General features: G+C 33.7%; 5 protein-coding genes, 4 long non-coding RNA genes and 1 pseudogene across 27 annotated transcripts; 2 read left to right on the forward strand and 8 right to left on the reverse strand.

Annotated features, from left to right (window-relative positions):
* Nucleotides 1-6,955: 6,955 nt before the first annotated feature.
* On the forward strand, nt 6,956-85,019 carry Liprin-alpha (PTPRF interacting protein alpha). Of its 16 annotated transcripts, none has more exons than XM_071720850.1 (21): nt 6,956-7,093; nt 7,343-7,507; nt 11,563-11,637; nt 15,676-15,771; nt 16,539-16,769; nt 42,496-42,783; nt 42,871-43,014; nt 44,093-44,252; nt 46,739-47,097; nt 47,196-47,438; nt 47,648-47,842; nt 47,946-48,038; nt 48,827-48,987; nt 49,295-49,342; nt 50,864-51,119; nt 63,350-63,489; nt 72,959-73,189; nt 73,316-73,579; nt 73,763-73,919; nt 73,992-74,108; nt 74,183-85,019. In XM_071720850.1, the coding sequence occupies exons 1-21, from the start codon at nt 6,971-6,973 to the stop codon at nt 74,267-74,269; spliced, it is 3,633 nt and encodes a 1,210-aa protein (XP_071576951.1). In that variant the 5' UTR covers nt 6,956-6,970; the 3' UTR covers nt 74,270-85,019. The 16 variants fall into 16 exon arrangements, with proteins under 16 accessions (XP_071576951.1, XP_071576956.1, XP_071576953.1 ...); XM_071720855.1 differs by having other exon boundaries at nt 72,977-73,189; XM_071720852.1 differs by having other exon boundaries at nt 50,867-51,119.
* LOC139781978 (uncharacterized) lies at nt 14,375-15,488 on the reverse strand. Its single transcript, XR_011720744.1, has 2 exons — nt 15,392-15,488; nt 14,375-15,066 (listed from the first exon to the last, which is right to left on the reverse strand). It is a non-coding gene; the product is annotated as an uncharacterized lncRNA (long non-coding RNA).
* Nucleotides 25,864-28,607, reverse strand: LOC139781979 (uncharacterized). The gene is made up of 2 exons (XR_011720745.1): nt 28,482-28,607; nt 25,864-26,095 (listed from the first exon to the last, which is right to left on the reverse strand). It is a non-coding gene; the product is annotated as an uncharacterized lncRNA (long non-coding RNA).
* On the reverse strand, nt 26,455-28,345 carry LOC139781975 (uncharacterized). The gene is made up of 2 exons (XM_071720867.1): nt 27,929-28,345; nt 26,455-27,856 (listed from the first exon to the last, which is right to left on the reverse strand). The coding sequence occupies exons 1-2, from the start codon at nt 28,095-28,097 to the stop codon at nt 26,958-26,960; spliced, it is 1,068 nt and encodes a 355-aa protein (XP_071576968.1). The 5' UTR covers nt 28,098-28,345; the 3' UTR covers nt 26,455-26,957.
* LOC139781976 (uncharacterized) lies at nt 53,362-54,482 on the reverse strand (annotated as a pseudogene).
* LOC139781977 (uncharacterized) lies at nt 73,062-91,378 on the reverse strand. Its single transcript, XR_011720743.1, has 3 exons — nt 91,215-91,378; nt 73,278-73,617; nt 73,062-73,194 (listed from the first exon to the last, which is right to left on the reverse strand). It is a non-coding gene; the product is annotated as an uncharacterized lncRNA (long non-coding RNA).
* Nucleotides 91,379-104,824: 13,446 nt separating this feature from the next.
* Nucleotides 104,825-107,729, reverse strand: LOC139781972 (uncharacterized). The gene is made up of 3 exons (XR_011720742.1): nt 107,603-107,729; nt 107,151-107,337; nt 104,825-107,076 (listed from the first exon to the last, which is right to left on the reverse strand). It is a non-coding gene; the product is annotated as an uncharacterized lncRNA (long non-coding RNA).
* Nucleotides 107,730-109,779: 2,050 nt separating this feature from the next.
* On the forward strand, nt 109,780-112,557 carry LOC139781971 (uncharacterized). Of its 2 annotated transcripts, XM_071720848.1 has the most exons (6): nt 109,780-110,205; nt 110,321-110,485; nt 110,601-110,846; nt 110,985-111,247; nt 111,334-111,442; nt 111,533-112,557. In XM_071720848.1, the coding sequence occupies exons 1-6, from the start codon at nt 110,082-110,084 to the stop codon at nt 111,685-111,687; spliced, it is 1,062 nt and encodes a 353-aa protein (XP_071576949.1). In that variant the 5' UTR covers nt 109,780-110,081; the 3' UTR covers nt 111,688-112,557. The 2 variants fall into 2 exon arrangements, with proteins under 2 accessions (XP_071576949.1, XP_071576950.1); XM_071720849.1 differs by lacking the exon at nt 110,321-110,485 and having other exon boundaries at nt 109,781-110,205.
* A 900-nt stretch (nt 112,558-113,457) lies between these two features.
* On the reverse strand, nt 113,458-115,155 carry LOC139781969 (putative nuclease HARBI1). Of its 2 annotated transcripts, none has more exons than XM_071720846.1 (4): nt 114,869-115,155; nt 114,595-114,741; nt 114,262-114,529; nt 113,458-114,091 (listed from the first exon to the last, which is right to left on the reverse strand). In XM_071720846.1, the coding sequence occupies exons 1-4, from the start codon at nt 115,054-115,056 to the stop codon at nt 113,561-113,563; spliced, it is 1,134 nt and encodes a 377-aa protein (XP_071576947.1). In that variant the 5' UTR covers nt 115,057-115,155; the 3' UTR covers nt 113,458-113,560. The 2 variants fall into 2 exon arrangements, with proteins under 2 accessions (XP_071576947.1, XP_071576948.1); XM_071720847.1 differs by having other exon boundaries at nt 114,595-114,613; nt 114,869-115,151.
* Nucleotides 115,156-128,469: 13,314 nt separating this feature from the next.
* Nucleotides 128,470-131,425, reverse strand: LOC139781982 (uncharacterized). 2 transcript variants are annotated; one of them, XM_071720873.1, is made up of 6 exons: nt 130,867-131,425; nt 130,447-130,599; nt 130,102-130,229; nt 129,673-129,845; nt 129,519-129,565; nt 128,470-129,236 (listed from the first exon to the last, which is right to left on the reverse strand). In XM_071720873.1, exons 1-6 carry the CDS (start codon nt 130,880-130,882, stop codon nt 129,142-129,144), a joined length of 612 nt encoding a protein of 203 aa, XP_071576974.1. In that variant the 5' UTR covers nt 130,883-131,425; the 3' UTR covers nt 128,470-129,141. The 2 variants fall into 2 exon arrangements, 1 of the variants encoding a protein (XP_071576974.1); XR_011720746.1 differs by having other exon boundaries at nt 128,470-129,565; nt 130,403-130,599; nt 130,867-131,411.
* Nucleotides 131,426-144,179: the final 12,754 nt, after the last annotated feature.

The following is a 144,179-nucleotide window of genomic DNA, read 5'->3' on the forward strand; positions in this document are numbered from 1 at the left end:
TCGCGTAAAAGAGTCACGGTCGGTCTCGCTCCGCGTGTACTTGGCGCGAGACACTACCGTGTCTCTTGATAAAGCAAATTATAATTTTGAAAGAAAAAATTTAACAAATAGGTATTTTTGTTAACTGTAGAAACGTAAAAAATACGTTTCTTAAATCATGGTTTCAAAAACATTTTTCTTCAAACGTTTCTTAATGGTTCTTTACGGTTATGAAACTATGTATACGTTCAAAAAACGTATATGAAACTAATATGTGCTACCTGGGAAGTTTAAACAAAAATGTTCGGTCTGAGGTGCAGCATCGTAGTACCTTGTGGAGCAACAGGGACTTCGTTTGTCAATTAGTATTGTCCAATAGTTCGAAGGAATGCGTTTGCACGATCTATCGTGTATTGTTGCAGGTGATTTTTCGAAACGTTTTATATTTTTTTTTATATGCGGGATGCCTTTCGTTTTTTTTTAACTGTGAATTTTTAAGCTAATTTTGAGATTACTTTAGTTCTCATAAGATGGCAGGACCAAATCAGCAAAATCGAATGAGACCTAGCGGATTATTTAGGCTGCGTTTCTGTATTCACTGTAAGTACTGACGATGTGACGTCATTGAGCACAGCTGCAAGATCGTTCCGTAATTACTTCTGTTGCTTTTACCGCATATAACGCTGCAATAACGGAACGATATCCGCAGTACTGCGACTGTTGTTATGTATAAGAAAGAAATATAATCTATCTTAGACACGATGTAACACGACGATAGGAGCATCTATTCTAAATATACAAAAAATAATCAGTTTTCAGATTTATGAAAATATCGAAATTATTTATTATTATATTAATTATATTAATTTAGTAACCTTTTCGGGCTTTTTCCGCATCTTCGTAACCAGTGATCGGCAAAAAATTTTTTATTATTTATTTTTTAAATGTTAAAGCAATTATTAATAAGCCAAAATACAAAATATTAAGTGCCAAAAAAATAAAAAAATTTTTTAACTTATTTTAATTTACCTAACAATTTGTAAATAATTTCAAAAACAGATTATTTCTACAAAAATTATTAATGTTTAATTAATGTAATTTCTTATAAAAAAATCCAATGTGATCCCCCGAAAAGTGATCCCCCGATTCAAAAGTACTTTATTATCAATATTTTTTTAGACCTTTTTGTATATATGTGGTATTGTTGGTGTAGATTTTGCATATTGTAACAAATTTTAAAAATTCCAAAAAATAAATCCAATATGGCGGACTCAAATATTTGCGAATTTTTAAAATTTTATATTTTATCCTTTTTTGTACATATAAGGTTTTTAAAAGAAGAAATAAAAAACAGAAAAAACATTCAAAGAAAGTCGATAATAAACAATTAAACTTTATTTATATTAAAAAATATAATTTTGTGAAAAAAAACAATAATTCTCATACTTAAATGTTTGATAAAGTTGGTGTGATTGAAGAAAAGATGTGTTTAATCAACGAAAATTATATATGTTGCTTTATCTAGAGTGAGATCATTTTGATTCAGTTATTAAGTTTTTCTAGGTAACCAACGTCAAGTTAGAAACGTTAAAATTCACAATTATTTGTTTATAATTATTATTATAATTAAATTATAATTGTTATATTGGGGGGGAAGGGGTTGAGGGGGGGAGCGTGCAAAGCACGTTTATAGTTTATCTAGTAATTGCAAATTTTCCCAAAAAACACGAATTTTTAGTATGAAAAAATTATTTAGTATAGTTAACGTCATCGTTTCTTTTCTACTGCAACTAATATACTCCTCAAAACGGATACTTTACAAAATTAATAAATGCTAATTTTCTAAAAAAATTAGTAATATATTTTCTAATAATTATCTACTAATTGTTTAAATAATTTATTTTTTATAAACTACTAATTTTTTAAAAAATTATAAATATTTTTTTCTAAATAAATAATTTTTTTATAAATTGACAATTTATTTTATATAATGGCCAATTTTTAAATTATGAGCAATATATTTCTGATTATTTATTAATTTTTTAGACAGAGTATTATATTTTCAATCAATTAATAATTATTTTAAATTTAGAGCTTAGTATTTTATTAATTACCAATTTTTTGTTAATTAAAATTAAAAACATTCAAATTTTTTATTTTTGATTAATTAAAAATAACTGCCGATATCATTACTAAAAACAGAATTTTTGCCGATCACTGTTCGTGACTAACGATTACTGTATATTTCTCGTTGTTGCCTTCCAGGTCCACAAGGACCAATTCTTCCAAAGGCCGCCATAGCCGCCATGTTCTTACTGCGAATGCCTCACCTCGCGAGCCGCAGTAATGAAAGTAGGAAGTGACGACAAAATCTATGACGTCACATGAACACGAAAACGCTTTGACAGCTTACTGCCGCGTATATTGGAACGGATTTACAGTGCTGCCAGTACTGCGAGTGAATAGCGAAACGCAGCCTTAGTACTCATTTTGTACTATTTTGTATCACAAATAATAATTTTGTATCCCGTGCCATTTCGAAAAAAATTGTGGCGCTGCTACCTATTAAGCTAGACACAAGAAAAGAAAGAAAGAAAGAAAATCAAAAATAGAAATGCAAAAGATTGAATTTGTATTAATTTATACCACCCCAAAAAACTTAATATATTCATCTCTTCTGCTTTAAACGACTGATTGAACTCAGCCCTATTAAGCTCAAGAGTAAGGTATTCTTTCTTAGTTTTTAAATGATATAATAAAAATTCGGAAAGAAAAGTGTTAATTATATTGAAACATTAACTATTTTAAGAAAAAAATGCAATTAAAAAAATGTGAGAAAATATACATCTATGTGAAGCCCCTTTACTATTAAGAACAGATTCAGATATGTAGTAATTAAGTGCTAATTTATACGTCTATTAAGCTGACACAGCCACTTTAGCACAATCGAATAAAACATATACAGAAATTTAGTGCTCTTTTTTTTGCTAATTTGTTGCTCTATTCCGGATTTTGTTGCTGCAGCTATTTCGGAAAAAACAGTGGCTGTCCTAGCTTAAGTTTAAGTTAGCACAGCCATATAAAAAACTTAAAAAACAAGGACATATTTCTTTAGTGCTAATTTGTTGCTCCATTCCCAAATTCGTTGCTTCATCCCTATCATCAGAAAACTACTCCCAGTTACTCCTATCTAGCACAACACCATAAAAATTCTGATTTCAAGAAATATCTCGACGGATTATATCATCTTGATTTTGTTGCTTCACATTTTTATTGATCCCGATTTTGTTGCTTCATCCCTATCATCAGAAAACTGGAGCAACAAAGGGATTGATGAAAATGTAAAGCAACAAAATCAAGATGATATAATCCGTCGACATATTTTTTGAAATATGAATTTTAAGGTGTTATACCAGATAGAAGTAACTGGAGGTAGTTTTCTGATGATGATCGATGAAAATGTGAAGCAACAAAATCAAGATGATGTAATCAGTCAAGATAATTCTTGAAATCGGAATTTTAAGGTGTTGTGCTAGATCAATAAGTAACTGGAGGTAGTTTTCTGATGATAGGGGTCAAGCAACAAAATCGGGATCGATGAAAATATGAAGCGACAAAATCAAGATGATATAATCCGTCGAAATATTTCTTGAAATCAGAATTTTTACGGTGTTGTGCTAGATGGGATTAATTAGGGGTAGTTTTCTCATGGTAGGGGTGGTGAAACGAATTTGGGAATAGAGCAACAAATTAACACTAAAGAAATATGTCCTTGTTTTTTATTTTTTTATATGGCAGTGCTAACTTAAACTTAAGCTAGGACAGCCACTGTTTTTTTCCGAAATGGCTGCAACAACAAAATCTGGAATAGAGCAACAAATTAGCAACAAAAGAGCACTAAATTTGTGTATGTTTTATTCGATTGTGCTAAAGTGACCGTGTCAGCTTAAGGGGGTAGCCTAGTCAAGCGCCCGAAAAAAAGTGATTTTTTAAAACTGTTATATTCAGAATCTACAATTGCAATCAACTTAAAACTTTTTTTGCACACTAGTATGACTCTTAGACAATACAGAAAAATTTTATTCATGAAAAACAAATTATTTAAACAAAAGATATAGCAGATCTTGTTGAGCGCCTTAAATTCGAAGCACCAAATCAGCGGTGGGGTCTTTGGGTCGCAAAAATGATCCAATATGAAAATTTCAAATTATTTTGTAATCTATATACTCACAGTTTCTATATGAATAGGCGCAAAATTTAAAAAAATTAAAAATTTCAAGTTTTACAGCAATTTAAAAAAGAAGACCGATTTTTCGCATAAAAAAGTCGGTAAAAATGGCCAATAAAATTTTTTAAAACAATTTTTTTAAAATAATTTTTTATTCATATAGAAGAGAATTATGTATTTTCAAAGTATGTTAAGTTTAAAGTCAATCCGTTTATTAGTTTTTGAGTAATCGTGCACGCCAATTTCAAAAACATGTTATCGAGAAAAACGCGTTTAAAGTTTTCGCCTGAGCGGCAACTGCGTGCTCACCTGCTCGGAAAAAGGCTCGGTCGGTAGACTTACCGTTCGAATTTCGAAAAAACAAATATAGCCCCGTATTCTACAGATGTTGGGGAGTATTTTAAGCAAAAAATAAAAAAAATGGCTTTTTTGACTAGGCTACCCTCTTAATAGAGGTCTAATTTATTGCACTAGTTCCGAATTTATTGAAGAAAAATAATGTCAAAGGTAAGGGGGCTGACTTTATGTTACATTAGCATCCCCACTTCCAAAAAACACATATAGCATATTGTAAAGAAACTGATATAGGGTAGACCGGGGCACGTTGTCACACATTTTTTTCAATATTTTTTGTATTTTTTACCTTCAATATTTGAGAGTACTGTGATATGCCAAAATTTCGAGTGAACCCTCAGCTTCAATTGGACAGTATCGAATTTTGTGTGATTGTTACTCTACAGTTGTTACATAACAATAAATAACGACAGGTCGCTTGTGACAACGTGCCCCGGTCACGTCCAAACTGTATTCAACGTAAATATCAATATATTATAGTGCGCTGCAATGTAAAAAAGTAAAATCCTTCACAGAAACATTTATTTTATTTCAAAAAAGTACAAAAAGCACGAAGTTTTCGTCTTAATCTAAATACAAGAATTCCACTCGAATGCGCAACTTATTGATCGTTAACAGCAAGACGAATTACTTCTAGATCGACTACTGCGGCTCTCGCAGTTTTCCGTTTGTAGGAGCGCACCATATCCCAATTGCACCTATGACATTAAAATTCGCGACAACGTGCCCCGAGGGCATTTTTTTACTCCAAACAGCCTCATGGCCGACACGTTTGAGATATTCATAAGGTTAGGTATTGCACGCGGTAGGTAAAAGTACATACTTTAAGATAATATAAAGGTCTATTCTGAAAAAACATAAGCTTCATGTCCAGTACGTTGAATATTAGACAATAAAATTTTACTTACGGTCGCAAAAAACTTTCAAGTTGATTTTACGTCAACACGGCTGGAGCAATCTCAACACTGTAAACACACCAAAGATGGGCATACACTAACACGTTTTGGGAATGACGGGTGCTGCCCTCTGGTTATTAGTTTTTTAAATAAAGCCGATGTGACAACGTGCCCCGTGTGACAACGTGCCCCGGTCTACCCTACCTACTTATATAAATAAGAATTTTTTGCTAACTTTTTACTTGCAATTACTACAAAAAGACGAAAAATTTTGAATAGATTTTGAATATGGATGTACTAATACCGCACAGTAAAAAATTTTGTGTATTTTTGTTAAAAATGGACCTTGTTAAAAATGTTTTTGTGTTAAAAATGTAACATACTTATGTGTTAATTTAACTAATTTTGATTATGTTATCTGATTTTTTTGTGTTAAATTCATATTTAAGTAAATCGAATATTAAAATAACACATTTTATATTTAATCGTAAGGTTAACATAAAAATAATGTAGTTTTGTTAAAAAAATATCCTTTTCATTTATATTTAACATTATACAGATGTCTATTGTACATACAAAAATGTTAAATTAACATGTTTTTAATTTATATTTAACATTATACAGATGTCCGTTGTACATAAAATTTTCGTTCATATATCAAACTTTTCTTTATTTTGTGTTAAATTATGGACATAATATTTGTGTCATAATTTGACATATTCACATTATGTTAAATTAACACAAAAATTTGAGTGGACCGTTTGGGATATGTGATTTATGTTATATTTAACATAAATAACAAATTATTTTACTGTGCGGTTATCATAACCACATAAGAGCAAAGTAGTCAAAAATAAAAAGTTAACCATATAAGTTTAATACTAAACTGTTTTTTTAAATCAAATACTAGTAAAATATCTTACTGGAAATTTTTATTGCTTATGGAACAGGTTTAGAAATTATCGAGGACGCTCAAAGTTACAAGAATAAGGTGTATTAAACAAATTTGTTGCTGTGCTGATTTTGGTATTAAAATATGCTTCCAGAATTTGCTGTTCTTAAAATATCTTGATCTCAAATTTATCGTTTATTGTTGAAGTTAACAAAATTCATTGAGAGTATGCTAGCGTATATAGAGTATATGCTAGCGTTACGTACAAGAGTAAAGTACATTAAACAAATTAGTCATTGAGCCGATTTTGATATTATAAAATGTTTTAAAATATTCCAAACACGTTAATGTGACAGAATTAAATCGTATATATTGCTTAATTTTTATTCTTTATTCTCGCAATTTTCTGCTATCACTCCTTTTATGAGAAACACATTTTTAAACAATAGTATTGCGTATATAATATTTATATTGATTTTAATATCTTTTAAATTAAATTGTTACGCTTTATTTAAAAATATATTAATATGATCATTTTTCCGTATAATACCTTTGTCAATAGGCGTGTATTCTTGACATCTTTCTTATCTGTTTCTCTTGTAAAGTAATTCTTTGATATTAATGTGCACCGTTTTGTTGCAGGAATTTTCACAGCTGACAAAAGAACTGGCGGCGGCGCGAGAGAGCATTCTGGAAAGAGAAGAGGAAATTTCCGAATTAAAAGCGGAACGAAATAACACACGTGTGCGTATAAATTTTTCTGACATTTTTAAGCATTCTAACAACTCTTTATGGCCTGACAGGACTTTGTAGGCTCTTTGAACATTTTTTTCTTAATAGATAAATGTTTACATTTGAAGCACAATAAGAATAACAAGTAAATGTAATAAATAAAAATTTGTGGGTTAATGATGAAGAATTAATAAAGGATTAATGATGAAGAATTAATATTATAGCTTTGTCATTAACATGCTTCATTATCGATATTTGCAGCTCTTATTGGAACATCTAGAGTGTTTAGTATCGCGACATGAACGATCACTCAGGATGACGGTTGTGAAACGTCAAGCCGCTGCGCAATCTGGTGTATCATCTGAGGTAGAAGTGCTGAAAGCTTTGAAAAGCCTTTTCGAGCACCACAAGGCTTTGGACGAAAAGGTATTTTATACCATTTCATCAAATGCCATTATATTGCCATTGTGATTTTTCACAGAATTAGGATTGATTTACAAAGATTTCTTTTATGAGAGAGATAATATACGCTGCGAAAAAAAGAGGAAACTGAAGTCAATTTTGATTTGAATTGACTCTAAATTTTTGGTTACAGGATGCAAACAAAAAACTTTTGTATGTTTACTGGCAAACAAAAGAGATTTGTTTGTTAGTTATAAGTTGTACTGCGATGTATGTACTCTATTTGATTTACTGTTGTTTCTGTAATGCACATAAGAATAACAAGAAACGCTTACGTAAAAGATACTCGTATTAATTTGTTACGCGTTTAAGTAGTACGTATTCATTGTTAGATAAATATAAAGTACGCATATGTGCGATTGATGTAGTTGTGAAATCATAGGACAAAATTATTTATCTTTATATTTCTTTTTTTCATAATTGGGTCGACCATATTCAAATCATCTGGTTTTATTTTCTTTTTTTTTATACGAATAAGTATTGTGATCGATTTTTTTCTAAATAAGGTTATTTCCTTATCCCTGAATTTAAATTATAATTCGAAAAAAATCAGTTTCTTGTATAACTTTGTCCGTGATTTTTTATTAAATTATAATTGTTTAAAAATATCAAATTATAAAAAAAATTTGTTTAATACTTCTCAAAAAAAAGATACGTAAAAGTCGAGGAACATGATTTATTATAAGGAGAGTGGTTGGCTGAACTTCCATATCCGACCCAGGTCCTATTTTCATGAAATAGAAGTATGTAACTATTAAATGTAGTCGAATGCCACAAGTGCGAATATGCGGAAACGTTTAGTTTCCGAGATATTAAAATTTTAATTATTCGACTTAATTAACATTCTTCAAGATTTCGATATGAAAAAATAATTAGAATTCAAAATATTTTGCTGAAATGTTTTATTTTATTAGTGTATTAGGAAACTGTAAGTACAGTGTTGTCAAAATATCATTACAAAGAAAAAAACAAGAGATCAGAAAAGCTTATTTTCTCATTGTTTATTAAAAAGTTATATTAACAAAAGAAGTTTCATAAATATGTAGAACGTAACCACATGGGTTTCCAACTTTCCACGTGAAGTGAGATGCACTCCACACCGCTCCTTATTGCTTACAATGCGAAATGAGGTCTATCATTGTACGATTCCACATGGGTTCCCAACTTTCCACACAAACCGAGGTCCACCCTCATTTACCCCTGCCGCAGGGGTGTGTACTATCTAATATACACACATATCAGCAAATTACTTTAGCATTGACACAAACTGTTATATTTCTCAGTTACATTTATTAACAACTTTTTAACAAACAACGAGCGACGGCTAAAACCTTTTGAATGTTGTTCAGGGTCATGACCTTGACAACATTTCAGCGAAATATTTTTAAATTCTTATCTTTTTTTTATAGAAATCTTACAAAATGTTAATTTAGCCAGATAATTAATTCTAGAACGGTACACTGGGTTAGCGTAACCCTCAGCGATTTTAAAAGTCGCGCCACTTCTATATTGTATTGGGGGGGCGGGGGTCGGGCCAGGGGACGGACTTTGGAGTAGAGTTCCTATAATAAGAGTTAGGACACCGTTATAGCTTTGTCTCACTCCCACTAACTTCTTGGCTAAAGCATATGGCGACCATGATAGCTTTATCTCACTCCCACTTATAGCTTGTCTCACTCCCACTAACTTGGTTGAAACATATGGCGGGACCAATCAAAAATCGTCACCACATTGGCTTAACTCTTATTATAGGAACTCTACTTTGGAGAGCTCTCTACCACAGTAAGCTGCACCCATAATTGAACCAGCGCATTGAAAACTGCCGAGTAGGAAGCATCGAAAGTTAGTCTTTGGGTTATACTAACCCAGTGTACCGTTAACGTTAGTAAACCCGTGATACATACTAATTTTGTAAAAATAATTAAATAGAATTTTGTAATAAAATGGAATTGAAAAATTAAATAAACATTTTTTTCATTGATCTTATGACACCAATGTTACCTAATAATGTACAATAATTTCAATTTTTGCTATATGTCATTAGAATGCTAATGTCATTAGATTATTTACCAATTTTTCACTAAAAACATTTAATATTTAATATCAAATCACGTATATAATTTATTTTATTTATTACCATAAAAAGTTACTAAGAGCCAAAAATTACCTACATTCACCATTCAAAATAATTATACTTTTTGGAAGTAATTGAAAATATGCATTAATCCCTTTAAAGTAGACCTATAAACCTTTACAATCTCAGTATAGTTAGGTCACAACTCGTTTTAGAAAAAGAAATATGATTAAATAAACAAAAACCGCAATTTTACTCAATTAAAAAAAATTTGTTTTGAAATTTTGTAAATAGCTCCTGTGCAAAAGTTTTTTTTTTGCTTTCTAACATGAATATTTAAGTGTCTGAGATTCTAAACTCTAAACTATCGATTAAAAAAAAAATTGCCCTAAAATGTGCAGTTGATCAAAAGTTATAGTAAAAAGAAAGCGGCGGGTTAGTCTAACCCATGTGTACCATCTACGTTACTTTTAGAAGTGTACCGTTCTAGGGTTAAGATTTGAATATCTTAGGAACTAGACGTTTCTGCACATTCGCATTTGTGACATTTGATTACATTTAGTAAGTGCTATGTGCCTGTAAAATTTTATTAAAATCGGGCCTGGATACGGAAATCTTGTCGAACGCTTCAAAGATTTTAATGCTATTTTGTATCACAACTTCACATTTCTTGTAATGGTTTATTCTCTTTTTCTTGGTCTATTTCGTATTAAAATTACAAATGAAGGACATTAATATCAACATATCGATACGGAAGATCGATAGCACAAGAGGTTAATTTTGAAAAATAAAATAAACCCAAAGTATTGCTTCTGTTTGAGTTTTATTACGTTTTACATCGTTTATTACACAATTGTTTTTCTCTTTGACATTTTTCACTTTTATTTTTAAACTTTTGTAAACGTTAGGCTGGCGTCCTATGAAGCGGATTACGCGGAACGGAACGAGCATATCACTAATCACGGGATCGTTCTGATAGAACCCTGTCAAAGATTCTGTCGAAACGGTCCCGTGATTGGTGATACGCTCGTTCCGTTTCCGCGTTATTTGCTTCATGGGACGCCAGCCTTAGAATAAGATCGGGATGAATGGGAGCATAAATAATAGAATTTAATAATAATTGAATAGTGATAAAACTTTTATTCGATATTTATGTAATCACAGCGATGCGTTACGTATCTTGATCTGCGCAAAAACCGTATGTTCAATATTTCTCTTTTTTTTCTAAACATTTAGATATATGTGAAAATTATGTATTTTAAAATGCGCAGAATTTACCTCTTAAAAAAATTAAAAAATTAATATTTTGGTCATTTTTAAGTGCATTCTCTTTCTCCCGCCCCTTTTTTCCTTAGACACAATGTTAAATTGACGCAATGTTCTCGCGACTTTCCATTGTTTGTATATATGTATATATGTACGTATACAAGGCGTCATGTAATATGCGAACCACTACTCGTGGACAGGTATAGCGAATAAAACTGAATCAAAACATCTGTCACCGTTTTGTAAGTTTCTCAATAATTAATTAATAAAGCTCCACAAATCAGAATGCGTCCGTATGATTCGACAAGAAAGAGCAGCTCAACGTTCACGTTGCTACACGCGTGGCGAAATATTAGGAGGAGTATTGTATAAATATAACAATGGCTATGCACAAATAATGCTCATGTATAGCAATTGTTATTTACTTAGCGCTCTTCCCAATGCCTCGTCATGTGCTTAACAACGTGTATCTTTATTTATTAATTTCTTATTAATTATTGAGAAATTTACAAAACGGTAAAGGACTTTTCGATTCAATTTTACCCGCTCTACCTGCCCACAAGCAGTGGTCCGCATGTTACGTGACACTCTATATATATATGTATATGTATATATATATATGTATGTATGTACGATGTTTGTAACTAGAGGATTATTGTTGCTGATGAAACCATTTCAGGTACGTGAGCGTTTGCGCGTGGCCCTTGAAAGAAATACGAGTCTTGAGGAAGAACTAGCCCATACCAAAGAGGAAGTGAGTTCTATACTTTGTTAAATTAAAATACGAAAATATTAAAAATATTTCCTTGATAAAAGATGTCTATCTGGAAATATTTAAGAAACTTGGAATTTACAGAGAATTTTTTTCTGCCTGAAGAAATCAGAATTTACAGGGAATTTTTATGTATAAGTTTAATATGATCTATTTCCTTATTTATTGCATTTCTTCGAAATATATATATATATATATATATATTATATACATATACAGGGTGAATAATCAGTTAAAGTGTTACAAACTTATATCTCGGAAACAAAGCATTTTAGAGAAAAATGTTTCATATAAGAGTTTTGTGACTTCGAGGGAGACATAAGATAGTGTCATTGGTTTGACCTTGGATAGTAGTTTGAAGAAACGGCTTCGCCCCATTATTTTCATCTATTTGTAACATATTCACGAGTTAAAAAAAAATCAGTCAATACCATGTTATGGAGCAAAGATTCGGTTTCAGGAATCCATTTTTGGAATTGCTATATGATTTTTAACGGAGTTATGAACGATTAAAGTCAAAATGCCCACTTATTCTTCAACTCTCGATAACTTGATAAGAAAAAATCGAAATCAAAATCAAAATTTAAAAAAAAGGTTTTGTAAAAATTTCAGGCTTTAAGGGGGGAGCCTGAATTAGAACGCTAAAAACAAACATAATTTTTGCAATTTTTTTTCTTGGCTCCAATAAAATGAATTTTTTCGAAACTTTTGGGGTGTTTTATCACACATTTTGACATTAACGAAAAAAAATTTTTATACAAAAATATTGATTTTTAGTATTAAATGTTCAGCAATATCTACAACCACGTTTTTCGAATTCTCGTACAAGATAGAGAAAAATCTATTTGACTAATCGACTTGATCCAAGATTTTTTAGTTACATAATTGCATTCTCTTCTATGTGAACCTAAGAGATTTATAAATTTAACAACTTTTTTTTAAACAATTAAGTTGAAAATTTTTGGCGAAAATCGTAACTTTTTTTTCAATGTCTCACAATTAGTTTAATTTTCGATATTAAATTTTTTTAGGTTCACATAGAAGAGAATGCAATTATGTAACTAAAAAATCTTGGATCAAGTCGATTAGTCAAATAGATTTTTCTCTATCTTGTACGAGAATTCGAAAAACGTGGTTGTAGATATTGCTGAACATTTAATACTAAAAATCAATATTTTTGTATAAAAAATTTTTTTTGTTAATGTCAAAATGTGTGATAAAACACCCCAAAAGTTTCGAAAAGATTCGTTTTATTGGAGCCGAGAAAAAAAATTGCAAAAATTATGCTTTTTTTTAGCGTTCTAATTCAGGCTCCCCCCTTAACATGAAAAAATCAAAAAATTCTTTCAGGTTTTTTTTATGCATATGACACGCCCACAAAGTAACAAGAAAATTTCGCACTTTATCAAGCTCGTTTTCTGTGTGTTAAAATTAGCATAATTGAAGAAAGTTAAAAATAGCTGCGACCTTTCGAAAGTAGAGATTTTAAGCTTCAAAACTCTTTTTCTAGATTTGGATTCACATTTTTTAAAACAAAATTACAGCTGTTTAAAATTGGCTTATTTCTTATCTCTATCCTCGATTCCTTAATTAGAGCCTCCGCACAAGACTTTCGTATGGTAACGTAGTGTAACGAAACGTGGGTCAACGCACAAGAAACGTATCGGTTACGGCGTTATACGTCAATACGTTTCTTGTGCGTTGATCCACGTTAAGTTACGCTACGCTATCATACGAGAGTCTTGTGCGGAGACTCTTATTTGGCGGAATGTATATAGGGTATCACTTAATTCGCGCCCACTATTTACACTGCGATATTTCTTATAAAAAATTGAGTCGAAAAGTCCTGAGCCATTTTTTTCTATAATGCTTAACAAAGCAGTAATTATTGAGTACAGTCAATCCACTCAATGCCGTCCTTTAGCTGAGTGTATGTCAATGAGCCGCGCGCCTGATAGTATGCGTGAGCGCATAATAATTACTGCTTTATTAAGCATTATAGAAAAAATGACTTTTTGACTCAATTTTTGATAAGGAATATCACTGTATAAATAGTAGGTGCGAATTAGGTGACACTCTGTATATATACAAAGTTCAAAACATGTGAACATTAATAATCTACTTTATATATGCTAAATTAGCTAAATAGTTTAGAATTTTTAATAAACAATTTTTCAGATATTACATGGCTTTAAATTTTTGTTGGTAAAAATTTATTTAAGGATATTCATTTTGAGGTCATTCAATACATTTTTACCGAGGAATACAAAATAGTATTGGAAGTTTTTAGAAGTTTATTTCAAGAATGTTCTAATTTTGCCTGGATCTGAATAAAATACTTGGAAAATCAGAAAATTTTTAGATAGACATCTCGGCAACGAAAATCTTATTGAGTTTGACGTGTGTTAATATCTTTTTGTCTCACAAGAAACATTATAGGGTAGACCGGGGACAAAAGTAACATTTTGAGTTTAAGATTTTATAACAGTTAAAATATAATATCTACGTAAAAAAGACCTGTACCTTTAGATGTAGAATTTATTTGACTACAAAATTATTTTGTGCTGATTTCAGTAATGTAACTAGGAAAAAAGTTATTATTGTTTAAAGACTATGAGGAATACTGTTACAACCGTCCCAACCCCCGGGACAATTGTAACAGCAGAGGGGGACGATTGTACCACATCATTTATAAACAAAATAAAGGTTATTTAGTAGGTTTAATTAATCAGTCTTACGAATTTAATGATAAAATAATTTGTTACATGACAATATCAGTATTTTTTTACATTGTAACAAACAAAAACAAATAATACTGTTCTCAACTGAAAGACTATTTATATAATCATATATATTTAAAAAATTAACCATAATAAAATGAAAAAAAAAAAAAACAGAAAATAGCTCTCTCTCTCTCTCTCTCTCTGTCTGTCTTTCCTTATAATATAAACATAAAAAATGTATAATGTAAATATAAATTTAATATTAACATAAAAACTGAAAATAAAGAATCACGCAAATAAATCTATTTTTTTTGTTTTTTAGCGGTAGCACGGCTAGATTTCTTTGGTTCAGGTTTACTTTGCAAATTCGAAAGATTTTTTTTAACTCTTTTCTTTTGCTTGTCTTCATACTCAATCTGCACGTTTTCCTTTTCTGGCGTGTCTGTGTAGATGGCTGATTTTATTGCAGCTTCTATATCCCATGGTAACAGAGGATTCTGTGTGATCTTCCTCATTTGTAGAATCTTTCTTCCTTTTGTATCTCATCAGAGATACATGACACAAGTCATACTTTTTGGCAGCCGCACGAATGGATAACTGACCCTTCATAACCTCTTCAAACGCCTGTTCGTATAAATCTATTTCTTTCGTGCCCCGTTGCGTCTTGCGTTTTCTTGTTCGCGGCATTCTACGAAGAAAAATACAAATAACATTGTAAAAAACAACACTAAAATAAGACCAACCAAACGGGGTTAGGTTAAGTTGAAGTTGTCCCCGAGCAACGGGGACAATTGTAACGCTACAACTGTCCCCAGGCATTGATGTTACAATTGTCCCCTAATGATATTTTATGATTCAAAGTAAATTTTTTACATAAATATCTGGATGAAAGTCAATCGTATTATGCAAATCATCAACATAGATAATCACTAAAACATATAAAAATAAAACCTTATACCTTCGGCATAAAGAAAGAAAAATATTTCAGATTTTATGCACGTAAGAAAACTTACTTTAGGAAGGAAAAAAGTAACTTCTTCTCCTGCACACGTGCACGTTCCGCGAGAGGCGGCAATGAATTAAGAAACAAATGCCGCTCCATCTAGCGGATCTCGCCTCGCGGTCCCACATACGTATCTTTTATAATTTAAGAAATATTCACGATGTTACAACTGTACCCTGTTACTTTTGTCCCCGGTCTACCCTACATAAAATATTAAAGTTCTAGACATTATAAACGTTGAGACTCTAGACTCTTGTGACTCTTATCGTCATCTAATATAAGTGTGGTTTGCAGTTCCAGCAATATAAAATAAGCGGGCATCCACTGAAAACGTTAGATGATAGACCAAAAGAGAATGGACAGACGGATGAAATTCAGCAACAGAATAAGGTATCAAAAAATCGTATTACCAATATAATCTTGATCGAATCCCATAGGCACAAACATTCACAGATACATATGCTTTTCATACTTCGCACCGATCATGGATAAGTGGAAGTGTTTAAAATTTGTATGAGAGTCGTAAAATGCATTTGTGGAACTTTTTTCACTTTGCATGCTCATGTTTAGCATATATATCCTCTTTCCCTCACTTGTTAAAGTTTTACTTGGAAGCTTTAGGTTCTTTATATTATCGAGGTCTATAAGCCTCTCTAGTTTGAGCGAGAGCCGTGACTCGAGTCCGCGTTATTGGTTGGTATACAATTGATGTACAATTATATTTCTTTCGTAATATTTATTTAAATATTGATGCATTTTATCGTTGAATTATCACTAACGCCGTGATTCTAGAATAGTGTCATCTTATTATTTCATTTAAAACATTTCTCATATTGCACATGATGTTAAAGACCGCATAAGACTTTACATAAAATTATCATGAACATTTACGTAAACATGTTTTTGTATTTCTCGAGAGTAACACTTAAACAGGTGCACTTTTGTCCCGGATGATATATGAATTATCGACAGATCACTTTTTGTTTGTTATTTCATTGATTCGCTGCATCCATGAGAATGTATCTATCATAGTCGTGCATGATGGTCGTGCAGTCGCGTAGTCGTGTAGTATTAGACGTAGTTTTTGGGAATTTCGCGGCGATGCTGGAGAGGCAATGCGAGCGAGGCATTCTGAATGTAGTGTTGTGATCGGGCAGAATGAGACTGAGCAGGCAGCAAGCCAGCCGCAGCAGCAGCAACAATACCATCAACATCAAACGCAACCGCTGCAGCAGCAACAGCAACAGCAACAACAACAATCGGTACAAAAACCAGGTACAGAGAAGTCCGCCGAAGTTGGCAGTAGATTGAGCAATGGAAGTCTCGATCCAGCCGAGCAGGATTCAGCAGTACGAGTAATAGATTTGCAAGCCACTCTCGACAAGCAGGTATGAATCAGTATTGTACGACGGAACGGATAGAAAAAGTCCAACTGTTAACAGAACTTCAGGTAGCTTTCCATCTCTATTAACAGAACTATTAACAGAACTTCAGGTAGTTTTCTATCTCTGTGTATATGAATATATATAAAGATCATAACTAATTTTTATAATCTTACTTCCGCAATAGAATACTAGTTTTTTTATTTTACACACACACACACACACACACACACAGACACACACACACGCGCGCGCGCGCGCGCGCACATGCACGCATGCACGCATGCATATACGTATCCATAAAGAAATACAGAGAGAGAAAGAGGGAGAGGTAAAGAAACAAAATGGGAGTCGAAGAGAATCATTAGAAATTACTATCTGAATCAATTGGTAATTGTTTAGAATTGGCTTTTCCCGATTTTGATATTTTTTTACTCTTAACAAAAAGCTTTGTTGTAATTCTGACAACGATAGGGTAACTCCGGTATATACGCCGCACCTAAGGACAACTTAATTTATTAAGTACTATTTACTATGTTTAAGGCAAATGAATTATACCAATAAAAACTTTATATTGTCTACTACTATAAAAGAATTAGAAATATGAAATATTTATTCCTTGTATTTAACAAAAAAAACTTTCAGAAATTCTTGCATTTTTGCCATATATCCCATACGGGTGGGATATATGACATTTATAGGTGGAATATATACGCCTTATATATTGTATATAAAATTACAAATAATATTTATAAATAAGGCAATAAAATGTCATAAGAAGTTATAAAATGTGTGTAAAAAGTTTATTAAGATGTAAGAATGATAAACAAATTATAAAACTGAAAAATTTTCAATATTTTGCTCACAAAGTTCCTCTTATGAGGAAGCTTGTATTTTATTCGATGCATAATTATTAGTATTTATTAGTTTGGCTTCCTTATAGAGGAAGGTTTATGAGCGAAATAAAATAGGAGCAATGGTAGCGATGTAATGATGAGGAACCAATCTGCAAGTTTCTAACTTGCACACTTTTTTTAATTTTAAATTTAATCTTTTTATGAATTGATAGAGGATCAGCTTATATATAGTAGCACAAGTGAGGTTTTACAATCGACGCAATGTCAAATCGATGTTGACTTTGGGAGTTCAGGCTACATGGTCTATATATGGACTTCGCATATGGACCTTTAATCGCGTATAAAGTTGTGTCTAATCAACCAAATCCTAAATAAGTATATATGAAATAGGGGTAGAAAAGACCGAAGAAGGTAATAGAATTAGAAATAGCCCGATATCTCCAAATTTGCGGAAGTTAGAGCAGCCACGGACATCAAATCCACACACACACACACACACACACACACACACACACACACACACACACACACACACACACACACACACACACACACACACACACACACACACACACACACACACACACACACACACACACACACACACACACACACACACACACACACACACACACACACGCGCGCGCGCGCGCGGACATTTTTTTAACGCAATTTTTCGACGTTTTAGAATACTCTGAACATATTAGCATCAAAAACTCAAAAAACAATCTTTTCTTTGGTTTTTTCTACCCCTATTTCATATATAATTCTTTTAAATTTTATTGATTAGACCCAACTTTATACGCAATCAAAGGTTCATATACGAAATTTACGAAAACAAAGCTTCCTCTATGAGGAAGCAAAAAATAGAAGAGCGATAGATGCATCAAAGATTATTGTTATACGATCCAAAAAAAGAAGGAAAAAGAACACATAGGAGATTTCGAGTTTTACAAAGTGTCTGTACTTGGCATAAATCTCGCATGCTAAAAATGCCATATATCCTAATAAACAAAAAATACAAGAGCTATGCACTTGTATTTTGCTGTATTCCATCATTTACTATCCCTCTACACTTATGTATCATGAAATAACCATTAAACTTTTACATTCCTTACAGTAATCATTTTACGTAGTCGTAATATATGATCGCGCTACTTACTACGGTGAGAAATTGGTTCAACTCACGACGATTTTGTTAATATTAACAGTGAAGAACTGAAATTACAATACAATGCTAATATGGCATAAAGGCTCATAACAGTGTGATTGCGAGCAAGTATCTTTATTCCTTCTATTTTTTCTGACTTCTGCGGCGTAAATCCTCGCGCGGCGTAAATACCGGAGTTACCCTAATAAAAATTGGGAGCGATCGCAGAATATGTGATCTATTTATTTTTGTCAACACAAACAGGCATTAATTGATGTATGTGTTTAACTTCATACTTGAAACTTTATTTGCATATTGAAGTAAGTGCTTGGGCGGGGAGGGATGAAATCCATCCCCCACCCACGCATATGTTGTTTGGGTGTATAAGCAAACGAGCAGGGGATGGAATGGGGTGGACCTCACTTCACGTGAAAAGTTGGAAACCCATATGGAACCATACAATGATAAACCTTGTTCTGCCCTGTAAGCAGGGGGTGAGGTAGTGTGGACCTCACCTCGCGTGGAAAGTTAGAAATCCATGTGGAATCATTTTGTGTTAAAAATAATTACTGTATTTTCAAGTAAAAGAAAATTTGAATTCTAATAAGAAATAATAAATAATAATGAGGAGTCCTATAATAGGTCAACATACAAACTTTCATTATTTTTATATACACGGTGTTCGAAAATTACGTACATTTTATTTAAATTCTTTTATTAATAACTTTTTAATAAACAACGAGCAATGGCTAAAACCTTTTGAAGGTTACTTAGAAGGGTGACTTTGACAACATATGTCAAGATCAAGATCATTGGAGATGGGTTTATTAATCTAAATAATTGCCCAACTTGACAATAACATACACTCTTTTGCAAAGAAAAAAAATTGAAAAATTTTAAAATTCAGAAAAGCCTTAATTCTAAACAATAATCAATAAATTTTTTATCCATTAAATATAAAAGAAAATGTTAAGACAAAATTTGCACTATTCGAAAGAGCAACTATGATGATAGAAACAAATGTTTTATATCTTTTAGAAAATATATCGACGTTATCGATATTTTTTTTAACATTATATTTTTCTCTAAGTAATTTGTTTCTTCGATTTATTCCGCATGTAAAGGTATTACAAATTATACAAAATAAACAGCTTATGAAATAATTTATATTTTATTCTTACATATTTTGACACAAAATATGAAATATTTATTTTTCGATGACTGCTTTAATATTTTTATGTAAAAATTAATAAAATACATGGTTTTAAGAAAAATACATAAACACTATGTAATCAGAATAAAATATAAAATATTTTGTAAATTATTTATCTTTTTATAACTGTTATATGCAAAATGAATGGAGGTATCAAAAAACATCGCCCAATTTAAGCTATCCGGGTTATCAATTATGTATAATTTTGTAGATAATAATGATAGTATTAAAGAAAAAATAGTTTTACATCCTCAAACCCCCGCCGGAAGCAGTTCTGACCTCCTAATGATGTGGTTTTATTCGTTTGATAGCTCATCATCAGAGCTGTTCAAGATGATAACGGGGGAGGGAGAGCTCCCCCGTGGCATGCAAGCGGCGGATATACCCATTATTTTTTTATTTAAAATATATTGATACCTTCTGAGCATAGCAATGACGAATTTGTTATCTTGGACAGCTCTCATGATGAGCCATCGAACAAATAAAATGACATCATTAGGAGGTCAGAACAGCTTTCGACGGAGGTTTAAAGATCTAAAATTATTTTTTCTTTAATATTACCATTATTATCTACAAAATTATATATGATTGATAGCCCAAAACCCTATAAAAATGGGCGAAGTTCTTTTACAAAACAAGTAAACAAAAATCATAGAATAATTTTATATAGAAAGATATTTATTACAATATCTGAAAAAATTCATGGTATAAAAAATTTGTTTCTATTTGCTACCTTAAACAATGTAACTTTTCTCTTAAATTTTCTTTTGCACTTAACGAATACAAAATTATAATATTATAGTATACAAGATGGCATTTTTAATGACTTACGGCGCACGCGAACATCTTGTGTGTGTGCGTGTGTGTGTGTGTGTGTGTGCGTGCGCGCGTGCGTGTGCGTGTGCGTGTGCGTGCGTGCGTGTGTGTGTGTGTGTGTATGTGTGCGTGTGCGTGTGTGCGTGTGTGTGTGTGTGTGTGTGTGTGTGTGTGTGTGTGTGTGTTGTGTGTGTGTGTGCGCGCGCGCGCAAGCTCGTGCACATACGTAAAACTGTAAAACAGCGATATCATTAACGATTTTGCATGAATCATTCACTCTAAGCACAGTATTGATTGCCGAATGTTTGAATTCTAAAGAAACATGTATTGTTTAATATTTTGTAGTGTGTTATCTCAATAACAAGTGTACTTTTATTATTTTTTCTAATTTGTACTACACCAGATATTTCGTAAGAGAAATCTTTTATTTTATGAAATTTAACAAAAACATTTAAATGACATTGATATACATATTATTACATATTTAGCTCATTAAAGTGCATGACAATTTTGTAATGTAGATTCTTATCGCTTGTCTCTTAAAGAATATTATGATAAAATATAATTAAAATTAACAAAAGTTTCGCTCGACAAGCAATAGCTAAATAATATCAAACGGCCAATTTCGAGCTAATACCAGATGTTAGAAAAAAATATTTAATACACACAAGGCACGAAACGTAAACAATTCTGTATACGATTATTGAATGTATTAAATATTTTTTTCTAACATCTGGTATTAGCTCGAAATTGGCCGTTTGATATTATTTAAAATATAATTATTTTAAACTTTGAACATATACTATTATAGCGTTTTTTCTTGGCTGCACTATCGCCCACTAGTGCACTAGTGGGCGGTAGTGCAGCCAAGAAAAAACATTATTAGAAATTTATAGAGGGTGACGGCTGGTCTGGTGGGTAGAGCGCCAGATTCGTAATCCGAAGAACCGGGTTCGAATCCCGCTAGGCCACTGAGAATTTCTCAGTGAAAACGCCGTCCCCCCATCTAGCGGAGAGAGGTATCCCTAGGTGGAAAACTGGGCTCCGTCTTTCGGAAGAGACGTTAAACCGTTGGTCCAAAGGAAATGATAATAGTAGGGAAAATGATAATAGTAGGGAAAAGAATTGGATAGGGTTGGGTACGTCCCTTGAAAAACGCCTCTCCCCCCTTGAATTGGATAGAATTGGATAGGGTTGGGTACGTCCCTTTAAAAAACGCCCTTTAAAACCCCTTGGGGTATATAAAGTATATATCTTTATCCTTTTTTTTTTTAGAAATTTATAGAATATCCTAAAAATCGGGATATTTAATGATAGATTCTTTGACTAGTTTAAAGTCGTTTTTCTCTCAATGACAATATTGAAAGAAATAAGTATTTATCGTAGTTTTTCGAATTTTAATATGTTATAACTGTAATTTTGAGATTTCTTCATAACTATAATTATAAGATTCAAATTATAATTTTATTAAAATACACCCTTCTCTAAAATTAGATAAAGAAGACATTTGAAAAACTTACCCTTATGAAAAAGTAGTACTGGTTTTAATACTGGCAAAAGTATTGGTGAAAGTACTGGAGACATAAGTACTCAAAGTACTACTAAATTCGACCATACTGACTTCGTCAGTACTCCTTCCCAGTACTCATCCAATACTCATTCAGTACTCCCTTCAGTACTTCCTCTAGTACTCCCTCCAGTACTCCCGCCAGTACTTTCTCCAGTACTCCCTCCAGTACTTTCTCCAGTACTTCCCCCAGTACTCCCCCCAGTACTCCCCCCAGTACTCCCCCCAGTACTCCCCCCAGTACTCCCTCCAGTACTCCCACCAGTGTACTCCCTCCAGTACTCCCACCAGTACTCCCTCCAGTACTCCCACCAGTACTCCCTCCAGTACTCCCACCAGTACTCCCTCCAGTACTCCCACCAGTGTACTCTCTCCAGTACTCTTTTAGTACTTATCGAATACGTGGGATACTAACGTGTGGTACAGGCTCTACAAAGGCTTTACAGGTTCTACCAAGTAGAACAAAAAGTCAAGATGATATCAAAATAACGTCATATTGATAGTTTAATGTGTTAATTTAGTAATTTATTAATTTAGTATTTCCAAGATACGTTACGAAAAAGTAGTACTAGCAATCAGTACTCAGTACTGAGTGATCAGTACTCGTAGTATTGACAATACCCAATCAGCAAAGAAATGTTTTTAAAAATATTTTTAAAAACATTTGGAAATAGTTATTTGTGTAACAAGTGCGGGAAGTTGAAAATTGGACACAGGTGCGGAGTGGACGCACAAGCCGAAGGCGAGTGCGATCACCCGCACGCGTGTCCAATTTTCAACCCGCATGTGTTACACACACTATTTTATATCACACGTGCGTGGAAAGTGGCCCATTACGCGCGTGTTTTTTGTGCGACAAATAGCCAATTCCACACACCACTCGAAACAGTGCGGTAATGAGATATTACCGCACTGTTTCGATCGAAAGTGGTGTGTGGAATTGGCTATTTGTCGCACAAAAAACACGCGCGTAATGGGCCACTTTCCACGCACGTATGATATAAACATTTTTGAAAACATTTTTAAAAATTATGTTAAAAATAATGGGTTAACAGACCTTTTTTTCATTGAAAAAACATTTATTGTAACATTTAAAAAAACATTTTTTTAATGTTTGAAAACGTTTATTTTAACGTTTAGGAAAAATGTTTTTTTAATGTTTAAAAAATGTTTATTTTAACGTTTAAAAAGATATTTTTTTAGTGTTTAAAAACGTTTATTTTAACGTTTAAGAAAGTGTTTTCTTAATGTTAAAAAAACGTTTATTTTAACGTTTAAAAAGACATTTTTTTAATGTTTGAAAATGTTTATATTAACGTTTGAGAAAATGTTTTTTTTATGTTACAAAAACATCTATTTTAACGTGTTCTAAAATGTTTTTTTAACGTTTGAAAAACGTTAATTTAAGATTTGAATAAATATTTCTTTCACATTTAAAAAGTTTTTTTTAAATAGTTGAAAAACAACATCTTAAAAATTGTTTTTTTATATATTTATATTATTAGTTGTATAAAAATCTTAGTATTCATATTAAAAGAACATTTTTCAAACGTAAGATGTTTTTCAAACATTTAAACAACCTTTCAAATGTGAAACAATTATTTTTCCAATCTAAAATAAACGTTTTAAATATAAACGTTAAGAAACATTTTTTATTTATAAACTTAATTGTGTGCTCATTGATAGGCTTTAAAACAACAAAGTACTTTATTAAAATTGAAAAAATAAATGTTAAAATTTTATTTTACTTATTATTTTATTGGAATATATTTCTATACAAATATCTATATATTATTTATATATAGATATATATATATATATATATATTTTTCTTTTATATGTAATATATTTATCTTTATATATTTGTCACGCGTCACCTTTTACTCTCCGAAATCCTATGTAGATAAACCCGAAAATGTTAACCTTACGTAAATGAACAAGAGCTGGACAGTATATATCCCATGTAAAATATCTTTATGGGAGATTTTTTTCCTCATCGTTCTTTTGGTTCTCATTGTTCTCATCACTATTCTCGCAGTTTTCAGAGTTATCATCGTTGTCATCTGAATGAGCCTCGTTATTGTTGCCGGTGTGTCTGTTAATGTTAAATATATCTCTATAATTATCGTTATTCTCGAAATCAAAGTGTTCAGAGTACTCAAAATGTTCAGAATTATTAGAAAATTCAGAATGGTGAGGAAGTTCAGAATGATGAAAAAGTTAAGAATAATGAGAAAATTCAGATTCTTTTTGATTATGAAGAAAATCTGGTATTACGGAACTTTGGCTTTTAATGTTATGTTTACATAAAATACATAGATTTTAAAATATATAGTATCTTTACTCTTTAAAAACATTTATTTTTTCAGATTTTCTACTACACAATCACTATAACAAATGTGTTAATGGAAAAAAATATAACTAAATAAAAAAAACTAACAGCACAAAATAAATTATAGGAAGGAAGGCTGGCTGATTTTCGAGTTATAAAAAGGTCATTAACTTAAATTTAAAAACAAAATCTCGTTTAATTAAACAAATTTTAAATACAATTAACGTTTTACGTTTCGACTATATATACTAGTCTTCTTCAGAAACCTGATACATAAGAAATAATACATAAAAATAATTAAAAAATAAAAAGAAATAAAATTGCTACAGATAAAAAGGATAGAGAACAAAGCCGCATACTTTGGACTGACTTGCCAGAAATCTAAGCTAAGATCTACACTATGACATAGTATAGACCTTAGCCACAATTAATGTATATACGAGTTGTCAAAAATAGAATAAAATAAGTCAAGTAATAAAATTGTTACTATTATCTATACTGTTGTTATTATTATCAAACGATATTATTTGACAGTGTAAAATTGTAATACATATATTAAAATTACATTAGGGCTAGAATATAAACCAGAGCCACAAGAATGAGAGCAATTCCAAGATCTCAAGACGAGAATTAACCAGATCTTACAGGACGGAATTAAGGAGTCTGGATTACTGATTGAAATCAAAGTAAGAAAAGAAAAGAAAAGAAAAGAAAAGAGAGGGGGGCCTCTGCATTTGTCTACGAGATCAATTCTAGGGCTAGAATATAAACCAGAGCCACAAGAATAAGAGCAATTCCAAGATCTCAAGACGAGAATTAATCTTGCAGAGCCCCTTGTACTACTACGATCAATGTCGATCTTCCAATATGGCGTCCCAAATGAGAATATCGGAAGGGCCCTGCTCGCTGGACCGGACTCTTCGCCTTAATCCTCGGATCCCCGGGACCGGCGCGAGAACGCCGATCGGTTCACCTCGCCCAGGCCCGGCACGTCAGCCAAACCCGCTTCCCGACCAAGCCCGACACGCCCCGCTCCTCAGAGCCAATCCTTATTCCGAAGTTACGGATCCAATTTGCCGACTTCCCTTACCTACATTAGTCTATCGACTAGAGGCTCTTTACCTTGGAGACCTGCTGCGGATATGGGTACGAACCGGCGCGACACCTCCACGTGGCCCTCTCCTGGATTTTCAAGGTCCGAGGGGAAGATCCGGACACCGCCGCAACTGCGGTGCTCTTCGCGTTCCAAACCCTATCTCCCTGCTAGAGGTTTCCAGGGAACTCGAACGCTTATACAGAAAAGAAAACTCTTCCCGGATCTCCCGACGGCGTCTCCAGGTCATTTTGGGTTACCCCGAACGAGCTCTCCTTGGGAAGTCGAATCTCGCTCGGTTGGTCTCCAGAATCGTAACCGACGTTTTGTTCCCCGGAAAAAATCTCCCGGAAATCAGTTCCCGGAAAAAATCTCTCCGGAAAAAATCTCCCCATCAAAAAATCTCCCCCGGAAAAAATCTCCCTCGGAAAATATCTCCCCCGGAAAAAATCTCCCCCGGAAAAAATCTCCCCCGGCAAAAATCTCCCCCGGAAAAAATCTCCCCCGGAAACATTTTCGGTGCCCAGCAAAAACCGAAGTGCCACATGGGTTTACAACTTTCCACGTGTGAAAAGCCCACGCACGTACTTTGCAAGGCACACTATGTGTATAGTTTAATGATAGTGGAGCCCCCCGCAGGGCCGTGACTAAAAACAAAGACAATAAATACATAACTCATGATAATTTAAAACAACGAAAGATTGACAGCAACATTCCTCAGGAATTTAAACGCATTCAACAAAGCGCAATTAACGTAATACAATCGGCGTAACTAACAACAAAGATAAATAACACATAAATCATAACACATTTTTATAACGACAGATTGGCAGCGACATTTTTCAAATATTGTAACACATCCTGTCGGTTGTATGCTGCAACGAGACTCTTCAATCGCGCATCGTTGTCTTTGTAGCGCTTGTTTCTATTATTCGCAGGAGCGTGAGCATTCGCGCGCGCAATGTGAGCCTCGACGAGACCCTGCTCTGCCTGAAGCAACTCGATCATTTTCCACAGTACGAGATGCGAACCATTTGCTCTCCGATTTAGTGCATGGTGCCATCCTTCCACTGCATTGTTGGTACGAGCAACAGCCACCATCACTGAGGAGTAGTGGTTCCACAAAGAAACATCAAACATTGCGCCGCGTCGTACTTTACGACGACCTAACACGCCAACCCAAGTGTGCTCAAAATAATCGAGGAAATCCCTCTCAAATCCTTCTCATTATCAGTGAAAAATTTCGACTGTAGCAAAGCATCGTACGCGTAATGTACATCGCAGAAAGGAACGAATGCCAATGCGAATAACATTCGTAAATTACGAGCCACGCGGCTGCTCTCGCGGTACAATGGCGCAAGGTCGTGATCTTGTATACTACGCCAAAGTGCTTGACCGAAATGGAATAAACACCCCTTGAGTTCACATTCGGGAAATTCTAGTGTAACGGCTTTTAAAAATGCCATCTCAAAATCCGACATTACATTTTTTGGGGCCACCCCGGGAATAGCATCTTTTAGAACCCGCAACAGAGTTTGATATGTTCTCTTGCGTCGATTAGGGCATAACGCATATACAAGAGGCACAACCTTGCCATTCACCTCCCCATGTACGGTGTACAGTTGGTCGAATATTTCAGGCACTACTTTAAAAGTACCATCACAATACCATGTGTCACATCCTCGCAACACCTGCAGATTATTCTCCGTAGCAAATATAAGCAGTCTGTTGTTAATATCCTCAGAGTCGAATAACAAGAATTTCACGCTCTTCAATGTCTGTTGAAAGTGTTCTGGTATTTCATACAGTGTGTTCTTCCTGGGATTAGGCGGTAAAGGATTGTTCCTTTGACGGATTCCTCGGACAGTCCGACTCAATGACTCAGCACTCGGTAATTGTGCAGCAACAGGAGACGACACCGTACCCAGCACAGACGCCACTAATGACGATGATGCTTCCTTGCTTGTCACCGCTTTCTTCCGTAATTTTGCAACAACGCGCTTTGTCTCAACTGCTGCAGCGTTAGGAGCGTGAGTTGTGTGCTCAGTTTGATGCAAAATGATGCCTATAATAAGCAAAAAGTAAAAGAGTAATGTAAAATTTCCGATACTGCTGTTAAGTACATTAATTTACGTACCATCGCGTAACACCGACGACGTGTGACAAATCCCACGACACCCGGTTTTATACTGCACACACCGCCAAATAACTTTTCCATTAGACCCCTCCCCATGCTTGTAATACAATTCACCATCAGCAATCAGCTGATTCTTTCCCTTGTTGCTTTTTACAAATTTGAGCGGCATGGTGCACGATAATATCGCTACCAGTACTTACAACAGACTGATTACTGTTAATCGAGGTGATATTGCTGACGATGAGTAAACACAGCACAATCAGTTGACGGTTCCGAATAATAACATATACAAGCACCAAATAAAGTCGCACAGTCTAGTGTAACGGCCCTTCAAAATGCCGTCTCAATTTGAAATACAGTAGTGCTGGATTTTTTCCGGGGGATATTTTATCGGGGGGAGATTATTTCCGGGGGAGATTTTTTCCGGGGGATTTTTTTTCCGGGGGAGATTTTTTCCGTAGGAGATTTTTTCCGGGGGAGATTCTTTCCGGGGAGATTTTCCCGGGAACTTGTTTCCGGGGAGGATTTTTCCGGGGAGATTTCTTCCTAGAACCTCCAGAATACGTGCCGCTTAGCTCAATCAATTACGAAAGAAGGAAAACGTACTCGTCTCGTCCGAAGAAACGCAGCAAGAACGGCCATGACACTGAACGAGAGCGAGGAAGGAGGTGGGGGCGCTTTGAAAGTGGCGACTCACGCGTCGCGCCATCTGAATGAAACGATCGGGCGTTTGCAAAACGCGAAGGAATTCGAGCGCAATATCTGAACACACACATACATATATAATATATGTATCAGCTTTATATACATAGATACGTGACGCGGAAATTTGCCACGAAACGGCATTTATAGAGCAAAACGACAACAGAAAAATAATAAAACATCTCTTATAATGAAATAATTAATATAAAATAATATTTGAAGTAAATATTAAATTAATATTAAATAAATGTTAAGTAAATGTTTCTTTAAATCATTATTGCAAATAAATAATTAATGTAAAATAAATATTACATTACTGTCGAATAAATATTAAATAAACGTTGTTTCAAATCATTATTGCAAATGAATAATTAATGTGAAATGAATATTAAATTAATGTCGAATAAATGTTAAATAAATGTTTTTTCAAATCATTATGGCAAATAAATAGTTAATGTAAAATAAATATTAAAATAATGTCGAATAAATGTTAAATAAATGTTTTTTTCAATTCATTATTGCAAATAAATAATTAATGTAAAATAAATATTAACCCTCCCGAGGCCACACCTCTTTTTTTTAATACGCCTTGACCACACTGGATGGTCGGCACCCAGATGGATTCAGTCTCATATTTCCAATTTAATTACGTGCACGTAAAAATTCATGAAACATCTTAAAAGGGTGTTTCAAATAAAATATGCAGAACCCGAAATGTGCTTGATGAACAAAAATGTTGTAATTTTTGGTCGCGATAAGAAATATACACCGATCGAGGTCACATCCCGGGTGGTCACAATCTATAATAACTTTCGAATGTTTATCATACATAACTGACATGGCTTAAAGCCTTTCTGTACGCATCTTCGAGAGAAGGACTCAAACATAAAGATCCTAGGTGGAGGGACATTGATTATTAAAGCCTATCTTAAAAATATCGGGCCTGAATTTTTGTCTGGGTGGCCGACACCCACTCGAAGAATTAAAATAATGTCGAATAAATATTAAATAAATATTTTTTAAAATCATTATTGCAAATAAATGAGTAATGTAAAATAAATATTAAATTAATGTCGAATAAATATTAAATTAATGTTTTTTCAAATTATTATTGCAAATGAATGAGTAATGTAAAATAAATATTAAATTAATGTCGAATAAATATTATACAAATGTTTTTTTAAATTATTATTGCAAATAAATAAGTAGGGTATTTATATAAGTAGGTAGGGTAGACCGGGGCACGTTGTCACACGGGGCACGTTGTCACATCGGCTTTATTTAAATTTTATGTACAACGGACATCTGTATAATGTTAAATATAAATTAAAAACATGTTAATTTAACATTTTTGTATGTACAATAGACATCTGTATAATGTTAAATATAAATGAAAAGGATATTTTTTTAACAAAACTACATTATTTTTATGTTAACCTTACGATTAAATATAAAATGTGTTATTTTAATATTCGATTTACTTAAATATGAATTTAACACAAAAAAATCAGATAACATAATCAAAATTAGTTAAATTAACACATAAGTATGTTACATTTTTAACACAAAAACATTTTTAACAAGGTCCATTTTTAACAAAAATACACAAAATTTTTTACTGTGCGGTATTAGTACATCCATATTCAAAATCTATTCAAAATTTTTCGTCTTTTTGTAGTAATTGCAAGTAAAAAGTTAGCAAAAAATTCTTATTTATATAAGTAGGTAGGGTAGACCGGGGCACGTTGTCACACGGGGCACGTTGTCACATCGGCTTTATTTAAAAAACTAATAACCAGAGGGCAGCACCCGTCATTCCCAAAACGTGTTAGTGTATGCCCATCTTTGGTGTGTTTACAGTGTTGAGATTGCTCCAGCCGTGTTGACGTAAAATCAACTTGAAAGTTTTTTGCGACCGTAAGTAAAATTTTATTGTCTAATATTCAACGTACTGGACATGAAGCTTATGTTTTTTCAGAATAGACCTTTATATTATCTTAAAGTATGTACTTTTACCTACCGCGTGCAATACCTAACCTTATGAATATCTCAAACGTGTCGGCCATGAGGCTGTTTGGAGTAAAAAAATGCCCTCGGGGCACGTTGTCGCGAATTTTAATGTCATAGGTGCAATTGGGATATGGTGCGCTCCTACAAACGGAAAACTGCGAGAGCCGCAGTAGTCGATCTAGAAGTAATTCGTCTTGCTGTTAACGATCAATAAGTTGCGCATTCGAGTGGAATTCTTGTATTTAGATTAAGACGAAAACTTCGTGCTTTTTGTACTTTTTTGAAATAAAATAAATGTTTCTGTGAAGGATTTTACTTTTTTACATTGCAGCGCACTATAATATATTGATATTTACGTTGAATACAGTTTGGACGTGACCGGGGCACGTTGTCACAAGCGACCTGTCGTTATTTATTGTTATGTAACAACTGTAGAGTAACAATCACACAAAATTCGATACTGTCCAATTGAAGCTGAGGGTTTACTCGAAATTTTGGCATATCACAGTACTCTCAAATATTGAATGTAAAAAATACAAAAAATATTGAAAAAAATGTGTGACAACGTGCCCCGGTCTACCCTAATGTAAAATAAATATTAAATTAATATCGAATAAATGTTAAATAAACGTTTTTTAAAATCATTATTGCAAATAAATAATTAATGTAACATAAATATTAAATTAATGTCGAATAAATATTAAATAAATGTTTTTTTAAATCATTATTGCAAATGAATAATTAATATAAAATAAATATTAAATTAATGTCGAATAAATGTTAAATAAATGTTTTTTACCTTATTATTGCAAATAACTTACTAATGTAAAACAAATATTAAATAAACGTTAAATAAACGTTAAATAAACGTTTAATAAATATTTTTTCTAAATTATTACTTCAAATAAATAATCAATGTGAAATAAATATTTAATAAACATTAAATAAATATTATTTTTACAATAAATTGTACAAATGTATAATTAATAAAAAATAAATATTAAAAACACATTTAAAAAACATTGTCTGCTGATTGGGTATTAGTATGTTAATACTCAAGAATATTGCAGAATGGTCAGTACTGTGCCTATTAGTTCTTACAGTACTGGCAGTACTATCATGATAGTACTCTGAATATTAATCTGAAGTACTGACCACTTCAATACTTTGAAGTACTAATGAGTATTATTGCTTGTAGTACTGCCAGTACTGTAAGCACTGACAGACACAGTACTGACCATTCTGCAGTATTCATGAGTATTAACATACTAATACTCTCAATACTACGAGTACTGATCACTGATTACTAGTACTACTTTTTCGTAAGGGTAACCATAGTTAATTTTTAATATTTTTATTTAAAAATTATTATAGCCTCTATATTTTAGTATTAAGATTTTTGCTTTCAAGACATGTATCCGAAAACATGATTAAGGAAGTTTATCCAGGTAATGAGTTGAAAAATTTGATTATTTTTAGCATTAATTTTTAATTATTATAATTTATTTATTTTTGTTAATTGTCTATTAATTAAAAATACAGGGTGTTTTAGAATTGCACGGCACTATTTTAGGGAAATATTTTCTAGGTCAAAATGAACAAAAAAGTTTATATAAACATATGTCCTAAACTTATTCATTAATAAGATATTACAGAGTAAAGATGATGTTTAACAGTAAAACATTTAAAGTATGTTTTCGAAGTGACGTTTTGTTGAATGCCGCATTCAGCACGATGTATCCATGTTTCTCTGACGCGTCTTATGGCATCAGAATTATTCCTGATAGTTACTGCAGCTTTTATTATGCGATTTTCTAATTCTTCTTGCGTGCCAATAAGTCTACAATAAACTAAAGACTTCACCTAACTCCATAGAAAATAGTCTAACGGCGTGAGATTATTGTATATGTATACGTTTAAGAAATAAGCCAAAAACGTTAAAAAATGTAAAATTTTTTACAGTTATATTTATATAGAATGTCCCAAGTTTTTCTAGACAAACTTTAGTAGTAAATGTTCTATGAGCAGAAATAAGAAAAAAATGTTATATAAACATAGGTCTTAAAATGTTTTATTAGAAAGTTATAGCAAAAATATGAAAAACACATATGTAAGAAACAATTTCACTTAAGTTTGCATTTCAAAGTGCCGCGCCCATGTCAATACAAGCTATACATCTACCTAATTGAATCCACGTGTGTTGGCGAGATAGTAAAGGTACTTCGAGAGCAATCGCTAAACCGTTGCTAAGAAAGCTCAAAAAAGAATGTGTACTTAAACGTTCTGGCAAGAAATGGAGGCCAATTAGCATGTCGTTTTATATGCCCATCCATACATTACAGTTGAACTCACGTTAAAAAGCTGTTTCTCCAACAGCGTATGGATTTTCGTATGACCATACATGATTTTTACGAAAATTGAAAACATTGCTTGTTGTAAATGTAGTCCATAGTATCCTCGATAGGAGAAGGTCATCTTCTTGTTGCATATACCATTCACAGAATTGTGTTCGCTTTTTGTGATCAGTTGGCAAAAGTTTTTGTACCGGTGTGAAATGATACGGGCACCTGTATCATTATCAGCAGTACTTATTTTCAAAGCATACTTCGGGATAGCTGTAGCTATGACGCTCGTCGCGAGCACTTACGGTAGGATTACTATTAAACATCATCTAACGTCATATCACTTATGTATGTTTTGTCACTTCAACATGAAATTCTAACTTTTGCTATAACTTCCTAATGAAGCATTTTAGGACCTATGTTTATGTAATATTTTTTTCTTATTTCTGTTTATAGAACATTCTACTAAAGTTTATCCAGAAAAACTTGAGACATCCTGTATGGTCATATCAAAATGTTACCGTCATAAAAAGAACTTTTTAAGATTCCTGCTGTTTAAGACATTTGAAACAAAAAAATGTGACGGCAGTTTAATCTTGTACATACAGCATTGCTAATGTACAATCAAAATTTTTTGAAAAATAATAATTTTGAACAAAAAAGGTTGTGGCGACTACTTAATTATTTAATTTTTAAAATTGTTTCTTATTATAACATGAAAACTTTACGAAATTAAGGAAAACTACAATGCACAATGAACAAAATATTTTTAGATACCGTTAAACATTGAATCAATTTAGTAGTTATCGAGAAATCTTGACTATCAGTTCGATAAATGTTTTGAAAAAGACGCGTTTAAAGTTTTAAGTTCGAATATTTTCTTAATAAAAACTTTTTTATATTTTTAGTCTGCTATTTCTACATCATATAACAACTCTTTCAAAATAGTTTTTTCTGTAAAATTTTTTTATTTTGAGTGAATTCATGCGTTGCGTATCATGTTTTGCTTTCTATGTCCAGCTTCTTTGGCATATGTTTCTTCTAGTTTTTCGTAGAATTTATTTGAATTTGATTACATATATTAAGGTGATGCTGGAGTCGTCTGTTTTACCGGCATTTTTTGCCGTCACGTAGCGTCGTATTAATTTGACAGAATTAAAATTCCTTTTCCAGAATTACAATACATACATCAATGATTCAGGGAAACTTCGATTTTACATAGAAAACGAGAAAAAATTCTGGAGGTACAGATTTCCTTATCTACTTTTATCCTAATATGGCGTCTCGAGTTGCGGCGAGCTGTCAGCTCATCACAAGATGTGTTTCATATAAGAGATATACCATTAATACGAACGCGAAAACAAGCTTCCCTGAATTGCACAACAAGAAAAACATCGAAAACCCCCCCAAATCAAGATTTGGAAGCGTAATATAAAAGTATGATGTCGGTGTGCATCGTGCGTATGTGCCCTTATAAAAAAGTAGTACTGGTTTTAATACTGGAAAAAGTATTGGTGAGAAAGTACTGGAGACATAAGTACTCAAAGTATTACTAAATTCGACCATACTGACTTCGTCAGTACTCCTTCCCAGTACTCATCCAATACTCATTCAGTACTCCCTTCAGTACTTCCTCTAGTACTCCCTCCAGTACTCTTTCCAGTACTTTCTCCAGTATTCCCCCCAGTACTCCCTCCAGTACTCCCTCCAGTACTCTTTTAGTACTTATCGAATAATCGTGGGATACTAACGTGTGGTACAGGCGCAGTAGGGGAGAGTGGGCACCCTTGAACCACGTATTTTCAAATCACATTAAAAATGATTTTTAATAACTTCATTATAATATAAATGAGACTATTCGATGTTTAATATAATAAACTTTGTTTGTAAATGATTTAAGAAGTAAATTTTCAGAAATATTTTGCAAAAATAATGATATTTCGAAATGCTGCGTTTGTCACAGTGGACCCCACGCGTGGGGTCGATTGAGCCATAGCGTAGGGTACACTGTGACATGTAATGTGAAAGGTAGGGTATACCCTGTGACACGTAGAAGAGATCTGTTTAAATCCTGTGTATTACAAATCTTTGGTCAATTGAAAAACCAAGACTGTGCTACAGAACCAATTTATCAATAATCGTGTCATATTTCCCTTATGAAAAAGTAGTCCTGATTTTAATACTGGAAAAAGTATTGGTGAAAGTACTGGAGACATAAGTACTCAAAGTACTTATTCGACCATACTGACTTCGTCAGTACTCCTTCCCAGTACTCATCCAATACTCATTCAGTGTACTCCCTCCAGTACTCTCTCCAGTACTTTCTCCAGTATTCCCCCAGTACTCCCCCCAGTACTCCCTCCAGTACTCCCACCAGTACTCCCACCAGTATTCCCTCCAGTACTCTTTTAGTACTTATCGAATAATCGTAGGATACTAACGTGTGGTACAGGCGCAGGGGAGAGTGGGCACCTTGAACCACGTTTTTTCAAATCACATTAAAAATAATTTTTAATAACTTCATTATAATATAAATGAGACTATTCAATGTTTAATTAATAAACTTTGTTTGTAAATGATTTAAGAAGTAAATTTTCAGAAATATTTTGCAAAAATAATGATTTTTCGAAATGCTGCGTTTGTCACAGTGGACCCCACGCGTGGGGTCGATTGAGCCATAGCGTAGGGTACACTGTGACATGTAATGTGAAAGGTAGGGTACCCTGTGACACGTAGAAGAGATCTGTTTAAATCCTGTTTATTACAAATCTTTGGTCAATTGAAAAACCAAGACTGTGCTAGAGAACCAATTTATCAATCGTGTCATATTTCCCTTATGAAAAAGTAGTACTGGTTTTAATACTGGAAAAAGTATTGGTGAGAAAGTACTGGAGACATAAGTACTCAAAGTACTACTAAATTCGACCATACTGACTTCGTCAGTACTCCTCCCAGTACTCATCCAATACTCATTCAGTACTCCCTTCAGTACTCCCTCCAGTACTCTCTCCAGTACTCCCCCCAGTACTCCCTCCAGTACTTCCCCCAGTACTCCCTCCAGTACTCCCACCAGTACTCCCTCCAGTACTCTTTTAGTACTTATCGAATACTCGTAGGATACTAACGTGTGGTACAGGCGCAGTACTTGCGCAGTACTATCCAAGTAGAACAAAAAGTCAAGATGATATCAAAATAACGTCATATTGATAGTTTAGTGTGTTAATTTAGTATTTCCAAGATACGTTACGAAAAAGTAGTACTAGCAATCAGTACTCAGTACTGAGTGATCAGTACTCGTAGTATTGACAGTATTAGTATGTTAATACTCATGAATATTGCAGAATGGTCAGTACTGTGCCTATTAGTTTCTTACAGTACTGGCAGTACTATCATGATAGTACTCTGAATATTAATCTGATAAAGTACTGACCACTTCAATACTTTGAAGTACTAATGAGTATTATTGCTTGTAGTACTGCCAGTACTGACAGACACAGTACTGACCATTCTGCAGTATTCATGAGTATTAACATATTAATACTCTCAATACTACGAGTACTGATCACTCAGTACTGAGTACTGATTGCTAGTACTACTTTTTCGTAAGGGACTACATACAGCGTTACACTTGGCAAAATTGTGAACTGCAAGGCGTGAAAAATAACGTTGAGGTGATGCTGGAGCCGTCTGTATAACCGACAAAATTACTATTCTATGTTATCGACTATATCTGTCCTTGTATAGACAAAGATATATATAGACAAGGATAGCACGCTACATTGCACGCACACATACGCACGATGCACAACGACATCATATTTTTATATTACGCTTCCAAATCTTGATTTGGGGGGTTTATCGATGTTTTCCTTGTTGTGCAATTCAGGGAAGCTTGTTTTCGCGTTCGTATCAATGGTATATCTTTTATATGATACACATCTTGTGATGAGCTGACAGCTCGCCGCAACTCTAGACGCCATATTAGGATAAAAGTAGATAAGGAAATCTGTACTTCCGTAATTTTGTCTCGTTTTCTATGTAAAATCAAAGTTTCCCTGAATCATTGATGTATGTATTGCAATTCTGGAAAAGGAATTTTAATTCTGTCAAATTAATACGACGCTACGTGACGGCAAAAAATGCCGGTAAAACAGACGACTCTAGCATCATCTTAAAGCTAAATTATTCTTGCAACTTACAGTGTCATTTTTTGTTTTAGTGCAATGTTTTTATATTTAAAATAATTGTTGTGTAAATATTAAAATATACTGAAAACTTCAATTTTGTTATAATTTAATATATGTGCAAATATTTATTTCAATTCGGCAGCTGTCAAATAGCTCGTTTTCGTTCTTGATTAGGCACAATTCAATTCGATATGTGGGTTATTTATGGATTACCAAAACAAAAGAAGAGTTTTTGGTATATTTTACAAGTCTATTCTATCGATAACAAACGTTATTTTATTGAAAAACATTTTTATTTTAATGTATGTTGCAAGAATTTTGATATATTTTCTCGCTTCTTACATCATCAACCCAAAATGACTGCAATGAGTAAACAGGACCCTCTATAATTTGTAGTAAACTGGAATTTATTATTAAATACGCAAGTGGTAATAATGTAGCGATTTCAATGGTTTAAGTTTAATATTACAAATAGAGCTTTTTAGAGTAAATACGTCGAAACTCAATAATTAATTATAATAATTAATTTTTACAAACTGTCACTCTAATGGCCCTTTCTTAACTTGATAAAAGGCCTACACACATAAAATCCCGTAAGGACGTAAAACGTAAGTGTAAGAAAATCGATCAATCCCCCAATCGAGTATTTTCCTCTACTGGGATTACGGACAGCACAATACTTGATTGGGATTGGTCGATTTTCTTACGCTTACGCTTTACGTCCTTACGGGATTTTATGTGTGAAGGCCTTAACTCTTGCATATCTCATGTATACATACGATATGTATATAAAGATGTATTCAAGGTGTCTTATTTTGAACAGTTTAGCTGAATATCTCGAAATTTGAGCCCGTCAAAATATTTCAAACGAAAGTTGTATGGTTTGGAGGAGGACAAATAATGGAATAAAAATATTTTTCGAAAAAATCGATTTTTTAAGGTTATATTGAAGATCATCTTTTAAAATAAAATTATATAATTTTTATAAATATGATTTTTCTAGTTATTCTGCATATATTAAGGTGGAATTCTAAAAGGTATGTAATGCATGTTGCAAATCGCATAATTTAAAAAAAAGTAACTATATTTTCTTCACAATCAATTAATTTATCTCATTATTCTGTGCATAAATTAAGGTTTGGTTATCAAAAAGTGAGTAGTTTATATCTTTACACTTTATATTTTATGTCAAAATATGCCAGAATAAAGTATGAAATATCTCATAAATTTTTTATTTTTCAATAATTCTACTTTAATGTTTTTATATGCAGAATAATCAGAATTAAGGATTATATTATGTAAAAAATTATATAGTTCCATTTAAAAAATGGCGATTATCTTCTGATCTTAGAAAATCGATTTTTTTCAAACATTGATTTTACTTTTATTTGTTTACCTCCAAACCACACTTTTATCTAACAAGGGGACAATCAACTCTTGACCCTTTGAATTTTACTAAATTTTTAATATGTTACCTATATCCCATTTACTAATCCAAAGTACAGCAATTCTGTCCAATGCGCAATAGTTTATGAAATATTTATGTTTAAAATCTTTTATGTGCGTAATTGATTTAAAATTCTGCATAATAAAATTTATTTATATATTATAATTATGTATTAATTGTATTATAAATAAGAAAAATAGAATTATAATGACATTACAAAAGAAGTACATCACAATTAACAAAAATATATAATTACATAACAATTAATTTTCGGTATCGGAACTTTCAGTTTGTTCATTATCAATAATATGGTCACGATGTGTACACGGATGATATCTATTAGAGAAACATTTAAAACACTACTATAATTTGTACCAAGTGTGTTTTATGAATGAAACTTCTTTGCATGAGCCTGGTTTATTTTTCATTAATATAAAAAAATTTTAAACATTTAATATTTCATAACTATTGCACATTGGACAGAGTTACTGTACTTTGTATTAGTGAATTGAGTGTAACCGTAACATATTGAAATTTTAGAAAAATTCAAAGGGTCAAGGGTTAGTTGACCCTTGTAAAACATTTTTGCCTGCCGGGTTCAGTTTTTGAGATATTCGGCAGGATACCTCAATTTGTTTATATATTATTTATATATACTAGCACCACAGACGCGCGCTTCGCGCGCGCTATTTAGCTTTAACATTATGCTATTACTATTACACTATTAATTTCTTGATACACACAACTGTCAAAATATACGATGACAGCTGCAAATGAAGTAAGCGCAGCGAGAAAACCAATCAGCATCGCGGAAAAGCGGCAACAATAAATTCGACTATCGACTTAACATGCCTTTTTTTATATAGGAAAATGCAACACTCTGTGCGTGTGTCTGTGCGTGCGTGTGTGTTTGTATGTAATTATAAATATATGTATACAGGGTATCTCTGAACTCAGTGCCAAAACTGGTACAGCGGCTTTAGTGCATGAAAACGAGTCGAAAATGTTTAATGAACATATTTTTGAATCCGTACAGTTTCAGAGTTATAGCGTTATAGAGTATTGAAGTTGCTCTCGTAATAAAACATAAATTGAAGTAAATGTTGTTTAATGTTCTTTATTCTGTTTAAAGCTTTACAAAAGGTGCTCAAAAATTTCTTCGTCAATTTCAACACACTTTCTAGCTAGCACGAATTAATACATTGTTCCAAGCTTTTTGAAAAATATATATGTTTGGAGTTTTGCGGATGACATTGGGGGGACGATTACGATAACTTTGGCCTCTCGAAATGTTAATGGTTTTCGGAGGCATTTTTGGCGAGGAAGACGGAAAAAATAGTAAAAAAAATTTTCCGACCAAAAAATTTTCCGAAGTTTACCCCACCCGAACTGAGGTCTATCATTGTACGGTTCGGTTTTTCAACTTTTTACGTGAACCGAGATCCACCCCCACTCAACCCTGCCTGCGGGGGAAAAGTGTTGCGGTAGCCCCTCTCCCGCCTATTGTGTACTATCTATACATACAATCAAAATATATTATTTAAAATTCATATTATTTCTTTTGAACTTTAACACTGTATATCTCGAAAACTAGAGCAGTTAGCCCTATAAAATCTATATAATTTTTTGTTTAGTGTAAAAAATACTACCAGAAATCATCGTCAAATCAAGAGGTCAAAGTTATCGTAATCGTGCCGACATCGGCAGCATTTGTGCCCCTTTTCACCAACGTCGTTTAACTTGAACCTTAGTTCAATTCACTCTTTGTCCCTTTCTAACAGTCTCCCTTAGAAACAGACAAAGAGTGAATTGAACTAAGGTTCAAGTTAAACGACATTGGTGAAAATGGGCATAAGTGTCAGTTGTCATAGTTGTTCTAAATCGTGGATCTCTATTACCCTATAACTCCGAAACCGTTCAGATTCGAACATATGTTTATTAGACATTTTCGACTTGTTTTTGATGTACTAAAGCCACTGTACCAGTTTTGGCACTGAGTTCAGAAATATCCTGTATATATGTATACATACATAGGGTGCTACAAAAGTTTTGTAATACTACTATACTTTTTTTACTCGAAGTAGATCCCACCGCATTTAACACATTTCTCCATTCAGTCGGTGAACCAACGTTTTCTCTGCCAGGTTTTCTCTGAGAGATTGGCATTCGCTTGGTCCCACTGCCAAAAGCTCGCTGTCGCTAGAAAATCGCTTGCTCTTCAATTGTTTCTTGACCTCAGGAAACAATCCAAAATCACCAGGGGTAAGATCTGGACATCTGGACTATAGGGAGGGTGATCGAGTAGGGATAGTCCAGACTTTGCCGAAAAAGCCGCAATATTCTTCGCCTGATGTGCCGGTGCGTTGTTATGATAGAAAAGCCAAGTGTCGAGGAGAGATCTTTGTCGCAGGTTTTTGAGTGCTTGAATCAGTCTTGGCAAACAGACTTCTATATACCAGGAAATGGTTACTGTGCGCTGTGATTCTAGTACAACATGTTCCACGAGGCCACGCTTTCTGAAGAATATCGCGATTCTTCTTTTTACACATCGAGATTTTCAGACTTTCACTATCCTCGTCTTCAAAGAGCCAGATCTGCTCTGTGATTTTAGCACATCGTAATAGTACAGCCAAGTTTCGTCACCAGTAACGATGTTATTTACATCCTGAGATGATCCAGATTAGAAGTGTTTTAGCATATTTTTTTCACCACTGTACCCTCTGTTTTGCTTCTCTGTGAGCGAGTGGGGTACCCAGAGAGTACAGTCCTTCCTTACTTGTAAATGTTTGTACAGAATGCGATGAACCGCAGGTGTCCAATCTGGATAAGTTCTTCGATCTGTCTGTAAGTGATACGTTTACTTTCTTGCAGCAGTTTTTCAATCGCTGCGATGTTTTCTAGCGCCACAGTTTCCGGCCGGCCTGTGCTGTGCGGGCTCCTCGAGATTAAACTCTCCTTTTTGAAACTTACTATCGGAAAATCGTCATCCGATGTGGACAACTCTCCTTCAAAACTTGAGATATTTCATCGTTTCCTTACTTACTCACAATCAGTTAGACGGAGTGCGTACTCCGAGGGCTTCGTGCCTTGGCAGTCACGGTGTTCTAAAGCTAAGCGTGTCAAAGTGGCGTAAGGCCTCGGTTGATCATCGTTAATACTACCGCGTGATCCGATTCGAGGCGGGGAGTTTGACTGGGGCAGTACATTTGTCAAAGAATAACGCAGCTGGCTCTATAAAACAGCGACTCATAAGTGACAGCGCTGATTGGCTTTTTTTTGTAGAAAATGGTGCATAACTTCTTTTTAGTTTACGCATTTACGTTCCATGACCTTTCATTAATTGATAAGTTACTTAAGTAAGTTACTCAGAACTCACCGCATTAATTATGGGATAATCCAGTATTTAATGTATAACTAAAATTTTATTATTTAATCATTAATGTTATAAAGCATAATACGAATTATCTTTTTGTATATAGTATATAATATTTTCAGTGCTGCCTATGGCATGTTATGGAATGAACAATAACATTTATGTTAATATTTTGTGATCGCATGATTGGTGATTAACAATGGATTGTACCTAAATCGATATTTTTTCTTTAAGAAGTTTTGCCGTTCCCTTACTGTAGTAGATACATTAAAAATAAAACAGTAAAAAGCGAAATCTATGAATACAACAATAACGACTTTCCTGAATTAGTCTTAGTATCATATAGATAATTATCATAAAATTTGTTCATGAAGTGTTTTGCATAGAGTTACATAATACGTTCACATTTTTCGGTTTCTACGATACACAAGTAGCTTGAGTGGTGGCTGGTATAAATCGATAATTGTTTTATAAGTCGATATAAAATATTATAAATATTATTTTAGAGCTCAGAATTAAGTACATGGCAACGACGGGTAGCGGAACTAAGTGGACGCGTTGCCGAGTTAGAAGAAACGCTATCCAAAACGCAAAAAGATCTTCTGAAGGCACAAGAGGCAGGTCTTAAACTGCAAAGAGACTTGCGAGAGAACGTGGCACAAAAAGAGGACCAAGAGGAGCGAATAGCAACTCTAGAAAAACGATATCTCAATGCTCAACGGGAGTCTACTAGTCTTCACGACCTCAATGAGAAGCTGGAGCAAGAGTTGCAGCATAAGAAAGCTCAATTAAAGGTAAATTACATATTAATCTTTATTTTCTCTTTCTTCATTATAATTATAACACAATCATTTTCTTATGATTAATTGAATTTACTAAAGCTCCAAGAGGAAAAAATTGCGGCTATACAAGAGAAACTAGAACTCGCGGAACAGAAACTAGCTCAATATGCTAAGTTACCAGAAATGGAAGAGCAATTGAAGCAGAGGATGGAGGCTCTGACGCAGGTGAGGAGGCCCAACCAGGTACGCAGGGGAATCATATCATGTCATATCAGCTCTCCCTTTTTTTATTCCTCTGCACTTTAACATTCCCGAGATACGATTTGTGTCTAGAGAGCTTCTCTTTCTTAACGTGCATTATTACCACAGAGTTGTGTTCTTATTATATTTAAGTTAATTTTATCAAACAACAATAATTTGCTGCTCTATGCTCTGTACTACTATATGTATGATGCATAATAATAGCATTCAGCATACATACAGATCAAGTATTTTTGTGCACCGCAGTGTGTCTTTATAATATTTACGCTAAAATACACAAATTGCTAAATATAAATACAAGCTGAATTTACAAATTAAATTTATGTGCATCAAGAATTTTTAGTTACATAATTGTTTTCATACTTTTGAAAATTGATTATGTCCTATCTTATATGATTTGCAAACTGATATAACGCAGCATGAATAGTGGAAGTCAATCTGGTCTGTACAAAATCTTTTACTTCTGCAAATGACGGATATGTTTCAAATATCATAATTTATAGTTTATGAATAGTGTGTCACCTTTGAATGTGTTTATTGATATAATACATTCTCTGTCTCTTTTTTCTCGCTCATATAAAACACGTTTTATTTTCTTACTGTTTCTATTATGTTTCATTTAGATTATATAGAAGTATTAGAATAAATTATATAAATATGATTATATATATATATATATATATGATATCTCTCTCTCTCTCTCTCTCTCTCTCTCTCTCTCTCTATATATATATATATATATATATATATATATATATATAGAGAGAGAGAGAGAGAGAGAGAGAGAGAGAGAGAGAGAGAGAGAGAGAGTACAATATAAGTTATATTCATTACTTGCCCTAAATTTTACATTTTGATATAATCATCCTCTACCTAATATATTCCAATCAATCATGAGAATTGACATTTACCATTGAGATGAAATCGAAATTTGTTAAAAGTGATAAGAGATAGTTTCGTAAATATCAGCTTTCAATAACAGTAATTAAATTAGATATATTATTATGGAAGTTGCTAATATTATAAATAAATCGATGATTTTAATTATGCGAAATTTAAGCAGGCTCAGGAGAGACATGGTAGCGCGGAGGATAGAATTCAAAGACTGGAAGCACAATTAGAAGAAAAGAACGCAGAAGTGATGCGTGTTAATCAACGGTTAAAGATGAATGAGGAGCATAACACGCGTCTTAGTACAACCGTTGATAAACTTTTATCTGGTAATTTCGACGCACTATTTTTTTCTATATCAAATTGTCTTAATAATTGTTTGTGGGATTATAAACAAAAATTATTTAAGTATATACAATATTATATTATTATTATACTGTTCAACAAAAAATTACTTTTTTGAGTACAAAAACGAGAATAACAGTTCTTTATAGTTTTTTGGACGCTGAATCCTGAATATGATCCTGTTTGCCAAGTTGCTCTGTCACGTCGCAATTTCAAGAAATTTGCAATTAAAGTTGCAAAAAAAGGATATTTTAGTATATTTTGGCATAATATATCTACGTTATGTGACATGTTGAAGAAGTTTTATTGTAATCAAAATGAAGTATATTGTTATGACTTTCAATCCTTAAAAGGAATTTGTTGTATCGATAATGGTTAAAAAGATATTGATTCACATAGTCTGTTGCGTCAAAGTTGACTTACATAGCCATTAAGGTGATGCTGGAGCCGTCTGTATTACCGGCATTTTTTGTCAGAACGTATAGCGTCGTATTAATTTGACAGAATTAAAAATCCTTCTCCAGAATTGCAGTACATACATTAATGATTCAGGGGAACTCCGATTTTATATAGAAAACGAGAAAAAATTATGAAAGTACAGATTTCCTTATCCTACTCTTATCCCAATATGGCGTCTCGAGTTGCGGCGAGCTGTCAGCTCGTCACAAGATGTATTTCATATAAGAGATATACCATTGGTACGAACGCGAAAACAAGTTCCCCTGAATTGCACAACAATAAAAACATCGATAAACCCCCCAAATCAAGATTTGGAAGCGTAATATAAAAGTATGATATCGATGTGTATCGTGCGTATGTGTGCGTGCAATGTAGCGTGCTATCCTTGTCTATATCTTTGTCTATACAAGGACAGATATAGTCGATAACATAGAAAATGGTAATTTTGTCGGTTATACAGACGGCTCCAGCATTCCCTTAAGAACCTATGACATTTTTTTAAAATTATATATTATTCAAACTTAAGGATTTTTTAAGTCGCTGAATATTAATCTGATGTCAAAATTGATAAAATTAAAATAACCAATATGGTGGATATTAAAAGTAAAAATTAGACCATTTTTAATTTTGATATCCGCCATATTGACTTTGCCATTTTGAATTGATCAACTATGACATCAAATTAGTATTCCGTGATCTAAAAAAATCCTTAAGTTTTTACAACAATTAAAAAATATTTCATAGATCCTAATGATCGCAACTTTGACGAAATGTAAATCATCAATATCTTTCTAATCATAATCGACATAACAAATTCCTTTTAAGGGCCCTGGATACCCATGTCAGCCATTTTGAATCGAGAGATGAAATATGGACAATTCTTACGGAAGATCTCAAATAAGAAGGAGTCACCGTACGATTGAATATAAGCGCTCAAATGAAAGATGAAAGCATATTGTATGTTTACCTGCTCATTAATTTGCTGGTCTTAATATAGAAAGTGTAGTAACAGTGCAATGAAAAATTGACAGCTGATGCGGTCGGAAAATGGTTTATGGCACTTTATTGGATTATTATTTGAGGCAATGGACAGCACATTGACATAACCAACAAACTGAAGCTCAATAATGCACAATTTTTAGTACGATTAATGAGTTATTTTACCAATGATATCTTCCGCAAGACAATTGTCCACTGTTTTCCGCCGCGAGCCACTCGAGAGTCGACTGGTGGGGCACGTACACGCACCCAAGAGAAAGAACGCATCTGAGTGTACAGGTACATGCTTTCTCTTGTGTGCGTTTCCCTCACCAGCCGACTCTCGAGTGACTCGCGGCTTAAATCTACTAGTTCTGTATCAAGCTACGAAGCTTCCTCCAGTAGGTGTCGTGCTACTTGACCGCTGTATTTTCCGAAACTATCCAGGGGCCTTAAGGGCTGAAAGTTCTAACAACATAATTTTGATTGCAATAAAACTTCTCTAATACGTCACATATCCAAACAATATGCCAAAAAATACATTAAAATAACCTTTTTGACAATTTTAACTGCAAATTTCTCAAAATTGTGACGTGATAGAGCAATTTAGTAAACGGGATCATATTCAGGGTACAAATAACTACGATTATTCTCGTTCTTGTGCAATTTTTGTTGTTGAACAGTTATTAGAGAAACGAGAAAATACATTTGCTGTCTAGAATTTAGAAGAATAATTTAAATAATGCTTAATATTTAAGCATCTTTATTATCCTTAATCATGAAATAATGTTAGGAATGAGATGCAGTTTGAATTTTCTTCCTATTACTATAGTTGACCTTTCAAAAAATCCTATGACTTCTTATAAAAATGATAATAACAAAAATTCTCATATTTTGAAAAACAACAAATATTTGGTGCTGCACTTTATATACTTGCCTATATGCATATTTATGTAGTTGTTTATTACTATAAAAAATATGATACATTAAGGATTTAAGTGACATTAAGTTAAGAGTTTAAATTTTTGCTTAGAATCCAATGAAAGATTGCAAGTGCATTTGAAAGAAAGAATGCACGCGTTAGAAGAAAAGAACGCGCTTACTCAGGAACTCGAAAAAACGAGAAAGGTGGCGGAGGATTTGCAAAACGAAAAAACTGACATTGTTAAGGAATTGGGCAAGGCGCGTCTGGAAATCGACAACGTTAAAAGACAAATGCTCCAGCAGGAAATTGCGTTTAATATTCAACAAACAGACGCATTAACGAGAAGTTTGTCGCCAAACGCTGTGGATCCAGGCTCCTTCTCGAGGAGCGCAAGTCACAGCAGTTTCGACACACACTCGTTGCCTAGAAGAGGAGGTAAACGATCAATCGAAGATGATTCATCGAAGGTACTGGTATCCTTTATATCAAGTTATAAAAAGTACTAATTAATCATACTATGTAAGTCTAAAAATAAATATGTATAACATGAGTTTGGATACTTTAGAATTATGTTGCACGGACTTTGGCGGAGCAGGAGTGGGAAAAGCTGCAACAAGCGCATGTTCTCGCTAATGTTCAACAAGCGTTTGATGTTTCGAGTGACGCAGAAGGCGACGGGGATAACGAAAGTATCTTCAGTTGTGCGGCAGACGTAATTAGCCCTACCGGGCATACGGATGCCCAAACATTGGCATTGATGCTGCAAGAACAATTAGATGCTATTAATAAGGAAATTAGATTAATTCAGGTAATTGGTGTTATACAATTTTAAATGCATAGATCTGTCTTATATGAATTTAGAATATTAATGTAAAAGTTGATGAAATAAAGTATTGCAGACTCAATAGATTCCTTTTACACACTGATTTTTGTCTATTTTAATATTCATCTTTCTTTAAATCTCAAAGAATCTATAATTTTTAAGTCCGGGGCGATTAAACATGGAGAATTTTGTAGGAAGAAAAACAGAGTACGGAAGCACGTGCGGAAGAACTGGAGTCTCGCGTTGGCAGCCTCGAGCACATGAATCTATTAGCAAGGGGCCGAAGCCTCGAACGAGCATCGCCGCCACTGAGCGGCCGATCTACACCAAAATCGCACCACAGTCCAAACAGGGATTATTTGCATAAGTACCACACCGTTAGTAATCACGTAAATGCAATAATTATTTATTTATGTCGGTTTGATTACATAGAGTATGAGCAAAGCGATCATATTGCTTATAATATATTTCTGTATTTTCTTTTTCACGTAGGCACCTGCGTCAATGTCTCCGGCGCATTTACATCAATATGCCGCTTCCTTAGTTAGTCCGGGTCAATTATCGGAATCTCTTCCTGCCAGTCAGGTTAGCTAGCAACTCAATTTAGATAATTGTTATTAGATTAACGCAAAATATTTTTTGAATAAGGTTTACAATAAAATTATGATTTGAAATAATTTTTATTAATTGAAATTTCAGTATACTTTTTAGTATACTTTTTCTAACTAGTACATAATTTTAGTATACTTTTTCTAACTAGAAAAAATTGCTGAAACCCTTCTTAGAAATTCAGTGTTAGATAAGAAAAACTCAAAACTGTTAAGAGAACAATGAAAAACTCTGTGTTTTTCTTGGCATCAAAGATAGATAATAACTTGACAAATAATAAATTGCAATATACAGTACCATAATGATATCATGAGATATTTATATATTTATTAGAAACATATTTTATACATATGACGTTTCAAAGGATATTTTCTTAGTGACAGCTTGCTTGGACAATTTTTTTCTTAATGAAAATATTAAGAAAATATATCGATAATTTCCGATTTATAAGCGATTGAAAAAAAAGCTTTCGCAAAATAAACTTTGAAAGGCTGAACGGATAACAAAGTATTAGCCTGCACTTAATTTCAGATGGTGTCTAGTTTCATAGAATTAATTAGTGAATCTTAAGCACAAAAAGATATGGTGCACGAAAATTGGAAAGTTGCAATAAATGTTTTGATGTTCTCCTGTGACATTTCTGCTATAATCGACTTTAAATTGACCAAAGACTTTATCATTAAAAAGTTTGGATAGAGAGACCATATTTGAGATACCATATAAATTGCATACAGAAATGGAATAACACTTCCCATCTGTAATAGTTGCAGTTGTCAGGAGAGGAACTGCACTCGGTTAGCGAAAGAGATAGTACCGGTGGTGTTGGAAGTGGTGGCAGCGACGCAGCATCTCCTTTAACAGCCAGGTCTCTGAGATTGGAACGAGTCGTTCAAGCATTGGCCCATAGCCAGGAAGAACTTAGAAGGTATATTTTCCATTTTGTTAGGAGAGAAATCTCGATTCCTAAGACAAACCAATTTATATATTTTTATATTTATATAATGTAAATTATTTTTGACATTTTGGCAATCGCATTTCTAAAATAGAACAAGTGAAATATCGAATATCTTATAGTCGTGCCAAAAATCATTACAAAGGATATATGCAATGTGGGGAAACTTTAATTTTTATATATCTGTTACATCTTAATTATATTGTATATATGGAGATGAGATTAGCCGAAGTTTATTATTATTGCTTAAGTTAGTACTTTACATTGTTTGTGCTATCAGACGTACCGGACAGAGCGGATTTCCGAGTGCTGGTTTCCCCACGCACAGGTTAATTAATGATACTAATATTGCATGTAAATCACATAATTAGGCTGCGTTCGGAAACGTCACCCGGGTATACTCCCTTCTCCTTCTAACTCGCTAAGACAGAAAGAGAAGGGAGTATACTCGTGTGCACTCGGGTGACATTTCCAAACGCAGCCTTATATGCCGCTGTGCACGACGCATTTGAATGGCTTTTGTGGGCATGAGATGAGTGACTTTCAAATCAGCCCAAGTCACGTTGATGGTAATTTGTTCATTGTTCAAATAACTATATCATTTTCTTAAACATCTTTCTTGAAGATGTAAAAAGATATAGCGTGCAAAGTGTCACTTATATGCCCGCAGTAACGATTCTCGAGCACAGTGGTATGGAAACGACCAATAGTTCCAATAGATACCCAAAAATCCCAGGAGAGACTGCTTACTAGCTTGTTTTCACATCCATCGTATTTTCGAGCCTGCCCAATTTACGACAGGCATCGCGATCTTAGGCAGACGAAGTGACTAATGGAATCGAAAAAGTTGGATTCACTACGCGAAACGCGTCGATCTGTCTTGCGTATAAGGTTGTCTCGCACGAATACGTTACAAAGATACAGACGGAAACTCGACACCGTAGACAGTAATGAATATAATGGTGCAAAATATATTGCGATTTAAAGAGGCATCGAGTTTGTTCATGAAATATGTTTTGTTTTATATAGCAGCATTTTATATATATATTGCACTCATGGCGTTACCTTATTATACTTTTAGCCTTTTTTCTCTGTATCTTTGTAATCACTTGCTTTTGTGACAATTCTATCTTATAAAAAGGTTGATCAGTCATCGATATTCTAATGCGCAAATACGGCGCATTGTAGAATTAATTTTTTATACATTTTTCTCTGTTAATGTTGTTTCTCATTATTTATTAGATATGCTTATGTTAATTTTATTAATTTTACTTTAATAATACTGATTTATTTTTTTTACTGTTAGTTGAATGTGCTATTTAAAATTGGGCAGTATCACGTGCATATGTATTTCGTTTCTTTTGTGGCTGAGCGTTATCGTGTTGCAAAATAATTCACCTAGTTCCGAAAAAACCCTAATATCACTTTTTGCACGTATTGGCCATAGTACCTTCAACCAGAACAAAACAAATCAATTTTCCAAGGTTTCCAATGCTTTAGAAGCATTCTTTTCTAATTAAAACGCGAAAAAGGTAAAGTGCCTCAAATGCTGTTTTTCAAACACCATTTATGACTATTTTGTGAGATTTTGTCGTCTGCTTCACCGAAGCATATGTTTTGTTTTGTAAACGTAGAAGTCCACACTTGCAAACCACAAAAGGGCCGAAAAATATTTAATCTTAAAACGGAGTTATAAGGTACCGAATGTAAAGGCACCGAGTGAATTTACACATCTAAAATATATAGAACAGAAGAAGAGAAATATGAAAAGGCTAACGTTCTTGTGTGAGCTAGATTGTAATAGCATTGATTAGAGTAGAAATAGAAACTAGATTAGCGCTCCATGCAGCAGGCATGGGCAGCATAACAACGGCGCACTCAATTCTGGAACTCCTCCTTCCCCATTGTCCTCACGTCACAGCAGCCAGGACAGTTTGCACAAGAACAACTTCTCCAGCGTTGGACTGCCCATCGGACAATTATCGACATCGCATCTGCACATGCAGTCGACCATGAGTCCCGCCACGGCAGCCGCGGTCGCGGCTGCGCAAAAAAAGAAAGGCATTAAGAGTAGCCTTGGTAGATTTTTCAGCAAAAAGGAGAAGGTGAAAGATTTTTTCTTCTATTCCCATATTATTACTTTTAATACGGAAGTCTGTAAGGTTTCACGAGGGTATAATATGTTCTTTTCACGCAGGTATCGACCCAGATAGCTAAGCGTGATAGAGCATATTGAGCAAACTAATGCATTGCATGTGTTTTCATATATTTGCTGTAAATTTGCTGACATCGAAATAGAACACGTTAAAAATACAGCTACATGATTGCTTATACATGCAATCAGTTGACGCAATTACAAGAGCAAACGGTCCGCAATATAAGTACGTTATGTTATCTGCAACATGTCGTGCTATCACAAATCCTTCACAAATTGATGCTGTCACGTTGCAATCAATTTGACAAGGTGAGACAGCATTATGCTTGTCGGGTTGAACTCATATGAATGATATTCTATTAACAGCAAATTGATTGCAACGTGACAGCATCAATTTGTGAGGGATTTGTGATAGCACGACATGTTGCAGACAACATAACGTACCAATATTGCGGACCGTTTGCTCTTGAAATTGCGTCAACTGATTGCATGTATAAGCAGTCATGTAGCTGTATTTGTAACGTGTTCTATTTCGATGTCAGCAAATTTACAGCAAATATATGAAAACACATGCAATGCATTAGTTTGCTCAATATGCTCTATCACGCTTGGCTATCTGGGACGGCACTGTTCAGTTATTTTCTCGAAGGCTCACATATAATAATGAATGTCCCAATAATTTTTTGAAACTTCTTAAGGTTCCTAGGTTCTCGCCGCGGTCATATGAGCTCGTGACGTCAGAGGTGAGAAATGACACGCTGAGAATTCTTGCGTGCAATTTCCAAATAAAAAGATATTTGCAGAAATTAACACTTTCAGATCACTTCGAAGTGATCAGTGCAGTGTGTCATTTCTCGCCTCTGAAATCATGATCTAACATGGCGGCCGGGTATCCGGGAGCCTTATATAAGCAATTCAATTATATAAAGATTCGTATTTGGGATATTTACTGGTTTGAAAGATCTAGAAAATTTAGAACCTTTTCAGGAAACTTGTCAAAACTGGCTCTTCAAAAATTTTATTTTTATTTCGCGAGTATACAAATACACATGCTATATATTCTGTTTAGAATTTCAGATGAGTTTCGTTTTATTTTAAAGAATGTTTCTTCACAATATTTAACTGTTGATACTTTTTCATGTTTATATAGGTATAGATTATACTCTCCTTTCTTACTATATTTTTTGCAAGTAAAAAAATGATATTATTATGAGTACGAAATTTTATACATATTTTGTGAAAATTCTTTATTTCTTTATTTCAGTATTTTTTTTAAATTTGTAATTTGTAAAATAAATAGCTCTTAATTTTTTCATAATTGCAATAAGTAGGAACGAAGGAATAAGAAGTCTAAAAATAATAACGGAATTAATTTTAAATTTACATCTAAAATACTCTAACTTTCAAGTCTGAAAATTTCAATGGAAATATCTGGAAAACCTCAAGAAATTTTTTCTCAAGATTTAAATACATACTCCAAAATGACTTGAAATATTATTTAAATCTGAAAAAAATTTTTTTAAAGCGAAAATCTTTGAAAAATAAAGGTCAATGATATTTAACACAGGATAAATAGATATTCCATCACCAAGTAGATTATCTTATTAAATTATTAATTTATGAGTTATTACTTGCTTATTATTTGGACGGAAAGTAAGAAGGGTTCCAGCTCTGGCTAAAACGATATTTTTTGCAGTAACTTTTTGACAATAGTGAAAAATTTGTAAGATATTTATTAGTAAAATATTAGATTCGTTTTATTAATATCAATTAAATTGAGTTGGCATTTCAGTTTTATCAAAAGATGACATGTAAGACGGATTTTTAAAACATATTTTTTTACTGTTTATTATGCAATTTTATTTATTTAAACTATTTAAAATTTTATTTAAACTTGTAATATTTGAAATCTGCTTCTCTTTTTATTAATTATTTTTATTATTATGTTATTTAATCCTTGCCTTGCGGCTTAGGATGACTTCCGTCAACCCTTACATAAATTTACAAACATATAACTTTCTCTTTTGCATACATATGTATCATATATCACTTAGATCATCCTAATTAACTCCAAAACTAATTCAACATTCTAACTGTCTTTCAATTTCCCTTCCTACTTCTCTCCCTCTATCCCATCCCTTTTCTCCGCCTCTTTTCTAACCTTTTCTATCCATTTAATTACTTCTAGTCCTTTTCCTTCCTCTCCTAAAAATTCTTTTAACTGTATCTCGCTTTTTGTCGCTTCATATTCTTTTAGTATATGTTCTATGTTCTCCTCTTCTTTTTGCATATTCTGCATCTCCTATCCTCTTCCTCTCTCCAATGTTGACTGCCTTTCTCCTCACTCCCGCATCTGTATCTGGCTATCAACATTCTATCCTTTTTCTTCTTCTTTCTTATAGTAAATACTTTGGTAACTCCTGTTAAAATCTCTTTATAGTTACTATTATATCTTGACTCGTTTATCTTTATCTGTCTCTCCTCCTTCTCCTTTTCCTCTATTCTCTTTACGAAATTCTCCGCCGCCTCCCGGTCCTCTGCCTCCATTTCTCTCCTCAGCTGCTCTTTCTCCATTCCTGCCCTCTCTACCAATTCCCTTCTCTTCTTCTCCCAATTACTTTTCTCTTTCCTTGGCCTGCTCCTCTCTAGATCCTTTATACATGCTTGAACTATTTTCTTCTCTGACTGTCTCGACTTCTCCTCATACCTCACAGCTCTCCTTATTGCCCTCACTTTTATTTCCTTTATTTTGGCTTCTTCTGATATTATATAATTCGGGGTTCTTTTATCCAATCCTAAAATCCATTTAACATACTTTCTTTTTATCACATCTAATCTACTTTCGTATAGCCACCCCCATATTTCAGCTCCGTATAATTCCACGCCTTCTACCAGTGCCTCGAACATCTTCATCCTTCTTCTAAATCTTCTTTAAATATTCTCTCTCCTATGCTCCATGTCCCCTTCATCGCTATTGTAGCCTTCTTCAGCCTATCTTTTATATGATTCTCCGCTACCCCATTTTTCTGTAGTATATATCCCAGATACTTTATTTCTTTGCCTCCTCTATGTCTTCTTCTCTCCATTTCCACTCCCTTTTCTTCCTTCTTCCCTTAGCTTTCTCGAACACCATTATTTTTTATTTCTCTGGACTCAAACTCAAACCCTTCCTTTCCAAATACCTCTTGAACCTCCTCATCATTTCCTTCAATTCTGCCTCTCTCGTCGCCATTAACACTACGTCATCTGCATATGATATTGTCCAGAATTTTTCTTTCCCTATCACAAGGCCTCCTGCTTGTCCTTTTTCCATTCCTTCCTCTAAATGCATGATGTATAAATTGAATAGGTTCGGGCTCACCGGGCATCCTTGTCTTAGTCCCTTTTCTGTCCAAAATTCCTCTGTCTTATCCCTTATATTCACTACATTTTTCGTTTCTTTGTATGTTTCCATTATTCTTCGTCTCAAATTATCTTCAATTCCTATCTTCTTCATTGTTTCATTCAATTTCCTTCTATCCACTTTATCGAAAGCTGCCTTGAGATCAACAAAGAATGCAAAAACCTTTCCACTCTTCTTACTCAGCTCCTTATTCGCTACATAGTTTACCGTGTATACTGCATCCATCTTTATTCCAATCTCCCGGTATGCCCTCTCCTTTCCAGATTCTGTTGATTAACTTCAGCAATTCTTTACCTACATCCTTTTGCATAAATCTCCACGCCTCGTTCTCAATCCCGTCCTCTCCTGTTGCCTTTCCCATTTTCAGTTTCTTTATTACTTCAATCACCTCTTCTCTCGATATTTCTTCGACTCTCTCTGTTACCTCCACTCTCGTGCCATCCTTTTCTCCCTCGTCTTCTATGTCTAGCATCACTCTTTCCTTTGTCCCTCCTACCGTTTCCATGAAGTGGTCTCTCCACTCGTCCATTTGTATCTCCTCGCTTATCCCCTCAGTTTTCTTTTTCTTGTATTTATTTATATACTTCCAAGCTTCCGCTTCGTTTTTAATGTTCCTTATCTTTTCTTCTTCTTCTCTTTCATGCCTCCTTTTCTGCTCCTTAAACCATTCCTTGTGCTTCTTTCTTTCCCTCACATACTCTTCTTTTCCGATCCTTCCCTTTTTCCAGTCCCTCATCAATCTCCTCAATCTTCTTTTCCTTTCCTTCCATTCTTTATTGTACCATTCTCTTCTTCCTAATCTTCATGGTATTATCCTTTTTTTATGCTTCGTGATAGGAGTTTTTACTTTTTCTTTCATCTCCTTCCAGATATCCTCTGTATCTATTTGTGTACTCGACCATCCATCACATTTCTCATGATATTCTTTCCTCCCTTCTTCTGTCTAGTTGCTTCTCTCTAGTTCCATTACTTTCTTCCTTCTCCCTGTCTCCATCACCTGTGGTCCTGTTAACTCCACCTCCAGCGGAACATGGTCCGATTCCGTTCTAATTTCTTCTTCAACCATATTTATTTCCTCTCCTGCTTTGTCATTCTCTAAGACATAATCTATAACCGATGATCCTAAGTCTCCTATATAAGTCCATCCCTTCCCATTTAATATATCGCCCATCCTCTTTCTTCTATTTTATCTATTAATATATACGTCCCTCTCTATTTACAACTTTATCTACTGACTTTCTGGTCTCGCTCCGCTTTTCTTTCTCTTCTTCCTCATTTATCCGTCCTCCTCTGCTTCCCGTTCTCGCGTTGATATCACCTCCTACCAGCAACCATTCTTCATCCTCTTCTTGTACCTTCTCCCTTAGTGTTTCCATCGTATCTTCCATCTTTTGACTGTACAACGTGATTATTCTCCATTTGTTTCCATTATACTCTAATCTGCTTTCTACCACCTCGTTGCTAATCTCCCTAATCTCTATAAGTTTCAAATTCTTGTTGACTGTTGTTATTATCCCTCCTTTTGCTCTTCCTTTCCTGTGTTCCCTTCTCGCTGGTACACAATTCCAAATTTTGGTGGACAACTTATTTTTAATCTTCCTCCATTTATCTTCTTCCATCCATGTTTCTACTAGTCCTATCACGTCAAAATTCTCCAAATAATCCCATGTTTCCTCTCTCACTCTTCCTCTCTCCCTCTCCCTGTCTTCTCTCTTCTCTACTCTTTCCGAAAAACACCTCTGCTTTCTAGCATTTCGGTGCTTTCATTCTATTTCCTTTTGCAATTGTCTATCCATATTTTTTGATATCCTACCGTTGCTTTCTTCCCCTTTTCTCTCTCTACTTTTACTATACTACATAGATGTTTTTGTATCTGCCTCTCTGTTGCCGTCAGATCGTCATCCATAAATATCTTTCTTGCTCTTCCTATCTCCTTCCTCTTTGCTATTATTTCTCTCTTTTATCCTCCCATCTATCAAATCTGACTAGTTTCATTTTCTACTCTCCCCGGCCAATTGCCTGCACTTCGTCCACTTCTACCTTCTTTTTGGTGATTTCTTCAAGGAATTTCTTCATCTTCTCTTTTCTTTCACCTCCATTTTCTACTTTTATTCCTTTTATAATTATATTATTTTTCCTTCTTCTCCTTTCGGCTAATTCGGAGTTTCTTTCCATCTCCTTCATCTTCTTCATTAGTTCACTGCTTTCTAACTTTTTCTATTTTCTCCTCCAGCTGTTTTATTCTATGTTCTAAACTCGCTTTTTGCACTTCCCAAAGCATTTCTCTCTTTCTATATTCCTTCCTCAGGTCGCGTGTATTTCTTTCATTATCTCTTCTTTATCCTTCTTTCTTTCTCTCTCTTGTTCATCCATTTTCGCTAAAATCTCTTTCAGCATTTTTCTCGCCTCCATGCCTTCTTCTTTCTTTTCCTCTCTTTTTATCTTGTTTGGCGGCGATCTTATCACTCTTTTTTCTTTACTAAAATTTTCCAGTATTTCTTTTTCGGCTTTTTCTGCTATTTCTTTTTCTTCCTCCCTTCCTCTTTTCTTTACGTATTCTATAATTGATTCTTGGCTTCCTGTCCTATCTCTTATTCTTGACAGCTCCACCGCCCTCGTGGGTCTGCCCTGTAATTCTACCTTTTTCTATCGTCCTATTCTCCTTCAAATCTCGCCTTTCTTCGAGTTAATATCCTTTTTCTTGCCCTCATTCTCCTTCTTCTCGTCCATTTGAATCCTTTTCTCGCTTTTTATCTCTTCAACACCTCTTTCCTCCTGTCACTCTCTTGTTTATCGACATGTGCTACTCCAACTCCGGTTTCTCCGTGCCTGTTTCCGCTTCTATCACCTAACCTCCAAATTGTCGCAGCAGCACAGAATACCCGAAATCGTCTGTAGTTCGACTCCTACACTGCCGATTTATATCTGCAGTCAGTCCTGCATATCTGTGCATGCAAACTTACATACCTAAAACAAAGTCGCCCCACGGCGAAGGAACGGCAGATAAGTTCGAAAAAACACTGACGCGTTTGACAAGCGTGCTTCTCTCTATTTACTCAGTCCCGGAAGTCTTTTATTAATTATTAATTATCTTTTCTGCTTTATGAAAAAGATTTTATATGTTTTAAAGTGTATAAGTAAAAAAGTTTTTATATGTATTGATATTGCAGGATACAATCTAAAATATTTATTGCTTTGATATATGTAAATAAAGATATTAAATAAGGATATTTTTATTAATTTTACAATATTCTAAAGAATTTCTTTTTATTTCTGTTTATACAGATAAGTCTGAGTGTAAGTGATGAAAAGTTTTACTAAGTTTTTTTCAAAAATGGTTAAAGATAGGATACTGGAACTTTTTATTCAGGGAAAGACACTTATTATATATGTATATGTATATCAAGGAAAAGTAGGGGAATCCTTTGGCGACCTCGAATAACTTTGAGTGTCCCTGTTTTCCACATTACCAACTAAAATTTGCTTTTTTGAAATAGATTAGAGTACTTTTGAATCATTCTATCGATAGTACTCAATAAATTTACAATTAGTAACTTTCGTAACAGCGTAAATCTCTTCGAAAAATCAACTGTTGTCGGGATACAAGTCAAATTAGAAATAAAAATAAATCTGTAAACAAGTGCAAAATCTATTGATGGAATAGATTTTACACTTGTTTTTCATTGTGTATCATTATTTTTTACAAAAACAAAGTCTTCTTTCCATTTTACTGTATTAATCTTTTACAAAGTTTATTGTTTTACACAGGAATCACGTTTTCCAATATAGTATATTTCTAATATACTATTCTTAAAATATAAAATACTTCAATATTACCTAATTGTCATTAATTAATTAAACACCATAAAGTAAATAATTATTATCTTAAATTAATTAATATAATATAAATATAAGATTTATAAGAAGGTGCATGCGTGTGTGCGTCATAAGCACCATAAAGATTTAACGTATATTTACTCCACTGGATCGTTCTCCATAGAAAAGGAGAACCTCACTACCGTGAACCTCACAAACTTCCGCATGTATATAAAATTGATTAAAAAAATAAGAGCAATGGTAACGATCTGTATGATAAGGAAGCAATGTGCAAGTTTCTAATTTGCACACTCTTTTAAAATTTTAAATTTAATCTTTTTATGAATTGATAGAGGGTTAGCTTAGTAGCACAAGTGGGGTTTTACAATCGACGCAATGTCAAATCGATGTTGACTTTGGGAGTTCAGGCCACATGGTCCATATATGGACTTCGCATATGGACCTTTAATCGCGTATAAAGCTGGGTCTAATCAACCAAATCTTAAGGAATTATATATGAAATAGGGGTAGAAAAGACTCAGGGTGTCTAGCGGTCATGGAAACCTGGAAAACCTGGAAATGTCAGGGAATTTGCGTGCTCCTGGAAAAGTCATGGAAAAGTCATGGAATTTTGTGACTTTTCTGGAATTTCGTTAAAAACTTAAAAAATGACATTTTCTGTTCTTTTTTTATCTCGCAAAAAATTATTAGGATCAGAAACTTTGAGACAGAAAGAGTCACGACATCGATGACGTGTATATATACATATATATATTTTTTGTGTGGAATTCGATGGTTGGAGAATATCGCTGTTGCTGAACGAGCTCGTGGCATTCTACCGAATGTATGTAAATACGTGGCAAAAGTTATCAAAGAAAAAAAGATTCCGAAATGCGCTAGTTTTGAAACGGTTTCGACCGCGTTAGATGACAAATTACTCGTTCCTAAATTGACCTTTTTTCAATCCCTCGCGAGCGATGTACAGCCATTCATGTCCGAATTTCAATCCGATCATCCGTTGACTTTATTTCTTTACGATGAAATTTATGCACTTGTGAGATCTATCATGAGGAGATTCGTAAAGGATGATGTCCTGAACTTGAAGGAAACGGATCTTTCCAAAATCGACGTTACTAAGAAGGATAATTTGGTACAACGAAATACATAAAAGTTGGATATGCGACTGAAGTTGCACTCAAACACGAAAAAGGCATTTCGGATCTCGAAATACTACAATTTAAAAACCAAGTACGCCAATGTCTTCAAATCTTTGTAGAGAAGATTATGGTTCGCTCTCCTCTCAAATTTCCTCTAACAAAAGCCGTTTCTTGCATGGATCCGGCCATAGCGAGTCGAGGAGAAATCGCTTATAAGCGGTTGTCTTTCGCATTACGGATTTATGTGGAAAATAATTTGATATCGGAAATAACGGTTGATAAAATTGACCGCGAGTACGGACATCTCATTAGTATAATATCCCCGTCGTTCAAGAGAAGTTTAAAACTTTCAAGCGATCCGAGATTCGTTTGGATCATTTCTGGGTCGATCTTATCACGAGTTGCAGTAAGAAAGATTACGAAAATTTGTCAAGTTTCATGAAAAGCGTCATGATTCTTTCTCACGGAAACGCTGCCGTAGAACGAGGTTTTTCCGTAAATAAGCAATGTTTCATCGAAAATCAAAAAGAAAAGTCGTTGATCGCTCAAAGAACCATCTATGATACAGTCAATGCCAAGGGAGGACTTGAAAATTTCGTCATAACGAAAGATTTGATACATGCAGCTCGTAATGCGCATATGTGGTACAAAGAGGAGCTTGCACGTGAAAATCAAGGAAAAAGAGATGCAAGAATAAATTGTTTGAGTGTCTCTCGACCCTCCGAAGAGTGCATTCTTTCCACGATTAACCATCGCAAATAAATCATGGAACTATTACACTGTTAAAAGTTAGAGGATGAAATTTAAACCAATACCATGAGTTAGATTTATTTTGTTATTTTTAACTACCATGTGCGTCAAAATTTATTAGTTTGAAACAAAATAGGATTATTTTAACTCCATTGGTTTAGTCAAATTAACATTGTTTTAGTTAAATTAACTACATATTGAGTAGGAGCAGTGGCGACCTATGGAATAGTTAAAAATTACTCAAAATTGAGTATAATTTAACCCTATGAATTTAACAGTGTACGGAATCTACTACTATTACGAATCACTATTATGTTAAGCCTTCTAATCTCATTATGTAATTTACATGAGATACGATTTTCTTCACTAGTTCGCCAGTTGACATATACTATTACTAGTTGAATTGGTACTTGATATGATACGAGTCATTTTTCGATTGAAAAATATACTACTATTTTAAGTGTTAATCATAAAATGTTTAAACGAGTGTTTATATAAAAATTATTTTAAACAAATTATAGCTAAGTGTTAAAAAACACTAATATTAAAGTTTATTTTGATAATCTGATGATGTAATGTGTTGTAAAATTCTGACAATTAACACTCCTCGCCAATAAAACAATGTTTTCTTCCGTTCTGAAGTATTATAATTTATTTTATCTGTATTTTACTGAAAAGTCACTTTTCTATTAACTTTCAAATTATAGATTAATGCCCTCGTGAACATAGATATTTGTTAGAAAATGGTCATGGAAAATTAAGATTTTTAGCCTGGAAAACCTGGAAAAGTCAGGGAATTTTACCGCTCGACTCGACTAGACACCCTGAGACTGAAGAATATAATAGAATTATAAATAGCCTGATATCTCAAAACTGGCGGAAGTTATAGCTATATACCACAGACATTTCTAAAAAAAATTATGGACCTTTGATCACGTATAGAGCTGGGTTTAAATTAACCAAATCTTAAAGAATTATATATGAAATAGAGATAGAAAAGACTGAAGAATATAATAGAATTATAAATAGCCCGATATCTCAAAATTGGCGAAAGTTAAAGCAGCCACGGACATTTCTTAAAAAATTCAAAATTTTATAAGAAAGAACCCTTTTACCGATTGTCGCCAAATTCAATACCAACCTTCTTTTAATGATACTCTATATGTATAACTTATACATGTAACTTTTTAGGCAGAAATCAGTAACTCCTTCACCGATCCTCGCCAAATTCAATAACAATCTTCCTTTAATGATACTCTAACCATCACGGAGAAAATTGCTACGGTTGTTACAACAACATTCTCTATGATTGAAAAAGAAATGTATGTGAATTCAAGTTAAATTGATATTACATTGAATGTAGCTGTTAAGATATGCTCATTTATACAGTTTTCATAACCGTAGTTCTTACGATACGTGACATTTGGTTACAATACCCTCGTATATGGTTGCCTCAACCAAAGGATTATTGCTATCTCTCTTATGTGGTCTGCAGCACAAATATTATGGTTGAGAGATCCATAAGATATAGCTGCACGGTACAACACTGAATCACTGATTGAGAGTTTAGTTCCATTGCGCGCGCAAAAGAATTTTTGCATAGAATAAAGTGGATTTGATAAGGATTTGAGATAAGGATGTTTTAACTTTATAAATATACTTTTTTCATAAATATATTTACGAACACAAAATTTCGTAATGAGTCGACACTGGTTTCTGACATTCACCCGACATTAAGAAATATTATATCATATATCCAATTCAAAATTTTATTACTCTTTTTAAACTGAATTTGTTTCTTAAGATGATTTTTGAGAAATTATATATTTGCGCTGATTATGACATATGTAGACTATATATAACACTTACATTAAATTAAGAAGTAGTCTACCACGTAAGGCAGTTGGCTCACGATCCAGAGGTCCCGAGTTCGAATCCCACCAAGGTAAGTGTTTTTTTCAAATACGAGAAAATATTTATAATCATAGACTGCATCTTAAGAAACAAGTTAAAAAATAGTAATAAAATTTCGAAATAAATAATTTTTTTATATTTAGCATTAGTACCTACACATAATCATTATGGTTGTAACATCCATATATTATGGTTGCAACATCCATATAGTAGCTACCCTCACTAAGGTTAGGGCAACCATATAGGTCACTTCCAGAGTACTATGGTTTCCATAACCCTTTTGTATGGATGGGCGAAAATTAACATTATTATTCTGTTGTAGCAACCGTAACTTTTTCTCCGTGATCAAATAACTTAAGGTAGACCGAGGCAAATCGGATCAATATAAGTTTTAAGACAGTTTTGTTAGAGTTTTGTTTCATAAGAGCTGTTTTATCGTGCTAATTACTAATTACTAATTAGCACGATAAAACAACTCGTTTGAAACAAAACACTAACGAAAACTGTCTTAAAACTTATATTGATCCGATTCGCTTCAGTCTACCCTATACATTTTTAGGCAGAAATCGGTAACCCTTTCACCGATCCTTGCCAAATTCAACATCAACCTACCTTTAATGATACTCTATCCATAAAAAAAAATTAAGCTCGATATCTCAAAATTTGCGGAAATTAAAGTAATCATGTAGATTTTTTAGATAGAAATCGGTAACCCCTTTATTATTAGCAATTTTTATTAATTCTATTATATTCTCCAGTTTTTTCTGCCCCTATTTCATATATAATTCTTTAAGATTTGGTTAATCAGTTCTTGAGTTATAGAAATTTCGGTAAATTTGGTACATACATACACACATACGGACATTTTTTAAAATTGCGATTTTCCGACGTTTTAGAACATTCTGACACATTGGCATCGAAAACTAAAAAAACAATTTTTTTTCGGTCTTTTCTACCCCTATTTCATATATAATTCTTTAAAATTTGGTTGATTAGACCTAGCTTTATATACGATCAAAGGTCCGTATACGAAGTTTATGAAAACAAAGCTTCCTCTATGAGGAAGAAAAAGATAAATTTGACCACGATGGTTATAAAGCATTTGGTCTGTGTAATAATCCTTATCTTTTTGTTACTTAGATCAAAGGGAAAGATACACCGGGGGATGTATCAGGTATAGGAGGTGCAAGTACACCAGCAGATCCAGACTACGGAGACAGTGTGTGTGTAGCTGGTACGCTTGGAAGTAAAAGTGACTTTGATCGCAGGAAAAAGAAGAGGTATTTATATTAAAATCATAACACATTGCTATTTTAACAGTTTATGTTATAAATTTCATTAAGTTTGGGTATAATGGAATCTATGCCATAAGAAATGAAAATTATATAATTACTAGTTTTTTAAAATCTAGATTCCTTCCCTACCCAGGTAGCAAGCACTCGTCATTTTGACGTCAAATGACGTCAAAAGACGTCAAAATGACAGACTTTTGACGTCAAAATGACGAGTCTTGCTACCTGGGTAAACCTTCTTTGTTCTTACTTTTTTTTCGCAGACAATTTTTTTTCCACTTTAAGTTATATTTTCCTCTCTTAAATTTATGTATATATAGAGATATATATATATATTTTTCCCGCACATCGCGCGGATGTACCCTCCGCTGACCCGCCATTTTTAATTTACATTAATTTATATTTATTTTTGTTTGTATTTTATTATATTTATTTATTATTAATTTTATTACATTTATTTACTATTAATTAAATTTTATTATTTAAAACAAAATTGGTCTACACTACACATCCTTTTTTTGGATCATTCTTAGCGAGTGGAATATATACACACATACAGACATTTTTTTTCAAAGTGATTTTTCAACGTTTTCGAACATTCTGAACACATTGGCATAGAAAACTGAAAAAAAATAGCACCGGTTTTAAGAAAATACGTCCATTACTGAAAAATTAAATTCATCGTCGCCATCTCCGAAAAATTAGAAAAATTTTGGAACCGGTTTCCAAAAAATCGGTTATGAAAAATTATACACATCATCGCTATCTCCGAAAAATTAGAAATTTGAGCACCGTTTTGAAAAAAATCGGTCCATTAATTGAATGAATAGTTCGCAGTCAGAAAAATTTTAGCACCTGCAGTTTCCAAAAAATCGGCACATTAATGAAAAATTAAACCCATATGAAAAATTCTACACATCATCGCCATCCCCCAAAAATTAGAAAAATTTTGGCACCGGTTTCAAGAAAATCGATCCATTAATGAAAAATTATCCATTAATGAAAAATTAAACTTATCCTCAAACAATTAAAAAAATTTTAACACTGGTTTCAAGAAAATCGGTCCATTAATACTTATTATTTCTCGAAAAATTTTGAAACCGGTTTCCAAAAAATCGGTAACGAAAAATTATCCATAAAAAAAAATTTAGCTTGATATCTCAAAATTTGCGGAAATTGGAGCAATCACGTACATTTTTTTAAACAGAAATCGGAAACCCCTTTATTATTAGCAATTTTTCTAATTTTATTACATTCTTTAGTTCTTTCTACCCTTATTTCATATATAATTCTTTAAGATTCGGCCAATTATTTCCCGAAAAATTAGTAAAATTAAAAAAACCGATTTCCAGAAAATCGGTAACGAAAAATTATACACATCATGGCAATCCCCGGAAAATTCTACCCCTACTTCATATACTTTTGATAAAAAATCGGTCCACTAACGAATAAGTAGTTCGGGTACAAACAGACAGACAGAAGACGGTAAACCTGGCGTTAAGGGGACCCACCTACGATGACCTTGAATTTGACATATATTGTCAAGGACACCCTCCCGAGTAACATGCAAGTGATTTTAGTCGGGGGTCGCTTTTTATTAAAACGTTATTAACAAATAAAGTTTGAAAAATGTAGCAGCTATTTTGAGTATTGGAAGGCATAAATGACTAATATATATGCTGAAATAGTTCACGCATACACGCGACCCCCGACTAAAATTACTTGCATGTTACTCGGGAGGGTGTCCTTGACAATATATGTCAAATTCATCGGAGGTGGGTCCCCTTAACGCCAGGTTTACCCTTTTTTCTTCGCAGACAATTTTTTCTCCACTTTAAGTTATATTTTCCTGTCTTAAATTTATGTATATATAGAGATATATATTTACTTTTCTCGCGCATTGCTTGGATGTGCCCTCCGCTGACCCGCCATTTTTAGCTCTTATTTTGATAAAAATTTATACATTGTTTTTTATTTTAAAGAAGTTTCAGTTTTTCCACATCATAAATGCCTATGTTTTCTAATTTCTGCAAATTTTGAGATATTGGGCTTTTTTTTGTTTTGTGTTGGAGGAGGAAAATGCCTAATGCATATCTTAGGGCCGGTCCCTAGGGTTATGCCGGGCTTGCACCGGCATTAACGTTTATTACTGAAAAATTAGACTTATTGTCTCCGAAAAATTAGAAAAATTTTGGAACCGTTTTGAAGAAAATCGGTCCATTAATTGAATGAATAGTTCGCAGTCAGAAAAATTTTAGCACCTGCAGTTTCCAAAAAATCGCTACATTAATAAAAAATTAAACACATATGAAAAATTCTACACATCGTTGCCATCCCCAAAAAATTAGATAAATTTTGGCATCGGTTTCAAGAAAATCGATCCATTAATGAAAAATTATCCATTATTGAAAAATTAAACTTATCCTCAAAAACCAAAAAATGTTGGCACTGGTTTCAAGAAAATCGATCTATTAATACTTATTATTTCTCGAAAAATTTTGAAAGCGGTTTCCAAAAAATCGGTAACAAAAAATAATACACATCACCGCCATCCCCGGAAAATTCTAACCCTGTTTCATATATAATTCTTTAAGATTCGGTCCATTAACGAATGAGTAGTTTGCGCTCAAACAGACAGACAAACAGACGTCAGGTCCATTAATGAAAAATTAAACCCATCCCCGTTTAATTAGAAAAATTTTGGCACCAGTTTCAAGAAAATCGGTACATTAATGAAAAATTAAACTCGCGGTTTCAAGAAAATCGGTTAATGAATAAGTAGTTCGCTATATATACTTAATAAATACTTATTATTTTCCGAAAAATTACGTATTATTTCCTAAAAAATTAGACAAATTTTGCTACCGGTTTCCAAAAAATCGGAAACAAAAAATTATACACATTATGGCAATCCCCGGAATATTCTACCACAGTATAAGTAAGAACAGTAGGTTCACTCCCCTAAAAAGTTGGTAAATGAATATGGCGACTCGCACAATCAATAACATGGCGGCTGTTATCTGACAGTTCATTTGGTTAGATACATCGGCGCGTCAGTTGTATTGTATTTGTATTTATTTAAAAAAAAATTTTAAATAAAATCCATAATGAGTAATAAAAGTGGTTATCGAGATGTGTATTTAAAGATTGTGGGATGAAAGGAAACTTTATTCCGATTTCCGAAAGATTCAGAAAGGTACGTATTCATTATGACAAATACATAAATACATAAATATACATAAATACATAAATACGTTAAATATACATAAATACATAAATACATTAACACATTAATACATAAATAAATATGCTATTTGTATCTTATCTATATATATAAAGGAAGATGTCCTGACTGACTGACTGACTCACTCACTCACTCACTGACTCATCAACGCCCAGCCCAAACCCCTGAATCGAATTTTCACCAAAAGTATATGAAATAGGGGTAGAATTTTCCGGGGAGTGTCACTATGTGTATAGTTTTTTGTTACCGGTTTTTTGGAAACCGGTTTTTTTAATTTTTCTAATTTTTCGAGAAATAATTGACCGAATCTCAAACCCCTGAACCGAATTTTTACCAAAAGTATATGAAATAGGGGTAGAATTTTCCGGGGAGTGCCACTATGTGCATAGTTTTTTGTTATCGATTTTCTGGAAACCGGTTTTTCTAATTTTTCTAATTTTTCTAATTTTTCGGGAAATAATTGGCCAAATCTCAAAGAATTACAGATCAAATTTCTACCAAAAGTATATGAAATAGGGGTAGAATTTTCCGGGGAGTGCCACAACGTGTATAGTTTTTTGTTACCGGTTTTTTGGAAACCGGTTTTTTTAATTTTTCGGGAAATAATTGATCGAATTTTAAAGAATTGTATATAAAACAGGGGTAGAATTTCCCGGGAAGTGCTATAAACTGTACAGTTTTTCGTTACTGATCTTTTTGGGAACCGGTATCTTTTTGGAAATCGGTTACGAAATTTTTCCAATTTTTTTAGGAAATAATTGAGTGAATCTCAAAGAATTGTATACGACGGAATTGAATTTCAGTTGATAAAAAAGTAATATTTTTCAATTTATAGCATTTTAGAGAGAGAGAGAGAGAGAGAGAGAGAGAGAGAGAGAGAGAGAGAGAGGAGAGGGAGAGGGAGAGGGAGAGGGAGAGGGAGAGGGAGAGGGAGAGGGAGAGGGAGAGGGAGAGGGAGAGGGAGAGGGAGAGGGAGAGGGAGAGGGAGAGGGAGAGGGAGAGGGAGAGGGAGAGGGAGAGGGAGAGGGAGAGGGAGAGGGAGAGGAGAGGGAGAGGGAGAGGGAGAGGGAGAGGAGAGGGAGAGGGAGAGGGAGAGGGAGAGGGAGAGGGAGAGGGAGAGGGAGAGGGAGAGGGAGAGGGAGAGGGAGAGGGAGAGGGAGAGGGAGAGGGAGAGGGAGAGGGAGAGGGAGAGGGAGAGAGAGACTATTTGCGTGTCTTATTACATATGTCCTCCGGGGCGAAGCCCGGGTAACCAGCTAGTTACATAATATACGAATAGCATATTTATTTATGTATTAATGTGTTAATGTATTTATGTATTTATGTATTTATGTGTATTTAACGTATTTATGTGTATTCATGTATTTGTTATAATGAATACGTACCTTTTTGAATCTTTCGGAAATCAGAACAAAGTTTCCTTTGATCCCACAATCTTTAAATACATATCGATATAACCACTTTCATTACTCATTATGATTTTATTTAAAAAAAATTTTTAAATAAATACAAATACAATACAACTAACGCGCCGATACATAAATAAATACAGTAATCAAAATATGTTATTTGAATATTATGTAATAAGATAATAAATAAATAAATACATAAAAAAATTAATACATTAATACATCAATAAAATGAATAAAATATACATGAATAAAATGTGTCGCGACATTTTTGCTCCGAATATTTAATTAATATGTATAATATATTTCTTGTATTTTTTGTATTTCTTATATAATTATCACAAGCGGTTTCTATTATTCAAATAAAATGCGCATGTATTTTTTACTTATGTTCATGTGTTGTGACATATATATTTCTTATATTTTTTTTCAATATACAATTATCAAGCGGTTTCTAGTAAGCGGTTGAAATAAAACACGCTCGCGCAATCAACATCATGGTGGACGTTTGCCACGAAGAACAAAAGCTCCGACACGGCGTGAACCTACTGTTCTTACTTATACTGTGATTCTACCCCTACTTCATATATAATTCTTTAAGATTCGGTCCGTCCCCGAAAAATTAGAAAAATTTTTGCACCGGTCTCAAGAAAATCGGTCCGTTAATGAATGAGTAGCTCGCTGTGGAACATTAGATACTTATTATTTCCGAAAAACTTACGTATTATTTCCCGAGAAATTAGTTTCAAACCGGTTTCAAATTTTTCTGGGATGGCGATGATGTGTATAATTTTTCATAACCGATTTTTTGGAAACCGGTTCCAAAATTAGTAACAAAAAATTATCCATAAAAATTATCCATAAAAAAAAATTCAGCTTGATATCTCAAAATTTGCGGAAATTGGAGCAATCACGTACATTTTTTTAAACAGAAATCGGAAACCCCTTTATTATTAACAATTTTTCTAATTCTATTACACTTTTTAGTTCTTTCTACCCCTATTTTATATATAATTCTTTAAGATTCGGTCAATTAATTCCCGAAAAATTGAAAAAATTTCGGTACCAGCTTCCAAAAAATCGGTAACGAAAAATTATACACTTTATAGCACTCCCCGGAAAATTCTATACCCCTGTTTCATATACAATTCTTTAAGATTCGGTCAATTATTTCCCGAAAAATTGGAAAAATTTCTGATACCGGTTTCCAAAATGATCGGTAACGAAAAATTATACACTTTATGGTACTCCCCGGGAAATTCTACCCCTACTTCATATACTTTTGGTAAAAATTCGGTCCACTAACGAATAAGTAGTTCGCGGTCAGACATACATACATACAGAGAGAGAGAGAGAGAGAGAGAGAGAAAGACGTCAGGTACTTATATATATATAGATAGATAATTTAACGCACGCAATATATATATATATATATATATAGATAATTTAACACACGCGTGCGCTCTCTCTATACACACTTATATAATTACCTATACATCTACATACATACATGTAAAATGTACATCTACATATATTTAAAATTTTATTTTTTACTTTATCTTTAATTATACACATAAGCACACAACAATAATTTTTATGGTACTTTCAAATATTGGTACTTTGCGCTCGAGTTATGTCAAGTAATACTTCTTTATTTTAATTGTTTTTGCATTTGCGTCATACCATAAATGTTCCAAAATAAGATAACATGAGCTTATAGGATTTGATAGAAAATATAATTCTGAGTAAAAGTGTTTTAATAAACATGCATTTTAAAATGATTCTTTAAGAAACTTTATATATCAACTTTTTTTAACGTTATTACCAATACCATTTCTTGATTGTTACATTAGTTTTCATATAATGTAATCAAATGTTTATGTATGAGGAAAATTAGAAAATAATATTTACAGTCCCTGGCCATATTATTAGACGCACTTAATTTTTTAATAGAATTCAGATTGGGAGGAGAAAAAAGCTATCAATTTTATATTTATATGATATATGCCTAAAAAAACACTTAATATCTTTGAACAATGGTGAATAAAACACACAGATTTGATAGTAATAATCATGTATTTATTTATTTTTGTCAATTATTTAGGCAGTCAAAAAATATGTATATTTTTAATATTTAGTCAAGCCGCCTTTGGCGGTTATTAAAGTTTTAATTCGCTTTGGCATACTATTAATGTAGATATGCTTGTACTGCCTCCTGCATCATTATTATATGCAACTGGCGCAAGATCATACTTGTTTACTATCATTATTACGGTTAAGTGAAATACGTCATAAACAAGTGACTTCTACAGAACAATAGTTTCTTAACATAATTTGATGGTTTATAACAATGATAGATGAGCGATATTATAAAGCTGGTGCATGGGAAGTCAATAAATTGTAAAAAAATTAAGGTGCGTCTAATAATATGACCAGGGACTGTATTCAACTGTTATGAAAGAAAAATTGATTAATAATTCCAAAATATCGCCAATTCCATAATAACAAAGTACCTAAAATGTCTATAAGACAGTGGGGAAACATTTTGAGCAACTTTTCTAATAAATAATTACACAGGCCCACAAAAAAAAAGTAGGTTGTGCTGGGGATCGGACTATGCTATTCCTACGTATTTTGAGCCGCTGAAAACGAATATGAAGTCAGAATTGCTCCATCACCTTCCAGTTTTTTTAAACTTTAATTAATATTTTTTTAAATTAACCCTTTGAGTCGAATTATTCTTCTTTACCAATTTTAATGAAACTTTGCATCCGGGGGTTTTTTGGGGCGCTGATTACGAATCCGTTCTCGAATTTTTAAAATTCAAAATGGCGGATCCAATATGGCGGACGTAAAATCAAAAATTTAAATGATTTCCGTGAAACTTTGCATCCAGGGGTTTTTTGGGTCGCTGATTACGAATCCGTATTCGGATTTTTAAAATTCAAAATGGTGGGTCCAATATGGCGGACGTAAAATAAAAAATTTAAATAATTTCCGTGAAACTTTGCATCCAGGGGTTTTTTGGGTCGCTGATTACGAATTCGTATTCGGATTTTTAAAATTCAAAATGGTGGGTCCAATATGGCGGACGTAAAATAAAAAATTTAAATAATTTCCGTGAAACTTTGCATCCAGGGGTTTTTTGGGTGGCTGATTACGAATCCGTATTCGGATTTTTAAAATTCAAAATGGTGGGTCCAATATGGCGGACGTAAAATTAAAAATTTAAATAATTTCCGTGAAACTTTGCATCCAGGGGTTTTTTGGGTCGCTGATTACGAATCCGTATTCGGATTTTTAAAATTCAAAATGGTGGGTCCAATATAACGGACGTAAAATAAAAAATTTAAATAATTTCCGTGAAACTTTGCATCCAGGGGTTTTTTGGGTCGCTGATTACGAATCCGTATTCGGATTTTTAAAATTCAAAATGGTGGGTCCAATATGGCGGACGTAAAATGCAATATTAATTAATATTAATATTAATGCAATTAATGCAATATTAATATTAATATTAATGCAATTAATGCAATATTAATATTAATATTAATGCAATTAATGCAATATTAATATTAATATTAATTAATATTGCATTTTACGTCCGCCATATTGGACCCACCATTTTGAATTTTAAAAATCCGAATACGGATTCGTAATCAGCGACCCAAAAAACCCCTGGATGCAAAGTTTCACGGAAATTATTTAAATTTTTAATTTTACGTCCGCCATATTGGACCCACCATTTTGAATTTTAAAAATCCGAATACGGATTCGTAATCAGCGACCCAAAAAACCCCTGGATGCAAAGTTTCACGGAAATTATTGCAATATTGCAATATTGCAATTAATGCAATATTAATATTAATATTAATGCAATTAATGCAATTAATGCAATATTAATATTAATATTAATGCAATTAATGCAATATTAATATTAATATTAATTAATATTGCATTTTACGTCCGCCATATTGGACCCACCATTTTGAATTTTAAAAATCCGAATACGGATTCGTAATCAGCGACCCAAAAAACCCCTGGATGCAAAGTTTCACGGAAATTATTTAAATTTTTTATTTTACGTCCGCCATATTGGACCCACCATTTTGAATTTTAAAAATCCGAATACGGATTCGTAATCAGCGACCCAAAAAACCCTTGGATGCAAAGTTTCACGGAAATTATTTAAATTTTTGATTTTACGTCCGCCATATTGGATCCGCCATTTTAAATTTTAAAAATTCGAGAACGGATTCGTAATCAGCGCCCCAAAAAACCCCCGGATGCAAAGTTTCATTAAAATTGGTAAAGAAGAATAATTCGACTCAAAGGGTTAATTTTAAAAAATATTAATTAAAGTTTAAAAAAACTGGAGGGTGATGGAGCAATTCTGACTTCATATTTGTTTTCAGCGGCTCAAAATACGTAGGAATATCATAGTCAGATCCCCAGCACAACCTACTTTTTTTTTGTGGGCCTGTGTTATCATTGTAAGCAAGGAATGCCCAACCCGTTTGTTACAGTTTTTTAGCTTTATGGATAAGAAGTATGATAAACAAAATTTTCAAGCAATAATTTTATAGTAGGAAGCATTTACTGGAACTTTTTAGAATTGCGTATGTTATTAGACCTCAAGCTGTCTTTATATTTGAAGATTTTTAACAGACAATTATTATTATTCAAATCTTACGATAATACTGCGTTAAATATATTCTAATATCTACATCGCATTATATTGAGATTGTGAAGATAAGTAATTTATATAATTACTGCGATCTTCTATATATATTTAATATTTTAGTCCAAGCATGTTTGGTAGCATGTTGGACTCCTCGCGGCACGAGCTTTTAGCGGAAGCGATGAAAGCAGGAACGCCCTTTGCTTTATGGAACGGACCAACGGTAGTCGCCTGGTTGGAGCTTTGGGTGGGCATGCCAACGTGGTATGTCGCCGCTTGTCGAGCAAACGTTAAAAGCGGTGCCATCATGAGCGCTCTTAGCGATACCGAGATTCAGCGAGAGATTGGTATAAGGTACTCTGTAAAAATTATATAAAAGAAACAAAATAAAAATTACATTATAACTGTGATAATATAATGTTATAGTACATTATAATATTACAATTGTGTCTACAATTGTTTTCTGTACTTCTGTGACAGTAATCCTTTGCACCGATTAAAGCTGAGACTAGCCATTCAGGAAATGGTGTCGCTTACGAGCCCGTCAGCACCGAAAACTTCTCGCACAACATTAGCATTTGGTGATATGAATCACGAGTGGATAGGTAATGTCTGGTTACCGAGCCTCGGGCTGCCTCAATACCGATCTACTTTTATGGAGTGCCTTGTTGATGCTAGAATGCTTGATCATCTTACGAAGAAGGATCTTCGTGGTCAGCTGAGAATGGTTGACAGTTTTCACAGGTAGGAAAAAGACAGTGTTGAGGCACTCACAAAGTTATCTAAAAATTTAGTTTATATTACTGATATGTTAAAATACATTGTTTATCTAATGTTATTATTTATAATTGCGTATTTCAATGTATTATAGCAATAGTTATAGCAATATTATTACATTATTAAATTATTGTCAATATATTGTCGCAGAACAAGTTTGCAGTATGGCATTTCTTGCTTAAAGAGACTAAATTATGATAGACAGCAATTAGAAGAGAGAAGACGAGTGGCAGAAGGTGCCAATATAGATGTACTCGTGTGGAGTAATGATCGTGTCATAAGATGGGTACAGTCGATTGGTTTGAAGGTAGATAAACGTTCTCTAATGCTCCGCTACGATTGATTACTTACGAAAGAAATTAACATCCACTACTCGTAGGAATACGGGAATAACCTCTTAGAATCAGGGGTGCACGGTGCACTCATAGCTCTAGACGAAAGTTTTGATGCAAATAGTTTTGCATTAACTTTACAAATTCCCACACAGAATACACAGGTAAATGCTTACAATTACATTACAATAAAAACTTGGGAAAACATAAGTGAATATATTCTGTATTATTTTCGTAGGCAAGACAATTGCTAGAGATGGAATTTTCCAATCTGTTGACGATGGCGACGGAAAGGCGTCTGGACGAGAATAGCATGAAATCCTGATCCATCTCGTCAAGTCGGCTGCCTCATATTCAACCGCATCATGTCTAGTCCAAAACCCCAGCTATTGCTACTATCTATGCGCAAGTGTGTTTTAAAAGTTGTAAGAGCTTTAAGTATCACGCTAGGAGTATCTCTTCATATTGTTATGACAAATGTGACATTTGGTAATACTGAGGTGTGTTTTGACATAAGCTGTTAAGATAAACTTACATGATACATTGGATACTTAAGGATCCATCTGATCGATTTTTATGCCGCACACGCATAAATCGATGCGCCATATATACCACATTATATACCTTTTAACAAAGAGGAGAAAAGTTAGTTATTTCGATCGGTTTTTCATATAGATATCGAAATGTAGCAGGCAGTTGTTGGATTATATTGCTAGAACGACACAGCGATGAATAATAGTACTATCCTTAAAAGCACGAGATATCAATTGCAGACGATTACGACAATAATTCTCTCTGAGTTAGCTTCATTTGTTTATAAAGTCCATAAGTCTCAGTATTATGATGTCGCGTAGTAGAGTGTATTTGTTGTACGACTTGGTACTACAACGTGTACTTATAAAGTTTAATAAATAAGACAGGGTAAGTTAAAACTTTGTACCGCACAAAGAAGTGGAAAAACAGGAGTCTACGATATCTTTGCTTTTGAGGAAATTTTTCATATATGAGGTGTCCTGTAACTAATAATACGACGGAAAAAGTAAATCTATGTGAAAAAATAAGTTGAAAGTGTGAAGTTCCTTTGCGTGAAATTTTCTCTTTGTTAAACTTGGGTAGATGTGAATGACTGAATAAATTTTGCTATCGAATTTACTTTAACGTTTATCTGAATAACAATTATATAAGATTTTATTTTGAAAATTAAAGATAAGATTAATATTCTATAAATATAACTTTCAATAATTTAAATTGTTTTTAATTATACACAGGGTATCCTCGTATTCTAAATGTATAAATATTTCTTTTATTTTTATGATAGACATATTTAAAGAAAAAGAGATATTTATCTCATAAGGATACATATTCTGATTGAGAAGTTTTCTTTTTCCAAGGTCACAATTTTTTATATTTCAGAATTATTTCAGGATATTTTCTTAACTAAAATCAAATAATTTATTTTATATAAGTCGATTTCCTAAAAATAAATATTTATAAAAGTATTAAAGTAAGATCATCCGAAAGCAGATAGTCTATGAGTTTACACTCTGTGAGTAATATTTTATTCTAATATATTCTGACAAGATATTAAATATCATGTAAAATATTCACTTTTCGATGATTTTGTCTTAATACTTTTATATACAAAATAAGGGAAAATATATAAGTGACGTACATTTGTATACAGATATAAATCGATTGTGAACAAATTAATGTAAAAAGGTAAACAATTGCATTTAAAATTGCAATTATACGTTACAATTACTGTACTTGTGCAAAAGTAGAATCGTCAATCGATTCTACTCGCTGCTGCGTGTACAAAAGTATTCAATTATTCTAAATCAAAATATTACAGAAATACATAATGAATATTTTTTATTTATATTTTATGTAGAATTTTTATTTTATTCTTTACATATATTATTTAAGCTATCTTCCTACTTGTATTATAGGACACCCTGTATATATTGTATACAAAAGCCGCTATGTTTCTATATCTATAACATCAGATAGTATAGAGATAGAGCTAAAAAGCTGCGCATAGAAATATCTTTTCGCAGACAGAGCTCCAAGATATCTGAATTTCTTGTTACTTTGATGAACTATGAATATTTCTAGCGTCGTATATACTAGACCACGTATACTAGCGCGTAATATATTATTACGTAATTATATACGATCGAAGAGATAAAGTAATTGACGCTCGCTTTTTGTTTACTAAAAGGATTCCGAACATTTTATATACAAGATATTTACAAATGCGGTTATACGAACGTGTGTTGATAAATGTGTTGTAAGATTAGATGACTTCGATTATATTTTTTAAATGAAGCTACTGACCAATTTTATGCGTATCGTTCGTAATAATTGGATCTAATATTTCGTGGACAATGACGAATATCCATTGGCGTGGATATTATTGTATTGCTATTTTACGTTGTGTATATGATATATAGTTAATAAGCATGGTCGGTAGCGGAGCAATGCAATGCGTACGGTAATCGCAACAACAATGGGAGAACTGTGCGGAGGAGTTAACCATAGCGACGATTAAGACTATATAAAAACAAATTATGTTGCTGAAGACAATGATCGCGCGATGGTAATTATTATTACCAATTATACAGACATCAAGTGAAACTGAAGATGTGGCGAAAGACTGAGACATTGGTGGTGATTGTAATAACGAATTGATCGAGATAGAAAAGAAGAAAGACGATCACAATAATGACGATAAGTTATAAATACAGATGTTGTTAATGTTGTTGATATTGAGCAATCATTGTTGTTGATGTTTGTTTCTCATGAACTGTAACTCTTCTTGCAAGCTGTTTATTCATTGTAGGTTTCATGGTTCTGCACGACCTTCCGAACGGGCGTAAATGTACCAAATAGTTTCTACCAAAGACTTTATATTGAGTATACATTGATTCGTCGATTAGACATACGGAAAAAAGGTGAAATGTCGGCGCTTCTGATGCGACGTAGTATTCTAGATAGTTAAATCTGTCAAAAGCAGATTTCGCAGACAGTGTCTGCTACAGATTTTGTCGGCAAAATGCCAGCAAAAATGTAACAGAATCTACTAACAAAATATGATGGCAGATTGACTACAGAAATTGAACAAAATCTGCCATTTCGTAACTACTCGGATTGAAAATGTCTGCTACAAATTTTATCGATAGAATGCTAGCAGAAATACTAACAGATTCTGATAACAAAATACAATGATAGAATGATTGCAGAAACTAAGCAGAATCTGCCATTTTATAACTATAATTTAAGTGTTTACGAAAGGATTCTGTTTGGTTTCTGCTGACAATCTGCTGTCAGATTACGTCAGCAGATAGTATTGGCAAAAGCTTAATACAGTTGGTATCTACCATAATATTCTGCTTGAATCTGCTGGCAAACCGCAGGCGTATCACCAACATTTTGTTTAAGATGTTGATCAAAAGCTTGCATCAAAAGAATTATACAGGGTGTATATAAATACTTGTTACAAACTTCTAGGATATGTAGAAAGTTTAAAGTAGACCAACTTTTAATAAGGAACTCATGTCCGGAAACGCACCGATTGCGAGCTGCTGACTGGAATTGTTGGTATGTTTAGTAATAGGAATAATTCTCATAATAACTTTGTTTGCTTACATTACATTAAAAAAATGTTTAGCAATGTCAAAACAGATGGCTACAATCCATCTGTCCCCAAATACTTGGCTGATAAGACATTTTTGAAAGAATGTACGAGAACATACTTTGCAGGTGCAATGCTTGCATCGAAGTTGGTGATCGTTATGAGCATTTATTGTAGCCATCTGTTTTGACATTGCTAAGCATTTTTGTAATGTAAAATGTAAGCAAATAAAGTTATTATGAAAATTATTCCTATTACTGAACATACCAGCAGTTCCAGTCTGCAGCTCGCAAACGGTGCGTTTCCGGACATGAGTTCCTTATTAAAAGTTGGTCTACTTTGAATCCCCTACATACCCCAGAAATTTGTAACAGGTATTCATATATACACTCCGTATATGTATTATGTTCTTGTTCGCTTTTCTCATCATATCATCAATTTCAAACGCACTCCTAAATAATCAGAAATATGTTTATTATAATCCAAAGCAACGTTATACTACCTCAATATTGAAATGTGGTCATACTTTTCCTTTCGCGGACATATCAAATTCATCCGTCAAAGTCATGCATATCCATGATTTGTACGCCGCAAATTGCGTACCTATATTATACTGTTTAATAAAAAAAAAACTTTTTTCGAGCACAAGAACGAGGGTGATTGTTTGTCGTAGTTTTTTGAGTGTCGAATACGGCCCTGTTTATCAAATTGTTCTATTACGTTACAATTTTGAGAAATTTGCGTTTAAACTTGCAATAAAGGGCTATTTTAGAATATTTTGGCATAATATAGGGAGCTTTCCAGCAAGCGACACAAGTCGACACAAGCATCATTCTATCTTTCTTTTTTGGTAATGAGTAACAAAGATAAAACGATACTTGTGTCGACTTGTGTCGCTTGCTAGAAAGCTCCCATATAGCTACAATATGTGACGTGTGGACAAATTTTTTGCAATAAAAATTAAGTACGTTATTAGAACTTTTAGCCCTTAAAAGGAATTTATTGTGTCGATTGTGATTAAAAAGATATTTACACTGAGAAAAAAATTGTTTGCATTTTAGTAAATATTAGTTGGCATACAACTGTGACTCCATTTACTAAAATATAGAAAATTTTTCTTTTTATTAGTATATTTTTTTTTAGTGAATACATATATATAAATTATACTAATAAAGGAAAATTTTCTTCATTTTAGTAAATGGAGTCACAGTTGTATGTAAACTAATATTTACTAAAATGCAGAAAAAATTTTTTTAGTATATGATTAATATAAGATCTATTGCAGGATATATTAATAAGGATCTCTATTGCAACCAGTGTTTGCCGATATCTAGATAAAATTATCTAGAGGATCATCCAGATAAAGAAATGGAATCTGCAAGATTGCAAGATTGTCATTACACTCGAAAACAGATCAACTTCTAGTAGTAGCGGAGAGGAAGATTTCTTCCGCAATATATATATATATATTGAAACAAAAAAGAATAATAAACAATTATTAATGGTAACATCAAAGCAATTTTTTTATTAGGAATCTAAATCAAAGCAACTTCAATCTCTTATAAATTTTCCAAATGTTAAAAATATTTTTCTTAAATATAACATATCCCTGCTAACGTCGGTGCCAGTAGAGCGCCTTTCTAGTTTAGCAAATAAGTGTCCCGTAAAAAACTGCTTATCAGACAAAAATTCGAAAAACTTTTATTTTTGAGAAATAAAAACTTAAAATAAAATTGTGAGTACTGTTTTAATAATCTGTGTAATTCTTTTTATAATCTTTTATAATCTGTGTAATTTTTTTTATAATCTTTTATAATCTTTTATAATCTTTTATAATCTTTTATAATCTGTGTAATCCTTTTTATAAATGTTTATGAATAGTTTCATAAACACAAAATTATCTAAAAAATTATCTAGATAAATCGCAGTAATTATCTCATCTTTTATCTAGATTAATTAAAAATAAAATCATCTTTATAAAAATAAAATTATCTCATCTAAGATAAATTTACGGATTTTTATCTTATCTTTATCTCAGATTATTTTGAAGTTATTTACGGCAAACACTAATTGCAACCTATATAAGCCATTAAGCATCCAAAATAATTTATTATATGCACTAAATATTTTTTAATTATATTATTCAAGCTTAACCCTTAGCTGGCACTGTGGGGTATTAAACGCCCTAGCCTAGTTCAGCTCTAATTTAAGCCCCCCTATAGTACGAAAATGGTACTAAAAAAATGGAAGAGTTAAAATATAAGAGTTATGAATTTTTGAGTGAAAACAGTCATTTTTTCGTTTTCTTTTACGTTCTCCAATTTTTTCCATACTTAATATTACATTTTATTAAAATAACCTATGACATTTGTTAAAACAACATTTGAAGACTATCTTGGAATTTTTTTAAGTAAAAAAAATCAATAGCTTCCTCGCAGCAACCATTTTAGTGGTGGGGTCTGAAACGGCCCCAGTGTGCCAGCTATGTGATTCTGATGAAGTGTGCCAGCTAAGGGTTAAGGATTTTTCAGATCGCTGAATACCTACTAATCTGATGTCAAAGTGACAAATTGAATTTATAAATTGTACGAGTATGCAAAACTTTTATACGTGAATTATTTAAAAAATTCGAGCACTTTAATTTTGACATCCACTATACCGATTCCGCTATTTTTAATTTATCAACTTTGACATATAATTAGTATTTAACGAAACTAAAAAACCTTTACGTTCAAATAATATAATTAAAAAATATTTGGTACATCCTTAATGACATATATAAGTCGCAGCTTTGATGCAATAGACCCAATATTAATCACAAATATTTTTTAACCATAATCGACACAATTCCTTTTAAAGGCTGAAAGTAGGTATTAATAACATACATAATTTTGATTACAATCAAACTTCTCCAACATGTTATCTTCGTTCTTGTACATTTTTTTGTTGAATACTTGTTACATATGGATGATTCAATAAATCGCACAAGTATAATAGTTATCTTGACAGAGAGCAAGAATAAAGCGTGTATATTTATTTGTTCACTCTGTGTACTCGTGAAAATAATATTTAAAATAATTTTAAACTCCTGGTTACACGCGTTACTTTTGCACACAATAAATCTTCATTTTTCGCAAAGTGTGATATCGATAACGAATTTAAAAATACGTCATAATCTTCGACGAAATTTGTCAGTTTGAACATTCTTAGCTTTGTGGACATTCTATTTTCTACGCAACGATAGAAACCAATAGAACAATTGTACACGATACATATTAATTTTCACTCATAAATGGGATGATAGATGTAACGAAAGTGCTTGTCTGCGTTTCACAGAACACGGAACTTTTCTATCTTTCCCTTTCGGAAGAGTCTGCAGCAACTTGTAAAGTGACTGAACATTATTTTTAACATGTGCTAGTTAATAGTGTCTACTCTATGGACATTCCAAAAGAACCTTCCAAAAAGAAGTAACCATACTTGTCCCAGATAGCCAAGCGTGATAGAGCATATTGAGCAAACTAATGCATTGCATGTGTTTTCATATATTTGCTGTAAATTTGCTGACATCGAAATAGAACACGTTACAAATACAGCTACATGACTGCTTATACATGCAATCAGTTGACGCAATTTCAACAGCAAACGGTCCGCAATATTGGTACGTTATGTTGTCTGCAACATGACAGCAATGAATGATTCATCGTTCCATCTTGAGCATCATGATGCAAACATGACGGCAACAACACATATATAATGATTTCCATCTGTTATTGTGTATATGTCATCAAGCTATGAAGTTTTTTAATTGTATCTCGTTGCTAACGAAGTGTTGACAATATTAAATTGTCACAAATCCCTCACAAATTGATGCTGTCACGTTGCAATCAATTTTCTGTTAATAGAAATATAATTCATATGAGTTTAACCCGACAAGCATAATGCTGTCTCACCTTGTCCCGAGTTTGTCAAAATTAGTTGCATTAATGACAAGCTGCTTGTTGGCAACATGGCAGCAAACTCACAGCATTTGGCTATCTGGGGTAATTGCATATATGCACGTCATGGTTTACTATATGTAGCAGCTTCAACACCTATGTATCTAAATATAAATGTACACATAAGTATGAAAGAGAGGGAGAGAGAAAGAAAGGGGGAGAGAGAAGAAACTTGTAAAGTCCGGTTTCTAGCTTGTCGATATTGAATAGAATTGGAATAAGCGAGTATTAAGATTATTTATGGATGATCTCCACTTTGATGTACGCTATTCTTTTTCCAAGAACGCTAATTGTTACTCTTATTCTCTGCTTTATCTCGTTCTCATTGATTCTTATATCGCACATTGACTCGGATAAATTTATTTCGAACAGAAGAGTCGACTTGATTCGATTTTGTGCATCGCAACTGTTTATCCGTGCTGATTTTCATTGCAGCACTTCGTATGAATTCACGTATTGTCTTCAGCAATACCGAAAAATGTTGAATTACGTTGGGACTTGACGACAGACAAGGTTGATTCGTCTCGCGCTTTTAAAGGAATATCCGTATATATAAATCATGTAGAAGACCCGATTATCGCTATACATATCATATACGGTTCATCGAGCCTCTTATAATTTCCAATCAAACATTCGCACGCTTGCTCAGTGAAAGCACATTTACGACAACCCGAAACGTAAATAATGTTACATACGATCATTCTGTTTTCTTTTTATAGAAAAGTTACTAATTTTCATTGAATATCCTTCCTTAATTCATTTCCTGAGTTAGCGGGAAATCAAGATTTTATTCCAAACTTTTGTACGATATATATATATGTTGAGTGGTATTATATACTGCTAGTTAATATGTACATAAGTATGGGTACGCGTATGTGTGAGTGTAGTGTGTGTACATATATATATATATATATATATATATATCTTTCTCTAATTATATATATATATATAATTATTTATTAACAATCCTGTAATTTCCAGACAGTCTAGATTCATTACGGTGAACCGTGCTGTATTACTAATCTTAAATAATATAATTTATCGAGCCGTTATTAAATGTTGCGATCCTCCATTCAAATAAGTTCATTAATAATCGAAAAAAATTGGTCTTTGTCAAGCCAACTTACTCGTTTACGGAAATTGTATAAAATTCTTTTTTTTTCCGACGAAACAACGCGTGATTGATATAAACATTTAAAAGACAACTATACATGTGTATACATATATATATATATATATATATATATAATATATATATATATATATATATATAATATATATATATATATAATATATGTTTTTGTTATAATATGTACGATAATATATATAATTTGTATGTATATTTTGAATAGATTTATCAACTTTTTTGCATAATCTACAGTGCGATTAATACTTTTCTAATGTAAATTGAATGTGTAATATAATTTTCCGTTGAATATCATTGGGCATTAAGTGTAATACAAGTCGCGCACTAATTGGAAAAATTGGAACGGAGCGGCTTGTCCCCAAGTCACTGAAGAAAATATAAATTTGTTAGTCTGGAGAGATGGACTTATATAATCGAAATTACAATTAAAGAATAAATATTGTATATATATCGTTGGGCTCATTTTAATACAGAGGTAGAACGAGGACAAGTTCACATTTAATACAAGGGACATTGATTATGAAATAATGTAATTTCTTATTATGAAAAAAAGAATGTTGTATATTAATTACTGATGCTTCTTTCTATATCGAGGAACAGCGATATCGTTATGTCATATGAGTTTACATTTCATACTTGATGTTTCTCTGCAGTAAATGCCTAAACCGTCAATGATAAAAGACGTTTATTCGTTATATAATAATGTTATCTGCGTCCCGCAGGTAATTGTGACAGCAAATAAAAAGACAATGACGTTGCAAATACAAGAAGCAACATTTCATAAATATGAAGTAGTATATAATTAGTCACGTTATATTATATAATATACACAAAGACTAATTCTTATTAAATATTACATAAACGGAACAGCTTATTGTGCATAGTTGATACATTAATTTTCTTTTATGGGCGTACTGATACACAAAGGCACGATACTACAAATCAAGGATACTTAATCAACAATAAGGATTTTATACAAATTTTATAAATAGATATAAAAGACATTTAATACGATAGTAACTATTCCAAATTTTATAACAGCAATTTCATTATTTATTTATTATCATTTTTGAATGAATAATTTTACGAATAAAATGAATTTTATTTTTCAATAAATAAGTAATACTAAGTAATACAAAATTAATAATAAGTAGACGGTGAGATACGATTAATCTTTTCTAATCTACTAAAGCATTATGTGTTAATCATCCTGACTACACGATATTTGATTGATTAAGAGAATATATATATATATATATATATATATATATATAAGATTTACGATAATATCCGAAGAGAATGTACAAGTGCATTGCGCAATGTGCGATAATTTGTGACATTTTGTTTGGAGATAATTTCATATACTACTTCATATTTTCTGTAGTAAATGTAAGATAACGTGCAGTAAATGTAAGATAACGTAGTTTGTGAGAAACAGGGCACTTTTTAATTGTGACGTTAACAACAAAGGGCCGATTTCACAGTCTCCGATTAACTTGATCCTCCGATTAAACTCATTCTGCATCTCTTTCTAATTGTCCCCCTTAGAAAGAGACGAAGAGTGAGTTTAATCGGAGGATAAGTTAATCAGAGACTGTGAAATCGGCCCAAAGAATTCGTGTACGAAGAAATGATTCGACGCGCGAATCAGATCTATTGTCATATCTATTGTATGTTAAGAAAACGAAGCAGTATTACAAAAATCAGCGCATTGCGCTCAAGAATCAAGAATAGTAATGGTTAACATTACTGCTAAAAAAAGAAGTACATATTAGCAAAAAGAAAAAGCAAAGAAAGCACAAATGACAAAATATGCAGCTCCGTAAAAAAGATATCACACGATCACAAAGAGAGGAGGAGGAATTTAACATCGGGCTTTATGCAAGTATACGTGCGAAACGGTGATTTACACAATAATTCCTATAGTTATCTGATTAACGATTGTCAGTAACATTATCACCACCGCTATAGTTGCTATATATATATATATATATATATTACTGACTTCTACAACTATTACTATATGCAACTATTATCGCTAGAGAGAGAACTACCGTTATCTTATTATTACTATATACATAACAGACTATCATTATTACCATTATCATTATGTCCTTGTAATTTTTATATGCCAAGTATATACTTTAAATAATGTAACGAAGGGAAGACGACGAGAGCCGTAGTAAATGTAATATAACGCTCCTTCAAGCGGGAGGGGACAAGAATTATGTTAATTGAACTATAAAGTATAAATATTGTATAAGAAAATTAATAATAATTATTATTATTATCATTATTATTATTATTTAGTTTTCAGTGAATTGCATTCTGTTAATCAATCACAGTGAGTTAATTGTTAGTGAGTTACGAGTTAATTGCGCCTAACAAGAATTGATATATTTTTTTTCATAATATCTTTTCTATATTTTTCTATTTTTTTATAACATTAGATTGATGCATAAATGTATTTCATATCCCTTACGAAAAAGTAGTACTAGCAATCAGTACTCAGTACTGAGTGATCAGTACTCGTAGTATTGAGAGTATTAGTATGTTAATACTCATGAATACTGCAGAATGGTCAGTACTGTGTCTGCTTACAGTACTGGCAGTACTACAAGCAATAATACTCATTAGTACTTCAAAGTATTGAAGTGGTCAGTACTTTATCAGATTAATATTCGGAGTACTATCATGATAGTACTGCCAGTACTGTAAGAACTAATAGGCACAGTACTGACCATTCTGCAATATTCATGAGTATTAACATACTAATACTGTCAATACTACGAGTACTGATCACTCAGTACTGAGTACTGATTGCTAGTACTACTTTTTCGTAACGTATCTTGGAAATATTAAATTAATAAAATACTCAATTAACACACTAAACTATCAATATGACGTTATTTTGATATCATCTTGACTTTTTGTTTCTACTTGGATAGTACTGCGCAAGTAGGGGAGAGTGGGCTCCCTTGAGCCACGGGGTCCAATGTGACAGTGCGAGTTTTCTGTATTAACGTTCTGCAAAATAGTGACGGTGGGTATGAAAACTTTCGTTTTCAAAACATATAACTTCCATCAAAAAATTATGCCGAAATAAGCATATATACTTTTTAGTTAAAGGCAGATATGTAATTGGAGCCTTGCAAAGTAAATTTTTACTTGTCATAACTTTTTGATATGTATAATATGGATTTCTAGGGATTCTACAGTTAAAAAAAATTCATAAGACGTTCGCCGGGATCTAGGTTCAATACCAATGTGCGCACAAAAACGTTTAATTGTTCTGTATCTGAAATATTTACGATAAATAATATCGATGTTCAGTGGGGTCCAATGTGACGCAGGTTGATGGGGTCCTCTGTGCCACGCTTACAGGACTACCTAACCTACCTACGTGACAGCGCGAGTTTCCGTAGTGTGTTTCGATTGCGGAATAGTAAATGTTAGTGCCTAAATTTTCCTATAAAATGAAATTATTTCCATCGATAATCATATCCACACTTTCATTTTCTCTTTTTTTCACCCTTTAGTTACAGATCACATGTAATCGAGTCGCTGTGAGGCAATATTCGTTGATCTCTGCTAGGTTACGACAAAAAGTGAGGTTATAGGACTTTGTTTTCAGTTTTCAATTTCTTAGGTCATCTGATGAAACAAATATGACAGATTATTGATAAATTGGTTCTCTGGCACAGTCTTGGTTTTTCCTTTTTGTAGAGCGAAGAGTTAATAGACTACGTGTCACAGGGTACTCTGCCTTTCACATTACATGTCACAGGGTACCCTACCTTTCATATTACATGTCACAGGGTACCCTATCTTTCACATTACATGTCACAGTGTACCCTACGCTATGGCTCAATCGACCCCACGCGTGGGGTCCACTGTGACAAACGCAGCATTTCGAAATATCATTATTTTTGCAAAATATTTCTGAAAATTTACTTCTTAAATCATTTACAAACAAAGTTTATTATATTAAACATCGAATAGTCTCATTTATATTATAATGAAGTTATTAAAAACCATTTTTAATGTGATTTGAAAAAACGTGGTTCAAGGGTGCCCACTCTCCCCTACTGCGCCTGTACCACACGTTAGTATCCCACGAGTATTCGATAAGTACTAAAAGAGTACTGGAGGGAGTACTAGAGGGAGTACTGGTGGGAGTACTGGAGGGAGTACTGGTGGGAGTACTGGGGGGAGTACTGGGGGGAGTACTGGAGAAAGTACTGGAGGGAGTACTGGGGGGAGTACACTGAAGGGAGTACTGAGAGAATGAGTATTGGATGAGTACTGGGAAGGAGTACTGACGAAGTCAGTATGGTCAAATTTAATAATACTTTGAGTACTTATGTCTCCAGTACTTTCACCAATACTTTTTCCAGTATTAAAACCAGTACTACTTTTTCATAAGGGATATTCTATCAATAGGCCAGTCATATTAGACATCGAACCTTCCAATTAATTTTCCCAGGTTGCAACCACCATTAATCGCTTTGATTTGAGGTGCTATAAGTGGGATTTATTTTGCTTCGCAAAATTAATGGGGAATAAAAAGTTATTGACAATATTATTAACAAAAAACGCGATTTTTTTTATTTTTTTCAAATATCTCGAAAACTAAGCAAGATAGGGTAACTAACTATGCATGCTTTTTTTAGAGCGTAAAATTATCTACAATAATGATCTGAACAACATTTATCGTCAAGTCAGTCGTTTAGCTTACACGCGCCGTCAAACTCCGAGACTCGGATTCCGAAAACCTTCGATTTCGTCGTTTTTTTAATGTTGCGCCAGTGATTCGTTCTGTCATTTAAAATGGAATTAAAAATCCCCAAAAAATCACACATTATCTGAAAACTACAAAGAATACTTTTCATGGCGCAATCGATTTTTTAGACCCTTTTTCTTTTGTAGCTATGAAAGCAAAACATTTTGACTTTTTGGAATAGTCTCAGTTTTTTGCTGTTTTCAGGCCTTAAAATTCATTTGAGACGAATTTTATCATATGCATCTTGTTGTGGACAAAATTTGCAACAAAAAAGGACCCTTGTATTTTTTTCGTACGACGAACGCTGATTTTTTTATTGACGCGCAAAGTTATCCAATATTGCGCACAGGTCGGATAAGGCTTAACTTTGTGCGTCAATAAAAAAATCAGCGTTTGTCGTACGAAAAAAATACAAGGGTCCTTTTTTGTTGCAAATTTCGTCCACAACAAGATGCATATAATAAAATTTGGTAATTATGCATATTAATACCGCACTTGCCAATGACCTTGACCTTGACATATGTTGTCAAGGTCACCCTCCTGAGTGACCTTTAGAAGGTTTTAGCCGGCGGTCGTTATTCGTTAAAAAGTTATTAACAAAAAAAAAGTTTGGAAAATATAGCAGCTATTTTGAGTATTGAAAGGCATAAATGACTAATATATATGTCGAAATAGTTCACGCATACACTTTCCACGCAAAACGAGGTGCCACATGTGTTCGTGGCGTGCTTTACAAGCTCGTTTATATATATACATAATAAAATATTATATATTCTCGATTAATTTCCCGAATACACATATTTTAAGTCATCTAGTAATACATAAAATGGGTCTCCTCCAATTCTTTTCACATAGATGATCGACTAACTTATCTTGTTTAATACCACCTCTACTTAAACGAGCTTGTAAAGCACGCCACGAACCCATGTGACAAGTCGTCTCGCGTGGAAAGTGTATGCGTGAACTATTTCGACATATATATTAGTCATTTATGCCTTCCAATACTCAAAATAGCTGTTATATTAAAAACCTTCTGAAGGTTAATTTCACTCAGGAGGGTGACAACATATCTCAAGGTCAATGTCATTGGCGAGTGCGGTATTAATATGCATAATTACCTAAAATTCGTCTCAAATGAATTTTAAGGCCTGAAAACAGCAAGAAACTAAGACTATTCCAAAAAGTCAAAATTTTTGCTTACATAGCTGCAAACTAAAGAAAAAGGGTCTAAAAAATTGATTGCACCATGAAAAGTATTCTTTGTAGTTCTCAGATGATGTATGATTTTTTGGGGATTTTTAATTCCATTTTAAATGACAGGAAAAAATTACTGACGCAACATAAAAAAACCACAAAATCGAAGGTTTTCGGGATCCGAGTCTCGGAGTTTGACGGCGCGTGCAAGTTAAACGACTGACTTGAAGATAAATGTTGTTCAGATCATTATTGTGTAGATAATTTTACACTCTATACAAAAAAGGTATGTATAGTTAGTTACCCTATCTTGCTTAGTTTTCGAGATATTTGAGAAAAAAATAAAAAAAATCGCGTTTTTTGTCAATAATATTGTTAATAACTTTTTATTACCCGTTAATTTTGCGAAGCAAGATAAATCCCACTTATAGCACCTTAAATCAAAACGATTCATGGTGATTGCAACCTGGGAAGATTAATTGGAAGGTTAACCCTCTAAATTAGTCTAATATGACTGGCCTACAAATCAATATCAAGATTTCCGGGAAGTGTTTTAATTCGGAAATAATCAAGTTTATGATTTTATCATACTTTTCTGTGTTTTCGTTCTTTTACTACACATAATGTCAAAAAAAGGACTCAAGATAAAGTAAAATATAGTATTCATCAAATAGTAGGGGAGACCGGGGCTAAAAGGTCATTTTTTTTTCGGTGCCGATTTTTAACAACAAAATAAATAATTTTAGTTAAATGCGGTATACCACTGTAAAGAGTGAACCTTTAGCTACAAAATTTATATAGGAAATTTTTGTCTACGTCGCTTTGTTTAACCGGTATAGAGCAAAAACGACAACGGTGGAAAAATTGAAATCTCAAAAATGCCGGGGTTTAAACGTCACACTGCATTTTTAATACATATACGTACATCTAATCCTGAAAAATGATAGGATACATTTTAATAATTGTTTTTTAAGAGAAAAATATAAAAATTTATTTAAAATTTTTATACGAAACATTATTAAAAAATAGTTACGAGGGTTCCTCTTTCCGCAGAAGTCACTCGCCCGACTTGTTTCACTCCTCGACGTCCGATGACTCTATTCGGTGTCTGAACGGTTGTAATTCCCGTCTCATCCATATTCCATATGCAATGAGCCTGGAAATGCCCGGAAATGCCTTGGAAATGCATCTGGACTGCTTACTGACCGATTAGCCCCAAACACAAGTTTCAGGTTTGATCGCCCACGAAATATTAGACATCAACGATAATGAAAAAACTACACTGGATTCGTGTTCAGCATGCATTACTCTTTATAATCACGTACCTCGAGATTTGGAGAGCAAATATTATTGCAGATATTACAAAATTTCCACGCGCAGAAAATGTAACTTTCACCTTCCGAAAACACGTTTGCCCTCGTAAAAATCATAATACGGCAGGTAACCTGCCGAAACTCCGTTGGTCACATGGGTACCATAAGCAGCGTTTACAATGTTAATAGCGAGTTCACACAATATACAGGTTCCAAGATATTTGATTTGACGTTTCAACCCCGTTGACCTTTTAGCACCGGTCTCCCCTATATCAATTTGAATAAAAAAAGTTTAAACGTAGATGAACAAATTAACCTTAAATTATTATATGTCACAGAAATGATTCTTTGACTTATCTCTGTAGTGTAGGTATAGGGTAACTCTCCGATATTTACACCGCGCTAGGATTTACGCCGCAGAAGTCAGAAAAAACAGAAAAAATCAATTTGTTTGCTCGCAATCACTCTGTTATGTGCCTTTATGCCAAGTTTTTTTACAATAAAAATTTATTTATTTTATTTTAATTAAATATTTTTATTTTCTACTGTTACGGTACCTTTTTAATTCTTTGTGATTAAAATGATTTTTTATAATATTATAATTTTGTTAAGGAGAATTAAAGCTACTACCCAGCGAGAAATGACCCATCGAATCGACGTCTAATTGACGTCGAAAACGTATATCGAAAAGTAATTGAAATATTCATCGATTTCGATTGATTTATGGCACAACTTTCGATGACTTTTCGACTCAGAATAAACCGATTTCGACTCGATATTGATTATTATTTCCTCACTGCAGATATGGGCCGATTCATCGTCTCCAATTAACATGATCCTCCAATTAAACTCTTCGGCTCTTTCTAAGGGGGGAGAGATCCATAGACTTGCAAGTTGCGAGGAGAAGACGGATGAATTGATGAGGGGGATTATTTAAAAATGGGAGAATATCTCTTGGAGATTGAGGAAAAGTTTCCTCAATGTATTTGACTAAATAAGAGGCTTTACTACAGTACAATCCGCAATTAAATATTACATGGTCAATATTTTGCATTGGGTTGCCGCAAGGGCGGCGTTCGGCTGATGACAAAGAACGAGACGTCTGTCGTAGCGTGGACATATAGTAAAGCATACATAGAAAAACGTAAGACGTAAAAGACTGTAAAATATATAGCCTTTCGCGACTTACGTTATTCTCTACCTTATTTTAGTCTATTAACAGCCTTCCGAAGTTCCGATCACGGACTTATATCCAATTGCAGCACTGTTGTTTGGCGCCGTTGGTGCTCAACGAAATATTCAAGTCGTTGCTCGGTTGCCGGGTTGTTTGCGCACGCGCAGCAAATGGCGGCTCATACATATAACGCAAGTAATAAAAAGCTGTGTTCAGCAGAGAAAACTACTTTGCAATTGTTGTAAAATTTGTGAATGTGATTGGTGTATGCTTTTAATTTTTGCCGAAACTAAGTGTAATACACCAATCAAATTCACGAATTTTACAACTGCAGTTGCAAAGCCGCTTTCTGCTGAATACAATTATAATTAGTATAATGCCTGTATTGTATATAGGTGCCTATATATAAAAACTTTTTTACTTTCTGTCTTTAATATTTATTTTTAATTATTTAATTTTTTTATTTAATTTAATTATGTTTAAAAAGTAATGGCAAACACGGCAGATTTACATGAATTCTTAGATAGGTGAGCGACAGAAAGAGAGTTCCTTTAAAGTCAATTTTGTCTTTATTATGTGTAGATATCTTTACAAAAAAAGAAAATATGTTGGCGTGAAAGAAATTGAGAGTAACTAAAAAGTTTTTACATTAGTTGAAATAAAAGCAAACCAAATCAGTAATCTGTCCTAAAGATAGAATAGAAAATAAATGAACTGAAATAAAAAATTAGATCTTACAGGACGGAATTAAGATGTCTGGATTACTGATTGAAAATGTGAATCCGAATGTTTACTGAAACGTAATACCGATTATGAAAAAAAAGAAAAAAGAAAAATGAAAAGAGAGGGGGGCCTCTGCATTAATGTCTATAAGATCGGTTCTTGGGCTAGAATTTCAAGAGCCATAAGAATGAAAGTAATTCTCAGATCTCAAGACGAATATAAACTCTAGCAGAGGCCCTTGTACTTTTTTGACTAATGTCTGTCTTCAAATATGGCGTCCCAATGAGAATCTCTTAAGGGCCCCGCTCGCTGGACCGGACTCCTCGCCTCGATCCTCCCTCTCGGACGCTAGCTGCCGCAGCTCTCCCTTTCCTGGCGGTGAGCTCTCCCTGGTGATCCGACTCTCGCTCGGTTGGTCTCCAGAACACGCGCCGCAACGATCAATCCGCCAAGAAAGAGGTAACGGACTCAACACGTTCGAAGAAACGCAAGCAAGTGCGGCCATGACACCTAACGAGTGAGGAAGGAGGCGGGGGCTCTTTGAGAGTGGCGACTCGTGCGTCGCGCCATCTAATATGAAACGATCGGGCGTTGTAAAACGCGAAAAGAATTCGAGCGCAATATCTGAACAAATTATTTAATTTTTAATAAGTCCAATTATTAATATTTATTTTCATAATTAAACTTATTTTTTATTTTGATAAATGTAAATACAAATATCTTATTGTATTAATATTTAATATTAATAATTTAATTAGTTGCTTAATTTAACTTCTTGTTTAATAAATGAGCGGATGTAGTACTGAAAATGTACCTATTATATAATATTTTAATTTTCAAAATTGTCAAATTACAAACAGGAATTTTGTTGTGACTTTTACAGTTATAAAGTAACTATAATATTTAATGGAAATGGAAGCTTAACAAAATTAATATTGTAACGCATATTATTATAATGCTTAAATCATAAAATATTTCTATTATCCATGTCTGCCAATACAATATAATTTTTTATTCATATTGCATTCTATATAATGGCAATGTTATTATATATTTGACAGGCAAATCAAAATAGCTTCGAATCGATATCGAAATGATGAAATATCGATGTCTTAACAGAAAATATATAATTTGCCTGTTTACAGTCTGGCGCGATGAATGTATGTCACAAATAATCTTTTTTTTTTAATGTCATATAGCACAAACATCGAAATAAGCTTCAAATTTCGAGCATTATTTCGATATGATGTAATATCGATGATTTCGACGTCAATTAGACGTCGATTCGATGAGTCATTTCTCGCTGGGTACTTGGGTTGGAATAGGAAGACCTTTAAATGAGAGTACAAAGATATGTACTACTTAGGTTTTATTTTTTTAAAGTAGTTGCACAACAATTATTTTTCAAAGCAATATATATATTCTCTTTGTAATTGGCGCAATTAAATTAAAGATTTCATATATTTTTTTAAAATAACATATCACTTAGGTTGAGTTAAGTAACGCGAATTTGTAATATAATTTTGTTAAGAAGAAATAAAGCTACTACCACTTTTTGGATTTACAAAATACACAGGTAGCAAGACTCGTCATTTTGACGTCAATTGACGTCAAAAGTCTGTCATTTTGACGTCTTTTGACGTCATTTGACGTCAAAATGACGAGTGCTTGCTACCTGGGTACATTGCGTGTACTTGGCGCCTTTTTTCACCTTTTTTGAAAAAGGTAATTTTGTACTGATATCACGCATTCTGTACTGTCACCGACGAGATACTATTAAAAACCGACAATCCTGGGTAAATTTTCGTGACTGCCCGGGGGCCCGGTGGTAATTGAAGAATACTGACATTATCGACTGTTTTGGCTATTCGACTATTCCGAAAGAAGGAGTTTTACCTTATATAATCACTGTTTTATCATCAGAAATGTACAAATCTTTTATCATCGACGAGATGGTAATAGCTAAAAGTGCATGAAAGATAAAACAGAAATTAGCATATGAGTTGCCATAAATAAGAAAATATTTTATAATTTTTTCAATATTTGTATCTTTTTATTAATATTTTATAATTTGTTTGAAATAATAAACAAATTATAAAATATTTTCTTATATATGGTAACACTCTTATAAATATATGTATATGTATACAATACACATTTCATATGTGTGTATGTGTGTGTGTGTGTGTGTGTGTGTGTGTGTGTGTGTGTGTGTGTGTGTGTGTGTGTGTGTTAATAAATAAATCATTTCCTTTTATATGTATATAACAGTATATTGTAAAGTATTTTTATATAATTGTCAATTAAATAAAAAATATAAATCTTAAAAAAATTATAAAATATTTTCTTATTTATGATAACACTAGTTTTCCGCGAATTAGAATAGAAAACGCTAAAAGTTATTACTTAGTAACATTCTAATCAGTATATCAGATTCCCGATTGCGAATGTATCTTATTAATTCTTAATGCTGGCTCATATCACAGTACGCTTGCACGGTGCGCGAGTCTTTATATGTCGCTTCTCCGAAGTGCCGCGTATACGTATAAGAATATTTTATGAATCATTAACAAACAAAGATAAACGAGTGTTTTTATGAATATATATAGAATAGAATCATTTATTTACTTCAGTTTACAATGCCAAAAGAAGGAAACAATTGCTTTTATGAAACATGTATATCAATTGCTAATTTAGTGTTAAATTATTTTATTATTTTATTATTATATACACAAGGTATTGCAAGGCATAAAAACAGTGATTGCCACTTTTTCCATAAGATTCGATATATACATATGTATGTATGTACGTATATATGTATATGTAGTTTTAACAACTATTTAAAACTTACCAATAAATCCTATCACGCAGATATATTGTATATCATATATTTGTCAGATATTCATATCATATATTTATGCGATTAATATTTAATTGTATCATCACTCTAAGTACTAGTTCTTCTCCGATTACAGAAGTTAAGCAATATGTAAGATATGTTTACAATTTGGACGAATGTCCACTTGGAAAAACTATGTAACATTTACAAAGAAAAGAAGATTTCGTTACTCTTTCCTCGCTACACTTATGCTTCTTTCATATATTCCGCCAATGCTTGCTGTATGTTTTTATTTTTATCATCAGGATTACAATAATGTCATTAATATGGTTTTACGTCACTTTACGGATTATATAATTATGACAAAAAATATACGTCATTTTTATTTATATCTACTTGAATATATTATGTTTCTTGCAAAAGGTATATTATTTATAAATTTCGTAATTTTGCGTCGGATTTTTCCACTAGGCTAGATCATCACACAATCGCTATTTATTAAGCATGTTAATTATTAATCATTCTTTATCTTTCACACAGGCAGACGGTAAAATCGGCCATTCAATACATTTTTTCTTATACTTAAATTCTTATAAATGCAAGTACTATAGTAAGTCTTCTATTTCAGAAATAGTCAATATTTTGCGTGCTTTAAAATATTAAAAAGCTTACTTCTTTTGAAACAGATTTTTCATGCTTACTTTGTTTTGAAATACTACATCTAAATTAAATAATTACATGACGTTATAATAATTAATATACTAATGTCTAGATATTACCTTAAACGTCTGGTCATGAGTATGATCAGCCAAATAGACGACATCCGTTAAATAGACGATATTTTACTATTTCCAATAATGTTATTTCTTTATGAAAATTATAAGTTAAGATATTAAATGATTTTTTTCTGAAGCTTAACAAAAACGCGATATTATTAAATAAAATCTGTCCAGTAGCATCGTCTTTTAAATAAATATATATGTCTATGACCTGCGTGTCTCATTATTGTATGCGTAAAAATACAGACAAGGCATACAAATCATGGGGATACATATTTATCTATCTAAAAAATAATATTAATTACATAAATTTTATTTAATAATACATTTCTTATTAAACGATCGATAAAAAGAAAAGTTTACAACATTTTTACTAGTTTATATTAGGGCATAACTTTTGTTACTTGGCGCAAATTATTGAACATTCTCCGTGTATACGTATATGCCTAATGATAGAGTATTAAAATAATACATATTTAAAACAAAAGAGTGATGAAAAAAATTTTTACAGATATATTATATGAATTTTTTAGCATACGCGCCCGTTAAGTATGGTAGGTACATATACATTATACATATACATATATATTTTGAAAGCCAATTAATCGCATTTAACATCAAAAGACCTACGGAATATAATTATTTCATTTCTTGCATTTTCTTTTTGTTCTCTATGTAATCGACATTGCATTATCGTGGACGCCGTGTAGATAGATTCAACCTATATTGTTCGTCGAATAGCTATATATCAACATATCGCGAGAGCAGATGTCAATTGTTTCTTCGCGACGCTAGCTGCAGCAAGCACGTGTAGGAATTATTTACAGTGTTTCGATAAAATTGTGCTCAGCAATTCTTATAACTGTATTTAAGTGTTGGTGTAGTGTTACGCAGTAGAGTAAGTATTAAGACTACATCTGAAAACAAGTAAGATTTTAACAGTTTGGTAATTTTAGGCAGGTAAAAATGTCGACTACTCGGCGTAAAGTCGGAAAGACTCATTCTAGTACTTGCATTTATAAGAACTGCGGTATAAATAGCAGAGAAGATATATTAAATGTTCGATTTCATCGTCTGCCTGTAGAAGATAGAGAGCGATTAATAACATGGTTGGTAAATAGCGGTTGTGATGATTATGCGGAAGAATCCGATGCAGAATTGCGAAAGTTCAGAATATGTAGTAGACATTTTCCAACAAATATGATATATCCAAGCGGAAGATTAAAAAAGAATGCGGAACCATTATTATATTCTGTCGATTTTGATGATGATGAATCAATAGACGAGGATATACCATGTCAGGAGCATTATGGGCAAATACGCATTTTAAAAAGAAAAATAGCAAATATAAACGCTCAGATAATCCAATTAAAAAGATGTAATGACAAATCGAAACTCATGCTTAGAGCAAAACAAGCCGTAATTGTTCGTTTACGAAAAAAAATTATGACAGGTAATTTACCAGACAACAGTATTTTGAATGCCTTATTTCGACGAGTGCAAGGTTTTCTTTTAACATTTTTAATAATGCAACTTTTTCACAAGGAAAGAACTGTGTATAATGACGAAGAAAAACAATTGGCTAAAAAAATGCATTACACTTCGCCAAGTTTATATAGAAAAATGCGCGAGGAGTTTGGTTTTATATTACCTTCAGAAGGGACCATAAAAAATTGGTTTAATGTAGTAAATTTATGGCCTGGAATTTGTAGTACCATGTTCAATTGTTTAAAAGCGAAGGTAAATTGCATGGACAATGACGAACGCAATTGTGTTTTACTTTTTGATGAAACAAAAATTAAAAAAGGTTTTGATTTTCACGAAAAACGACAAAAAATTGAAGGCTTTGAAGACTTGGGATCACTGGGACATAACACAACCGTAGCAACAAGTGTATTAGTTTTTATGGTACGAGGTTTGTTACATAATTGGAAACAGCCTGTAGCGTATTTTTTAACCGGTGGAGCTCTAAATAATACTCTTTTAACATCTGCATTAAATCAAGTTATAGGAGCAATATCAGATACGGGATTAAAAGTGCGTGCTATTGTTTGTGACCAAGGCACTAATAATCAAAGTGCTATAAAACATAAAATTTCTATAGATCGTCCTTATTTCATGCATGAACAACAAAAAATATATGCAATTTTTGACGTACCACATATTTACAAATCTATAAGAAATCAACTCTTAAAATATAATATTTTATACGATGATAACAAAATAGCATCATGGAATGATATACGATTATTACGGCGATTGGAAAATGATAAAGCGACAAGAGCTGCTTGCAAATTATCGGAAAAACATGTAAATCCAAATAATTTTGACAGAATGAAATGCCGTCTAGCTTTACAAGTATTCAGTCGCAGAGTGTCAGCAGCTTTATTAACTGCAGGAACAACAGGAGGAATTGATACTGAAACTGTAATGCATACTGCTGAATTTTTTAGAATTTTGAATGACAGTTTTGATTCTTTAAACAGTCGCAGCTGTAATAGTCCAAATCCGAACGCTTGTGCTTTATCGCAAATTCGGCTTGATGTGGAAAATGATCTCAAACAATTATTAATAGATTGTTCTAAGTGGCGCACTATTACAAATAATGGTCTCAAAATACCGCCATGTTTTGAAGGACTACAAATTAGTGTTAAATCTATTTTACAATTATGGGATGATTTGAAAAGCGAAGGAATAAAATTTTTCATGACTTCTAGAGTAAACCAAGATCCGTTGGAAAATCTATTTTCCATGACACGTATGTATGGTGGAACATATAATCAAAATCCAAGTGCAAAGGCTTTTCGATTATTATTACAAAAAAATTTTGTATTAAATTTATCTAAACCTGCACAATCTGCAAATTGTTTGGATGATGAGGATGAAATTTTATTTCAAAGTGTAACAAATACATCTACATCTGCATCTGCATCTACATCTACATCTACATCTACATCTACATCTATTGATCAAATAACATCTAATGCAGACTTAACCGCATCAATTAATATAGCTAACGACTTCGAGAGTGATGATGATGAAAATATATTGATGAATGTCGAAAAAATTGTTGTGGACGTATCAGATGTAGATAATGAAACTTTAGAAGCGTCTGCTATTGAATATTTTGCAGGATTTGTTGCTAAAAAATGTGTCATGAAATCAAATTGTGAACAGTGTCGTGTTTCATTTATTGACACAAATCACGAACTGACAGACGCAAGACAAACATTAATATTTTTCCGTGCATATGAAACTAATGATGGTCAGGAATTAGGACATTTATGTGTCCCTACAGCAGAGTTTTCATTTGTATTTAAACTAATGAATGCAATATTTGATGCAGGTTATCCTAATATTAGAGGAAATTATAACATATTAGATACTCTGTTTCCATTGATGATACAAGCTGTACACATAAAGTATCCAGGTTGGTTTCAGCATGATACTTGCAGCATCCATCGAAAAAATCTTGCATATTATATGATGAAAGTTAAGATACATAAAGATGTAGTTTGGTTAGGACAGCGGCTAAAAGTTCCAAAAAATCGCCTTCAACGTAAACCTCCACAGAAATTGATAAATTTACAGAGTATGTAATAATATTAATTTTACATTTTACTCGCGGCATTTTGTGCGGATCGAGTAAAATGATCGCGGCTCTTTGAGCGGAACGATTTATGAAATGTATGTGTGTATATAGAGTGCTTTTCATAAATTGTTCCGCTCAAAGAGCCGCGATCTTTTTACTCGATCTGCATAAAATGCTACGCGCGAATAAATGTCATATATAAAATTTTTGAGAGCTTCTTCCGTTCAAAAAACCGCGATCTTAGCCGTTCGGAATCGGCGTTAAAATGTAGGTCCCATATACAATGTGTATAATACACGTACGCAACACTTGTATATGAAGAGAAATCATGCTCAAATACGAGTAATAGGACTGAGAATGGATATATATATCCTCATTCTATTACTCGTGTCCGAGCGTGGTGACTTCTCTTCATATACATGTGTTGCGCACGTAGATTATACACATTGTATATGTATATATATGGGAGACAAAACTTGGAATTCTTTAAAATTTTAATGTTTAATTTTTTTAATTTTTATTTAGGCTTATGTTAAATTTGTTAGTAAATTCGACGTTATGGTCATTTTCAAAAGATTTCCAAGTTATGTGTCAATTGGCCTCCACGTGGCGTCTCCTGGAAATGTTTTCTAAAAGCAGCTAACAATTGACACGCTTATATATTTATGAAATATATGTATAAAGAAATGATTGCAAAGGTATAATGATAATATGATAAATTAATTGTCAAATATGTATAATATTTCCAGTCCGAGGAGGACGAGATTGCGGAAAGGAGGGAGGAGAACCTATCCTAGGAGGAAGGAGAGAGCCAAAGACAAATAGAAGACAAATAGAAGACTTACTATAGTACTTGCATTTATAAGAATTTAAGTATAAGAAAAAATGTATTGAATGGCCGATTTTACCGTCTGCCTGTGTGAAAGATAAAGAATGATTAATAATTAACATGCTTAATAAATAGCGATTGTGTGATGATCTAGCCTAGTGGAAAAATCCGACGCAAAATTACGAAATTTATAAATAATATACCTTTTGCAAGAAACATAATATATTCAAGTAGATATAAATAAAAATGACGTATATTTTTTGTCATAATTATATAATCCGTAAAGTGACGTAAAACCATATTAATGACATTATTGTAATCCTGATGATAAAAATAAAAACATACAGCAAGCATTGGCGGAATATATGAAAGAAGCATAAGTGTAGCGAGGAAAGAGTAACGAAATCTTCTTTTCTTTGTAAATGTTACATAGTTTTTCCAAGTGGACATTCGTCCAAATTGTAAACATATCTTACATATTGCTTAACTTCTGTAATCGGAGAAGAACTAGTACTTAGAGTGATGATACAATTAAATATTAATCGCATAAATATATGATATGAATATCTGACAAATATATGATATACAATATATCTGCGTGATAGGATTTATTGGTAAGTTTTAAATAGTTGTTAAAACTACATATACATATATACGTACATACATACATATGTATATATCGAATCTTATGGAAAAAGTGGCAATCACTGTTTTTATGCCTTGCAATACCTTGTGTATATAATAATAAAATAATAAAATAATTTAACACTAAATTAGCAATTGATATACATGTTTCATAAAAGCAATTGTTTCCTTCTTTTGGCATTGTAAACTGAAGTAAATAAATGATTCTATTCTATATATATTCATAAAAACACTCGTTTATCTTTGTTTGTTAATGATTCATAAAATATTCTTATACGTATACGCGGCACTTCGGAGAAGCGACATATAAAGACTCGCGCACCGTGCAAGCGTACTGTGATATGAGCCAGCATTAAGAATTAATAAGATACATTCGCAATCGGGAATCTGATATACTGATTAGAATGTTACTAAGTAATAACTTTTAGCGTTTTCTATTCTAATTCGCGGAAAACTAGTGTTATCATAAATAAGAAAATATTTTATAATTTTTTTAAGATTTATATTTTTTATTTAATTTTCCTTATTTCCATACAGTATTTATATTTACAAAGGATATCTCTGCATTTCTTCGTGTTTTCTTTATTCTTCTTTCTACGTATCTGTTTAAAGAGCAATTAGAAAAGGAAAGAGATTGTGTATTAGTCGATATCTGTGGTAGTAGTTGGTGTGTTAAATATAGTACGGTGGAGCTGTCACAGATGGCGGCAGTGGTGCCGTTACCAATTTCATCTGCGAGATTATGTATTCATGCGCGCGCGGCACAGACCGCGTTGCGACCCAGAGACTATAGAGCCTCTAGGAGAGAGAGGCGACACGGGGGTCATGTGACCAGCCACTCTGTGATTGGTTAGCAGCAGTAATAGTGAGGTGGACGTTGCGAGATTGCGACGCCAATGCAGGCGCAGCCGCAGAAGTGCGCGGACCAGCGCGGACCGCAGATCAGTGACAGTGGTTGACAGGTTATACGAAGGAACGGTAAGTTTTTATTTATCAAATAATTAAAATGGTTGAAAATAATTTAAAGAAAACTATTAAAATGTTACTTACGTGCTGTAATAGTGTCATTATTAGGAGCTATATGCGAAATTCGTTGCACGGAGCAGGTGTTATAATTTTTTTAAATCGATTATATTGCAGTTTTCTAAATAAATAGTGTTAAACAAAAAGTAAATGTTGCAGTATCTGTTAATTTGGCGACGCAGAATAATTTGTCAGGTAATTTGTTCTTTTTGTATTACAGGAAACATTCTTGTATTATCATCATCGAGATGCCATCGAGATGTACTGCGTTGAGGTGCTCCAATAACAGCGATGACGGCTATACATTAGTCACATATCCGCGTGATGAGCTGCTGAAGCAACAGTGGATTGCTGCGGTGGGAAGAGGGAAAAATTGGTCACCTTCTAAATCTCAAAAACTTTGCGAGGTTAGTAACAATGGGCAAGCATGCTCTGTAATTTATTGTTAGACTCAGGTATATTTGTGACTTTCTTTCTGTAGGTACACTTTGAGCCGTCGGAAATTATTTTTGTTGCTGGGCGCAAATGCCTTAAACCCGGTGCAGTTCCTTCTCGTTTTTGTACGTGTCCTTCAGGAGATCAAGAGAACTGTCCAAGAAAAATTAAAAAGAGTCAACAAGGAATAAGCAAGAAAACTAAAAATGTAACTGAAAATCATTGTGATCACGCATATGCTACATCGGACCAGCGAAAGCCATTGTCTGTAAATATTATATCCAGTAGACAGACATGTCTGAAAAGAAAACTGAAAATCTTGGCCCAACATCAGTGTGGCTGTGTGCAGACTTGCAAACCATTAACCAAAGAAGATGTACAAACTACTGCGGAGTCTCAAGAAATTGTAGAACAAATGGACGAAATGCGGCCAATGGACGCGAGTGAGGATTTGCTGAGGAGCATCATAGAGGAAGATGAACGGTTGCGGAATGAAATCAAAGGAACTGTGGAAGAAGTAATAAAAGTAAACAAGAAGACTGAAGAGATTGATGTACAAGCTGTGAATAGAAAATTATACGAAGAAAATTGTGAACTAAAACAACAGGTTGAAGTATTAAATGAACGTGTACAACTTACGCAAAAAGTGTTGACTGAGGATCAATGGACAGCTTTAAAAACTGGGCAAAGTAAAAGTATAAAATGGTCAAAAGAGACAATTCTAAAAGGGCTGGCCTTGCGTTTTACCTGTGGCACTACAGGTTACAATTATATAAGAGAAGTTGTTGCTCCCTTTCCCTCAGTCAGGACTTTACAGCGAAGTATAGAGAACATTTCTTTTGAACCAGGACTTTTGACAGATATTTTCGCCTTACTTAAAGAAATGGGAGAACATTTGGATGAAATTCATAAATTCTGCTGTTTGGTTTTTGATGAAATGAGCATCTGTGAAAAAATAGATTTCGATTGGAACAGTAAGGCTTACATTGGATGGACCACTCTACCTGATGTACCTAAGACGAAAGCAACTAAGTTACTGGCTTTCCTTCTTAGTGGAGTGTGTAAAAGATGGAAGCAAATTGTAGCATACCATTTTACACCTTTACAGACACATAGCAAGAGTATCAAGAAAATTATATTGAGTATATTAGAACAGTGTGAAAGGAATGGCCTTGTTGTGATTTGTTTGGTTTGCGATATGGGTAATCGTGGCATCTTAAATGAACTTGGATTCAGCTGCAAGAAGAACAAAATGGTATACAGCATTCCTCACCCATTCAACTCTTCAAGAAATTTGTATGCCATTCCAGATTTTATTCATACTTTCAAAAATTTGAAAGAAATGTTAATGAAAGTTGGTGTCATTCAATTACCTGAAGATGTTGTTAAAAAGTATAATTTAAAATCACACACAGTGGATATGAGATATGTAGAGTGGCTTGAAGATAAACAATCCGATATGAACCTGAAATTTAATCCGAATTTGAAGAAAAAGGATTTAAAACCTAATCATTTCAATAAAATGAAGGTAACCCCAGCTACCAACACTATCAACCCTCAAACTGCAGGAGCTCTTTTTCGCCTGAGTGAGACCATGAATGACTCAGTAATGGAGACAACAGCTTGGTTTATTGTAATGTTAAGACACTTATTTAAAATAATGACTTCACGTGACAGATTGTTTGCATTGAGTTATAATAAGATGGAGTCGTATCATACTGCAATAGAGATTATTCGCTTATTTATTTATATCTTCAGAAATGCAACGATTGAAGGAGACTGGAAAGTCACTCTCACACACATGATTATGTGTTTAGAAGCTGTATTAGAAATTCAAGAAGAATTACTTCAAAAAGAATCATTGGATTTCTTATGTTTAGCTCGCTTTAGCCAGGACTGCATTGAAAATGAATTTTCTAACATTCGTATACAACGGCCAAAGCCCTCTGCTCTGGAATGTAAAAACCGTCTGAAACAGTTGGCCATATCACGTAAAGCTGTGTCGATAAATAGCTCCAGCTACAACTTTGATGGATCTCCAACGTTGATTGACCTGATGTCAAGAATTGAAAAACCAAAGGAAACTGATACTTTATCGTCAATTGTGTTCCCACAGTTGAATGTAACTGAACCTTTAACAGACGAAGAGGAAGAAATTCTATATAAAATGTGTGGCTACGTTGTGTTCAAGCTTAAGCAGCGAATAAAGTGTGCTAATTGTTACTCAAAACTTTTGCATTCAGGTCCAGTTCTCCATCCCAGAAGCGGCTTTGTGAAGGCTTGTGAATTTCTGGAGGGAGCTCTTGTTTCAGTTTCAGATGAAGTATTTCAACTTTTGAAAGGTGTAGAATTAATTCTGAAAGGCGTAAAGAATAAGCTCAAGGATGTAGGACAAGACTTGAAAGCAAAACTGGAACACCATTTGGAAAAAGAATTAAGTTCTTTCACCATTAGCACTTGCCATAATAGGAAAGACCTTTTAATTTCCAGATATTGCAGCATGAGATTGCGTCAGATATCTTCAGAATCAAGCAGCATTTCTGCCAATAAGAGTAATACATCTGCTTTTGCAAGCAAGAGCATGGGATCAAGACTTTTAGCTGATAATTTCAATCCAGTAAGACATACAGCCGCAATCGCAAAGAAGTATTAATTGGTGTGAAATAATGAAACAATATTGTACATACATACAATATTGTACGTTTAATTTATGTTGAATACGTATGCAATACTGTAATATGCAATGATGTAAGGATTAGTGAATGGTTATAATTTTAAGTTACAGTTTATATTTTATTTTATGTTACAGTTTATATTACAGTTTATATATAAAGCTTGTTGCTTTCGATAAGTAGTATATAAGAATTGACTAATATATACAGTATAATAATGAAAAATATGTTCCTACAATAACACGTACATTTACAATTTGTTTAATTTATGTTCAATACGTGTGCAATAATGTGATGTTAGCAATTATGTAAGGATTAGTGAATGATTGTAATTTTAAGTCACAGTTTATATTTCAAGCTTGTTGCTTTCGATAAGTAGTATATAAGATTTGACTGATATATTGAAAAATATGTTCCTACAATAACACGTACGTTTACAATTTGTGCAATTTATGTTGTTTAATACGTGTGCAATACTAATATGTTTGAAGTAGCAATTATGTACTTATGTATGCGCGCGCGATTATGTCTGCAATTATATACTTCTTCCACAGTTCCTTTGATTTCATTCCGCAACCGTTCATCTTCCCCCGGGAAAAAAAAATTATATATAACTATATAAAAACATATAAAATTATGCATAATTATATATAAATATGTATTCTTTTATATAATTTAATATAATTATATCTAGATCTTTATATAAAATTATATAAAATTTTATATAATTATATATAAGTATATATATTTATATATATTTATATATAAGCATACATAATTTTGTATAAATCAGAAAATTTCAACATATATATTTATATATTATTATATATAAATATATATTAAAATATATAATTATATAAAATATATATTATTCTATATAATTATATAAAATTATATCTGATTCCTCACGTAAAATTATATATAATTTTATATAATTATACATATTAATATATTTTTATATAAATGAATATATAATTTTTCTAAATAAGTAAATCCTAAAATATATAAATTTATATAATTATATATAACTAGCTTGATACACCCGCGTGCTTCGCTACGGTATGCGAAGGATTCTATAATTCACCCCCGAATTTAGATTTGCCCCTTTAGGGGTTGATTAGGGCAAAATCTTGAATTATGTTTTTAAACACTTGTATGCGGGTAACCTTTGTAAGCAAAAACCAAGTCGATATCTCATCAGGCCCAAGCAGGGAGAAAGTCGTGAAAACACATCTTACCCCTATTCACCCCCTTAGGGTTCAAATTTCTAAAAATCCCTTCTTAGTGGGTGCTTACGTTATGAGAGGAATACACTCTCCAAATTTCATGTTTCTAGGTTCAGGGGTTTCGGCTGGGCGTTGATGAGTCAGTCAGTCAGGACATTTGTCTTTATATATGTAGATAGATATATAATTATATATAATTTTATCTGTCAAAGATATAGAAATAATGTACATGCAGTTAAGAAAGATGCATGCGCGCGGTAGCTGTCTTTCCGTGATAGTTTGCAACGACGCCACTAGGCGGCGCATAATGGTAAGACTAACTCGTAAGTAAATTTCAGTTGGGGGCTAATATAAGCAGGCCTCCTGCGAAGCAAAATCATGACATCCGCGAGACATCTATCTTTGTCAGCAATACAACGCAGTCTCACCCAACACTGTCTTGATGCAAAATAATGCAAAAATTATATATCTATAATTTTATATAATAATATATAATCCTTTTTGAAAAATTGAAAGTAAACCTTAATATAAAGTTATATATAATTATATAAAATTATATAAAAATTTGTAGAATTATATATTTTTATATATAATCAGATAAAATTATATCGTGCCAATTTTCATATATAATTATATATAATTATATATGATCATTTATATATAATTATATATGATTATATATAATTTTTTTTTCCCGGGCCTCTATGATGCTCCTCAGCAAATCCTCACTCGCGTCCATTGGCCGCATTTCGTCCATTTGTTCTACAATTTCTTGAGACTCCGCAGTAGTTTGTACATCTTCTTTGGTTAATGGTTTGCAAGTCTGCACACAGCCACACTGATGTTGGGCCAAGATTTTCAGTTTTCTTTTCAGACATGTCTGTCTACTGGATATAATATTTACAGACAATGGCTTTCGCTGGTCCGATGTAGCATATGCGTGATCACAATGATTTTCAGTTACATTTTTAGTTTTCTTGCTTATTCCTTGTTGACTCTTTTTAATTTTTCTTGGACAGTTCTCTTGATCTCCTGAAGGACACGTACAAAAACGAGAAGGAACTGCACCGGGTTTAAGGCATTTGCGCCCAGCAACAAAAATAATTTCCGACGGCTCAAAGTGTACCTACAGAAAGAAAGTCACAAATATACCTGAGTCTAACAATAAATTACAGAGCATGCTTGCCCATTGTTACTAACCTCGCAAAGTTTTTGAGATTTAGAAGGTGACCAATTTTTCCCTCTTCCCACCGCAGCAATCCACTGTTGCTTCAGCAGCTCATCACGCGGATATGTGACTAATGTATAGCCGTCATCGCTGTTATTGGAGCACCTCAACGCAGTACATCTCGATGGCATCTCGATGATGATAATACAAGAATGTTTCCTGTAATACAAAAAGAACAAATTACCTGACAAATTATTCTGCGTCGCCAAATTAACAGATACTGCAACATTTACTTTTTGTTTAACACTATTTATTTAGAAAACTGCAATATAATCGATTTAAAAAAATTATAACACCTGCTCCGTGCAACGAATTTCGCATATAGCTCCTAATAATGACACTATTACAGCACGTAAGTAACATTTTAATAGTTTTCTTTAAATTATTTTCAACCATTTTAATTATTTGATAAATAAAAACTTACCGTTCCTTCGTATAACCTGTCAACCACTGTCACTGATCTGCGGTCCGCGCTGGTCCGCGCACTTCTGCGGCTGCGCCTGCATTGGCGTCGCAATCTCGCAACGTCCACCTCACTATTACTGCTGCTAACCAATCACAGAGTGGCTGGTCACATGACCCCCGTGTCGCCTCTCTCTCCTAGAGGCTCTCTACCAGAGACTGATCACGCAGCGAAGGCGTGATACGGCGCATGCGCGAGTGTGCCGGTACGTGCGTGCGGCTTGACGAGCGGGCATTCGTTCGTCGTTCGTCCGTCGTCACTGATCTCTCGTGTTTCCTATAGTCGTGTTCGATTGCTACTTTTCTTTCTTGCGAGACGATTCGCTTTCATTGAGTCGAGAATTGAGATACGTTATTGTAATCGTCACGATATTTTGAGTTACTGTATAAAAACCGAGAGTTGTTATTATCGTCGGCCAAGGCGGTTGCGGTGTTGCCGAGAGGAACAATAACCAAGGTCCGAGCTACGAAAAAGAAGGACGATCGTCGCCATTACGACGTCGTTACCCGAACAAGGGACGCTGCCGCCTTTGCTGCTTCGTGTTATCGCACGAAGGAAGAGAGCCGCCATTACAGGAGGAGAGAGGACATCCTTGAGAGCTGGACGAGGGATGCCCTTACGAGGGTGAAGCCCGCAATCTTTTCTTAGAGAAGGCTGGATCGAGGGATGCCCTTGCGAGGGTGAAGCCCGAGATTCTGTCTGCGAAAAGATGTTTCCGTTATCGGAAGCATCTGCTGTTTACAGGTAACTTCCTTCGATCTCTGCTAAACCATCGATCATCTCAGAGTGTGAGCTAGATATTCGTCTAGCGCAAGATGGTGGACTTACGATCCTTTCATCGTTTCGATCCTTGGTTTCAGAGTTCGCGAGAGAACGATGCGAGGAATACTTTCTCAACAAACGAGAAGTCGTGGACTGTTCAAATCCAAGCTACATTTTTCTGCAAGGCTGAGCTCAGTATAATTCTTTCTCTTTATCTTTTCTTGTGGTTGCAACCCGAGTAAATAATCACTGATCTTTTCTGTAAATAGCTTAAAGTCACATTGTCGAGATTGATTACTAAAAGAGAAACGTAATTACGATATTCACTTGAATCCTGCGTTACACTTGCGTTTATTGTGGTTCAAAACCGCTACTATTGATACTTCTTGCGTTGATAAGATAAAACTTATTATCTGCGTATTATTAATTATTACTTGATTGAATTATCTCTTCATCTTTAACTGAGTTCGATTATTACACGCTATATTACTTATTGGATATTATTCTTTTATTGCTTGAATTAATGTGTCAATTAATATATGAAAGTGCGTTACATTTGACTTGTAGAAATTACTCGGAACATGCTGTCTTATCGTAATTCTTTACCTATTTTTGAAAATAGTCATTACTCTTTCGAGCATGTAGAATGCTATATTATTCAATCACTTCATCAGGAATGTTATGTCATGATTATCAGGAGATTGACGCATTACTTCATTTATGATTATTTCTTGTACGAGTTCAATGACATTTATTCGTATTATATTACTTTATATGTGTCTAACATGAACGATCCTTTCTTTGAGATAGATTAATTCTGGAATCAAGAGACACGGTAGTGTCTCGTGCCAAGTACACGCGGAGCGAGACCGACCGTGACTCTTTTACGCGACGCGACGGGTTGCGAGTACCCGAGATGTTGAGATCTCGATAACGAGTGAACGGATCAAGTTCTAAGTAGGCTTGATCGATAGTTTGGGGTCGAAAAGGGGGGGGGGTATCTCTTATAATATTTTCCGCTACGAGCCCTACGAGCGGAGATATTGCGACGAAAAGTCCAATTGTGTGAAAATTTTATTTAAGATACTCCTCCTCCTCCTAACGCCGACGTCTTATGACATATATATAATCAGAAATGTCACTTTCACTTTTTCGACGCTGGCGGCGCAGGTATCGCCAGTTTCGATATCGCGCGCGTATTTCGATCGATCTAGGCTGCGTTCGGGGAGCGCGCTATTAGCGCTATTTGCTTATTCTATCCTTGTTCTACACTTGATGAGCGATAAAGATAGAATGATGCAATAGCGCTAATAGCGCGCTCCCCGAACGCAGCCCTAGTAGGTAAATTAAATTAGGTCGATAGACTTATCGGTCAGGAGGAAGATTTCTATTTAGGTAAATTAGGTATATATATAATACATATTGAGTCAATTGCTTCATGTTTATCTGTAGAGATTTCGTATCCTTACATCGTGGGTGCGTTCCGTAAAGATTTCAGTAAGGAGTTTCAGTAGTGATGATATTGGCACTACTGCGTTACTGCTGGGCATGTGTTCCACTCAGCTGTTTTTACTGATATAAGTGGTGTGTAATTTTACCTTTGTGTGGCTGTTGTGCGTGAGGTTAACTTGTATCTTGATATCATTTATCGCTATTTATTGAAATTGCAAAAAATATAATGGAAAACTATAAAATAAATGCATGTAGTGAAAATTTAATTCCCTTAAAATTAATGGATGCAGCGACGAATAAGTTATATACTTTATATTTGTCCCCTCATACGCATCATCGTGCAATGAAAGGTATGTTTTTGAACAAATATTTTGTAATGTAAAAATGATTATTTTAAAAAGTATATGCGCATCTATATGTACATCATGTTCAGTCTCTATTGTAGCACATTTCTTTCTTCGACAGATTTAACGTTTGCAACAGATTTATTGGTTAAACATAAAGCTGCTTTAGCTTCTGTAAATAAATCATGTCAAAATAATAAATTTGTGAAACTAGATTTGCAAGATAAGTCACTAAAAAAATACACATTACATGTTGACCAAGAAACGTTTAATCATGCACAGAAAGGTAATCGATCATTAAAATTTTTAGGATTATTTTATATAATTTCTTTGATATAATACAAAACTTAATTTGAGTCATGTCTATATATGATCATATATTTTAAACACATTTTTTACAGATACAGATTTTTCAACAAAGTTACTTGAAAAACACAAAAAGACAGTGAATAATAGTTTAAAGCAGATTTTGCCAATTTATCAAAATGAAAACAGTCAAAAGCATCCATCTACAGATTCTCAAGAAAGTTGTAGTAATGCCAGTGTTTCAAGTGACTTTTCAACAGACTATGGTAACGAAGAATGTGTTAATGAAAATGAATTTGATGAAAATGATGGATCCACTTTAAATACGTTAAAAAATAAAGGTTTGTATTGAATAGTATAATTGTTAAAATAGTGCAGAATTATAATTGTTTTTTACATTAATATTGTGTTTATATTAATATACTTACATTAATATATTGTTTCTCATATATTAGTATATACAATTTTGATTTATGCAGATAATAATCGTCATTTGTGGACAAAAAATGAGACTCTTCTTTTACTTTCATTGTATAAAGAATACGAAGAAGCTTTAAGCAGGGGAAAATTAACATACAGGAAAGTGTTTAATAATATAGGAAAAAGTATGAATTCCAAAGGATATGGAGTTACTGCAGCACAATGCTCTTCAAAAATAGACACATTAAAAAGAGTCTATAAGAGTGTAAAGGATCATAATGCCCAAAGTGGCAATAGCCCAAAAACCTGTGATTTTTACGAGGTTAAATATATTATTCAATAAAATATTTAATTTAATTATAAATATATGATTATATGTCAATGTACATTATTTATATTGTTTTGTAGCAACTTGATGATCTCTTTTGTAATAAACCTTGGATAAACCCCATATCAACTGCAGGTTCTAATTTGCCTCTGGATAAATTTAATGAGAAGGACGAATCAAGCATTTGCAGTAAGTATATTTATAAATATCATATTGTCTTCTAATCATACACCCAATTCCATAATTTAATATTCAACAAAATAATTATGTTTTTTACAGAACGACCCAAACTGGTGGGTATGCTGGAAAGTGAAAAAATAGAGTATCTGAAACAGTCCTTAGAAGATAAACGCTTGAAAAGAGAAGCTACAGAGAAATACAGAGAGAAAAAGCTGGCAATAATGGAAAAATTACTGCAATATCAGTCAAAGTAATTTCTTCAGATAACTTAAGATATTTCGTTATTTTTAATGTTTTTTTATTTACAGGTGTAATAATTGTTGCATTAATTGTTAACATCAATGTTCTTATAATATGATAACAGATAAAGTACTTTGTTAATAGTATACTATTATTTAGGGGAAAGTGGTCTAAATCGGCCACCTATTCCAAATCGGTCACCCCCCCCCCCAATTTCATAAAAACCACAACACTTATCATCATGCCAATAGTATAGTTAGGGGTACTATTGATAGCTGATTATAATCACATTGTTGGCATGATGATAAGTGTTGTGGTTTTTATGAAATGGAGGGGGGGTGACCGATTTAGAACAGGTGACCGATTAGACCACTTTCCCCTATATTTAATTATTAGTTATTTTCATAAACCAGTTATTTTTATTTATTCAGTCATTTATTAGTTATTTTTATAAACAATGTAATAGACTATATATTACTAATTAAAATATAATTACTAATATATTACTAAATAACAAAGTACTTTATCTATTACTGAGAACTATTATAACTATTGTAAGTGTATGATGATTAAAAAGTTAAAATTTGTTTTAAAAAAGTTTGTAATTTTATGTTTGTTTTTTGAAAAATATTAGATTCAATTACAAATTAATGTTATTTAGTTTACGTTAACTATAAAATTTAATCTTATTCGTACACATTTCAAACCATTTAGTTTTCTAGTCTTCCGAAACAGAACTGAATGTTTAAGTACATAGATGCAAGTAAATAACCAATATGTGTTCTCATGATGATTGTACATCATTCCTGATACTAAAAGGAATGATTATTAATAAATAAAATAATTGTATTCATTATTAATAAATAAAAATTATTTTGTACTAAGTTGTTACTGATAATATAATTAATCTAATTGAATACAAACTATAATGGAAATTTATTTTAGAAACAGAATGTTAAATCTGATAGTCGTAAATTTTCATCGAACTCTAAAGCTTGTATCAGTCTAAAGATTGAGATTGAATTGAAATTTGATCAATCAAAGCAAAGTTATACTAGTTTTCTTTCTCCTGATTGGTTATATTTCAATTCAATCTTAATATCAATCTCTAGTCTAATATGGGCTTAAGGACTATGTTTTTTGAAAGGAAGACTTGTACTATTTAAAATCTAATGCCCGACCTAAGATCTAGTGATCAAAAATTTGAATGTGCTTTCTTTTTTTAATATTATTAGTTTTATGCACTATTATGTAAATTCTTGGATTCTTGTGGTTAAAATATTATAAAACATTATCTTTTATCATCTTGAGTCATAAGTAAGTCATTATAATCAAATAACTATATCTTATTTTATTCTAATTGATATTGATGAGATTTGATGGCATGTTTTATTTTTTATTTTAAAATTAATTTTTTTATTTAATAACATTGCTGAACATTTTCTATACATATATATAACAATTATTATTTATAATAATATGTAAAACGAATCCTAATAGATATTTGATAAATAAATATCAGTTTGTACGATTAAAACTTTTTTAGATACTTGCAAACTTATAACTATATAACTATTATTGTAAAAGTTGATGTGTATTAAAAATCTATATCAGAATTCATTTCATACGTTTTTACAAATAATTATTGCTCTCTTATATATTGAAAAGTGTCAGCTAATTGTTATAAAGCGTAGCAACTGTTATATTGTTATAAAATTATTTATGACTACGCATTTATAAATTATATAATTTACTAACTACATGGTGGTTAAAATAAAATAAAATTTTATATTGACTTTTATTATATTTTATTATAATTTTAACTAGGAAAAGTAAAAAAAAGTAATATTACAAGTATACAGAAAATTTTATGTAATAACAAGTATCTTAATTAATATTTTCATTGAGGAATTGCATAAGTCTTGCTCTTTTTGTTAGGCCTTCTTCTTTCAAAATATTATCGACGTCAAGTGGTTGCAGCTCCTCATCTGCATTATCAGGAATTACTAATGGATATTCAAATGTGTCTTCTTGTTTTAAGCAAATATTGTGTAAAATACAGCAACATAATATATAATACGGTATTAAGTCTGTTCTTCGCATATCGAACTTATCCAATAGGCTTCTCCAACGTATCTTCAATAGTCCAATGGAACGCTCCACCATCATTCTCGTTGAAGACAATATTTTATTAAAATACACTTGTTCTACTGTCAAGTGTCCATTATCCCGATAGGGCACCATCATATGTTTTTGAATGGTGTACGCTGAATCTCCTAATAAATGCATATTATTAGGAAAATATTCTGCATTGCATCTTTGTTGGACACCGGAATATTTGAATACACACATATCGTGCACTGAGCCTGGAAGACCAGCAAAACAATGAATAAACTCCAGTTTATCATTGCATATTACCTGCAGAACAATAGCATAAAATATCTATAATAATTTAATATGTAAAATACACATTTTCTGCAAATTAGTATTTATTTTATCGCACAACTAAAAATAAAATTAATTTATAACTATATATATTCTAATAAACTACTAATTCCACAGATAATTTATTTTATATTTCTACTTACTTGTAGCTGTATTGAATGTACACCTTTTCGATTGATATAAGATTGTGAATCTCTTTTTGGAGAAGGGATTTTAATATGTGTGCCATCCACAGCTCCAATCACACTAGGAAATTTATATTTTCTTTCAATTCTATTTGATGTATAAAATGCTTCTTGCTCTGTAGGCCATTGAATAAAATTACTTCTTAATTTACAAATAGCTTTTACTACACGTTTCACTGCACGCCATGCCGTTGCTTTTCCTACATCAAATTTTGTTATCACTGATCTATAAATAGTCACAAAATGAAAATACTTGTTAATAAAAAAAAATAACAGTCAATAAATCTATACCTGTAAGAATCAGGAGTTCCTAAAACATATAATGTTATATATAATTGTTTTTCAGGAGAAATTGGTATTTTTCCAAATCCACATTGACCACTCTCTAAATTTGGTCTTAGAATGAATAATAAATAATCAAAAGTTGTTCTATTTAGACTAAAAAAATTAATAAATATATTATTTATTGTATATATTATATATATGTAACAATAATATTTTCCGTGTTAAGTATATTACAGTATTTTCACAAATTTTTAATTAATAATTAATAAATTAGTTTCACCGATAATTTTCTTGAAATTCTCTTGCTGAATATCGATAAATAACTGTTTCAATAAAATTTTCAACTCGAGGTTTCTTTCTTCGATTTTGGTTATGATAATCATTTTCATTAATGTTCTCAATAGCACTGTCATTATCACTTGAAGAACTCGAAGAAGATTCTAATATTATTAAATTTTGAGCATTCATAATTAATAAAAATGTTTCAATTATTTAGAGAACGATCCGACGCAATGCTTCAGTAAACAGCTGAGTGGAACACACGTCCAGCAGTAACGCTGAACGCAGTAGTGCCAATATCATCACTACTGAAACTCCTTACTGAAATCTTTACGGAACGCACCCCGTATTACCACCGCTACCGGAAAAGAAGGTTCTCTACGCTTGGCAGAAAGTGCCGCTAGGGAATTTTTAAGTCGATTCTTATGAATCAAGCTTGAATTCGATGTCTAGGTATCCTAGGTTGCCGATGACGAGGTCCAGATAGTGCGCTTCATAGTTTTCGGTGTCCAGGTGTAATAATACGTTGAATTCGATGTCTACGTGTCCCAGGTTGCCGATGACGAGGTCCACATAGTGCGCTCCGTAGTATTAGGTGTTTACGTGTATTAATACCTTGAATTCGATGTCCACGTGTCCCAGGTTGCCGATGACGGGATCCAGATAGTGCGCTTCATAGTTTTCGGTGTCCAGGTGTAATCGTACGTTGAATTCGATGTCTAGGTGTCCCAGGTTGCCGATGACGAGGTCCACATAGTGCGCTTCGTAGTTTTCGGTGTCCAGGTGTAATAATACGTTGAATGCGATGTCTAGGTGTCCCAGGTTGCCGATGACGATGTCTAGATAGTGAGCTCCGTAGTTTTCGGTGTCTACGTGTATTAATACCTTGAATTCGATGTCTAGGTGTCCCAGGTTGCCGATGACGAGGTCCACATAGTGCGCTCCGTAGTTTTCGGTGTCTACGTGTATTAATACCTTGAAATTGATGTCTACGTGTCCCAGGTTGCCGATGACGAGGTTCACATAGTGCGCTTTGTAGTTTTTGGTGTCTAGGTGTATTAATAACTTTAAATCTGAATGTAGGACACGTAGATATCGAATTCGAGGTATTAATACACGTAGACACCGAAAACTACGGAGCGCACTATGTGGACCTCGTCATCGGCAACGTGGGACACCTAGACATCGAATTCAACGTATTATTACACCTGGACACCGAAAACTATGGAGCGCACTATCTGGAACCCGTCATCGGCAACCTGGAACACGTGGACATCGAATTCAAGGTATTAATACACCTGGACACCGAAAACTATGGAGCGCACTATGTGGACCTCGTTATCGGCAACCTGGGACACCTAGACATCAAATTCAAGCTTGATTCATAAGAATCGACTTAAAAATTCCCTAGCGGCAGAATTAAAATTATGTCATGACATAATAAAAATTCGCTGAATTAAAATTATGTCTAGACATAATAAAAATTGGACGAATAATAGTAACCTTTCGAAAGTAGAGGTTTTAAGCTTGAAATTTAAATTTTATTCATTTTTAACAAAGTTACCGCTGCTCGAATTTTGCCTATTTTTAAAGATAAATTTAGTGTTCCTTCAATTTTTGTGAGAAATGTATAATTTACTTTTACTTAAATATTATTAATTTTTATGTATTTGTTGTTATTGCTAATTTTGTGAATAATTAAAAAATAAAAAATAAAAATGTTTTGCAGATCCTTGCTTAACACTACAAAATAGGTGATATCAGTACAAAATTACCTTTTTCAAAAAAGGTAAAAAAAAGTGCCAAGTACACGCAATGTATTTTGTAAATTCAATCGAAAAATTATCTTACAAAATTGTCTCACAAAAATTGTCTCACAAAATTGTCTCACAAAAATTGTCTCACAAAATTATTAAATTACAAAATTGTTATTTTATTCAATCCAAGTGATATCTATCTCGGAAAAACCTAAATAACAAGTGGTATCTATTTAAAAAAAAAATACGTAAAATCTTTTAATACTGCGCCAATTACAAAGAGAGAATATATATATATATATATATATACCTTAACAAAATTATTATTATATCACGAAATTGCGTTACCAAACTCAATCCAAGTGATTAAGATTAATCTAGACAAACTTGCATAGGTGCATAAGCATATGCATAAAGAGATGGATTGGTCTATTTCCTTTTGCACATATATATGAACCAATCAATTTCTTACGCTTATGTTTATGCGCGATGCAAATTTGTCTGGATAGACTTTAAAAAAGCAGCGCCAAGTTTTTTACAAGAAAAATTTATTTATTTTATTTTAATTAAATATTTTTATTTTATAATGTTACCTCTTTAATTCTTTGTGATTAAAATGATTAAATGATTTTTTGTAATATTATAATTTTATCAAGGAGAATTAAAACTACTACCACTTGGGTTAATAGAAAGATCCTCAGGAATACAAAGATACATACCACTTGGGTTGAGTTAGGTAACACAATTTTGTTTTATTTTTTAAGAGTAGTTGCACTACAATTATTTTTCAAAGCAATATATATATTCTCTTTGTAGTTGGCGTAATTTAAAGATTTCATATATTTTTTTGAAATAACATATCACTTAGGTTGAGTTAGGTAAAACAATTTTGTGATATAATTTTGTTAAGGTATACCTCAAAAAAATCTAAGTAACAAGTGGTAGACCTAATCTTTGTATCTCGAAAAATCTTGAAAAAACCTAAGCAGTAGTATCTTTACCTAAAAAAAACCGAAGTAACAAGTGGTAGACGTAATCTTTGTATCTCGAAAAATCTCGAAAAAACCTAAGCAGTAGTATTTTTATTCCAAAAAATTATAACTCAAGTGATACACACTTTATCAAAGATGAGTCGCGCTTCAAGTGATCTATTTACAATTACAAAAAAGAAATGATATCTTTTTTTAAATTACAGCGCCAATTACAGAGAGAACATACACTGAGAAAAAAAATTTGTCAATCCCAAGAAATATTTAGTCCGATACGTTCAACTAAACATTTTAGTTAGTTAACTAAACATTAGTTGAATTAATTAATTCTTGATTAAGGAAACGAAATAAATTGTTGAAACAACTAATATTTAGTTAACTAACTAAAATGTTTAGTTGAACGTATCGGACTAAATATTTCTTTGGATTAACAATTTTTTTCTCAGTGTATTTTTCGAGATACAAAGACTCACAAAATTGTCTCACAAAAATTGTCTCACAAAATTATTAAATTACAAAATTGTTACTTTATTCAATCCAAGTGATATCTACCTCGAAAAAACCTAAATAAAAAGTGGTATCTATTTAAAAAAAAAAATATGTGAAATCTTTTAATACTGCGCCAATTACAAAGAGAGAATATATATATTATATATATACCTTAACAAAATTATTATTATATCACGAAATTGTGTTACCAAACTCAATCCAAGTGATATATATATTTCAAAAAAATATATTAAATCTTTAAATTACGCCAACTACAAAGAGAATATATATATTGCTTTGAAAAATAATTGTAGTGCAACTACTCTTAAAAAATAAAACAAAATTGTGTTACCTAACTCAACCCAAGTGGTATGTATCTTTGTATTCCTGAGGATCTTTCTATCAACCCAAGTGGTAGTAGTTTTAATTCTCCTTGATAAAATTATAATATTACAAAGAATCATTTAATCATTTTAATCACAAAGAATTAAAGAGGTAACATTATAAAATAAAAATATTTAATTAAAATAAAATAAATAAATTTTTCTTGTAAAAAACTTGGCGCTGCTTTTTTAACCCTTAACTGGAACGCGGGGTGTCAAACACCCCAAAACAAATTTCGTCAAGTTTAAACATCTTTCTCGGTCGGATAATCTATGAATTTCGCTTCCAAACTGTTCGAGCCGAATCCGGATTGGTGGCGATTCCCAGCGCGACATCTGGAGGACCATTATCCCATAGAGTTGCCTATCTATCTAATGGTTGACTTAATGTTCTTTCGATACGGTAGTCAGTCTGTCCTAGTCCGTGTTCACGATACATCTTGTCCGGACAGCTCCTTCTGTATTCTAACGAAATATACTGTGTTATCATACAACCACCGAATCATCACTTGCATACCGCTCGACGGCCTTCCTATTTCCCGTAACAGGTTATGGGCCCAGGCGTATAGCCGTTGAAAGTAATTATCGCGAGTGATACGTGATCGATACACAAGGAAGAAAACATGGCGTCGTCGTCTGTAAGGATCGAATTTCTGAATAAAGAAAACTTCGACACGTGGAAGATCCAGATGGAAGCTCTTCTCATAAAAAACGACGCTTGGAATTACGTGAACGGAGATGCCGTAAAGCCCGAACTCATCGAAGGAAACGCAGCTTCTGCAGCGGAAGTAAAGAGATGGGAGACAGCAGACCAAAAGGCTAAATCGGACATAATTCTCTCGATAAGCCCGACTGAATTGAAACAGGTAAAGGGCTGTAATACGGCGAGAGAAGTGTGGAACAAACTCTCATCTATTTATCAATCCAGAGGCCCCGCGAGAAAGGCCACTCTGTTAAAACAATTAACGCTGCAGCGAATGGAAGACGATGAAGACGTGCGCGAATATTTACGTAAGTTTTTCGATACAGTGGACAAACTCAGTGACATGGAAGTGGACATAAATCCGGACTTATTGACAGTGATGCTATTGTATAGCCTTCCGCCGTGTTTCGAAAATTTTCGGTGCGCGATAGAGTCACGCGACGAGTTACCGACGCCGGAAATACTACGCGTAAAAATCGTGGAAGAACACGATGCACGAAAGAATGACACGCGCGTTACGGGTCAAGGCGCTATGATCGCCAAGCGTACCTATGTGAACCTAGCACCCGACTTTCGAAAAATTAATTTTTTTTTACGGAAAACGTTAGCATTTCGTTTGTAGTTGTTTGTAGTAACAAAAATTTCGTTTGTAGTTCAATACATTAAAAATTATAAACATTTAAAAAATGACTCGCACCCCACTTTGAGATATCTCAAATCCGCTTACGCCATCTTCTTCAGAATCGTTTGTAGTTGTTTGTAGTGCTTTTCTTTTCGTTTGTAGTTGCACCGTTTAAAAGTTACAACAATTTAAAAAAATAAAAAAAACCTAACTGCCAATTTTTGAGATATCTCAAATCCGCTTGCGCCATCTTCTTCAGAATCGTTTGTAGTTGTTTGTAGTGCTTTTCTTTTCGTTTGTAGTTGCACCGTTTAAAAGTTACAACAATTTAAAAAAATAATAAAAACCTAACTGCCAATTTTTGAGATATCTCAAATCCGCTTGCGCCATCTTCTTCAGAATCGTTTGTAGTTGTTTGTAGTGCTTTTCTTTTCGTTTGTAGTTGCACTGTTTAAAAGTTACAACAATTTAAAAAAATAAAAAAAACCTAACTGCCAATTTTTGAGATATCTCAAATCCGCTTGCGCCATCTTCTTCAGAATCGTTTGTAGTTGTTTGTAGTGCTTTTCTTTTCGTTTTTAGTTGCACCGTTTAAAAGTTACAACAATTTAAAAAAATAATAAAAACCTAACTTTGCCCATTTTGGAGATATCTCAAATCCGCTTGCGCCATCTTCTTCAGAATCGTTTGTAGTTGTTTGTAGTGCTTTTCTTTTCGTTTGTAGTTGCACCGTTTAAAAGTTACAACAATTTAAAAAAATAAAAAAACCTAACTTTGCCAATTTTTGAGATATCTCAAATCCGCTTGCGCCATCTTCTTCAGAATCGTTTGTAGTTGTTTGTAGTGCTTTTCTTTTCGTTTGTAGTTGCACCGTTTAAAAGTTACAACAATTAAAAAAAATAAAAAAAACCTAACTTTGCCAATTTTTGAGATATCTCAAATCCGCTTGCGCCATCTTCTTCAGAATCGTTTGTAGTTGTTTGTAGTGCTTTTCTTTTCGTTTGTAGTTGCACCGTTTAAAAGTTACAACAATTTAAAAAAATAAAAAAAACCTAACTGCCAATTTTTGAGATATCTCAAATCCGCTTGCGCCATCTTCTTCAGAATCGTTTGTAGTTGTTTGTAGTGCTTTTCTTTTCGTTTGTAGTTGCACCGTTTAAAAGTTACAACAATTTAAAAAAATAATAAAAACCTAACTTTGCCAATTTTGGAGATATCTCAAATCCGCTTGCGCCATCTTCTTCAGAATCGTTTGTAGTTGTTTGTAGTGCTTTTCTTTTCGTTTGTAGTTGCACCGTTTAAAAGTTACAACAATTTAAAAAAATAATAAAAACCTAACTTTGCCAATTTTGGAGATATCTCAAATCCGCTTGCGCCATCTTCTTCAGAATCGTTTGTAGTTGTTTGTAGTGCTTTTCTTTTCGTTTGTAGTTGCACCGTTTAAAAGTTACAACAATTTAAAAAAATAAAAAAACCTAACTTTGCCAATTTTGGAGATATCTCAAATCCGCTTGCGCCATCTTCTTCAGAATCGTTTGTAGTTGTTTGTAGTGCTTTTCTTTTCGTTTGTAGTTGCACCGTTTAAAAGTTACAACAATTTAAAATAATAATAAAAACCTAACTTTGCCAATTTTGGAGATATCTCAAATCCGCTTGCGCCATCTTCTTCAGAATCGTTTGTAGTTGTTTGTAGTGCTTTTTTTCGTTTGTAGTTGAACCGTTTAAAAGTTACAACAATTTAAAAAAATAATAAAAACCTAACTTTGCCAATTTTGGAGATATCTGAAATTTTTTTCAATTGTTGTAACTTTTAAACGGTGCAACTACAAACGAAAAGAAAAGCACTACAAACAACTACAAACGATTCTGAAGAAGATGGCGCAAGCGGATTTGAGATATCTCAAAAATTGGCAAAGTTAGGTTTTTTTTATTTTTTTTAATTGTTGTAACTTTTAAACGGTGCAACTACAAACGAAAAGAAAAGCACTACAAACAACTACAAACGATTCTGAAGAAGATGGCGCAAGCGGATTTGAGATATCTCAAAAATTGGCAAAGTTAGGTTTTTTTATTTTTTTAAATTGTTGTAACTTTTAAACGGTGCAACTACAAACGAAAAGAAAAGCACTACATACAACTACAAACGATTCTGAAGAAGATGGCGCAAGCGGATTTGAGATATCTCCAAAATTGGCAAAGTTAAGTTTGTTTATTTTTTTTAATTGTTGTAACTTTTAAACGGTGCAACTACAAACGAAAAGAAAAGCACTACAAACAACTACAAACGATTCTGAAGAAGATGGCGCAAGCGGATTTGAGATATCTCCAAAATTGGCAAAGTTAGGTTTTTTTATTTTTTTAAATTGTTGTAACTTTTAAACGGTGCAACTACAAACGAAAAGAAAAGCACTACAAACAACTACAAACGATTCTGAAGAAGATGGCGCAAGCGGATTTGAGATATCTCAAAAATTGGCAGTTAGGTTTTTTTTATTTTTTTAAATTGTTGTAACTTTTAAACGGTGCAACTACAAACGAAAAGAAAAGCACTACAAACAACTACAAACGATTCTGAAGAAGATGGCGTAAGCGGATTTGAGATATCTCAAAGTGGGGTGCGAGTCATTTTTTAAATGTTTATAATTTTTAATGTATTGAACTACAAACGAAATTTTTGTTACTACAAACAACTACAAACGAAATGCTAACGTTTTCCGTAAAAAAAATTAATTTTTCGAAAGTCGGGTGCTAGGTTCACATAGGTGCCAAGCGTTTCGAAAAACGCAACAGGAATCCGAGGGAGAGGAAAGGCAGCACTGCATCCGAGAAGAAACCTTTCAAGTACAAGTGCCATCGCTGTGGAAAGGTCGGACACAAAGCATCCGAATGTAACTCGCGCGCGGAAGATAATCGAGCGTCCTCGAAAAGTCCTGAAAAGGCGAAAATGGCCGACGCCGACGATGTGTGCGTGTTCGCATGCGTGCCGACAACCGACGATCAGGATCCGGATGTACAGGAAGCGTTCCAGGCAAGGGTAACGACGTACGCGAAGAGGTGGTGTTTAGATAGCGGCTGTACCGCTCATCTATGTAGCGATCCGAGTAAGTTCGCGAATCTCGAGAAGATTGCAGCCGATAAATTAAACCTCGCTAATAATTCATCGACCACGATTGCCGGAAAAGGAACCGTACACCTCAGCACGGAAGTCAAAGGAAAGTCTAAGCAATTACGTCTGGAAGATACTCTGCACGTGCCTGACTTGCGCACAAATCTACTGTCGGTAAGTAAGATAACCGACAGAGGCTTCAAGGTTATCTTCGACGAAAAATCGGCGAGCGTTATCGACCGGGACGGTGTTACAAGACTTGAAGCGACTCGTATTAACGAATTATACTACGTGCATGAAAACAGACACGAATGCAGGGCCGCAGCCGTAACTAACCTCGACAGAAAGCCGACTAAAGCATCTATGGAGATCTGGCATCGTAGGATGGGTCATCTCAACCCAAGAGATCTTTCGACATGTGATCGTAACGGAACCGTGTGCGGAATGAATATCGTTGATCCCGAACGCAATCTTAAGTGCGAAATTTGCATCCGCGGGAAGATGACAAGAGCTTCTTTCCCGAAGAAGTCGAAGAGGCAAACAGAGCTCTTGGAATTAATCCACTCGGACGTGTGCGGACCTATGAGAGTCGAATCTATCGGGAAATCGAGGTATGTCGTAACTTTTATCGACGACTACTCACGATGGTGTGCGGTGCGAATGATTAAGAGTAAGAACGAGGTGTTTAATGAGTTCAAACATTTCAAGGCACTCGTCGAAAATCACACCGGACGCAAGATAAAATGTCTGCAAACAGACAACGGCAAAGAGTTCGTCAATCTAGAATTCAACGACTTTCTGAAGAGAAACGGGATCGAGCGCAGGTTAACAGTCACGCATACTCCGGAGCAGAACGGGACTGCAGAGAGGAAGAATCGGACTCTTGTGGAGATGGCTAGATGCCTCCTGATCCAATCTAACCTACCTCCGTCTTTCTGGGGAGAGGCTATCAATACGGCAAACTATATACGCAATCGCTGTCCGACCAGTAGCCTTGGCGGCAAGACTCCTTACGAATACTGGACGGGAAATGCACCGAACGTCGGACATTTTCAAGAATTCGGTTGTCCTATATACACACTGAATAGAGAGCCGAACAAGGAAAAATTCCAGTCACGTTCTAAGAGAGGAATCTTCCTTGGATATGCCGAAAATTCTAAGGCCTACAGGGTGTGGATTCCGGACGAACGCAAGATAGACATATCGAGAGATGTGGAATTTATTGCCATGCCGGAAGCGTTACGCCAGACGCAAAAGGAGCTTGAACCAAAAAGGGATGATGTCGCAGAGAAACCGAACGAGGTTGAATTTCCGATCTTCAACGATAGCGACAAGGATCAAAACGACGACAGAGAAGATCACGTCACCGAAGATGAAGACGAGGATCATGTCGACGAACTGCAGGCCACACCGAAAAGAGGACCAGGAAGACCTCGAAAAGTTATGACAGGACGCAGGGGAAGACCTAGAAAATTATTTCAAGTCGCGAAGGATACAACCGAACAAGCAGGATTCGCTTTTCTTGCCGAAGTACCTATTAATGAATCCCTGAGAGGACCTGATGCGGAAGAATGGATTTACGCTATGACCACGGAAATGAAATCCATCTTAAATAATGATACGTGGAAGCTGGTGGATCGCCCGGAAGGATGCGAGATTATCGGTAGCCGATATGTGCTACGAAACAAGATGAATCAAGATGGAACATTGGAACGGAGAAAGGCGCGCATCGTTGCGCGTGGATTCTCTCAACGCCCCGGCGTGGACTTCTACGAGACCTTCGCACCGGTGGCTCGTCTCAGTTCAATACGCATCTCGACGGCCCTAGCGGCACAACATGATATGAAGATTTATCAACTAGATGTCACGACCGCATACTTAAACGGCGAGATCGAGGAACAAATCTTCATGGAGATTCCCAAATACACGGAACGAATTTTAGAAGAAATTGTCATCTCCGAGAAGAAGGGGAAGATTGCCGATAAAGCAGCAATTATGCTTCGGGAATTGAGGAGCGGAGACAAGGTTTGTCTATTAGGAAAAGCTCTTTACGGACTTCGCCAAGCTGGACGTCGCTGGCACGTGAGACTGAAATGTGAGCTCGAGAAGTTTGGACTTAAGCAATCTACAGCTGATCCATGCGTATTCTTTAAAGGAAAAGGCGAAAATATCTTCATCGTCACAGTCTACGTCGACGACATCTTGGTGGCATCCCGCGACCTATCAGAAATCACTAAACTAACTGAACATCTTTCTAAAAGTTTTCAGATCAAGGATCTCGGCGAAGTAAAATATTGTCTCGGCATCGAGTTTACTCAAAACGAGGATGGAGTGACATTGAATCAGAGGGGGTACATCAACGACACTCTGGACCGATTCGGAATGAAGGACTCGAAGCCAGTAGCTACTCCGCTGGATTGCAGCCAGAAATTAAGAAAAAGCGAGGACGATTCCAGTATGCAAGAGAAGGAACTGCCTTTTCGGGAGCTGGTCGGGAGGCTGACATACTTAGCCATGAGCACCAGACCCGACATTTCTTACGCGGTGAGTCATCTGGGCCAGTTCAACAACTGCTATGACGAGACCCACTGGAAGGCAGCCAAACGTGTCTTGCGATACCTAAAAGGGACATCGAATCTTGGACTGTCATTCAGGAGATCTACCAAACACCTCACTGGCTATGCTGATGCGGATTGGGCGAATTGTCTAGACGACCGACGATCCTATACGGGTTATGCTTTTATATTGAACGGATGTCTCATATCATGGGAGTCCAAGAAGCAGAGGACCACTGCCCTTTCGTCTACTGAAGCCGAATACATGGCTGTATCAGACGCCGTGAAGGAGGCCGTTTACCTTCAAAGATTTATCAGCGACCTCGGTTTCGAGTTACCAACTAAACTGACGATCTTTAATGACAACAACGGAGCCCGGAAACTGGCGGAGAATCCTGTCTTCCACGCCAGAACCAAGCACATTGATGTTCGCCATCACTACGTACGCGAGGTGATGGAGAGCGGAATTTTGAAGATAGAATATGCACCTACCGAGCTGATGGCCGCAGACATTCTCACCAAGGGACTTCCAAGGTTGAAGCACGAGAGATGTCTCGATCTCTTAAATCTAAAGCCCGTCTAACTATTTCACAGACGTCGTGTGCTCATCGAGGGGAGGTGTTCGAGCCGAATCCGGATTGGTGGCGATTCCCAGCGCGACATCTGGAGGACCATTATCCCATAGAGTTGCCTATCTATCTAATGGTTGATTTAATGTTCTTTCGATACGGTAGTCAGTCTGTCCTAGTCCGTGTTCACGATACGTCTTGTCCGGACAGCTCCTTCTGTATTCTAACGAAATATACTGTGTTATCATACAACCACCGAATCATCACTTGCATACCGCTCGACGGCCTTCCTATTTCCCGTAACACAAACACAATTCGAATCTGACGTATAAAATTGATACCTTCACATGGGGTGTTGAACACCCCAAGAGCAGGAATTTTTTTGAAGCCTCAAAACTAAAAATTTCATACTTTAGGCTAATGGGTATCATTTTCCAGTGTTTAATGTATGTACTTGATTTCTTTCAAGCCTATTGGAGCCTCCATTTCGCCGTACCCAACGTTCAAAGTGTGTGGGGTGTACAACACCCCGTGTGCAGATAACGTTCGAAATCGCGGACGTGTGCCAGTTAAGGGTTAAAGTCTATCCAGACAAATTTGCATCGCGCATAAACATAAGCGTAAGAAATTGATTGGTTCAGATATATGTGCAAAAGGAAATAGACCAATCCATCTCTTTATGCATATGCTTATGCACCTATGCAAGTTTGTCTGGATAGACTTTAAAAAAGCAGCGCCAAGTTTTTTACAAGAAAAATTTATTTATTTTATTTTAATTAAATATTTTTATTTTATAATGTTACCTCTTTAATTCTTTGTGATTAAAATGATTAAATGATTCTTTGTAATATTATAATTTTATCAAGGAGAATTAAAACTACTACCACTTGGGTTGATAGAAAGATCCTCAGGAATACAAAGATACATACCACTTGGGTTGAGTTAGGTAACACAATTTTGTTTTATTTTTTAAGAGTAGTTGCACTACAATTATTTTTCAAAGCAATATATATATTCTCTTTGTAGTTGGCGTAATTTAAAGATTTAATATATTTTTTTGAAATATATATATCACTTGGATTGAGTTTGGTAACACAATTTCGTGATATAATAATAATTTTGTTAAGGTATATATATAATATATATATTCTTTCTTTGTAATTGGCGCAGTATTAAAAGATTTCACATATTTTTTTTTTTAAATAGATACCACTTGTTATTTAGGTTTTTTCGAGGTAGATATCACTTGGATTGAATAAAGTAACAATTTTGTAATTTAATAATTTTGTGAGACAATTTTTGTGAGACAATTTTGTGAGTCTTTGTATCTCGAAAAATACACTGAGAAAAAAATTGTTAATCCCAAGAAATATTTAGTCCGATACGTTCAACTAAACATTTTAGTTAGTTAACTAAATATTAGTTGTTTCAACAATTTATTTCGTTTCCTTAATCAAGAATTAATTAATTCAACTAATGTTTAGTTAACTAACTAAAATGTTTAGTTGAACGTATCGGACTAAATATTTCTTGGGATTGACAAATTTTTCTTCTCAGTGTATGTTCTCTCTGTAATTGGCGCTGTAATTTAAAAAAAGATATCATTTCTTTTTTGTAATTGTAAATAGATCACTTGAAGCGCGACTCATTTTTGATAAAGTGTGTATCACTTGAGTTATAATTTTTTGGAATAAAAATACTACTGCTTAGGTTTTTTCGAGATTTTTCGAGATACAAAGATTACGTCTACCACTTGTTACTTCGGTTTTTTTTAGGTAAAGATACTACTGCTTAGGTTTTTTCGAGATTTTTCGAGATACAAAGATTAGGTCTACCACTTGTTACTTAGATTTTTTTGAGGTATAATATTACCACTGTTTTTTTTTAGGTAACAACATATACACTACTATGCGTGTACTTGGCGCCTTTCTTTACCTTTTTTTAAAAAAGGTAATTTTGTACGGATATCACGCCTTTTTGTAGTATTACGCATTTTATAAACATTATGTACAGAGTGTTATTTCGAGGTATAATACTACCACTTTGTTTTTTTCGAGGTAGAAATTTACATGCGCGTTTAGCTTGGATTTTAACATATGTATTTTCCTTTGTGCATATATTATTGATTAGCTTAGAGATATAGAGATAGAGAGAGAGATAATAGCTTATATAAATATATCAAGAAAAGCTTCGCTTCTTTCTCTTTACCAAAAAACAAATTACAGCCAAAAACACATCATTATAACAAAAAAATATATGGATAGACAATGACCAGATAAAAAACTATTTTTTAATACAATTAAAAAGTATTATTATAAATTAATATACCAAAAAGCTTTTTGGCGAGTTATTACACGTTTTATAATTTTTAAATAATTCATCCACGCGTAATTTGTAACTACATAATTAGGTAACTACATGTCACAGAATAGTTTATTAAACTATACTATTTTATTGAGTTTAAAGTTTCCAAAAATTACATAAATATGCTTATTTATTGATTTAAAAAAAATTGTGTTGTATCCGATGTAAGTCAAGCGAATTGGATAGATTCTTTTATATGTACAAGTCTGATACTATTGTTACATTATCGAGATATCACATGACAAGCTTAGAGATAAATAAAATATATAAAGTATCATAAGCTTTCTATACCGAAGTTTTAGAGAAAATTTGTATCAATATTACGTAGAATATTTCGACACAAATTAATTGATAGTCGTAACAAAGATAATCGATTTAAAAATATAAATGAAACAGCTTAATATAGATTATTATAAATTTGATATCACATTAGAATCAAATTACAATATGCTATTATACATCATATATTAATACAGATTTAAATATAGCGGGATTTATAATAAATTAGCTGCGAAAGTAACATCTGAACAATATTTTTACAACAATAACGTGATTATATTACAATTTGGTACTGGCTGGTTGCAATAAAAATTACATTAATAATTCGAGAACTGTTATAGCTCTTACAGTATTATACTTAAGCCCTATATACAGTATAAACTCATATAGATTGTTAGTTCCTGTACTTGAATTTTCTTACTTCTGCAATATATCAATGAGAATGCGTCACATATATATTATATATATATCGTGTTTGGAATAAAAATTATATCATTATATTTCTTCTGCAAAATGATCCACTTCACCATGATCATGAAGTACCGACACCACGCTGCAAGAATTTTAGGGAATAGGAAAACGAGTGATACATATAGTTCAAAAAAATGAGTATAACACAAAAGATATGGAGAACAATCTTACTAAATCTCTTAACCCTTAGTACGATCGTTATTCCATACGTTTACAAAATATTGCACGGAAAAAACGATAACAATAATGAGTATAGTATCCACAAAACTCTTGAACATATTTATGTTATGATTCTGTTCACCAGATTCTCTTTGCTTCCTCACAACTTGTTCTACAATCTGCTGTATACAATTCAATTTCTCACCATGTTCTATCACTTGATGCTCTACTTCTTTCATTATGCCAATTAACCTAAAATAAATATATTTAATTATGTATTATCATCGATTATAAATTTTGCGCGCATTACTATAAAGTTAATAATTCACGATGCTTTTGTTATATTTTAATATTCTTACCTAGCAGTTGAACGTCTTCTTTTTCCTAAAGATTGACTAGAATCAGTATGTGCCTCTGCAGATGAGCTTCCAGAATCATGAGTCTCTGTCAAAGGCATGTTATTTGATAGCTGCCTCTTAGAAGATTTGAGGACTGATAAGGAGGAACGTGATTCAGCTTGTAATAATAGAATCTGCAATGATTTTGTAATTTACATAATTAATCAAATTTAAATATGCACAATGATATATTTTAAAAGCTTCATCCGTGGTTAATATGAGGTGCTAACATTAGCTAGAAATTTTTTTAATTAATTTTTGAAAGCTATGTCTTGACTTTTTTGCTAAGAAGCTGTTTTTAGTACTCAAACTATCTAAACAAATGTTTTCTGGATTATAGTAAACGTATGTGTTAATTAAAGCGCAAATAACAGTAAATTAAAATCTTACTCCTGTCCGCTTGTCCGTTATTAAAAAATCAATCCATCCCAATATCCTGAAATAGTAGCTAAAGTTTCCTTTCCTAAGCGTATTCGTCCCACAACTTGGTTCATTAATTCCGCACCGCCAAGAAACGGCTAAAAATATTATCATATAATTAAATTAACATTATTTTTAACATCAAATTAACATAATTAAACATTATTACTGTAACGTAAAAAATAATTAAGATCTATCAGCTTTTAAATCGCGATTTTATTAAAAATTTTGGTAATTATGCAAAAAAGCAGCAAAATATACTATTTGTTACCTTAAGTTTAAATTCTAATTCAGTTTGATAACCGGTTTTCTCACATATTATGTTGACTTTTCCACCGAGTTCCATAGACAACGTTCCCATAAGAATGCCTTTGCAATGTGCATAAGGAATTGTCATTGTATAATCTTCACCTCTCGGCAGCATTGTTAATACAGCAATGCCATCCAAAACTGCAGAAGTGGAATTTCCTGTAAAAGTTTGACATATGTGTTATTAGGTAACGCTATTAATATAAGTATCAGACAGAAGTATTAATATTACATCCTTGAAACGATTCAAGTATATCTGCAAAGACATTTTAATTCTCAATGCATAATGTTGAATTCAGTATTGAGAAAATATTCTATTCAAAGTCGTAACTTACGAGATATCCGTCACGTATCAAGATTGATTATTACTACTTTTACGCGAGCCGTTACTTTTGTAGTACAATAATAAATTAATTAATAACTTACGATAATTCCTTCGCATAAACGGGAGGACTCCTCGGCATCAGAGCTCCCTGCCGTCAATATAAAATTGATCTTTGATGTTTCCGAACCGCTTAACGCTTCGGCTGTAGATGGTAGCATCTCGTTAACAGTATTGAATGTGCCGTCGTAGCTATCCGACTCGTTTCTCTGTAATAATATTTGTAAGAAAATGTAAACACTCGCATAGTTAGTAATATCGCATAAACGTAGTTAGTATTAGTAATAATAATAAAATAAAATAACAGTAATATATAGAATAATAGATAATAATATAAATAAAACAATTACCTTGAATTAATCGTCGCGTCGCGTAATAATAAAGAGTCACACGGTCGGTCTCGCTCCGACACTACCGTATCTCTCGATAGGTTAAGTGAACTGACTGTGACGTGACAGCACGCTGAACGCACTAACTATCTGCACTGCGCGCAGTACATCTGCACTGCGCGCAGTACAAACACGTATATGAACGCACTATATCTGCACTGCGCGAAAGCGCCGCCAGTGGCGAAAAAGTGAAAGGGACATTTTCTCTGATCATGTGATCAAGTTATCGCGGCGTTAGGAGGAGTATCTTAAATAAAATTTTTCACATTTGGACTTTTGCGTCGCAATATCTCCGCTCGTAGGGCACGTAGCGGAATATTATAAGAGAAACCCCCCCCCCTATTTCGACCCCAAGCTGTCGATCAAGCCTACTTAGAATTTGATCCGTTCACTCGTTTATCGAGATCTCAACATCTCGAGTACTCGCAACCCGTCGCGTCGCGTAAAAGAGTCACGGTCGGTCTCGCTCCGCGTGTACTTGGCGCGAGACACTACCGTGTCTCTTGATATCACTTGGATTGAGTTTGGTAACGCAATTTCGTGATATAATAATAATTTTGTTAAGATATATATATATATATATATATATATATATTCTCTCTTTGTAATTGGCGCAGTATTAAAAGATTTCACGTATTTTTTTTTAAATAGATACCACTTGTTATTTAGGTTTTTTCGAGGTAGATATCACTTGGATTGAATAAAATAACAATTTTGTAATTTAATAATTTTGTGAGACAATTTTTGTGAGACAATTTTGTGAGATAATTTTTCGATTGAATTTACAAAATACATTGCGTGTACTTGGCACTTTTTTTTACCTTTTTTGATACACTTGACTACGTCAACATTTTCAAGACATGAGCAAACATGATATCTATTTTCTTCGGATGGATCTTATTATTTTATACAGGATTATAATATTGATTTCTGCTCAAGAAAGGATTATTCTTTATTGATTATTCTTGTTCATTGTATTTTATGCAGCTGATTATTTTGTATGAAACCCGATTGTACTATACTTATGTATTGATTATGAGACAACCCTACTTTTGAAATACGAGTTAATTCAGAATACACAATCTCTTTACATTCGAATTCACGAGTAGTGTGTAGTTTCCTTACTTAAATCTAGAGGCCAGGTTTATGCGTAAGCTTGTACATTAAACAGTATCTTTCTTTCGTCCTCTCTGTAATTCTCTCTCGCTCCTCATTCTGATGATTTTCAGCATCCATTCCACTCCTTCTCCTCCTTCTGACATTATTGTTGTTTCCGGTATGCCCATTGCCTTGGTTTCTGTACATTCCGTCAGAATATGGTTCCAGGTTTCCTCTTTCTCTCCACATAATCTACATTCTCTTTTACTGTCCTCCTCCCAGTATTTATTTCCTCTCCATTCGTTGCAACATCTGAATCTAGCTAGAGTCTTCAGTCGTTTTCCTTTTCCTTTTTGTCCCAAGTATTTCGCTCTTCCTACTCCCTTCCACCTTTTGTATTCTTTCGCCAAAACTGACTTTTTTATTTTATTTTTCCTTTCCTCCAGCTGCTTTTCTTTATACTTTTCCATCCATTCTTCCACTGTATTTATTCCTTTGTCTTCCTTAGCTTCTTTTTCCCAACGGCTCGTTCCTCCTGCTTCATACAGTTCTTTCATTCTTTTGCCCCAGTTTGTACTTTCCCATTCTATCTTATCCATTTCTCTTCTGCACTCTTTTAGTATCGCGTTTTCTGACTCGTTCTTTATTCTGTCTTGATACCTTATCGCTCTCCCTCCTGCTTCTAGGCTTATCTTCTCTATGGTTGCCTCCTCTCTAACTATGTATCCTGGAGTACACCTGTCCAATCCTAGGATCCATCTTATGTACCTTTCCTGTAGCGTTTCGACTTCTTTCCATTCTCTCCATCCCCATACTTCTACTCCATACAACGTGATGCTTTTCACCATAATATTGAACATCATAATTCTTCTGTCAAAGTCTCCTCCAAATTTCCTCTCTCCTATTCCCTATATCTGTGCCATGGCTGCTGCCGCTCTTTTTACTACGTCCTTTATATGAGCATCGTCCTTGTTATTTTTCTTAAACGTGAAACCTAAGTATTTAAATTCTTTTACTTCTTCTCTAATTCTTCATTCTTCCATTTCCACTTTCTTTCTTGACTTCTTTCCTTTTTGCAGAAAGGTTTCGCATTTAGGGTTAATCTCTTTCCTTCGAGATATTTTTCCAGGGTTTTCAACATTTTCTTCATGTCCTCAGACTCCGCCAACATTGCCAGGTCGTCTGCATATGCAAGTGTAAATATTTTTATTCTGCCGATTACAACTCCTCCAACTTGTCTTTTCTTCAAAAATTCCTCCACATCTGCCAAATATAATATAAAGAGTAGTGGACTTAGGGGGCAGCCTTGTCTTAGTCCCCTCTCTGTCCAGAATCTTTCTCTACCTTGTCGAAAGCCGCCTTTACATCTGCAAAAAATACGTATAGCTTTCCCTTCTTTTTTACTAGCACCTTCTCTGCTGCTGTTTTCAATGCATATATGTTATCTATACAGCTTCTTCCTTTTCTGAATCTTGCTTGTGTTTCCGGTAATATTTTAAGCCGTTTTGCTTCCTCTCTTAACCTTCCTTCCAAGATTATCGCGTATATTTTGTATGCTGTGTCCAGAAGTGAGATCCCTCGATAATTTCCTGTTTCCTTTTTGCTACCCTTTTTATGTATTGGGTATATTCTTCTCTCTTTCCATCCACTTGGTATCTTTCCTCCTTGCCATATTTTTTGTAAAATTTCTCTTAGTTTTCCCTTCGTTTCCTTGTTCGCATGTAGCCAAGCTTCATTTTTTATACCGTCTTCTCCCGCTGCTTTCTTCTTTTTTAATCTTGCTATTGCTCTGTCTACCTCCTCCTCTGTTATACCATTAGTACTTTCCTCTATACTTCTTTCTAATACTTCTTCTTGCTGCTCTTTTGATTCTTTGTTTTCCTCTCTTGTATCTCTTCCTTCTAATAATTCCATAAAGTGTCTTTTCCATTGCTCTTCTCCGATGCTATTATCCGGCTTCTCTCTTCCTCCTCTCTCCTTCTTTATGTACTTCCAAATTTCCGTTTCATTGGTTATTTCCATTATCTTTTTCTGCTCTCTTTCCCTTTCTTCTCTCTGTTTCTTTCCGCACAGCTTGTTGTGTTTTTGTCTCTCTTTTGTATATCTCCTTCTTTCAATTTTTCCTCTCTTCATTTGCCTTAACACTCGGTTCAGTCTTTTTTTGCTTTCTCTGCATTCTTTGTCCCACCACTTTTTCTCTCCTATCTTTGGCTTTTTAATCCGAATGACTTTTTTACACATTGCTTTTCTAACTTCCTCGACTAACTCATCCCATTCCTCTTAAATTCCTTTTTTTTCTGCTTTCCTTTTCTCTAAGTTTTCTTTGTAAAAAGCTACTCCCTCTTTTGATCAATCTTCTATCTCTTTCTCTTCCTCTTTCTCTGTTTCTTGTTCTATTTCCACTTCTGCGGTTGTCTGTAGTATTAATTCCAACGGCATGTGGTCTGATTCGGTCCTTTTTCCTACTTTGAATTCTTCTATTACGTCCCATGTTTCTGCGTTGCAAATTGCATAATCTATTACCGAGCTTCCTAGTGTTCCTGCAAACGTCCATTTTCCTTGGTCCGTCACCTTCTTTATTTCCATTCAGTAATCCAAGTCCCATTTTTTCTATTGTCTCTGTAAGTTCAACTCCCTGTCTGTTTTCAATTTTATCCTTCGACTTCCTTGTTCTATCCTCTTCTTCTCCATTCCACAGAGTCCCGCCTTTTTCGGCTGTTCGGGCGTTGAAATCACCTCCTATTATTGTTTTCCTGTGGCCTTCCTTTTCTATTAATTCCTCCATCTCTTCTAAGAGTGTTTTCTTTCCCTCTCTGTTGTATATTGATATAATCTTCCATTTTTCCTTCCTGATTTGCAAATCACAGCTGATTAGCCCTTGGTCTTCCTTTTGTACGCTTTCTTTTTTGATTGCTTTCCTTATTCCGGTTATCATGCCTCCAGATCCTCTGCCTTTCTTTTTATCTCTCTTTGCATATTGTATTTCCCAGTTAAAGTCCGTTGGCAGTAGATGCTCTATCTTCTTCCAGCATTTCTCTTCCATCCAGGTTTCTGTGAGGTTGACTATGTCAAACTTTTTCACGTAATCCCAGAAATCTCTATCTTTCCTTGATATTCCAGCCACATCCCAGAACATTATACTTATTTTCCTTTTACCTTCCTTGCATTCATTGTTTTTATTATGTGCCTTCTTGTCCTTCTCAACTCCATTCTCGTGCCATTATCTTCGCCTCTTCCGCCGTCCTCTGATTGGAAAAAAGTCTGCAATTCTAACCTTGCTTTGGCCTTGTTCCATCTATACCATTTATCTTCTATTTTTAACTTCCAATATCTAACTACCACTTCTTTTTCTTGCGCTCTCTGTTCTTTTGCCATCTTCACAATCTTCTTTTGTATTTCCCTTTCCTTTACCGTTCTGTCATTCTCAATGTAGATTTCTTCTCTTTCCAGTCGGCTTTTTTGCTTTCCATTATTCTTTTTTTATTTTCTTGATCCTTTATTTTTGCCTGTATTATTCTTTCTCCTCCTACTAATCTTGCTTTTTCCACCTTCGCTTCTACTCCCAGCCGTTCCCCAGGTAGCACATACACGTTTCAGAAATGTTTTATAAGCGTTTTTCCTAAACGTTTTATAACCGATTTCTAGAAACGTTTCTCATGAGTAAAAATGTCCATTTGAAAAACGTTCGCTGGAACGTTTCTTTTCCGATAAAATAACGTTTAAAGAACTATTATAGAAACGTTTTGTTTTAATGATAAAGACATTTTAGATAAAGACATTTAAAATTCCTACTTTTCACGTCTTTTGGACGTGTTTATGACGTCTTTGAGACATGCGTGAGAATGTTCTAGAAGCTTTATGCATATACCATCTATGACGTCTATTTTTTTTCGAAGAAATTCCTGAACTGGTGCACATTCGTGCAATAAGTTAAAGTGAAACAAAATATATTTGTCTCACTCTAACTTAATTGCATCACTGATGTGCACCAGTTCAGGAAGTTCTTCAAAACGAAACACACGTATAAATGTTCTTTCAATGGCCACGTTCAGCAGAATGTTTATTTTGCAACTGTTGGAAGTTTTCTAAGCTCAGATTTGTCCGATAACAAATAGATTAAGACCGGTAGGACAAAATTAATTTAAGTAAATAAGTAGATATATGTGCATGGATAAAATAATTTATTTTGTGCAATAATTAGTGCAATATAAATTTAAATGTTTCAAAAAAGGCTATTAAAGCTATTATATATATAGATAAAGCAAATTATAATTTTGAAAGGAAAAATTTAACAAATAGGTATTTTTGTTAACTGTAGAAATGTAAAAAATACGTTTCTTAAATCATGGTTTCAAAAACATTTTTGTTCAAACGTTTCTTAATGGTTCTTTACGGTTATGAAACTATGTACATATACGTTCAAAAAACGTATATGAAACTAATATGTGCTACCTGGGTTCTTTCACAAATTCTTCTACTTTCTTTTCCAAGTCTTTTCTTTCCTTTCCTACATTCAGGCCTTTTATAATAATATTATTCTTTCTTTCTTCTCTGTCCTTTTTCTCCATCATGATTTCCATTTCCTTTACTTGTTTCCTCAATTCGTCTGTATTTTCGCTTGTTCCCGGTATATTCTTCTGATTGCCTTCCTCGATCTTACTAAGTCTGGCTTCTATTGTTTTAATTTTATTTGCTTGCTCGCTTCCCAATAATTTCTTCTCAAAATCCTTGAGCTTTCCCTCTATTTTCTTTTCTAGTTCCTTTTTTCTCAAGACATTTCTCTCTCTTTCAGTACGCAATTCTTCTTTCAGCTGTTGCACCTCACTTCTAATTTCTTTATTTTCCTGCGTAAGCATATCCTTCATGTCTCTCATTTGCATTGTCAGTGCTATCAGGATGTCTCTTTCGCTCTTTCCATCCCACATATCTTCCATTTCTCCGTCTCTATTGCTCTGCAACTCTTTATTTCGTGCAAAAGTGAACGTACTCTTTTCTTCTTTGTTGAGGTAAAACTCTTTAATAATAAATGCCATTTGTATTTGGCGCTAGATGCGTTCTCACATCTCCACGTATTGAGTTCTTATGTTTATATAGTTTCCGTTTTCGTTACTGCTCACGCGTGCCAACTGTCGTCCCGCGCTTCTGCCTGTACGTCACGCCGCTCACGCATATATTGTATCGGCTGTATAATTAAAACTACAGATATAATCATATTGACTGTTTTTATTATATCTCCGTTAAAAACATCAACATGGTAGCAGAGCGTGGTTCCTTGTAATAAAGTGGAATCTGTTGTAGAAGTGCTGTATTCTTCTGCCTCTGTGAACGGGACAAAACGCATAAGGTTATAAGAGCGCGGTTGTCTGGATCGTTCACTGGAAATAACTTGAAACGAATCAAGCATGGAGTTCCACGGAGTTGAAAAGTTACGAGGCGCAGAAAACTGGAATACCTGGAAGTTTGCTATAAGAAATCTGCTACGCGGGACTGACGACGCATATGAGGTTTGTCTTGGTGAAATTGTAAAACCGGAACCATTAACGATCGATGCAAGTAATGAGCAACAAGTGCAGTATCGAGCGAAAGCTAAAATCTGGGACAAGGCGGATCGTGCTGCAAGTCAGATTATCGTTAGAACGCTGGAAGCCAAAGTAATGATACTCTTGGTTAAGTGTGAAACTGCTAGAGAAATGTGGCTCAAATTACACGCGGTATTTGAGCAACAAACTAAACAAGCTGCTCACACTGTTCAGTCTGAGTTTTTCAATTTCAGTATGAATTCAACTGATGATATGGTTACGCATATTGCTAAATTTGAGGGACTAACCTTGCGTATGCAGCAGATGAATGTAAAATGACGAATCATCACTAGTGGTTAAACTGTTGGACACGCTACCGGACGAGTATGAAAGCCTTCGTCAAGCTTGGTGGGCGAGACCGGAAATTCAGCAAACGTTCGAAAACTTGGTGGGAGTTTTAACGTCTGAAAAATCACGTCGGAAGCAACAAGCAGGAAAACAAGAGGAACTGACAGCTCTACTGGCAAGCAAGGCTAAAATCCAAGGAAAGAAGGAATATAGCAGAAAGAACCAGCATCTGAAGAAACCTGTTGAGTCTGAAGTAAGCAAAAATAAAGAAAAATTATTCAAATGCTACAACTGTGGCGGAAGAGGACATATTCGGCGAAATTGTCCGACTGTTAAACAGAAGAAGCCAGAGGGAACAAGTACAACGACTAGTAGCAACAACGAAGAAGCCTTCATCTGTGAAGCTATGAATGTTGAACTTAATAATGATTCGTGCATTGTAGATTCGGGCGCGACAGACCATGTTACACATCATGGCGAATGGTTTTCATCGTTTGAACTTTTTGAAACGCCAGTTAAAGTTTACATCGGAGACAAATCTACCATGGACGCTCTTGGAAGAGGAACGATTAAGTTTGAAGTGCTTGTTAACGGAAAATGGCTGCCGTGCAGAATGGAAAATGTCCTATATATACCGAGTGCCCGAAGAAATCTATTTTCAGTGATTTCAGCACTTGATAGAGGTATGATATTCAAGTCTTTTAAAAGTAATTGTGAATTTGTTAGAGGTTCCGTCGTCAAAGCCTGCGGGATACGAGTTGGACAACTATTTAAACTGATGATCCGTGTAAAGCAGCCGGAATTGTCTTGTGTTAATGAGGCCAATCTGTCGTCAAAGGATACTGCACAAATCTGGCACGAACGACTTGGCCACCAGAACATACGTCATGTGAAGAAAATCCTCAAGAAACATGAAATCGATTTCGTAGATGACAACTCATTTTTCAGCGCCTGCGTTGAGGGTAAACAGCATCGTAATACTTTCCAATCACGTCAACAACGTGCCAAATCACTCGGTGAGATCATCCATGCAGATCTCTGTGGTCCAATGGAATGCACGTCATTAGGCAAAGCAAGGTATTTCTTATGTTTCACATGTGACTACTCAAAATTGCGCATGGTTTATTTTCTTAAGGAAAAGTCTGAAACTGTCGAGAAAGTTGCAGAGATGCTGCAGGTTATTGAAACTCAATGTGGACATCCCATGAAAGTTTTTTAATGTGATGGTGGTCTGGAATTTGATAACAGCAAAGTCCGAAAACTGTTGGCGTCAAATGGTGTAATATTTGCTGTAACCAATCCATATACACCGCAGCAGAATGGCTGTGCTGAACGAACAAATAGAACTGTTGTTGAACTTGCCAGAACAATGCTGATGTCGAGGAACTTACCGAAACATTTATGGGCTGAAGCAGTCAACACTGTTGTCTACACACTTAATCGAACAGGACCACAAGCAGTGTTGACGAGAAAACACCGTATGAACTGTTTACGGGGAAGACAGCGCACTTGAAGAATTTTCACGTTTTTGGTACCACCTGCTTTGTGCATGTACCGAAAGAATTGCGGAAGAAATGGGACTCAAAATCTGAACCTGGTATTTTTGTCGGGTATTCGGACAACATTGGTGGTTTTCGCATCTGGCTGAAGTCGAAGAATCAAGTTATTCGAAACAGAGATGTTGTGTTTGAGCCTGAGAAAGCTGGAAAAACATTAGCATTGGTGCCTACTGCAACAAGAGACGGACCGAATGAGACTGCACAAGAGCCTGACTCCCAGGCTGATTCATCTTCCGATAATAAACTTGACAGTCCAGTGTGCAACTCATCGAATTCCACGCCAAAAGAATCGACAAAACGAGATTTGCGAGACAGGAGTAAAATTAAACCTCCACGTCGTTTGGTGGAATTAATGTTGACTGAGGTTGACGAGCCTAGGAACTACTCGGAAGCAATTAAGTCAGCGGAACGAATACACTGGAAAGCAGCGATGGCGGAAGAAATGGCTTCGTTGAAGGAGAACGCGACATGGACATTAGTCGACTTACCAGTAGGTTGTAAACTCATATCTAATCGCTGGGTGTATCGTATTAAACGCAACTCTAAAGGTGAGATTAACCGTTACAAAGCCCGGCTTGTTGTTCGAGGTTTTAGTCAACGCGAAGGAATAGATTACGAAGAAACATTTAGTCCTGTTGCTCGCCTTGATACGGTACGGACGGTGCTAAGCATTGCTGCAAGTAAACACTTAAAGCTAGCACAATTTGATATAAAAACGGCCTTCTTGAACGGTATAATTAAGGAGGATATTTATATGGAGCAGCCTCAAGGATATAATGATGGCACTAATCGTGTGTGTAAGCTTCAGAGAAGTTTGTACGGACTCAAGCAGTCACCAAAATGCTGGAACGAACGATTCAAGCAATTTTTACTTAATCTCGGATTTCTTGAGAGCACAGCGGATCCGTGCTTATTTTATAAAATCTCTGATGAGGATATGCTGATAGTCGTTTTATACGTTAATGATGGATTAGTAGCTGCAACAAGAAAATATCTTATTGAGAAGTTTTTAAACAGGTTAGAAGCAGAATTTAAAACAACTGTTGAACCGGTTGGATGTTTTCTAAACATACTGATCAATCAAGAAGAGGATGGTTCAATCTTCATTACTCAAGAGACGTACGCCAAAGATATACTGAGAAGATTCAACATGGAAAACGCGAATCTAGTCTCTACTCCATTTGAGAAGAATCAACTGATTGAAGAAGTTGCTGATGCTCATTTGACGGATGCCCCATATCGAGAAGCTGTTGGCTGCCTGATGTATTTGGCAGTAGCTACCAGACCAGATATTGCTTTGGCAGTGAGCTATGTATCTCAATTTCTCGAAAAACCTAGGTAGCAACACTGGATTATGGTTAAACGTATGCTAAAGTATGTTAAAGGTACGACAACTATGGGCATTCGATACAGAAATTCTGCAGGAGAACTGGAATCCTATAGTGATGCAGACTATGCAAGTGATCCGGCTACTCGAAGATTGGTTAGTGGAATTATCCTTAAATACAGCGGTGGAGCCTTCCTTTGGACCAGTAGACGGCAACAAAGTGTCTCGTTGTCCACCACAGAAGCAGAATATATAGCTGCTAAGGACATTGTGTGAATAAACAGACTGCTCAACGAGATTTTACCCCTAAATGACATACCTGTACTTCGTGTGGACAACGCTAGCGCTATTAAGTTGGCTAAGAATCCAGGTTTTTACAAACGTTCGAAGCATATTGATGTGCGCTTTCATTTCGTGCGAGAGTTAGTTCAAAACGGTCAGATGAAAATAGAACACGTATCAAGTGAAGAACAACTTGCAGACATTCTTACCAAACCAATTCCTCGAGTACGATTTGAGAGACTGCGTCAATTGTTAAGTATAATTGAGAAACAAACTGAATAAGGACATTAAGTTTCATTTATTTTTCTTTCCTTCTATGAGGGGGCTTTCTTTGGATACATAAAATGTTATTATTTTTCTTTATTATTGATTCAAAGTTTTAGGGGAAGTGTTGAGGTAAAACTCTTTAATAATAAATGGGTAAGAATACGCCATTTTTATTTGGCGCTAGATGCGTTCTTACATCCCCGTATTGAGTTCTTATGTTTATATAGTTTCCGTTTTCGTTACTGCTCACGCGTGCCAACTGTCGTCCCGCGCTTCTGCCTGTACGTCACGCCGCTCACGCATATATTGTATCGGCTGTATAATTAAAACTACAGATGTAATCATATTGACTGTTTTTATTATATATCCGTTAAAAACATCAACATTCTTGTTTTGTATCGTCGCCTTTCAGCCGCGGGTCCCTCTCGTCGCTCTTCCGTTTGCTCTTTTGCGCGTGCTCTTCCCCTTCCGGTGAGAGCTCACCTCTCTTTCTCTTTACGAATTCAAGGATCAAGCCGCAACTCTGCGTTCTCTCTCTCACCAACCTGGCGGCCTGACTCCTAAAAATTAATAATTAGTGGAAAATAGTTATTAATTTTTTGAATCATAAATATTTAGTTTCAATTAAATTACTTATTTTCAAAATTATTAATTGGTTTAATATAATTTAATTATTGCAGTTAAACGTGGTTTAAAAAAACAATTATGTTAATGTTTTATATATATGGGACGTTCCACGTTAACCGGATCAGTGCTGCGGCCAAAATTTAAAGCGACGAAAAAATACGTATGAGGTTTCAATTTAAAGCTTGAACAAAGAGCTACAAAAAGCCATATACGCCTTAGCAAAAATCAAGATGGCGACGTCAATATGGCGGCCATAAACTCAAAATTTTTGATCAATCAACCGGCTCACAAGGGAACCTCGCGAAGTGGAAAATTCTGATTTTAATGAAACTTTCCACACATGTAGGAGGAGTAAAAAGATGAATTTAGATATTTTTTGTAGCGGCCCAAAAACGGTTTTAAGGGGTGAAACCACTGCTCATATGTAGAGCGGTTTTTTGCTTTTCTCGATATATTTCGAAAAATATTCGAGATATCAAAAAATGTTTCAAATAAAAGTTTTATAGTAAAATCTCCTCTATTCAACAACATTAACAAAATTTTGAAAAAAAAAGTTTTGTTTAAAAAATTATTTTTAAAAAATATTATATTAATGTTGTTGAATAGAGGAGATTTTACTATAAAACTTTTATTTGAAACATTTTTTGATATCTCAAATATTTTTCGAGATATATCGAGAAAAGCAAAAAACCGCTCTACATATGAGCAGTGGTTTCACCCCTTAAAACCGTTTTTGGGCCGCTACAAAAAATATCTAAATTCATCTTTTTACTCCCCATGTGTGGAAAGTTTCATTAAAATCAGAATTTTCCACTTCGCGAGGTTCCCTTGTCAGTGCTGCCGCCAAAATGTTCAGCGACAAATAAATTCGTATAAGGACTTATTTTGAAGCTCGAACTAAAAACTTTTAAAAGCCGTATGCACATTTGCAAAAATCAAGATGCCGGGTCCAAGATGGCCGACTTTTCGTCAAAATTTGATGTCAATGCCTTTAAAAACACCAGATTTGTTTAAAAATTTATCGACAGGGATTTTGAACGTCACTTCTCTCAAATCTGGTGTGATAGGTTCCAAATCACAAAATGGCGGATCCAAGATGGCCGACTTTTCGTCAAAATTTGATGTAAAAGCCTTAAAAAACACCAGATTTGTTTGAAAATGGATCGACAGGAATTTTTAAGGTCACTTATCTCAAATCTGGTGTAATAGGTTGCAATTCACGTAATGGCGATCCAAGATGGCCGACTTATGACTAAAATTTGTATCGATTGCCTCTAAGAACACCGGATCTCGTTACAAAAGGATTTATGGAGGTTTCTAATATTGGGATTTTTACTCGTGACGTAGCCGTGACGTCACAAGGCCAAGATGGCTGGCCTATTCCTGAAAATTGTACGCAAACATATGATCTGAGGTGGTTTATCGTGCCTTTTAAACGCGTGTGATAAAAATATGTATTTAAATATAAAAGAAATATGTGCATTTGCACAGTGCACCCCTTCCTCAAGGAATTTCATGGAAGGAGAAAATTTTGTTGTGCTTTGGACATTTATTAACATGCGGGATAACCTCTCAAGATGATGACAAATGGCATTTAACTGCATATTGCCTTCAAATGTCAGATGTTAAAGGTGCACCTCACGAAATAAACATAATGATATTGAAATCAGGGAAAATATCATCCGCAAAATGTAGTTGCAAAGCAGGGATGAGTGAAAAATGCAAACACACGGTTGCAGTTTTGCTATATTGTAATCGATAAGTACATATAAAAGTTATTAATGTATGTTAACAATAACACATGTAGTAGTATGCTGTTTCTAATCAATGTAAACTTTTAGACATGATGTCGATAAATTTGAGAATATTTCCTGCACCGATAAAAAATGCATCTGGAACGTACAACACAGCGCGGCTGTAGATGGGTATAAATCTGCACCT

Source organism: Temnothorax nylanderi, unplaced genomic scaffold (genome assembly GCF_030848795.1).
Source record: "Temnothorax nylanderi isolate EJ_2023f unplaced genomic scaffold, tnyl_v1.0 TNYL_tig0378_pilon, whole genome shotgun sequence".
NCBI classification, from domain to species: Eukaryota; Metazoa; Arthropoda; class Insecta; order Hymenoptera; family Formicidae; genus Temnothorax; species Temnothorax nylanderi.

Bases quoted from the DNA above. Each gene is read 5' to 3' on its own strand.
- Liprin-alpha (XM_071720850.1), top strand. From the start codon at position 6,971: ATGTGCACCGTTTTGTTGCAGGAATTTTCACAGCTGACAAAAGAACTG. The intron at 11,638-15,675 runs GTGAGTTCTATA...TGTGGTTTGCAG, and splicing joins TAGCCCATACCAAAGAGGAA to TTCCAGCAATATAAAATAAG. The intron at 49,343-50,863 runs GTTAATTAATGA...CGCTCCATGCAG, and splicing joins GCTGGTTTCCCCACGCACAG to CAGGCATGGGCAGCATAACA.
- LOC139781975 (XM_071720867.1), bottom strand. From the start codon at position 28,097: ATGCCGCTCAAATTTGTAAAAAGCAACAAGGGAAAGAATCAGCTGATT. The intron at 27,857-27,928 runs GTACGTAAATTA...TGCTTATTATAG, and splicing joins GTCGTCGGTGTTACGCGATG to GCATCATTTTGCATCAAACT.
- LOC139781971 (XM_071720848.1), top strand. From the start codon at position 110,082: ATGGAAAACTATAAAATAAATGCATGTAGTGAAAATTTAATTCCCTTA. The intron at 110,486-110,600 runs GTAATCGATCAT...CATTTTTTACAG, and splicing joins GTTTAATCATGCACAGAAAG to ATACAGATTTTTCAACAAAG. The intron at 110,847-110,984 runs GTTTGTATTGAA...TGATTTATGCAG, and splicing joins AAATACGTTAAAAAATAAAG to ATAATAATCGTCATTTGTGG.
- LOC139781969 (XM_071720846.1), bottom strand. From the start codon at position 115,056: ATGAATGCTCAAAATTTAATAATATTAGAATCTTCTTCGAGTTCTTCA. The intron at 114,742-114,868 runs GTGAAACTAATT...TAATTTTTTTAG, and splicing joins GAATTTCAAGAAAATTATCG to TCTAAATAGAACAACTTTTG. The intron at 114,530-114,594 runs GTATAGATTTAT...GACTATTTATAG, and splicing joins GGAACTCCTGATTCTTACAG to ATCAGTGATAACAAAATTTG.
- LOC139781982 (XM_071720873.1), bottom strand. The intron at 130,230-130,446 runs GTGAGAAAACCG...TAATATTTTTAG, and splicing joins TGGAAAAGTCAACATAATAT to CCGTTTCTTGGCGGTGCGGA. The intron at 129,846-130,101 runs GTAAGATTTTAA...AAATCATTGCAG, and splicing joins TAACGGACAAGCGGACAGGA to ATTCTATTATTACAAGCTGA.